The following is a 144,179-nucleotide window of genomic DNA, read 5'->3' on the forward strand; positions in this document are numbered from 1 at the left end:
ATTAGCAGTGACTTACCAGGAAAGAGATATTTGGATTGTGGTGGATTGTAGTGCCATGAAGATGTTGATTCAGTGTGCATCATCTGTGAGGAGGGGGGGAAGGTAAATTCCACATTCAGGATCATTAGGAAAGAGCTTGAAAAGGAAAATGCTATTATACAAATCTGTGGCGCATCTGCATTTGGAATACAGTGGTACCTCAGGTTACAGACGCTTCAGGCTACAGACGCTTCAGGTTACAGACTCCGCTAACCCAGAAATAGTACCTTGGGTTAAGAACTTTGCTTCAGGATGAATACAGAAATCACACGGTGGCAGCACAGCAGCAGCAGGAGGCCCCATTAGCTAAAGTGGTGCTTCAGGTTAAGAACAGTTTCAGGTTAAGAACAGACCTCCAGAACAAATTAAGTTCTTAACCTGAGGTACCACTATACTGTGTACAATTCAACATCTGAAAAGAGATTGTAGAACTGGAAAGGTTCAGAAAAGGGCAACCAAAATGATTATGGGGCTGGAGCAACTCACCTATGAGGAAAAGTACAACCTTCGGGGCTTTTTAGTTCAGAAAAAGGCGAGCGAAGGACAACATACTAAAGATGTATAAAATAATACAGGTTGTGGCGAAAGCGAATAGAGATATGCTTTTCTCCCTCTCATGCTAGAACCCAGGATCGTCCGATGAAACGGAATGCTGCAAAACTCAAAAATAAAAAGTCAGCACTTCATTGTTAAGTTGCAGAACTTGCTACCATAAGGTGTAACAATGGCCACCAACTTGGATGTCTTTAAAAGGGGGGTTGGACAAATCTAGAGTGATGTGGCTGTCATAACCATTTGTTGCCTCCTGTATCAGAGGTGGTATACCTGTGAAGGCCAGTGGTTGGGGAGTGCAAGTGGGAGTGAGAGTGCTGTTGGGTTTAATTCCTGCTTCTGGACTTTCCATGGGGAATGAGTTGGTCACTGTGATGACAGGGTGCTGGAATAAATTGGTCTTTTGATGTGATCCAGCAGGACTCTTACGTGATGGATGCATGTACCCACAGCTGTGCATATGCCATTGTATATTAGCTCAGAGTTGGCATACGTAGTCACATGTTGACTGATATGAAGGACGGTGGAAATCAGGTGAACGTTGCACAAATCCCTAACCCTTACGCAGGGTCATTCCCATCGCTCGAGGTGTGTTATTTCTGAAGCAGGTGCCTGCTCCTCTCTATGGGTTTGCCAGGTCAGATGGCTGAACCAGTCCTTTGACATATTGCAAGCACCTGCGTATCCACCCTTAGTCTATTCCCTGAAGCAGAAACTTGATAAAAATAGACAGTAGTCATTTAGCTAACATCCCACTGGGTGTCAGTGTTTACTGCATACAAATGAAAGTGAATTAAATTCTATAGTCTTTCAGGGGGGAAAGCAAGACTCTCATATCAAGAGGTAGTAGGGATTCGAAAGAAAGTGTTGTATTAATTTTTGTGGCCATCACAATTTTAACAATTTTGCAATCAAGATCAAAGTTCACATGATTTTGTAACAGAGTGCCCCAAAGACAAGTCCTAAAGACCACCTTCTTTCCCACACAAGATGATGGTTGCAATTTTCATGGAGTTCCTAACTTGGCAAGCCAAGCCAAGCCAATTCCACACAATTTTGAATTGAGCATAGTGACTTCCAATGTGATGTCTTTATGATGCTGATTGCCTTATTCATCTGAACAACACAGAGAATGTTAGCGGATGGTTTTCTGGGTGTTTGATAAGAGGTGATCCTGATGCAAGCTGGGCTGTGGATTTACAAGTATCCTCTCTCAAGTGGTTGTGTGGATCAGTCTTTTGATATAGTGCAGAAAGTGTTCTGAATGTTTCATTCAAAGGCTTATTTGCACAAGGTTGTGTGTTCCACTAATATTTGAATCTGCTTCAGACAGTACAGCTGCTTTGGATCTCAACTCTGAAGCCACAATCAACACTGGTAGTTCAAAAGTTAGCACAACTCTGCAGCCTTTTGTTATGTGTCTTTGAAACTGAGCTGACGCCTCCCAATTTGAAGGGCTGTGTTGAGTTAACCCAGTAAACACTACAATGTCCTTTGATAGCTCTTTTAGTGTATGTGTGTGTGCTAATAAAGAAGAAGTTCTTGGTGCACTGCATTTCATAATAGAGTAGCCATGTGTCCTACTTTAGAGAATGGTCCTCTGCTTGCAGTGCTGTCTAGCTCACGTATGGTTTAAAGAAATATCGGAAGGGAGGTCAGAGGCCTTAAGCTGCTCATCAAAAATCTGCAACCGAACAGGTCAGTTGGTTGCAGACTTTCCCTCTATAGGGACTGCACTTCCCTCTATGTACTGCACTTCTGTTCAAATTGTAGTAATTCTTTGTAATTTTGCATTCACACAAATAAATTAGCACATGTTAATTTTATGCAAATCTGTGCCCTTGTTTTTGATACATGAGAAATTTCCTCTTTTTCGGCAATGCTTAAGTGGCCACCTCACTCTATAATGAACCGAAGGGCAAAAATTTGTTTTCACACAGCTTTCCTTTGGAGTTAATGATAGAACTGGTGTGCATTACTGGTCCCTCCCCCTACCTGGCCGATCCCCTGGCAACGTCTCCCCAGGCAGGATTGGGCGATTGGCTGAGGTCGGCGGAGCCCTCCAGGTATCCAGCCTGGGGAGGGCGAAGCCAGCCCGTACTACCGGGAGCCGCACTGGGATCTGGGGGGCTGTGTGCGACCACGCAAAAGGTGCCCCCCATTTGATGTGGGGAGCAGTCATTTTCCCCATTTCCAACAACATTCAAATCTCAAACTCTTCAAATCAAAGCTGACTTCTTTTTCTTTGCTTTCCCCCTTTCCTTTTCCCCTTTACAAAAAGCCTGCCAGGAGTTCTGCAAACTTCATGTTTGTGTTGCATTGCTATAGATTCCTGCAGAATCAACAGTCAGCTGAAAGTGGTTTGTAGGAGTCAATGTCGCAGCTGCAGCCCTGCTAAAGAAGGACGCCAAGTGAGGTGTGAAGTTGCACAAACATTTGTGTCTAGGATCTTGGGGCCTCTCTTTCTGCATACGTACCCATCTGAGTTCTGCACTTAACTGACAAATTTTGTTTTTACAGCAAAAGGCAGAATAGACTCCAGCTGACGCCCTCCCAGCTGTACTCACTTTGCTGCTCTAAGAGTAGCAGAATCACAGCACTCCTATACGTGCTGTGTGTTCCTTCACCAACTTATGCTCCTCGGTAACATAAATAGCCAAGACTAGGAAAACAACAACACAGCCATCAAAGCAGATGTCCTGGGCATGAAAGCCTATAGTCTGAGTCAAGCAGTCTGTAAGTGAAATTGATATTTTTAAGTGTTTTGAGACAAACCTGAGAAGAAGAAGAAAGCTCACACTTTTGAAAGGCTGTCAAATGCAACTGGAAATATCTGGGTGACCCCGTTTTTTACATTCTTGTTTTCAGTCATTGCCCACCCACCCCCTGAATTCCATGCCATCCATTATGTTTTTGTTTTCCATTTCAAATCATTCCAATGATAATTTAATTAGATAGATGATAGATGATAGATATAGATAGATAGATAGATAGATAGATAGATAGATAGATGATAGATAGATAGATAGATTATAGATGCATTTTGGAAATGACAAAGCACATTGATCGTATTGATTTTCTGCCAAGGAAATCACAGATTTGACTCCAGGGCTGCCAGAAGGAGAACTTTATGAAGCATGACAATTCTTCGATATTTAAAGATTTTAGTTCATATGGTTCTCAAAGGTTCAGACAGGGTATGCTCCAATCCTGACCTGGAGATGTGGGGAGTTAAACCTGAGCTCTTCTGCATGCAAAGTAGTTGCTGTACCGCTGAACTATGGCTCTTCCCTTTTCATTTTGTATTAATATATTAATAGTATTAATATATTGTATTAATATTAACCCAATGGGCAGTTTCCTTGCTATATTATTTTTTTCATGCATGACATGTAAGTATATGTATGTATACATGCGTAGCACATTTCACCCATGTAATTCCTACATATAATTATTCTTGCTGTTAAGAAATATGATGAGAGCCCTCTATCTGTGAATATTTTCCCCACCCCTACTAAGTGTGCATCCTGTAAATTCAGCAATCATTGGTTTCCTTTCTGAAAATTTCAATACTAGTGTTTCGGCAGTTAATTCATGATTTCAATACTAGTGTTTCTGCAGTTAATTCATGATGCCTACCTGAAAATTCTAGGTCAACATTCATTTGAAAATTAAAGGTTTCAGTTATCCAATAATACCCTCATTTCCTTTCATCCTGCACACAAGAAACAAATGCTGGGGGGTGGGGGAAGAAACTGTTTATCTGATGAACATAAAAATACAATTCAATGTGAAGCTGAACTACAAGTCACAAGATGTTCCAATAAATTAAAAGAATGATAAATTTAGCTTTGGAGACCAAGCTCCAAAATTGTACGAATTGATCTTGTTTGCTTTGGAACTTTCCTGTGTTATAATAGAGTCATGATTACAACTCCAGCTATCTGCCTTACTGTGAATGTCTAAGACAATCCCAGATACGTTTCAAGAAGATTAACAATCCAGCGAATGCCAACAGTTAAATAAATGTGGTCTGGGATTTATTGGTGGATATGTTGGGAAAGCATACAGGAAGCTGCCTATACTAAGTGGTCTATCTAGCTCAGGAACCTACAGTGATTGACAATGGCTTTCAATGGTTTCAGACAGCTGTCTTTCCCAGTCCTACCAGGAGATGCAGAGGACTGAAACTGGGATCTTTTGCATACAAAGCATCTGTTCTAGTGCTGAACAACAGTGTGTGTGCATGCACAAGTGCTCATATTTAGAAATTAATCATATATATATATATATATGCGCAGAAACAATATATATATTGTTTCTACAAATTTCTGGGCACTCCCTACTAGTTAACCATATTTGGCATATTCGGTGCAACATTATATATTACCTTAGATAGATGGATACCTATCTAATACATATAAAAGCTAATTCTTCAGTTTGTGTGGTTCTTTGTCATGCTTCAATTACACTGGTACCTGGGGTTACTGACACTTCAGGTTACAGACTCCGCTAACCCAGAAATATTACCTCAGGTTAAGAACTTTGCTTCAGGATGAGACAAGAAATCGTGTGGCGGCGGCGCAGTGACAGCAGGAGGCCCCTTTAGCTCAAGTGATACCTCAGGTTAAGAACAGTTTCAGGTTAAGAACGGACCTCCAGAACGAATTAAGTTGTTAACCCGAGGTACCACTGTATGATGAAAATGATGAACTAGAGACAGTAGACTGGCTCTGTGCACCTTCCCCTTTACAATGTTCTTCCTTGGTGTCAGCACTGAAGAAAGAGAAAGGCGAGAAGAGGGGAAGGAGTGAGCAGTGAGCTCTTGTTTCACCAACCTAGGAGAAGACCTTCTATCCACGGCAACAGAACCACAAGGGAATGTCGAGTTCAAAAGTTATAGGGGTGGTATATGAAGAGGTATGGGGTGGAATGGGAAGCCTCCTCCCCCAAACAACCCTTGCCCATCAAATTGACCAATCATCCTCCTGTTTGTATGTCTGCCTCCTGCCTCCACCACACACACACACACACTTACACACACACACTTTCCACTCTTAAATGCCATATTGTATGTATTTTAATTAACTAAAAAAGAACCTTATGAGAAGGAGGTCTTTGAAAAGCCCTTGAATTACTTACCCTATGAATCAAGCCAACATTTGGTTTGAGTTGTTTGAAGTCACTTGATGAAAATTAACGAATAAAGGAAGAACTTTAAAACATATGACACATTTCTCATCACTTTATTGTGAGTTAACTGTGGGGCTCTTCAAGCATTAGCCTAGCCTCATGGGAGCTGCTGTTCATGAGTGACTCCCATACAGCTGGGATAATGTTTAAATAGCCAAACCACATGGGTGGGGGAGCGATGGTTTGGGTTTATCCCCGTTGACTCCACACCCAAGGTGCCAATTTTGTGGTTGGGACCCATATGGCCTACCTCGCCATGTGGTCGTGTTATTTGAATTTTATGTGCTCGTGTCACTTAAATGTGCCAGCTCCAGAGATATTACTCAAGAGAAACTGGCTCTATGTAGCTAGGGTGATGTTTTTAATTTATTATTGAATCTTAACATAGAGAAGACAGAATAACAAAAAACTGATGCTAAGCCAAGTAAAAGAAAAACGGTCTCCACCTAGTTACAGCTTAAAACTAGGTGAATACTTTTCGCCCAACATTTTCCTCTGGCTTATTGCTATTCCAGAAAAACATTATTTATTGTCCCTGCTTGATTACAAATGTCATTTCAGAAGTGCTTGAAAAAAGGCAGTTGCTTCATCAGAATAGCATGTCATAGGTAACTCTTTTCTACTCTTGAGAAACATTGCAACATATATATATCTATATAGCTATATCTATATCTATATATATATTAGTAGAATCATGAAGAAACCTTCAACCTCACCAAACATCTGCGATCCACTCTTAAGAATTATTTAGGGAACCTGATAAGATAGCTTTCAATCACAATGGAATATCATATGTACTCATAGCCTTTTACAACATTGTTCCAATAACCCTGGACATATGTACAGTCCCACCATATATGTAAGAAAGTGCCAACTACTTGATTCCATCACAAAAACTGGTATTAATTCAATAGAGTTTTTAGATTTTTTATTTGTGTAGATATATGTATTATTATTTTTTACCTTCTATTGAATAAACAAGAGAGTCCCTGCAAATGTAACTTCGTTTTATTATCTGGCATTTTACTTTGGAAATGTTATTTCATGCATTTCAAGATTCATGAGAATTCTGTAAACTTTAGAAAGTGGCTTATTCAGATGTTTGTTTGTTTTTTTTTTTAAAAACAACCCCAGTTTAATTAACTTTTAAATTTGATTAATCTTCTGAATATGTTGTCATTTCTTCATATGCCTTATATGGAATTTCTAATTCACGAGTACTCAAAGACAGCAGGAATCAAATGAAACATTTCCCCCCTTCTATTACTGAATTTAAGGAAACATACCCTGCAATCCTCAATTGAATCAGCGTACCTCAACACCCATTGCTTTTTTTAAACTCCAAAATAATTTTGTCTTATGACAAGGGGCCCACTGTTACCTGCCTTTATTTCACACTTTAACTACTGCATTCTGAATGTAACTTCTTTCTAGTTTTATGTAATCATAGAACCATAGAATTGTGGAGTTGGAAGATACCTCTAAGGGTCATCTAGTCCAACCCCCTGCAATGCAGGAATCTTAGCTAAAGCATCCATGACAGATGGCCATCCAACCTCTGCGTAGAAACCTCCAAGGAAGGAAAGTCCACCACCTTCTGAGATAGTCACTGTTTTTAACCACAACAAAGCTGACTGTCTTTTCTGTTTTCAGTTTTATAATGGTTAAATGTTGTATGCATAGGCTGGGACTCATCTGTCACTGAAATAGCTCCTTACATTTTTCCTGGTGTACTAGTGACATCACTATAGCACACAATTTGCTTTTGCATTTGTTAATATTCCTTGCTCATACAAATACCATGCCGATTGTTTTCTATAGCAGAAAATAAAGCAGTTGTTATAAACTTTTTGGTTTTTTTTGTTAAAACTTTATTCATTTTCAATACCAATCTTCCAATTAATGACAAATTACCTCCCAGTTTCAAATCTTCCATATCTGGGTAAGGTAACTGAGAGAGCGGTTGCTGAACAGCTTGGTAGGTTTCTGGAGGAAACATCGGCTTTAGATCCATTTCAGTCCAGTTTCCGTCCTGGTTTTGGGACCGAGACGGCTCTGGTTGCCCTAACAGACAATCTCCGTAGACAGCTGGATCAAGGCGGGTCAGGACTGGTGATCCTTTTAGATTTGTCAGCAGCCTTTGACATGGTCGATCATGATCTTCTGGACCACCGCCTCACAGACGTGGGGATACAGGGCATAGCCCATAACTGGCTGTGCTCTTTTATCTCTGGTCGGGGACAGAGGGTGGCACTGGGGAAGGAAATGTCGTCGCGCCACTCCTTGGTGTGTGGAGTGCCGCAGGGCGCAATCCTCTCCCCAATGCTTTTTAACATCTTTATGCGCCCCCTTGCCCAGATTATCCAGAGCTTTGGGCTGGGTTGTCACCAATATGCTGATGACACTCAGCTCTATCTGCTGATGGATGGCCACACCGACTCGGCCCCGAACACATTGACCAGATGCTTGGAAGCTGTGGCTGGATGGTTTCGTGGGAGCCGATTGAAACTAAATCCTTCAAAGACAGAGGTCCTATGGCTGGGTCGGGATGGCATGGGGATGAGGGACCAACTCCCTTCTCTTGCGGGGGCCCAATTAGTGCCATTGCCTTCCGTTAAGAGTTTGGGTGTAATCCTTGACACCTCCCTTTCCATGGAGGCGCAAGTTACAGCAACAGCCAAGGCGACATTTTTCCACCTTCGCCGCATCAAGCCGTTGGTCCCTTACCTTTCCCGCCCCGACCTGGCCACAGTGATCCATGCGACGGTCATCTCCAGGCTTGACTACTGTAGTTCGCTCTACGCGGGGATGCCCTTGAAGCTGTCCCAGAAACTCCAGCGGGTGCAGAATGCTGCAGCAAGGCTCCTCACGGGGTCTCTGCCATGGGAGCATATTCACCCAGTGCTTTTCAAGCTGCACTGGCTCCTATTCTCAGTCTGATCAGTCATTGTTTCTGTGGCTCACATCTTCTGTAGCAAAGTTTTTATATTGTTAATATTTTGCATCACTGAAGGTTTATGTTTCTCAGTAATATGTGAATTTAGATAGCCTGGCCCGAGCCAAATAAAAAGGGAAGTAGTATCCAGATGCTTAAATATGTAAATATAGTTTGGGATTTTTTTTTCTGAGTCAACATGTTGTTTAAATAAAAATAATATGAATTAGAGAGTGGGTTACAGTTCTGCCAGAGAAGAATAATTAGATTAAACGGCTACACATATTTTAATAGACTTTTTTTTTGCCTGACTGACATGTATTTGAATTAAATTTCAGGGCCGTTGTTTCATCAAATGAAGAAATCCAGAACAACTACAATGCCCAGAACAAGGGAAAATGTAATTTACATTTCATAGAAGTTTTTTTCATTTTCATTTTTCATTTAATTGTTTGCTTACATGGGAAAATGATTCTATGATTGATTGAGTTCCTTTTTAACGGAAGACACATTTCATGGGTAATGGACTACAGTGGTACCTCAGGTTAAGAACTTAATTCATTCTGAAGGTCCGTTCTTAACCCGAAACTGTTCTTAACCTGAGGTACCACTTTAGCTAATGGGGCCTCCTACCACTGCTGCGCCGCCGCTGTGCAATTTCTGTTCTCATCCTGAAGCAAAGTTCTTAACCCGAGGTACTATTTCTGGGTTAGCAGAGTCTGTAATCTGAATTGTCTGTAATCTGAAGCATCTGTAACCCAAGGTACCACTGTAATGAGTGATGTTCAGAAGGCAGAAGCAAAATATACTTCTCTGAATCTAGACCAGGGTTTCCCAAACTTGGATCTCTAGCTGTTTTTGGACTACTATTCCTGACCACTGGTCCTGCTAGCTAGGGATGATGGGAGTTGTAGTCCAACCGCAGCTGGAGGTCCAAGTTTGGGAAACCCTCCTCTAGACACAGAATAGTGAACCTATGGCTCTCCAAACGTAGCTGGACTCCCATCATCTTGACCATCATCTTGAGCCAGTGTGGTGTAGTGGTTCGGAGCGGTGGACTTGTAATCTGGTGAACCGGGTTCGCATCCCCGCTCCTCCACATGCAGCTGCTGGGTGACCTTGGGCTAGTCACACTTCTCTGAAGTCTCTCAGCCTCACTCACCTCACAGAATGTTTGTTGTGGGGAAGGAAGGGAAAGGAGAATGTTAGCCGCTTTGAGACTCCTTAGGGGAGCGATAAAGCGGGATATCAAATCCAAACTACTACTACTCCTCCTCCTCCTCCTCCTCCTCCTCCTCCTCCTCCTCCTCTTCTTCTTCTTCTTCTTCTTCTTCTTCTTCTTCTTCTTCTTCGCCATGCTGTCTGGGGCTGAGGGCATTGTAGTTCAGCAACATCTGGAGGGCCAAGGATTTCCTACCCCCTGCTCTAGTTCTTCCAGTTAGCTACAGTCACTAATTCTTTTTCAGTTTTCCATTTTGGCTCCAGGATAAAAGTGTTCTCCCACACCTGCATCAGATTGCCCAAAGACACTTCCAAAAATCATTTGGGGCTGCAGTGTTCTAACAGCTATAACTGAAGTTTTCTAGCAGATGTCAATGGTATGATTCCAGACCAAATATTGACCATCTCAGCCTCACCCCTACCTCTTTGCCCAGAGTCTGATGTAAAGAACATGTTGCCTTGAATTTGCCTGCTTTTGGGAGGTCACCAAATGGCAAGACTTTGGAAGCTGTCCTTTCAAATAGCCAGAATGAAAGAAAATGAAACTCTTTTCTCTTTTGCAATCATATGCATACTGCCTACTCTGAAGTAAGTGCTATTGACTTCAGTAGGACCTACTCTCTCCCAAGTTAGTGTGTATAGGTTTGCAGATCAAAAAGCAGGCAAGGGAAAAAAACTGCATGGCTTTCTATTTCTCTTGTCTGTTTTGCAGACTTAGGTTAACAATTGCCTGTGGCTTGTTTCACACAACATGATAAGCCTAACTATGGCTTACCAGGACTGTGTGAATGTCCTGGTTCTTGGAAAGGAGCTTCACTCCTATCCAGTTCCACTTGGAGATGCTGGGTTTGTAGTTGGGACCTTTTGCATGCTAAGCATCCGTTCTTCCACTGAGCTACAACCTTCCCCTAAACATCCACCAGCTATGTCCCCTGTGTGACTTGATGTTAGTTGCCTAAAGATGCAAATGAAATCTAGCATGCCAGAGGCACAAGATGTCCCTGTGCGGCTCCATATTTTCAGATAACGTTTTATCTGGTGTCTCATTTTCGAAAGGCAATAAATATGACTGTTACTCTCTAGACTCCCCTCCCCACTTCCCACCAGTCATGTGAAGAATGTATTAATATCACTTTGATATATTTGTGGAATGTGGATTCTAATGGGATTTTTTTCTGAACTTGGTGGGGGGAGCATAAATGGGAGTAGGCTCCAGGAGGATGGAATCTCTACTCCCTCCAGGAGGCAGGGATGGAATTTCATTTGTACCACACTTTCATTCTGCAATTCCTACCACTTCTGCCAGAGTATTGTAGCCCAATATTAAATCATTTGTTCCTAACTGCGGGTCAATGTGAACGTCTTCTGAATGACCTTGAGACAATGAGGCGGTGGAGGTGGGGGGGGGAATAAAATCAGCCATACAGCTTTATTTTCTTCCTGGGAACTGGAAAGTGGAGGTTCAAAAGAATTGCTTGAAAGCAGGTTCAAAGGAATTGCTTGAAATTGTCCACTGTTTAAATATTTGCTATTATATTCAGGTTGATTGCAGATGAAATGCAATAAGAGAGACATGTGTTTTCTTAATGTGTATCGAGAGTTGCAGCCAATAATCCTTTACAAAGAGCAGACTCATTGGAATTAATGGAGCTGTTAGTAATGTCTATTAATGTCAACAAGTCTACATTGAGTAGACTTACAGACTTTACAGTTGAATATATATCTATCAAATTCACACTTTCTGGAGCACTTTGAGAACCAAAACACAGCCATTATTTTTTTTAATTCACACATTTGAATTTTGTGATGCAGGTGTCTAACCAAACAATGTTTACAAAAGTATTAGGGGAAAGTGTGCATTAAAGAAAATAGATTAAAATAGCATACAAAAATGCATCATGTTAAGATAATGGGTTTGCAAAAATGTGTGTATTAATCAAAACTGTTTACAAAAATGTGTTTATTAGGAGAAATTCGCACTTACAATGCTGAATAATATTCACAGGATTTTTTTTAAAAAAGATAGCTTTTGCCAATAGCTGCAGAAATGTGAAGAACTGCATTCCAGATTGGGGGGAAAAATGAGAAATTTAGAAAAACAAAGCTGACAGGTCTTTCCATCCCTGACTCAGAGTATCAATAACATTGGATTTAAGCCTAAACATCTATAGCTAGTACATGCTATATAAGGTACCGGTAAGTGCGTGCAGTTTCATGAATGAATATTGTAGATTATTATTTACTAAGTCCTTATTAAAACTTTATTGTTAAAGTTTGCAGTGAACTGAAAAGACATGCAACATTTTGAAGTGGAAAGTGTCTCACTGCAGCCCAGCGATACATCTGCAATAGAATAGAAGCTGGCTGTGTGTGGTACCCATTGTCTAGCCTCGGTGGCAATCCCCACTCTAAGAGCAGCTTTGCACCTTAAAAAGAACCCTTTCATTTTTGTGATAGATGGACTGATATGAAAGCTCCTGCAGTGTTCTTGAGCAGAAAGAAACGAAGACAGACAACATCTGAAGCATCAAGGAGCAAGATTGACAACTGAGAGCTGAAGAAAGCAAATGAAGAAGAAGAAGAAGAAGAGTTTGGATTTGATATCCCGCTTTATCACTACCCGAAGGAATCTCAAAGCGGCTAACATTCTCCTTTCCCTTCCTCCCCCACAACAAACACTCTGTGAGGTGAGTGAGGCTGAGAGACTTCAGAGAAGGGTGAATAGCCCAAGGTCACCCAGCAGCTGCATGTGGAGGAGCGGAGATGCGAACCTGGTTCCCCAGATTATGAGTCTGTCGCTCTTAACCACTACACCACACTAGCTCACACATGTATTGGCTTCTCCTCCTTTCCTGCTCTCTCATTGCTTCGCCCTTATCTAAGAGTCAGTATTATCTTCTCTGCAATACAGTGGTACCTCTGATTATGAACTTAATTCATTCCGGAGGTCTGTTCTTAACCTGAAACCGTTCTTAACCTGAGGTACCAGTTTAGCTAATGGGGCCTCCTCCTGCTGCTGTGCCACTGGCGTGCGATTTCTGTTCTCATCCTGAGGTAAAGTTCTTAACCCGAGTTACTACTTCCAGGTTAGTAGAGTCTGTAACCCAAAGTGTTTGTAACCCGAGGTACCACTGTACAGTAGTTTACTCTCCCATTGATCCAAACAACAAAAGCATAATCACATATTGAAGTGTGCAAAGGTTAGAAGGGACTGACAGAAGGTAATTTATGCCCAGGATGTATTGGATATGGTAGGATTCCTTTCCTAGGCCCTGGTGTCAGTCACAGTAGCACCACAATATGCACATAAGCTCCTTGTTAATTCAAGGCAACACAGACCTGGGAATTCACTGTAGTGCATCTCTGTAGTAGGGGGAAAGAATAGTTTCAAGCATGAATAAAACAAAACAGATTCAGAGCACCAGAGGCTGCCTTTTATTTTCTGGAGCATGTCCCCATTCCTTTGCGGATGTCAGTGGCACCTTTCCCAGTTATAATAAACCAGCTTTTAAACTTCTTTTCAGAGTTCTTCCTGGGGCAAACAGCCATTGACGTCAGTAAGATATTTTTTATTAGACAACAAAATGAACAGTGATCAGGGGTGGCTGTGTTGTTTTCTGTGTCAATCAGTAGCAACGGTATCTCACTGAAAGTTGTGTGACATCTTGAAAAGAAATCAGCCATGGAAATTGATGCATACTCATGAGATCCACTGCTGGCATTTGTGCATAGTTGTGCATTTGAGACACGGCAACCATGTGGTTTGTTGGCAGAGTCTAAACTCAAAGCTTGAGAGACTTAAACCTTGTCCTCGATCAGTTCGAGTTAGGGATAAACATTGACATGTAGGGTGTGCTTGGGTAGATATAAATAAGCTATCATGAATTAGACTTAAGCATTTAATAACAGGATAAAGGTAGGTAGGAGAAGCTGAGCTCCTGATGGCAAGGTGTCTGAGAGACTTAGATCTGTGGTGGTCAGGCTCCTTCTTGAAAGCATTCCTAATGCTCCAATATTCTCTTTAGTTACGGATTGTGTGGTTGCCTCTCAGCAGTCATTGAACTGCAGTCGGATAACAGCATTGGCAAGCCACAGCCATACAGTTTGAGGGCCTAAAGGCACAAGGAGTTACTGCAGAACAGCCAAAAGATACATTACATGTAGCCTAATATATTTAAAGCTACTCACTTGTAACACTTTATGGTGAGCAATTAGATGGGATATTACCCGAATACCTTTCCTAATATCACCACAAAAGAAGAGATGGACATCTAGAGAGGGGTGGTGCTTCATGATATTCCTGAAGTGGGGGCATCTCCTCACCCCTGGTCCATGTGGCTATATCCCTGGGCTTTGATCAATTACCCTCTGCAATTGGCAGGCACAACCAGATTTTTCAGTGGCTTCTGAAAGCTATCTGCATGATTGGAAAGGGGTACAAAAGAGCAGAATATACCTTGGAGCACTTTGCATAGTAACAAAAGATCATGAGGCACTTGTCATATAGAATGCAAAGGTAGAGACCGTGCTCGCTGCCTCTGATCAGGCCTTTGAGAACCAAGATGGCGGCGCTGACTCATGGCAAGTGAGCCCTGACAGGAGTGGGGATCAGTCAGAGAAGACGATGTAGTGAAGGGCCCTTCAATTCATGATTTGGGCTCATGATGCTATTGGGGTGGTCACACATGTTCTCACTTTCAGTATTGTTTGCTCCAGCAAAAGTTTTGAAGTGGCCACACTGCTTCATTTCCATTCAGTGTATACCAGCTCCATCTGGTACGCAGACTGAGACCCTACCTGCCCGCGGACTGTCTTGCTGGAGTAGTGCATGCTCTAGTTATCTCCCGCTTGGACTACTGCAATGCGCTCTACATGGGGCTACCTTTGAAGGTGACCCGGAAACTACAACTAATCCAGAATGCGGCAGCTAGACTGGTGACTGGGAGTGGCCACCGAGACCACATAACACTGGTCTTGAAAAACCTACATTGGCTCCCAGTACGTTTCCGAGCACAATTCAAAGTGTTGGTGCTGACCAACGGCCTCGGCTCAGTATACCTGAAGGAGCGTCTCCACCCCCATCGTTCTGCCCAGACACTGAGGTCCAGTGCCGAGGGGCTTCTGGCAGTTCCCTCGCTGTGAGAAGCCAAGTTACAGGGAACCAGGCAGAGGGCCTTCTCGGAAGTGGCACCTGCCCTATGGAATGCCCTCCCACCAGATGTCAAAGAGAAAAAACAACTACCAGACTTTCAGAAGACATCTGAAGGCAGCCCTGTTTATAGGGAAGTTTTTAATGTTTAACAGACTATTTCATTTTAATATTTTGTTGGAAGCAGCCCAGAGTGGCTGGGGAAACCCAGCCAGATGGGTGGGGTATAAGTAATAAATTATTACTATTATTATTACTATTATTATTATTATCCTACAAATTCATGCTAAAATCCAACCAATGTTTATTTTAGTCCCATCTTCGTCACTCAGTAGCCCCTCCGGATAGCAATAATGTGGCACCATTAAATCCACCACTCTTATTGTGTCAATAACATGTTGCAGAATACATCTGCCAAAAAAAACCCCTCAACACACAAATTTTGAGAGGCCCTTAGATGCACAAAACAATTTGATCTGCAGTGAAGTGTGCTCTTATGATCCAGCCACTCAGACCTTTGTTACGTTTCTGTAGCTGGTTTCCTTGAAAACCAAGAGATTCGTAAGATCTTTAACATTCACAAGGATGTGCTGTATTGTACAAAATTCCCTTAATCCTATGATCTAAGTATATTCGTGTTTGGTTTGGGAACAAGGTAAGATGATTTCCGTGGGATAGCAACCAGGTACTCACTGCTAGAAAATATTTTACCCCCTCTTTTCCTAAATTAAACAAAAGCCTGAGGCATTTTGTTGCACTGTGGTAGATTATGAACAGATTCAGAATTGTGACACACCAGGAAATTTGAATGGAATAGATTGCAAAGTCAATGATTTATCTTCTTTGTGGTGTCCCACATTTAACAAAACTAAGATCTGAAATTGTCGCTTTGAATTTGCTTTCAGTTCTTTCCAATTCTAAGACTGTTTTGACTCTAGCGCTTGGCTCTAGGATTTGGAGACATTAAAGAATATTCTGTATGACAATTATAAAATATTTCCCCATATTTTATCAGTCAATGGGCACATAACATGTAAAAAGCAACTGACCATCTGAAAGTCGTTTGGTTTTGAAGCTCTGGAAGCTGTTTGAAAGCTCTAGAAGCAGTGCTGTTTTCTGAAGTTTTATTTCAGTGTTTAGCTATCTGTCATCCAGAAGTGCAATGTTTACTTAAACGCTACAACTTCAGTGTTGCAAATTAACAGGCACTGTCGTAAATTAGGAGTGTTGGCTTTAAACAGTTGTGTTGAATGTTATAATTAAAAACAGCTCCACAAATGTTTTTCTCTTTGGGACCAAAATTGCAGAAATATCTATATTTAAAAAAGCACCAAAGTCCCAAAAAGAAACAGTCAATATGTACGATGCTAAATGTCCAAAAGGATTATATTATTATTGGCCAGAGAAAAATGCCGAATCAAATTTGAAGTGCTGAAAAGTTTGAGGATTGTTACTACTGTTGTTCTGAGTTTCTCTCTGGATTGCAGAGATGATGATGATGATGCTAATAATAATAATAATAATAATAATAATAATAATAATAATAATAATAAAATAAAAAATATCTTGGTAGAATTAGTTTTTAACTGATGTTTTAGTGTGTAATCAGATAACCATGCCAATTATTTCTCTTGAGTCCTGACCAATTGATACTTGTATGCATTGGTTGAAGTATTAGAAATTGTCATTGACACTGAAAAATGAATAGCAATGCACACCTTCATCGATACTGGATGTCACACTGAATGGATGTTTGTTCATCCTATCCTACTGGTCTGAATGCACATGTGTATATGTCTTATAGAAGATGTTCTCTGTGCAATGGCATTTGCACAGAGTGCTGCCTCAGGCATTCAGAAGGTGGACCTACAGGCCCAAATTTCCTCCTTGGTAGGGTGGGATCCTCTACTTACGTACGTGGAAAATTTCTTCCACACATGCAATGTTCATTCCATGCAGCTAAGGCAATTGCTGGATAGGCTTTTGGATGATTGAACAGCCTTCTACGTGACACTTAGGTTGCATACACACTAGGACATCTGTAGCAGAAAATTCTTCATTTTGGAATTGTTCATCCTTGCCCTCAACATGTTGGTTTCAGTCTAGATTGATTCTAGATCCTGCTGCCCATGATGGTGGTTTTGGTTACTTGATGCATTTTTGAAAACCCTGCTCTTGATTATATTATTCTTTCTTTCTTTTTCTCCCTGTGCACATCCCAAGTGGATGAAGAAGGAAGCAGGGATTGTGATCTTGGTAAAGGCTCACTCACAACGTCATTGAGAAACTGGGCCTGCCTCCATCTGTGTTAATCTGTTTTAAAATGGACACACTGTAAGGTAATGCAGAATCAATCTGCAATGAGATTTTGTTTTCACAATGAAACCAGCTTCTCAAGAAGCTCTTAACCAGGACAAAAAAAATCTAGATTATGCATGGACTGAATAGGGAAAAAAAGTACTCAGTCTCCATTGATTCTCTAATAAAATGTCATGTGTATGCAGCTGATGGGTTTTGCTTCTACATAATGATTAAGATATCATATCTAACTAAATACAATAAAGCCATCAAGTGTGGCTTACTATGTGGCCACATGAAGTGATTTTAAAGCAGCCTCCATGTGGTAAGCATCACATGTAAGCCAGCCCTACATCACCACAAGCTAACTTTAACATGTCAGTTTTAAACCATGGCACATATGTCATCCGAATGTACCTCCACAGGGTGATATACCTTATGTAGTAGGGCAGCTCAAAGCCATGTTTTCAGTGTTTCATCCTGGTGTGTTAAATGACAGATCTTATATTCAAATGAAGTATTTGTTTAGCATATGTGTTTCACATAATAAACTATCCTATAGTGACTACATTTAAAGGGTACATTTGACTGTAATGATCAGCAGGGAGGAAAATGAGGTCTAGCAGTGAGCGCAGAAGAAATTTATTTGATTTAATTTCTATTGATTTGATTTGATTTGATTTCTGTACTGCGCAGCATTACAAATCCTTGAAACAGTTTACAACATTAGGACAGACATGAAAACGCTATGCAAAGAGCAAATACCATAGACAATGTCAAAGAGCCAGTTGTACATGTCAACCGTCTTCCAACTGTACTTCCTCTAACAAACTGGAAAGGACCCATTGGTGCTGCAATCTGTGAGCAGCTGCCCTGTGTGGTGAGTCACTGAACTGCAGGTGTCAGCTTCTCATTGAAGGACCATATGACTTTTGACTGGCTGGTCAACTGGATCCTCCTGGGTAGAAAGTATTGTAGCTCTGTGAGGGGGGGAACTACCATTCCCAGGATTCTATGTGGAAGATGTGCTTTAAATGTGCATTGGGTGTGCTTTAAATTTATGGCGTGGATCTACCCATTATGACTCTGAATACCGATTGTGGGCTATTGCCTTCATGTCCTGCTTTCCAAAGGTATGTGCTTGGCCACTTTGAAAGAAGGGATGCTAAGCTAGATAGCCATTTTTTGTTGAATCCTGTTGGGAAACCAACTCATCCACCCACTAGTTTTGACTTTTGTTCATGCCAGTGATTTGTTCTACCCCCTTTCTGGTTAAAGGTAAGCTGATTAGAAGGGGCCTGGCATTCTTGGATCCCTTCACCACAATAGGACAATTCAGACAAACCTTCTTGTGTGATCAAAGAACACAGGGGAGGCATTCTATCCTTGATGTACTACAGATGTGCAAGTTGAGTGTGCATTGGCTTGCTCTGCAGTGCAGCGTCTACACAATCAGGAATATTGCAGCAGGTGGAGTTACTGAATGTGTGTTCAGTACTAATATGCATATATAACTGAATGTGTTATAGGCTCTGCTCAGACATGAAGCATAGTGCCAAGGGGCCAGGGGTTTGCCTTTGATCACCCTGCAGATTCAATAGTGTGTGTCAAGTACAGTGGTACCTCAGGTTAAGTACTTAATTCGTTCCAGAGGTCCGTTCTTAACCTGAAACGGTTCTTAACCTGAAGCACCACTTTAGCTAATGGGGCCTCCTGCTGCTGCTGTGCCGCCGGAGCACAATTTCTGTTCTCATCCTGAAGCAAAGTTCTTAACCCAAGGTACTATTTTTGGGTTAGCGGAGTCTGTAACCTGAAGTGTATGTAAGCTGAAGCGTATGTAACCCAAGGTACAACTGTAATGTCTTTATCAATACAGACAGCCAAGCAAATTCATGGCGGAAAACCTTATCACTTGATGAGCTGTTTTTTTTGTTTGGGGCTGATGTCAAAGAAGAATCTATGGTTTTGTCTTAGCATTTTACCCACAGTTATCACCATGGTGTCTCGGGAGCTTCAAAGATATTGTGTAAAATACACAAAGACATACTTTTTCGTCTTCACTTGCAAATTATGTGTTAGAGGTTTGCAATTGTGGATATTTTTAACTTTTTATTTGGAGTAGTTAAATTTAATGGATGGTAAAATCCATGGTCATTCTCAGCTCCTGAAGAAATGAGTTCCATACTCAGTTTCTCCAATTACTGCTCTTCAAGTTAGCTATAAATTCTTATGGTGAGATTCCTGTTTTTGGTGGGGGAAAGTTGCTTCAATTAAATGATCAAACTGAGCTGATGGGGTGAGTGTCTTACATTAAATGTGCAATCAGAGAAGTCCCCTCCATGTGTTTGCTGTACTTTTTGGGGGGTGGGTAGGTCTTTTCTATTTTACCGCCCACCTTGTCATTATGCAGAAGATTGGATCAAAGTCTGGAGAGTTTTGACAGGAGGCAGCTAAAGCTTTTGGAACTCTGAGAAATACAAGAGGCCTGGAATGTGGAATGTACAGGCAGGTTAAATCTTTCCCATAAAATGATAATGGTTAGCAGCAGGGGAGGCGGCGTCAATATCTGCATTCCTGCTATTGTTAAAATTGTCACCTTTAACAGTCAGATTACAGTTTGTCTTTCTGCAGGTTCAGGAAGGCATTGTTGTTTTGGCTATATCCTTTGCACAGGTAATACACGGGTTAAAAAAGAAACAAGTACACAGAGCATCTGCACTTTAAAATTCTGAAGTCACATCATAGTGCCATTATGGCCATAGGAATAAAATGGGAAATGTTTTTTCCTTGAGAATATTGTCAATATTACAATATTACAGATATTACAATATTACAGATATTAAGGTAAAGGTAAATGACCCCTGGATGGTTAAGTCCAATCAAAGGCGACTATGGGTGTGCTGCTCAGCTTGCTTTCAGGCCAAGGAAGCCGGCGTTCATCCACAGACAGCTTGCCATCTCATGTGTGACTAAACAACTTTTGGCGCAACAGAACACTGTGACAGAAACCAGAGCACACAGAAACACCGTTTACCTTCCCGCTGCAGGGGTACCTATTTATCTACTTGCACTGGTATGCTTTGGAACTGCTAGGTTGGCAGAAGCTGGGACAGAGCAATGGGAGCTCACCCTGTGATGCAGATTCGAACTGCTGACCTTCCGATCAGCAAGGTTCAGTGGTTTAGACCACAGTGCCACCTGCGTCCCCATCAACCTCAGTATTGTCTACACGGCCTGGTAATGGCTTTCTGGGCTTAAGACATGAGATGCTCCCAGCTTTACCTGGAGATGACAGGGATTGAACCTGAAACCTTTCACATGCAAAACATGTGCTCTATCACTGAGCCATCTCCAAAAGGATGTTTGGGTGACCTGCTGGGCACTTTCATGCCTGTTTCTGACCACATGATGTTGCTAGGCCTGTCTACCACTGCCCCAGTTACCTGCTGCTATAGCGGGGGGATGTCCCATGCCCTGTGGGACCCTGGACTTCTCACCTGAGGTCCAACCCTTCCTTGAGGTGCCAGACATTGAACCTTGTACCTTTTACATGCAAAGCGAATGCTCTACCATTGAGCTATGGTCCTCTTCCATGCATTAAGTTGGAGGTATAAATTAGGTTGGTTCACTTAAAAATGTGGACAGAACAAAATTACCCTGGTAACAGCTTTCGACTCTTTTAAAAGCTCTTGGCTGTCTCCAGCTTGTCTAACTCTTTCCCAATCAAACTGAGGAAGGTTTGGTTCAGAAATTTCTGCTTCCTGTCTGAGGGGTGGGTGGGAAACCTACCACAAAATTTCTCACCTAATCATTTCATAATGACCCATCATGAAGTCTTCATCTTTTTCAGAGAGCGGAACTGACCTGAGGACCATTGTTTGAATAAAATCGACAGACTAAAACTACAACCCAGCTTCTTTTACAACTTGTCCCTTATGCTTCAGTTATCAATAGGAGCTGATTTAAGACAGCAGGCAAATGAGAAACATGCGTGCTACATTGTGGTGAGTGTGGTGCCAATTAAAATGCCATCCTTTGTGAGACTTCAAAGATAACAATCCGTTCCCAGCCCACAAAAGCATTATTAGAAAATAGAACTGAAGTCTCACTGAGGGGCTCATTGAGATGGAGGCTGGGACAGACAAAATGGCCGCTTCAGGACAGCGGCTTTCAATATCTTGGCTGATCCTTCTGTCACAATTTATGTTTGTTTGGTGTTGATGCTGTTGGTTTAGATTTTGTTATTTCTTTTTAAAAATGCTAAGATAAATTAATTTAAAAACAGTATATGATTTGCTGTACCCAGGGCCATATTTTAGACCTCAAAACATGTAAATTTTGAGAGGTTGCATTCTAAAATAAACACAACACAAATTATGCACAAAGCTAATTGAATAATTAGCATTTTCAATTAGAAGTGCAAAGAGAAGGCACCTGCCAGATTTATCTAGGATGAAAATTGCATAATGAACTGTTTTAGTCCTGTTTGTCTTGTCCAGTGCAACTAGACACTCTGAAGTCTGAATCTTATTTACCACACATTTTTGAAGCGCTTTTTTGAGGTCTAGGACAGTCCAAAGAAGTAGACCGAATGTCTCCAACTTCAGAGTGGCTACTTCACATCCCATATGTGGAAGAATGGAGAACAGTTTCACTACCAAACTCATGACAAACAAGTATTATGAATAGGATTTTTTTTTTTAAGAGAACATTACCCCAAAATCTTGTTGTCCATGGCCCACGCCTTGAGCTGAAATTATGTTTGACAAATGGGTAAGGAGAGACAAAGGACAAGTGCTTTTGAAAACAACTCCAGAAAATTTAGATGCATAGAGATCAAAGCCAAAGAAATATATCCATTGCCCAAGCATCGGGAGTTTGTGTTCTCTTTTCAGAACTTGAACATGTGTGGCAGAGTGTGGTTAAAGCTTTTAAGAAAAGCAGAGGACTCTTTCCAAACAGTCCTTTTATGGAGGAAGGCAGTCGCATGAAGCTCGCTCTGAAGAAACCCAGACGCACCAGGGTCAAACCACATAGGATGCTCAGTTGCATGTAATCTCTCCTCAACCACCACCCTAATATTTTCTCTTTCTTGTTTTATCTCCTACAAAAACCCTTTTTGCAAAGGCTGCAATCTGCAGTGGAAGATTGGTGTGGGGCGTGAAGTTTCCTTTAACCCTTTCCCTTCAGCCCCATCTTTTGATGTGAAGCTGTTTTCCACGAAGCGACAAAAACACCAGGGGACCCATTATTTTACATGAAGGGAGGCAAGTAGCTTGTGCGGGGCGGGCAGTGATTTTTAGCTGCTTTTCCATTGCAGGTCACAGTCTCAACATCTGTGTCTTGTGAAAAAGAAAAGAGGACAGCAAGACAAAACCAAGTGACTCATTTAGTTAGATCATCAGTATTGCTACTTTGGTCCAGTACAAAAAGTACAGGGTCCAGAGGCTTTACCTTGTGCCCGCCCCCTGTCAATTTTTGCCAGTCATGCAGCTTTCTAAAAACAGGAGCTTATGAAGCAAGCCACAAAGAAATGGGGATATCTCTTCCCACTCCCACCCCTATAATTCAAGTACAGTGGTACCTCGGGTTAAGAACTTAATTTGTTCTGGAGGTCCGTTCTTAACGTGAAACTGTTCTTAACCTGAGGTACCACTTTAGCTAATGGGGCCTCCCGCTGCCAGAGCATGATTTCTGTTCTCATCCTGAAGCAAAGTTCTTAACTGAGGTACTATTTCTGGGTTAGCGGAGTCTGTAACCTGAAGCATCTGTAACCTGAAGCGTCTGTAACCCGAGGTACCACTGTACTGTTCCAGTGCTTAGCAGTCTATAAGTAACACGGATATTGTGCTTGGCAGCACATAGGAAGCTAACATATGCTGAGTCTGACCACTGGTCCTTCAAGCTCAGAATTGGGTCCACTCACTGGCAGCCAGATTTCAGTCAGGGTCTCTCCCTGCCCTACTTGAAGATGTGGGGATTGTACCTGGAACCTTCTGCATGCAAAGGCAGATGCTCTCTCACTGAGCTATGTCCCTTCCCACAAGTGGAAGGGGATGCTATGTGCCCCAGTCTTTGCCCATCTTCCATGCAGATACATTTTCAGGAATCAGTTTTACACTAAGGGTCAAGCTTGAAGTGAAGTTAGTTCATATCCATTTTGGTGATGTGAAAAAGCAGCGATGGGGCAGCCTGAGCAACCTCAAGACGGCAAGGGTAGAGTGAGCAGGGCTGAGAACTTCCCATGAAATGGCCATAGCTATTTTAGAGATGAGACTTTTATGGGGAGAGATAGAAGAAGAGTTTGGATTTGATATCCTGCTTTATCACTACCTGAAGGAGTCTCAAAGTGGCTAACATTCTCCTTTCCCTTCCTCCCCCACAACAAACACTCTGTGAGGTGAGTGAGGCTGAGAGACTTCAGAGAAGTGTAACTGGCCCAAGGTCACCCAGCAGCTGCATGTGGAGGAGCGGAGACGCGAACCCGGTTCACCAGATTACGAGTCTACCGGTCTTAACCACTGCACCACAATGGCTCTCTAGAATTAAACTTAACCACTCCACAATGGTATACTGGAGGAAGGCGAGAAGCATCAGGGAGAATGGGACAAAAACCGGAAGTCTGAATTCTCCTGGTGCTGTGAGTGTCGTTATCTCACTGCCAACACCAAGAGAAGGAAGCCTGTATGGAAGCTGAATGAGAGAAGCACTTTCTCCCTTTTGTGTCCACCTCAACCCAACCTACCACTGTCAAGAGAATGAAGCCTGTGCAGAACCTCAGCCGGGACAGAGCCTGGCAGTCAGGTGGATGACTGAGTGACTCCACCTTGGGACCAGGAAGCTTCCAACCCTCCTGAAACTGCAGAACCACCTGGGAGGAGAGGGAGATCTTTCACTTTGTAAGACCCTCATGGATTGGCTGAGACTTTGCATGTGAATGGAGGAGGCACAGTCCCCTAGGCACAACAGCATACACCACAAGTGTCTCATTTTAAGTGGGACATCCCAGATCACATAAGCCTCTGTTTGGATCCCAGATTGTCCTGGTTTTTTGGTCCAGTGCTCTGGCGTGGGTCCTTCTAGTCCAGTGCTCTGGCGATCATCAGCAGGGTTGCGCCAGAGCACTTTCCTTCCAGTACTCAGGAATGAAAATATAGGAGGAAAATATGCATCTGAGGGGTTTATTCTTGAGGAAACAGGTGAGGCGGTGCAGAATGTTGCTTCTTACTGCAAAACATTTAGCACTGGCCCACTGAGCTGGACGAAGAAGCACCGACTCAGCAATGCTGCTATCAGCTGAATTGGATACTAGTTTTTGGGTATTTTAAAGTATTAGTTTCCTTATGCAAGGCAGGAGCTCTTTCACCCCATCCCATGCACGACTATTTCAGTGATCACAGGAGCAGACTGTCAGCTGGTTCTACTGTCCGCTGAGTGAATAGCTGCTGCTTCTCTTTTGTGCGATTCGTGGGTCCAATTTCCAAGGAGTCGGTAGTAGGGCCAAAGGAGGAAGGTGGGAATTCTTAGAGTGTAAGACTAAGACCCTGCCAATGTCACTCAGTCCAAATCTTCAGGCAACCGAAAGCACGGAAATTACAAAAAGATGTTCTTACAAGCATAAGGAGATAGTGCCAAAATTACACAGTCAGCATAGCAAATGACTGTAATGGATTTTGACACGAAGGCTACTCAATCACTGCTTCACCAATCAGGAAGGAAGAAGAATGGGAAACTTCTGCATGTTTCGGGAGATGTTCACTACGTTCTGTGAAAAAGAGGGGCTGGGAGCCCCACACCGCTGACATATTTATGGCTCTTTGTTTCACACATGTGTGGATATTGGCCCATAAAGCGAGGCTGTATGTGCATGTGTGCAATTTATCTGGCTTCTGGTAAACAAACAAATAGGAGATTCCTGTGGCTTTATCCCTTGGCTGTGATCCACAGAGGCAGTGGTCAATGGGGAGTGGGGACTTAATCTACGTAATGGATCATTGCCTCTCCCCCCACCGATAAATATCTCTCTGATTGCATTCACTATGGAGACAAGCAGGAGTTGGAGCAGAAATTAGTTATGCTGAAAACATGCGAGAAATGGAGAGCATCGAACCATTAAGGCAGCCCTTTCCATTTAAAATGGTCTGCTTAGGGCCCATGTATAAATGAATTATATGACTTAAGGGAGTTAGTACATTTAGATATTGGTTCCCATATACATATTGCAGAGAAGCAAAGAACTCTCTCTCTCTCTCTGTATCTCTGATCTGGCCCTTGTAGAAGCCCCTTTTTTAGGGAAAACAGACATCAGCCTCATGGATATGCTGTGGGTAAGGAAGAACCATTTTTAATTCTTAAAGGCTTCCCTTGAAAAAGTAGCCATTTGACCTCGACTATAGCAGGAAGATTCTGAAGTGTGAGGTAATGGAGTTACTGCCATTGAGCCTGGAACTGTTTTAGCTGTTGTTGAACAGCAGATATCTGAAGCACCTTCATTTCCCAAAGAGAATAGCCCTGAGCAGGACCTCCCATATGAAATGAGTATGCAGAACTGCCATGTACTGACTCAGAATATTGGTCCTCTGAGTCCAGAGTTGGGGAAGCTATGCCACTCCAGATATTATTAAACTACAGCTCCCATCATCCCTGACCATTGGCCATGGGAGTTGGAGAGTCACATATCTGGAGGACCAAAGGCTTCCCAACCCTTGATCTAACCCAATACTGGCTAACCCAGTGTGCTCAGGGCTATTTTTCTAGGAAAAGAGGTGCCAGATCACCTCCCTTGTTCTCTTGGAATGGCAATGGCACCCACCTGAGAGCCACAACTGAGTTCCAGCAAGTTCTGGCTCCAAAAAAGACCTGAGTGTGCTCCCACCAGTGGTTTGGGAAGCATTATGACTTCAGTACTAAGTGTGTGGAATTCTTGTTTCAAATAAATTGCATTATCTGTTTAGGGAAGCTTTTGATGTTTGGCAGACTATTGTATTTTAATATTTTGTTGGAAGCCACCCAGAGTGGCTGAGGAAACCCAGCCGGATGGGTGGGTTATAAATAAATTATTATTATTATTATTATTATTATTATTATTATTATTATTATTATATCATAAAAGAGCCTTCTGATTCAAGTCAATGGCCCATCTAGCCCAGCATCGTGTTCTCACATGACTTTGTTTCTTTACACCTGAATTGACCACCCTGAACTTCTATTCAATGAAGCCGTCATCTGCACATGTGCAACACCTGTCTGAAATGTATACACCCCAGCTTAATCACAGCTTGCATTTTCAAACTGGATGGATGCTGCTTTGAAAGAAAACACATCAAACTTCAACATTTCTCAGAAAACTGCAAGGTAGATATAGATTGTGGCTAACAGCATGTGTACTTGGCCTCAGACACCAGCAGTGGGAATGCACTGGAGCTGGAGTAAACAGTAATGTGTACACAACCAAATGCTCAGTCCCAACACTTGACCCATCACTGAGCATTAAAAGCAACTTAGCTGCTTGCTGAACCAATACCTATTTGTGTCTTCCGGGATGAGGAATTAGGCAACAATACCATGGGAATCCCAAGGCTGGGAAATAGCATTCTTTTTTTTACAAGAAATGTGATATTTGACATTTAAAGGAAATGCACATGGAAAACAAATGCTCAAAGCCCAGACACACGCCATACTGATTATTATCATATTGGACTAGTCATCTACAGTTTGTTTATTTTAGGGGGAAGGTACAGAGATTCAGTCACATGTTATTGTCGCACATTGAAGCCAGAGCGGAATAAATTCAATGTGTCTAAAATTGAGTGAAAACCACACTGGCCAACAATAACAGCAGAAAAGAATTAGGACTGATCTGGGGCAGCAGAATGGTGGAACTGACTGCCTTGTGGAGGTGCCCTAGCGGTGATTTTGTACAGCTCTGTAACTGCTGGGTGCTGAGGAGCACTGTGAATGGGCCTTTGTGAAACGCAATGACCAGCTGGTCCTTGGCACTTGCAGAGTGCTGTTCATGGGACTATGCAAGATTTGATGATCGGCTGATGGCTGGAGTCTGCAAAGTCCCATGCACAGCACTTATCTTCATGGGCTGTAGCTTTGCCTGCACAGTTCGATCGCAAATTGTGTGGACAAAAATGAGTTGCCTGACGTGACAATGATCTTTGGTGATTTACAGGTGGGTGACTCTGCCCACCTGTCAAGCATGGCCCACAGTGGGTAGGGGAGTTACAGGTAGGTAGCTGTGTTGGTCTGCCATAGTCGAAACAAAGTAAAAAAAAAAAATTCCTTCCAGTAGCATCTTAGAGACCAACTAAGTTTGTTATTGGTATGAGCTTTTGTGTGCATTCACACGTATCTGAAGAAGTGTGCATGCACACGAAAGCTCATACCAATAACAAACTTAGTTGGTCTCTAAGGTGCTACTGGAAGGAATTTTTTTTTAGTGGGTAGGGGAGACAAGGATTCAGTCTGCTGACCAGATTCGGTTCTCCACAATAGAGATTTTAGGCTAGGGGTGGTGAACCTATGACCTACGGGCCCAGGGGTGGCACATCCTGTTTCACTGCTTGAGGTGAATTGGAGCCTTGCCTTGTCCTGCTGCTGCCACCACCTTTTCCATACTTGCCCCCATACTTGCTGCTACCGCCACCTTTTCTGCCCACCCTGCCACTTCTGCTACTGGTGGAGAAATGGTGCTGGCTTTGGCACCAATTTCAGGTGAAAGGTGGCAAGGCAGGTAGAGCTGCCTCTTGAGGGCTTCTGCCACCTGAGGCAACCTTCTCAGTCTGCCTAATGGCGGAGCCGGCTCTGCATGAGTCCTATCCAGCTAACTCCATTTGGCTTTTGGTGTTCAGCAGATCCCAATGTCACACCACGTGCTTCCCCTCCTCATCCAGCCTCAACCCATAGGAAGGCTGGGTGGGGGGAGGGTGTATTGGTTCCTGTTGTCTAAACATGCTCCGTGTGTTCTTCGAGAGCCAGTGTGGTGTAGTGGTTAAGAGCAGTAGTCTTGTAATCTTGTGAACCGGGTTCGTTTCCCTGCTCCTCCACATGCAGCTGCTGGGTGACCTTGGGCTAGTCACACTTCTCTGAAGTCTCTCAGCCCCACTCACCTCACAGAGTGTTTGTTATGGGGAGGAAGGGAAAGGAGATTGTTAGCCACTTTGAGACTCCTTCGGGTAGTGATAAAGCAGGATATCAAATCCAAACTCTTCTTGGAGAAGCCAACGTTTGCTCCCTCCCCCACCAACCTTTCAACCTGGAAAGGCTTGGCTAGAGGAGGGCATATTGGTCACCACTCCCTAAAGGCCCTCACCTCTCCAATGGGTAACAACACCCAACCATGTGTACTCCCCCTCCATGACTGAAATCCAAATAAAAGGCTGGGTGAGAGGATGGAAATGCCTTTGAAAATGTGGGTTGGTCCAATGACAGCCAGCCCAATTTGCTCATTCAAATGCCTGGATTGCCCCAAGTTCTGCTTGAGGTGGGAAGGAGAGAGAGGGAACAAGGTGGATGGGATGATAGGGAGGGAGGGCGGTGAAAGCCTGAGGAGAGCTTTGAAGATGCAAAATGAACCAGCTGACCCTGTCAATGGTGTACATCAAAGCCAGCCAGGCCCTGACTGACTGTGTGGCCCCCAATTGATTTTAATGTGGCTTAATGGCCCTTGTTAGGAAAAAGACCCCCTAAGCCTGCTTTAAATTACAATCCTGTAAAATGTCATTTCATTTCTTTCTTTCTTTAAAGCAACACAAGTCTTCAGTCTTCATGGCTGTAGAGCAAAGCTGAATCACATTATTTTGATGTGTTTTCAAAAGCTGTCTCATAATTCTCAGGCACCGTCTTATGATTTTCAACTTTAGAGTAGATCTATCCTTGCAGCTGCACACCTCCTTATAAAAGGCATTTCTGTTGGTGTCACAGTGGGCCACAACCAATCCATCAGAAAATAAATACTATATATAAATGATACTGAAAGTCAAACTAGACATGAGGATGGCAATTCTCTCTGTTTACACACAATGAGTAGCAGCAAAAAGGGTGATGGGTGAGAATCCTCCATACGTCTGTTGTTGCAGCTTATTTTGCTTCGTCTCTGCTAATGGAGCAATTACGTAACTTTAGAAGCAATTCTAACTTCCAACTGGTAGAAGTGGAGTGAAGTGGCAGAGCTACCACCACATTCGAAACTCTGTTGCTAGTGCCAACCAGAATGTTTCCTCCCTCACTCTTTGCTGTGCCATCTCCAGGCTAGTGCAGCAAATGAACCTAGATCAGGCCCATTGCCAGTACCTTAGGATCCAGCAGATCTTTGGTTGGACCAGGTCCGCCCCCACTCTACTTCCATGATTTTGGAGGTTTACACTGGTTACCTGATGGCAGTGATCCACCTTCACACCTCTTCTGCTGTGAAAATTGGACCCCAATTTCTTTTCTTGTCTATACAATCAGGGCAGTTGCACATTTAACTTTGAGGAATGACCGGGCAGCTGCTCTGCTCAGATGCTCAAGATCATTCCACAGGGCCTCCATATGATGAGATGCTTTGAAAATGGGAGATAATGGGCTTCAGATGGAAATGGATGGGTACTTCCAACCAGGTAGACTTCGACTCATTTGTCTGAAAGTCCGTGTTAATTATGCATGCATGGGATGTGTCTTCCTGGGCCGAGATGCATTTGTAAGGCAGCCAGCAGTGATGGATGAAATGCAAGAACAAGATCTAAACAGCCCCATTAGATTGCTTCTATCAGATCATTTCTGCTCTGGGGTGTTTGGAATGCGGGCTCTGGCTCAAAACTTCTGCTAGCAGTCCAAGCATATGCAGCTCATAGATAACTTTTAGGAAATATTGTTATATACCAACAGGTAATAAAGAATGGAGAAAGGAACATCTTGAGTCAATCAGACATAGCTCCCCCCCCCCATATCCAACATGTGCCAGCATCTTCATGTGTGTGCAGTCTAAAAATATGCAACTGTATGTTCATAGTTTTTCCTCTCTGCTAGTGGGGAGAAAGCACTAATTGTTTACAGTCATAGACTCATAGAATTGTAGATTTGGAAGGGGCTACAAGGATCATCAAGTCCAACCCCCTACAATGAAGGAATGTTTTTGCCCAATGTGGGGCTCAAACCCATCGCCCTGAGATTAAGAGTCTCATGCTCTACTGACTGAGCTATATAGGCTCTATCTCAGGACAGGGGAACCTTTGGGCCTCCAAATGCTATTGGACTTCAGCTCCATTCATCCCTGACCATTGGCCATACTGGCTGGGGCTACTGCTGTGCTGAAATCTGTCCTACCATTTTCTCAAAAGGTTCCCTCTACTCCAGGAAAAAGGCTTCCATTATCCTGCCTCATTCTCAGGACAATTGAGGATTTCTTTAAATTTCCAATGGATTCAGGGTTTCACTTACTTTATCATGCACAAGGAAAAAGCTGGTGGTGTTTTTTTTTCCTTTCCAGCAAACATTTCCTCAGTCTCACTGAAGCCTTCCTGGCTGCCTGCACTTCCTGATCTGCAAAACCCCCACAGGAATGTTGGAACTGCCACAGCAGGGATCATTCAGTCTGCAACTTAAGGGTTATTTTTGTTAATGTTAAAAACTAGCCCATAGGGGCAGAAGTGCTGCTGAGCAACCAAGCAGAGTGGAATGACTTTCACTGAGGCACCATATTATGAATACACAACCAACAAACCAATAAAGTAATAAGCAAATTTGAAGAACCCGCTTACAGTATGTAGAGAGATTTGGTAATTTGTTTAATGACAGAATTTTAGATGATTTTAGTCACCTTTAAATAAGGAGCCTGGGTTTTCTTTCATGCTACATTGTACTGTTCTGTTGCTTCCTTGTAAAACAAAATGAATAAAGTTAAGAAATCTGATAAGTATAACCCAATCCAAATAAAGCATGGCTAGCTAGTGATTAGTGGGTCATATTTGTCCCACAAAATGATTTGTCCTGGTCCCTGGGAGGTGTTTCATAGCACCATTTTCATTCCATGATTATAAGCTGTTTCCTCCTCCAACGACAAATGTGACCAATATGGTGCCCTTCATTGTTGAACTCTTACTGCCATCAGCCCCAACCAGCATGGCAAATGCTCAGGGATTATGGGAGTTGCAGCCCAACAACATATGGATGGTCACATGTTGGCAGCCATTGTTCTGCAGCAATAAGCTCTTTCATGAGTCCTTAATGGAATGATTCCAACCCGCTAGGGTACCACTCCTGCCATCTCTTTCTGGGAGCATGAATGAAGAAGCCATAAGCAGCTGGATACTAAATTACGTTTCCTTCCAGGCTTGGGAAGTCAGCTCTCTCAGAGCCAAGCCATTCATAAAAACAGTCAACATCACTGGACCTGCCAGAAGATAGTTAAGAGGGGATGCTATGAAAAATGGTTGTTCAACTGGACAGGTCTGATGGACGATTAGGGCAAAAAAGAGGAAATGCATGATATAAAAGAGGGCAAAAATGGACACAGTTTTGCATGCCATCTGCATGTGCTAATTTGTATAGATGGGTGTGATTTCTGAAATAATTCCTGTAATTTAAATAGGAATAAAATGGCATAGACCGGAAGACTGACCTGGTGATCGGAGTGCTTCATCATTCTGCTGTTCATGGGCATCTTCTGGTCTCCCTTAACCTATCTTTAAACTGAACCTGGGCTAGGAAGCCCTTTAAGCAGGATGCTCTCCTCAAACAGTCCTCAAAATAGATGATGGCCTCTGTAAAGTAGAACACATGATGGCCCTCCTACTGGGAATGTCAGGGTATACCATGTCATTCAGATCATTCCTTTAGAAAAACCATTAGCCTCTGCTAAGCAAATCCCTTTTGAACCCCATTTTACTTTAAAGTTGTCAGTCTGATTAACCATGGTCTTTGACAGTCGCTTGGATGTTATACCTTGGAATCTGTTTCCCCTGCACTTGTCACAAACATTTCAGTTAACATTTCTCAAGGAGGCGGTCTGGATTTATCATAGTAGGCAGACATTCCTAATTTGTCTTTCGGTGGGATGTCGGCAGCTAATTCCTGTCTGATGTATTACCTAGCTATCTGAACAAGGAAAAGGAAATGGGTAAGATTTGCACATTTTCTGTTCCTCTTAATTGCGCCGTGGAAGTAATCTATCCATATATATTTACCACCAATTATTCAAGAACATTAATGTGATTTACAGCCAACTAAAACACAAGTTTATTAAAATCAGTATGTTAAAAAAAAACCCTATAATAAATGCATATTAATAAAAACAACCATGACTCCCAGCATCCTGAACAAACTACAGTTGGCAGGATTCTTTGGGAGAAGCCATGACCTTTTAAAGTGGTATGATGCTCCTTTAAATGTATAGTGAAAATGGGTACTTATTATTTTATGCCAGGGGACCTTTGGCTCTCCAGATGAGAAGTATAATTCTCATCAGCCCTAGCAACCATAGCCAACGGCTGAGGCAAAATTGTAGTCTGATTTGCAGCCCAAGAGCACCTGGTGGGCCAAAGCTTCCCCACTCTTGCTTTAACACAAAAGAGAAAGCAACGTGTTATCAGACAGCAAAGCTTCTATTGGCAAGGAGTTCCACAGGGCAGAGCATGCCACACTGAAAGCTTGGCCCTAGTAAAGGCCAGCTGAACTACAGGGCCAAGTGAGACTACCAAAAGTGCCCTACCAGAAGACCTCAGCAATCAAGGCAGGACATAAGGAATCAAGCAGTCCTTAAGGAACCAAGTTGTTTAACACAAGAACACGGGTGGCGCTGTGGGTTAAACCACAGAGCCTAGGATTTGCCGATCAGAAGGTCGGCCGTTCGAATCCCTGCAACGGGGTGAGCTCCCGTTGCTCGGTCCCTGCTCCTGCCAACCTAGCAGTTCGATAGCACGTCAAAGTGCGAGTAGATAAATAGGTACCGCTCCGGCGGGAAGGTAAACAGCATTTCTGTGCGCTGCTCTGGTTCGCCAGAAGCAGCTTAATCATGCTGGCCACATGACCCAGAAGCTGTACGCCAGCTCCCTCGGCCAATAAAGCGAGATGAGCACCACAACCCCAGTCGGCCACGACTGGACCTAATGGTCAGGGGTCCCTTTACCTTTAAATTAGTAACCAGTGCTAAGTGCTTCTAGATACCCCTTCTGCATGCCACCTCCAAACATTTCAGTATCAATGTGTGTGGTATTCAACTGTAGTTCTACTCAGAGTAGACTAAGTGAAGCTAATGCACGTTACAGTCATACCTCGGGTTACAGACACTTCAGGTTGCATTTTTTCGGGTTACGGACCTGCCGAAACCCGGAAGTACCGGAACGGGTTACTTCCAGGTTTCGGCAGTTGCACATGTGCAGAAGCGCTAAATCGTGCTTTGTGCATGTGCAGAAGCACTGAATTGCAACCCGCGTGTGTGCAGACGTGCTGCTGCGGGTTGCGAACATGCATCCCTCACGGATGACGTTCGCAACCTGAGTGTCCACTGTATTAGATTAGGTTCACTAATTGCAGTGGGTCTCCTCTGAGTAGAACTTGAATAAAACCTACTTTGCTTATACTGGGGAAAAACCGTATGTGCTTCAATGAAGACAGCAACCTTCTACAGCAGAGTGCTGCAGCAATGAGGGGCTTGTCCCCAGGCCTTGCACAATATCCTTTTGTGCTCTTTCCCAGAACAAATCTAACTACTTTTTGTGTTAAACTCAGTGCTTTTCTTCTAGAAAAAAAGGTGCTGGTACTGCATACCCACGAGTACCCCCGGGGGGGAAAGCACTAGTTAAACTCTATGTTCTAAGTGTGTGTGTGTGTGTGTTTTATAAAAGAAGAGAATTGTTTCCTTTAACAGCAACAGAAAGCCTCCTCTCCGTCTGATATTAACGTTTGATGGCGGCTTAAGATCACACAATAAAAGTCAGGGTGGGCTCCATCAGAAAAAGTTGCGTTTCTCAGAACATTTGCTATTGATATGTTGGGAAAGTGGCAGACTTGGTGGGGTGGGGCGGGGTGGGGGCTGCTGGGGAGAGCTTGCATGATCCATTAATAAGAAACAGTTTGGCACACTAGATTACTAAAGCATGGCTAATCTCTCAGCCAAAACCCACACATTCTTCATTTGTGTTTCCCAGCCTTTTTTGAGCTTGTGTGTGTGTGTGTGTATACACACACATACAATACAGAGGAACTGGCTAATTAAATCTTGGAAAGTAAATTCAGGTTTCTTTAGGCATTTCTGAAAGGGAATTAAAAACACAGTGGATTGGATTCATAGAGGATGTGCTTTCAAACAGCAGCGCAGAAAGAGGAAGACAATTGCTGTCTTTGTTACCAGAGTGCATGTTTGTAGAAAAGTGAGGAGGTGTTCTGAAATATGATGAATATATGGATATATACTCTGGAAACAATCGAGGACATTTTTCTGTTTCAACAAGCTTTTCCAGCTGGATGAAAAGGTCTCTGCCTTAGATGTTCATTTTGTATTGTTTTAAAACCTGTCTTCAGATATATATATATATATATATATATATATATATATAGAGAGAGAGAGAGAGAGAGAGATATGGGGGAACCTCCATAAATCCTAGAAATTAATAAATGGTAGGATTTTGATTATTTGTAGTATTGAAAGGAAGTTTGGAGGCCAGTGGAAAAATACAAGCTGAGCTTCCTTCCAAGCAAGTGCCTCACCTGGAATAGAGGCAGTGCTATTTTTATAGAAAAAGAGGTGCTGGAACTTACCATCATAAACACCTCTCTCATTCTCTTAGAATTGCAATAGCACCCACCTGAGAGGTGCCAGAACTGAGTTCTGGCAAGTTCTGACTTTTTAAAAGTCCTGGATAGACACATTAACATGACAAAAGGTGTTGACACCCCATCTTAGAGGAATCTTGGGCCTGAGCAGACAGAAGCTGCCATGGTGATGGGGCATGTGGGAAAAGAGAGTCTTTAGAGAAAGGTGTGTTGGGAAGGAAAGTGGGGGGGACAAAAGGAAGGGATCCATCTTGGGCAGACCGGCTGAAGGCTGGCTGGGAGAGATGCCTTGCAATCCAGTGCAGAACTGCTGTGGAGAACAAGTCCCTCTCAAAATGACGATGCTGTAAGATCTGGACTGCCTCCATGCAGACTGAAGGTACAAATATGTGAATAAATCCTATTTCTTAAAGTTATGACAGCCTTCACACCACACCTTCAATTCTCCAAAGGTGCACAAACTCTAGGTATTCACCTGGAACCCCCTGGAACCTTGCTATCGCTTGGCATAGAGTGGTATGGCACCCAACTTCTATATTTGTAAATTGTTTTGATGCATGTATACAAGATGATCCATAAATGTATAGTTATTGCTAATAATATTGATGATAATAATTTGCTGAGTTGCTGCTCACACTCCTTTCTTTGTTCACTGACCTTTCATATCAGAAGAGGTGTTTGTTGGCAGCTGGAACTGAAGCTATCAGAACCAACCATCATAATCAATCAGCATTTTCCAGGGACGACAGGCAAAAACTGACCAAATCTCTGGGTTTGGGCTGGAGACCATTTTTTAATGACAGTTCTCCTGCCTAGAATTTGTGTTTTCAACATACTGTGGCGTTGGGTGGAAACAGAACTAATAAGCATTTCCTTTGCTTGGTTTAGGGGCAATTGCCATAGTGTAGAGGGAAATTGGTGGGTTGGTGGAGCAGAAAGCATATTTCCTCATTTGTATTTCATAATGTTGGCATATATCAAGGTATGATACCTTACTTACAGGCTTCCCTTCCCCCGGTCTTCCACTCAAATGAATTACTGGATGTCTTAAGAAGTTGCCATAAGAAGTTAGACTTCCATGAAACAACTTTAACATGATTTACAGAAGCATAGCTATGTTAGTCTATTATAGCAAAAACAATAGAGTCCTTTGGCATCTTAAAGACTAACATATTCATTGAGGCATAAGAGTTTGTGGACTAAAGCCCACTTGGTCGAATCGGAGGCCATGGGACTCTTGGTTGTTGTTTTCTCTTTTAAAAGTTGACATTGAAAACTTCTCTTGTTCTTTTTGGGGCTTCTGGGTTTTAGAGATGTAAGTCTTCAACTTAAGCCTTCCATCCTAGGGCCTTGCAAAGGTTTTGGACTCCAGATCCCATCACCACTACAATGGTCAGGGATCATGGGAGTTGTAGTTCAAAACATCTGGACAGTATCTACCAGGTTGGGGAATGTTGGTTTAACTGGTTGGGAAGCATTGTGAAAATCACATCAGATGCATATTGCAAGGGTATTGCTTTGCAGTTTCTTCGCTGTTAGCCTTTGCATTTCCCAAAATCCATAACGGTTTGTTTGGTGCCTGTGGGAGAAGTCAAGCTTACCAATATGAAGTTGCAGAGTATCAAGTGAATGTTCTCTGCCAAGCGCAAGCTCAGTTATCCAAGGTAGCAGGTTTTATTTATTTATTTATCTATTGCATTCCCCCCCACCCCCAAGTTGCTCAGGGTAGCATATGTAGTTGTCTCCCACCATTTTTATCCTCACAACAACCTACACAGGGATCCTAAAGAAAGAACATGGAGGTGTGGGAGGAATAGTACCGTGGGAGCAAAGAATTTGGGAAAATAAAGGGAAGGCAGCTTGTGCAAGCCTTGGATACCACTCATAATATTTAATATTTCATTTTGGTGACAAGTTTAGTTACCTCCTCTTAAATTAGCATGGTGATTAGCACAGACATAGAAATGATCAGGCATAAGTTCTGTAAATATAACGGAAAAATAGGATATAAACATACTGGTATCCTATGTAGAAACAACTTGTTTTCGTTTTCTTCAGTGTTTGAGTGGTCTACTAGTCTCATTGACTCTCTGGCAAGTTTCCTGCATTCAGCTTTTTTTTATTTACGGGAAAAAATCGTATTGTTCATTTTTATGTCTTTTTTTAGCTGGTTACACCAAAAAATTCCCTCTTGACCAGCTTTTTTATAGGTTTTCCCCCACCCCTTCATTTAACTTGCCAGAGTTTATGTTCTCTTCTGTTTTCTTCATTTGGACTTGACTTCCAGGATATATATATATATATATATATATATATATATATATATATATATATAATTTGCTCTAAAACTTCTAGTAACACTTCAATTTGCTCCTAAACCACATCTTTCTAGACTGATGTAAATTGGTCCCTTTCTCCCAGCTCATATGGGTCATTTCCCCAAACAGGCAATTCAGACAGCCTTCCCCGATGTCTCGTTCATTTTATTCTTTCAGAGGACTGTGAAGAGCAATGAGCAAGAAAACATGGAAAGATGTACTAGAAGAAAGCATGCAGAAATGCGGAAAAGTCAAAGAAAGTGTAAAGGGAGAGCACAAGAGAGATATTGCAATAATATTGTCCTCTCAGGACCCAAATCACCGTTTGACTCTTTAGGCCTCCTGCCTAGATCTTTAATGTTCATTACTCTCAGGCTGTTGGCTGAATGATGTTAGGAGACCTGATCCATCTTCTTGCTTGGCCGGGTTATGCCACGATACAGGTCTCATTCACACACAGCCCCAATATGTTTCCTTTACATGTGGTGGGCACTGAAGAAAACCTTCAGATCATCTATATTTCTGCTGTCACCTTGCACCTTTAATATGAACTGGAGCCCATGCAATTGGAGTCCATATTTAATATGTGTGAAGGTTCTGCTAATGCAATCCACCTACTCTGTAGGTTGGGTGGTATCTGAAGAAGAGCTACTCTGGTAGACACTTTACTTGCACTACAGCCTTCTAGTTGCATTGAAGTCAGAAGCGGCTAATGGCCTGATGCTATGCATGTTTATTAAGTCAAGTAAGTGTGCAAGAACTGAAATCCATAAGCAACTTGATTAAGAAAACTCCATTCCCTTCAATACAATAAAGACTCAGGGTGGGCAACAGCACACCATGTGCCACATTCAGCCCTTGACTTACTCTGTGTGCCCCCAATGCTCCCCCCTCCAGCATCTTCCAAATCTCCCTTTGATCAAGTACCAGCCGACATGGCAACTGAGCTGCCTATGGAGAAATAGGTTGCCTTGTTCTTGTTCCAGCAGATTGCTTTTCTTCCCTGCTAAGCTTAGAGAAAGAGAAGCCTCTTTTTCTGCTCCTAGGATGCCAGTGGAGAAACAGATCATTCTGTTCTTGCCCTAGCATCTCACTGTATTTCCTTGCTAGGCTGGGGGGGAATGAAGCTTTGATTCCCGCACCCATCATGGAAGGAAAAGAGAATGGGAATTATCTGATTATGTGAATGGGAGGGAAAGAAAGTGTGGGATGGAAATGGATGATGCTCAGTCAATAGAGCATGAGACTCTTAATCTCAGGGGTGTGGGTTCAAGCTCCAGATTCCTGCATTGCAGGGGATTGAGCTAGATAACCCCAATGGTCCCTTCCAACTCTACAATTCTATGATTCTATGAATGTGTGTGTGAATTAGTATGAAAACGAGAAATGGAGAGAGGGGTGGTGAAGAGAGAGACTGATGTGAGATGATGATGAACTGGGGAGTTTGTAATATATGACTCTGTATTTGTGTAAATGTAGATGGATGAATGGCTGGCTGGCTGGATGGATGGATGGATGGATGAATGGACGAATGGATGGTAAAAATGTAAAGGACCCCTGGATGGTTACATCCAGTCAAACGCAACTATGGGGTCTCAACTTGCTTTCAGGCCGAGGGAGCTGGCATTTGTCCTCAGACAGCTTTCCGGCTCATGTGACCAGCATGACTAAACTGCTTCTGGCACAATGGAACACCATGACAGAAACCAGAGTACATGGAAATGCCATTTACCTTCCAGCCACAGTGGTACCTATTTATTGACTTTCACTGGTGTGCTTTCAAACTGCTAGGTCGGCAGGACCTGGGACAGAGCAATGGGAGCTCACCCCGTCATGGTGATTTGAACCGCCGACTTTATGATTGGCAAGCCCAAGAGGCTCATTGCCACCCCCATCACCCGTGGATGGATGGATGGGAGTGAGAATGAGTGCATGTAATGACTGGATGAAGGAGAGATGGGGTGCTTGCCAGCTTTTGACACACCCACCACTGCTTTGCGTCCCCTGGCCACTTTCCCTTGAGGGTACACTACCCTAAAAGTGAAAAAAAGATTACCCACTCTTGAAAACACTGTGATCCTAAATGAGTCTCAACAGCAACAAGAACAAAGCTTCCATTTCCAAGTTAGCATTTAAAACTAATGTTTAGTTCACTCATGCTTAGCTGGCTCATAGAATGGACAAACTTCGGCGTAAGTATGGCAGTCTAAATTGCTTATGGATTGCACTATGGTTATGATGCATAGTCAGTCAATGCATTACTCCTGTTAGTAGAATGACATCATGAAGCCTTGCCTTTAAATGTTTGAAGTAATGTTACTGTTTTGTTAGACACAACATCTCTGATGCAAATAATTGCTTTTGTGTGTGGGACAAGTGTCGTTGATTGTATTTGTCAGAAATTCCTGGTTTCTGACCAGGAATGATGGCAAGAGAACAATGCTGCCTCAACTGTCCTAATCATCCCATTTTTTGTGGGAGTTGTCCTAATGACAAATCAATATCCATGCCCGTAACCGAGTGACACACATCAGGGAGAATCAGGAAATTGACCATCTTTTTCATAGACTGCAGAGTGAGTAATGTGGCCTGATTCAGAAGGCTGTTGGTTAAGGAAGCCATTTCGTATGAGCCATAAATGGAAATGTATCTGACATGGGTGCAGTAGGAAAAATGGGCAGGCAAGCACAGCAGATCCAAAAGCAGATGTTTCTTGGGCTGCTGTTAAATAACTCTGCATCTCAGAATGCCAGTAAAGAAGTGGGAGTCCTGATGGTAGTTTGGTCTGGCTCCAGAGGCAATGCGGCTCAGCAAGGAGGCACAGGTGATGGAACTGGGCATCCCCCTTCCCCAAACTTCATTCCAGCTTTGCTAGTCAAATAGAAATTTCCTTCCTCTTCCCTATAAGTAACCAGGACTTCATACTCCCTTCACACACTTTGCTTGGTCCACTGTTATTATGGACAACTGGGGAATGTCTTTATGACCTACAATATATTTTTCAATTGGTAATTAAATAAAACTGCGAAGGGAGCACTTTGGGGAGAATACGTCAAGGGATGAGCTCTTACTATATATGGCTTATAAGAGTTGCTGAATGGGATGTCAGAAATTCATTGCAGCTGGAAAGGAAAATTGTAAAAAAAAAGACCTTCAGAATCACTGAACAATACACCTTTATTTTTTTTATACAACATCTTTCATTCAGTCATTGTCTCTGAAACTTCACAGAGAATGAAAAACAGATTTCATTTTTTAAGAGCAGGTAATGTTGTTTATTTAAAGGGGGAAATACGCAGGATCTGAAGAAAAAAAAATGACCTCATGCTTGAGTAAGTCAGGTATGGTTGCATTTAAATGATTTGACTTCCTAATGGTAATGCAGCCTAAACCAGAGTGAATCAACAGAGTGATCACCAACATTAGTCATACTCTGAGTTGGCCCGCTTAAATGACTGGACCATTGATTTCAATGGGTCTGTTATGACTATGATGTTTGGATACACCCTCCCATGAAGATGAGTGAGATGCTGAAGTCCTATGGTGGTATGCTGGGCAGGGGCAGGGAACTTCAGACCTGGGGTAGGTGACTGTCCCCTGTATCCGGCCCTCAGAACTTTCCAGGACAACACCCTCTCTCTCCAAGGCCACACTCCTAACTAGTCCTGCTTTTTATCCTCCCCTAGTATTTCCCTTCTTGGAATTAGGGGAAGGATTTGATTCAGTTCACTGATCTAATTCACAATTTTTTTTGAAACCATCCATGAACCAAAACACAGCCATCCTTTGAGATTCACACTTCTCTAAATGTTGTAGTGCAATTCTCAGGCCCGCTAACGTGAGCAAAAACACATATACATTAACTTGTGCATAAGGTAAAGGTAAAAGGACCCCTGACCATTAGGTCCAGTCGTGGCCGACTCTGGGGTTGCGGCGCTCATCTAGCTTTATTGGCCGAGGGAGCCGGCGTACAGCTTCCGGGTCATGTGGCCAGCATGATTAAGCTGCTTCTGGCGAACCAGAGCAGCGCACGGAAACGCCGTTTACCTTCCCACCAGAGCGGTACCTATTTATCTACTTGCACTTTGTCGTGCTTTTGAACTGCTAGGTTGGCAGGAGCTGGGACCGAGAAACAGGAGCTCACCCCGTTGTGGGGATTCGAACCGCCAACCTTCTGATCAGCAAGTCCTAGGCTCTGTAGTTTAACCCACAGCGCCACCTGCATCCCTAACTTGTGCATATAAAGCATATATTAGTGAAAATAACATATAAAAACACACACTTTACATTGGGGAGGGGAAAAATGAGACACTGAGATAAGTTGAAATTGGCAGATTTGCCCATCCCCATCTGAAATGTGTCCTTGAACTGAGATGTTGCATCTTACTTGCCTGGATAGAAGATAAAGAGATGTGTGTTGTTGTACATGTACAGAAGCATCTGTGTTGCTAAAGCAAAGCCTATTATAATAAAAGACATGTCCCATCTGACCACAGACATGTGGCCCTTGCAAAGTTCCCTTGGGCTGAAGAGGTTTCTCCACCCCTGCAATAGAGTGCTCCACTTCAGGCTGCATAGGAGGCATTCAATTTTTGAATGTTCCCCCGGGGAGGAAAAACACCCCAATGCAACTCTTTATAAGTAAAAATCTAACATATCAAGGGGAAGACTATACTGAATTCTTCTCCCTGACATGCTCATTTCCTACATGCAGGAAGTTGTTTAATGTAACAGTAATTCAGAAATGGTATTTCCCATCTGCAGCCTGAAGTGCAGCCTATAGTTCAGAATCCAACTATCTCTGTCTCACCTGAGCCTGGCCTGCACATGCAGGAGGAGAATGCGATGATTGCACAGGGATTAGAACCCCGATCCTTTCAGGCCTGAGTCCAACTCTTTCTACACTATATGTGTGTGTAAAGGTAAAGGTAAAGGTACCCCTGCCCGTAAGGGCCAGTCTTGACAGACTCTAGGGTTGTGCGCCCATCTCACTCTAGAGGCCGGGAGCCAGCGCTGTCCGCAGACACTTCCGGGTCACATAGCCAGCGTGACAAGCTGCATCTGGCGAGCCAGAGCCGCACACGGAAACACCATTTACCTTCCCGCTAGTAAGCGGTCCCTATTTATCTACTTGCACCCGAGGGTGCTTTTGAACTGCTAGGTTGGCAGGCGCTGGGACCGAGCAATGGGAGCGCACCCCGCCGCAGGGATTAGAACCGCCGACCATGTGATCGGCAAGTCCTAGGCGCTGAGGCTTTTACCCACAGCGCCACCTGTGTCCCTAAGGTAAAGGTACCCCTGACCATTAGGTCCAGCTGCGGACGACTCTGGGGTTGGGGCGCTCATCTCGCTCTGTAGGCCGAGGGAGCTGGTGCTTGTCTGCAGACAGCTTCCGGGTCATGTGGCTAGCATGACTAAGCCGCTTCTAGCAAACCAGAGCAGCTCACGGAAACACTGTTTACCTTCCCACTGGAGTGGTACCTATTTATCTACTTTCACTTTGATGTGCTTTCGAACTGAAGGTGGGCAGGAGCTGGGACTGAACAACGGGAGCTCACCCCGTCGCGGGGATTCAAACTGCTGACCTTCTGATCAGCAAGCCCTAGGCCACAGCACCACCCGTGTCCCTTATATGTGTGACAAATGTCAATTTACCAGTACTCAGCTTGGAGGCCTTTTCTGACCCCATTCCACCTCCTTCTCAGCCCAGCCTGCATCTGGCTAGGATTTGCTGCTAAAGTTTTCAACTGTTTCCATGTAGCATCCAATAATGTTGGTCTTCCTTCTGATCCAATCCCTCACACTGTCTCAGAAATTTAGAATGCCACCCCACATTCAGAAATACTTAGAAAGCATTACTTTGTAAGATGTTTCTTACAGATGGTCAGATGCTCTTCAGAGGAATTCACCCTCCAGAGCAGGAAATCCTTTCTGGAGGAAAAGGAATTTTAAGGCTCAAGGACTCTTGGGAAGCTACTTAATCTGCTGCATCGTTTAGATCTGAGTGCAGAAGAACGTAGGTGCCTATGGAGGGCACTAGGGCAAGTGATTAAAATTCACTATTGGGGTTCCACTTCCACAGCTTCTTGGAGCTGAAGTCTTTGTCTGGAGAGAGTAGACAGAGTCAATGAGATAAAAGGAATTAACAGTCTTTTAAGTCCAGAAACAGTGTAAATAAAATGGGATAGCGTGTTTTGGACACTTGCTTTATGGACAACCTCTTCCGGCAGATATTTAATAGAATCACAGAATTGTAGAGTTGGAAGGGACCCCAAGAGGCATCTAGTCCAATCCCCTGCAATGCAGAAGTCTCAGCTAAAGCATCCATGACAGGTGCCATCCAACCTTTGCTTAAAAACCTCCAAGGAAGGAGAGTCCACAACCTCCCAAAGGAGACTCTTTCACTGTCAATCAGCTCTTATTGTCAGAAAGTTATTCCTGATGTTTAGTTGGAATCTCCTTTCTTGTAGATTGAAGCTGTTGGTTTGAGTTCTACCCGCCAGAGCAGGAGAAAACAAACTTTTCCCCTCTTCCATTTGACAGCCTTTGAGATATTTGAGGATGCCTATCACATCTCTTCTCCGTCTTCTTTTTTCGAGGCTAAACATATCCGGATCCTTCAACCGTTCTTCATAAGGCTTGGTTTCTCAGACCCTTGATCATCTTGGTTGCCCTCCTCTGCACGTTTCAGCTTGTCAGCATCCTTGTGCCCAGAAATTGTGGTGCTCAGAATTGGACACAGTGTTTCAGCAAAATAGAGCGGTACTCTTACTTCCTAGTTGCAAGGCATCTTTTGAGTGGCTTTGCTCAGTTTTGATGAGAAGGCTCCTTTGGTGGTGGAAAGTGGGTCAGCCTTCCTTCCTTTCAGGAGCTCCACTCCAGTCCCACTCACTTCCACTCAACATATATGACACCACTAGGTGATATTATGGATAGCTATGGAGCGCTTGCCACTGCTGACAGCCAACTTTCATCTTTTCTTAACACCCAACCCACTACCCTCAGTTCTTAGACAGTGTCCATGGCTGTCACTATTTCTCCATGTCTGGGAACTTGCTGTATCCCAGAGGTCTGTGATCCTGCGGACTTTTTCCTGTGACCCTCTGAGGCCCTCCTCAAATCTGTCCATTAAAAAAGAAGTTGTTTTTAATTAAATTGAATTGCTGTTGTCATAGCAATAAAACAATGATGCCCAAAGGGGTTTCTCCCCCAATTTTCCAATTTCTTTTAAATTTTAAATATTCTATTGATCACTTCCATGTGCCCCCTGCTGTGATTCTGTGATGCCAAAAAGGTATTTGTGACCTGTCATAACCTCCCCATCTTGAAATTTAACATCTCCATGCAGAATATAAGAATGATGAGAACAGCAACCATGTAGAATATTGAAACCATCACTCACATTTTGGTGTGGTTTAGATTTCACAAAAGCCTAAAACTAGTGAATAGATTTGCATATATCTAAGCCAAGTTGTTATGAAAATGTTTCTCGATCTTCCCAGGCCAAGTACACTGTTTACTACTAACTAAGCAAACTTTAGCTGATACTCCCTTTTCTGTAAATAAATACATCTGTCAAATATGAATCAAAGAGCCTTGTCCTTCACTATGAAGCCAAGGAACTTTGAATAATTAGAGGAAGTTGCCTTACGCCACTCAGTCTGCTACACTGATTGGCTGCAGCTCTGCAGGGCTTCAGAGGCCATCTTGGCTGTGTGTCCTGGAAGACCTGCTCCCTTGCGTTGCAGGACTTTCTGCAGCTGGTCTGGAAGGGCAGGGCCCTGACTCCAGCTGCAAAAGCTGAGGACGCTGAACAGACTGTTGGGCTGTAGTGTTGTTTAGTTTGCAGCTGTCACTGATACTACTATGCTGTTATTGATACCCATAGCATAGGGTTGTTTTTTTTAGCAATGGTATCAAATAACTTTTTTTTTTTGGTGGTGCATGTGTGGAGTGGGAGAAGAAATATATGCAAAGGTGTAGGGAACATTTGATCTTCCAGATGTTGCTGGAATGGTGAGTCCATCATTCCTGGCCATTACTCCACTTTCTGGGGCAAGAAATTTGCTATCTTTCACCTGGTAAAGAGGAGACTGAGAAGAGATCTGATAGCCTGAGGGGCTGTCTCATGGAGGATGGAGCAAACTTGGTTGCTCCTGCTCCAGAGGCTAGCATCCGAACCAATCAATTCAAGTTACAAAAAAGGAAAGTCAAGAGAAACATCAGGAATAACTTTCTGAAAGTAAGAGCTGTTTGACAGTGGCACGGACTTCCTCTGGATCTTGTGGATTCTCCTTCCTTGGAGGTTTTCAAGCAGAGGTTGGATTGCCATCTGTCATGTATGATCAAGTTGAGATTCCTGCATTCTTTCTTTCTTTCTTTGGCAATCACTGGTAGCCAAGTAAGATTGTCTTCCATAAATACGGTTTTAACAGTGAGTCCATAAGTGACTGTGGAGGCTAATTCTGGATCCACACATCCTTCCACAGTGGTTTCCAGTCAGGAGTTGATCCCTCAGGGTCCCTTCCTACTGGACAAATCTATTATTCTGCTCCTACACAGGGAGCAGAATAATAGCGGTATGGGGGCATCAGATTTTTTGGTTACAGGGAGAGTGTATGGATTTGTACTACTTCAGACTGCCGGAGGGAGTGGGGACGCATGTTCTCAGTACTCCCCAGCTGTGTTAGCTGGGACTGATGAAAGCTGTAGTGCCAAACATCTGGAGGGCACCAGGTTGGCAAAGGCTGCTGGAAAATCTCCCACCCCCGCCTTGAGGAAGATTACATTTCCCCAGGCCTTCCGTGTGAACTTTTTCTGCCAGTCGAAATCTTTTCCACTCGATCACAGCAGGAAGACTTGGAAGTAAATCCCAGTGACTTCAGCGGAATTTACTCCGAAACCCCATCAAAGAAAAACGTCGAGATGTCCCTTGTTTGTACATCGGCGCTCGAGTCTCTGCCTGGCTATCTTCCTTCCTGCCGGTCTCAGCTGGAAAGAGCCCGTCAAGTTATCAGTCCTCTTCTAGGCAGATGAAACATTTCCTTTTCGTCTTCACAAGGTGTTGGTTGTGTGAGAGGCGCCTACACACAGAGAAGCATAAACTCCCAGATAAGTAGAAATTTTTGATTGTGTTTCGGGGCAGGAACTCCGGAGCGCCACGTCCCGCATAAATCTTTGCAAAATGATCGCGCCCCTCAGTCCTCTTTCCTGGGAGTAAAGACCATGACCATATAGGCACTTAAACCTAGTCTGTCTGACACGTGTAAACCATCACTCCATGGGACTACCTCAAAGGGTGTCTAAATGCCCCCCCCCCGAAGAAAAAGGGGATTGGCACCTGGGTCCTTTTCATAGAATCAAAGAATTATAGAGTTGGAAGGTATCTCAGGGTTCATCTCGTCCAACCCCCTGCGTATCTCCTGCGAAATACGTCCCGTAAATTTAATAGAACTTTCTTCTCGCTGCTTTTATGCTGCAAACCAATACCCATTTTCTTGGGAGTAAGCACCGTTGAACACCGTGCACCATCTTTCTGAGTAGGTACGCTCTCATCCTTCTCTGGACAAGGGCTTGTAGCCCGATCCCATGCGTGTTTACTCAGAAGCAGATCCACCCCGGGCAGATCCCATGGGGAGAAGAAATTTGATTCAGATTCGCTGCTTCTGGTTGATAACAAATGGGGATTTCTTGTGCCGAGGAATGGGGGGAAAACCCGTTGAAAGCTAATGTTCAGGACCATGGAGCCACTTCAAAAGCACCGTCCTGCGAGGTTGTGTGTGTGTGTGTGTGTGTCCCCTCATATCCTCCTTAGATCGACATTTCATGGATCAACAGGATTCCTATGCTGTCACTTTTCTGAACCAGGCGAATCCGGAGGAGACCTCCAATGTCAGCGGTTTACAGCCCAGTCCTGGCTGTGCCTACTCAAAAGTAAGTCCTGTTGAAAATGAGGCTTTCTCTCAGGTAAGTGGGGTTAGGAGAATACCCACTCACTTCTGAGCAAGACACCTATAAGGTTGCACCCTTGGCGCCTCTTTACACAGGGAGGAAAGAAATTGACCAGAAAATGCAGCCTCTCCGCTCCTTCTCTGGGTGATCTGAAGTAGACCGGGAAGGATTTATGAGCCTTGTTGTTTAGCAAAGGGCCACGACAAAATCACACACACACACACACACACACACACACACACACACCGTTAAAAGAAAGGACTGAAATGAAGAGAGCTGGAGCGGATCTTTGCGTGGAAGAGGGACTTGAACTCCGCTCAGTTCTGCAGCTCATATTCCTCGGCTCAGAATATGTTCGTCCCAATGGATGTGTCTTGCACCTGGCTCCATTTGTGGGATCTAGTAAAAAAGAAAGCAGGTGAAGGCTGAAGGCTGCCCCCCTCCGGATCCCATCCCACTCCTTATCGCAAGGACAGTCATCTCTTAGAACATATATTCTTATTGATTTATCTCATCTTTTCGTCTAAGGAGCTCAAGGTGGTGTACATGGTTCTCCTCCTCCGCATTTTATCCCCACAACAACCCTTTGAGGTAGGTCGACCTGACAGGCAGTGACTAGCCCAAGGACACACAGGGGAGCTCTATGGCCCAGCGGGATTTGAACCCTCGTCTCCCAGATCCTGGTCCGACAATCTTAACCACTCCACCATCGCTGCCTATACAGATATTTTGAGAGAGAGGAAGAGGAAAGAATTTATGGTAACAGCACACAGACAGGTCAGTCCAATGGTCCTTCTGATCTCAACCCCCTTGGACAGCAGAGTCTATTATATTGGTTGGGACTACTACTCTACAGTTGCTTACCGGATGGAAGAGGAGCGCAGCGTTATAGCTCTGGCCAAAGGTGTCCTCGACTTTCAGAGATCCAGTATCCCTTGCTGCCCTGGACCCAACCGTGGTACACGAGAAACAAGCGGAGACTCCAAAACCCGAAGTTCACCAGCCAAAGATGCCACAGAAAGCGAGACAAGCTTTCCAGAACTTTATCAGACAAGAAGTTTCGCGAAGCAAGAGATGGAGGGGACCGGGGTTTATTTTATTTTTTTAAGTACCAAAAGTAGAAGGGTGCTGTAGCATGAGATGGTCCAGGCTCTGAGAGAGAAGTGTGTTTCTCTGAGCACATGCTGAGAGCCTTCCCCGCCTGGACGGGAGAGCTCCCCTTGATTAAGAGCTCAAAGAATCATAGAATTGTAGCGGTGAAAGGGATCCGAGGGTAATCTAGTCCAACCCCCTGCAATGCAGGTCGGGGATATATTAAATATATGCCCATGGGGCACTGAGATAACTTTCTAACAAGGGCTCCTCAACCTGATCCATACAAGCCCGTCGAAGCAAAGAATGGAAGCGTTTTGAATTTCAGCTCAGCCAAGAACAGGGGAAATATTTTGATGGATTCGAAATCATGGGTGGTGGGTTCTGTTCAGGCACCGGGTGGGGGTGGGGAGAGAGGCTCAGCTTGGCTGCACCCAGCAATAAAAGCCAAGGGTCTCCTCTGGCGTCAGGGACAAGACCCAGTCCCGTCGGTTCTGTTGCAGCAGGAAAGAGCTACAAGGAATTTGGTGGCCAGCAGATTTGATCGCAGCGACAGAGAGCACTTTGCCCGGCATGTATGACTGGCGAGCCTAGGTTGGTGATTGATATCGAAATATGCCCTTTGCAATATCAGGTTTAATGCGAGCAATACTGCCAAGTCCTGCTGATGTGAACTGCCCCGTTGCTTAAACCTGGATATATTTTAAAGGTTGCAGAATAATAGCATATACTTATATCATTTCTATTTCATGGAGGTCTGGTTTGACTTAGACAGAGCTCTCTCTCTCTCTCTCTCTCTCTCTCTCTCTCTCTCTCTCTCATCTCCCTCCATATCTATATATGGCGAGTGATCGCCAAAGAAGAAGGTATATATACTATGAAACGCGCCAGGCAAACCTATGAGTTTCTCAGGTGCCGCCAGACGCCTAACAGTTTAAGCGCAACTAGAAAAATCCTCACCCCCACCCAATGCGTTTCGGATTCCGGAGCAAACTGTGCAGTGTGTTCGCCGGCGACAAAACCCAATTGAACAAAACGTTGTGTCAAAGGTTCGCAGGCTTCCGGTCTCGCACAGAGCTCTGAGCGCAAAGCGGGGAAGCGTTCTGTGCCTCCCGACGCCTGGCAATCCTGAGCGGTCCCCAACATTTCTTAGAAACGGGGGGTTCCATTTCCAAAAGAAAACGAGGGCTCTAACCTCCCCAAAAGCCCCTTTACTATGAAAAGAAAGGCTTTTTTTCCCCGGGGTAGGGGGAAGAAAGACCGCATCAGAGATGAGTGCGAAGGCGGGAAGGTACTTTAGACGCGGACAGAGACAGGGCAGACCGTTTTATTTATTCCTTCTGTACTCCGAGGGCTCGAGAGGAGGAGGAGCAGGAGGAAGGCGCCGGGTGGGACTTGGGAGGAGATGTGGGGAGTGGGAGAGAGGAGGGCGTATGAGTCAGCTTCCCTCCCTGTCAACTCGGCTCGGCTTTTGGGGGGCGGAGGGAAAACTGCGCCGGGGGAAGCTATAAAAGCGAAGGGGGTAGGAGGAGAGCTAGGCGAGTTGCCGGGGACCTGGCTGGAGCGCGGACCGACGGGACGGACGAGGCGCTTCAATCCACTTCTGCCCGGCTAGGCGCGCTGGGTCCTTCTCCCCCAGCACCCACCCAGGACTTTCGCCTGACCTCCCCTCGGGATGTCCGGGACCAGCTAACTGCAAGCGCGAAGGAGGCGAGCGCGTGTCCCTTTTTCCCCGACGGAAGCGCGAGCGAGAGGGCGCTAAGCCCGCCGGGTCAGCCAGCCAGCCAGCCAGCCATCCAGCCTTGCCTCGACCGGGAGCCTCGACCTTGGAGTTCGCCCCGCGGGCTGCTCCGGCAGCAGCTAGAGGCGGAGCAGGCGGGCGGCTAGCAAGGACTGCCTTCCTTTCGCTCACTCCTTCTCCAGAAGCGCAGCGGCTGCCGCAAGGACCGAGCCGCCCGCCAGCCCGTCCCCTCCAGGGAGCGCTTCTCGCGCCAGCCTCCTCGGAGTCTTTTCCAAAATGCCATCTGGGGGGCTTTGATGTGCATCGCCTGCGCTTCCGTGAATGAGAAGAACATCGCGATGCAATAGAAGCAGAAGGTGCTTTGAAATATCTAGATAAAACGCACCAGTCAAGCCAAGAACAAGACCCACACCCCACCCCCAAACCCCGGAAAAGAAGCGTCAGCCTTCCTTTCTGGGGCGAGGGGAGATGATCATGCTGAGCTGGAATCAGTTCTCCACGTCGCGCCCTCTACTCTTCCTGGCCGCGCTCCTGGTGGTGGAGAGCTCCCAGCTAGACGGCACCAAGGTGAACTCTATCAAGTCCACCCTAATGGGCGAGACGCCGACGCAGGCGACCACCAACAGGTCGACCACCTTCCACCAAGGATTGGCTCTCGGGAGCAGCAAGAAGGGCAAAATCTTGGGCCAGGGGGGCAAGGGGCTGAAGCATTATCACCGGCAAGGCGAGGTAGGAAGCCATCCCTGCCTACTTCTTTCTTTCTTTCTTTCTTTCTTTCTTTCTTTCTTTCTTTCTTTCTTTCTTTCTTTCTCTCTCTCTCTCTCTCTCTCTCTCTCTCTCTCTCTCTCGGTAGGATACCATCCCTGCCTTCCTCCTGTCCCATCCGGTTCGCGCAGCCCGCTCCTCTGCTTGCGACCAAACTGCTCTGTATCAGCCCACATGATGCTTCAGGAACTTAGCTCTAACCCTCTTTTCTTAAAAACAAACAAACACCAGTTTCAGGATTAGGGGGAGCTCCTTCCCCTCTCAGGTCCGTCCACAGCATTCAGAGATAGACTGCTCCTGAAGGGTGGGTCTCTTGTCTCTTGGAGGGTCTCTTGTCTTGGGATCTCTAGCTAACAGTGGGTTGTAGCCAAATGCTGGTCTTACTCAGAGTAGACCCACTGAAATTAATGGACTTAAGGTACTTGGCTGATTTGAATGGGCCTACTCTGCGTAGGACTTGCACTGCATGCAGCCCAAAGATAAAGAAATAAAAACATGGCAACAGAGTATTGATTGCCAAGCCCATACAGCCCCTATCACAGTGTTTTCTCTCTGTTGTGTGTGTGCACAAATAGTACACTTCGCAGGGGTGTTGTGAAGATAAAATGGAGGAGAGTGGGACTCATGAATGTTGCCTTATGCTCCATGGAGGAAATGTGAGATGTATTACATTTTACACAGTAGTAGAAACAGTGGGCGCTACTAGGAAGAATGATAATTTTTCATTGTTTTGCTATTTGTTGTGTGACATTAGTGCATCCAGTTGGCAGAGGTGCAAAATTGCAAAATTCAGCATGAAATCAGAACAATGTAAGACAGTGATCCTAAGCCAGCTTGATTGAAATCAGTGGGACTGATTGCTAAGCGCTTAAGGATCAGGATATAAATGTGTCTCCAATTATAAGAGAATAGTTGTTGCTCTCCTAAGTGAGAATAATGTTCACTCTCATAATAGAGGTCAATAGCTGGAGAGCCCAGGAATCAAATTCAGCTCCCTGACAGAACAAATCTCTACCACATACACTCACAGTAAGAAAGACATTAGTGGCTGTGGAAAAAAGACTTGTTTCTAGTTTATCTGCGGGGGGGGGGGGGGAGGTGAGACAGGAGCTGCCACTCTAACCTCCATTCCACTACTGAAGTGTCCCCACACCACCAGATCAGTTGCTAGCCAGGGTTTGGGAGTCAAAACGAAGGTAATTCTGGAGATCTGTAATCAGATCTACCAAAACTGCTCCCCTCCATAATAGCTGCTACTAGTTCCACCTCTCTAAGCCCTGGTGCAATCTGCACACACCCCAATAGCTGTTTTTAATTTATTTATTTTTAAGTGTGGAGATCTGATAATACGTCTGTTTTGGCCCTTAGATGTTCATAATGGAAGTTGGCATTGTTTTTGGTTATACCTGGTGTGGTAACCACAGAGGAGGTGCTAACTGGGTGGTAACCCATCCAAGTTTGCCTGACAATAAGGTTTCTTTTCCTCCTGTCCCATCTTCCCAATACTCAGGAGATTATTAGGGACATTGTACTCTTATCGAGTCATGGGATTTCTCCCCTTGCCTCCTGACTTGAATAACTTTGGTGTTCTGCATTCCACAAAAAAAGCAAAGGGCATAGAAATTTGTGTATTGGTGGTGATCTGCCCAGACATTATTTGGCTGCTAAGGTAAGGCTGTTTGATATAAGCCACAAGGAGACAGACAGTGCAGCAACTGGACCGCTAAGATTCAGTCAACAATGAAAGGGGCACTGGGTATACAGTCCCTCTTTATCCTTAACAGGCTTTTAAAAAGAAAAGTTTGCTAAGTCACTTCATTTGCTGACCAAGTGACCAGTTCTCCTAACATTTTAGCAGTACCTTCTGAGTAATAGGATGTACGGTAACAGTTTATGATGGAATATGTGGTTACCAGGTAGGAAAATTTATAATATTTGGGGAGGGGGTGAATCACAGATTCATTGTCTGAATCTTGACCCCTTTCCTCCATTCTGTTAACTGCAGATGTTAACAAAATACGTTACAGCAGATTACATTTTAATGGGATGGTATGAAACATGTGCTGCCATTCACAACTGAGTGTAATTGACAAAGTGGCATCCTCAAGGAAGGAATCTTTCGCCAGCCTTGGATTTAAGATGGATAGTAAGTGGAGACAGGCAATTCTGCCATGAGGGATTGTAAAGCCAGCTAATGGGAGAATTAACGAGCATTCTGGCTTGTTTGTTTGTTTTTACCCATCGAGAATGTCAGAAAACAATGCTGGAATTTAGCCCAGACTATAGACAGTTACACTAGATCGGTGAATGAAATTGTCACCATGTATTTGTGATCATTTGCTTTGCAAGGGTTCTGCTTCATTGGTGGATAAGGTAGCAAACACAGGTATTGCAAAAATAGTTTGATCTTGTACCACCCTAATAATATGCACTATATTGATAGGGTTTTCTCCCAGTGGGGTTTCCAATGAAGTGTGTTTTTTAAAATAAAAACCCCCAATAAAATAAAGAGGGTCTTGCTTATTCCATCACAAAGTCATTGAGCTATCCCCTCCCTTTTCTTCTTCCATTTCCAACTCCATGCCTTATACCATGCTGCCCCATGTGGTTGGATCGATCTCTTTTGCATTCAGCAAATAACTTATGAATATTGTAAGCGACATTATACAGAGTCAGTCCATTGATCCAGCATGATTCAGTCCATCTGCCCAGAATCTTCAGGGCCAGACAAAAGAAAATTCTAGCTTTGCTACCTGAAAATCCTGCCATTCGAGGTCTACCTAAAATATCGCTCATTCCCTTTAAGCTCTTCACTGATAATTAATGTTGAGCCAAGCCCTCTCTAAAGTTCTATCTTAGCCTTATCCTCACTTAGAATCATAGAACTGTAAAGCTGTAAGGTACCATGAGGGTCCTCTAGTCCAACCCCCTGCAATAAAGGAATGTTATGTACTCTGTACATTATTTACAGTGTGCATAATAACAAATAAATATCCAGTAGTTGGGACAGAAGTAAGAGCTACGGCCAATGCTGCTTTTCATTCTGTTTATTCACTGACTTTTCATTCTCTGAAAGTCAGCGTCTGGGATGCCACTGAACACGATTTTAAAGGGTCAAATAATAAGACTTAGAACTACATGACATGAAGTTCCACAACAGCAGTGGAAAACTCATTTGCTACTAAAATGAGGAGGATAGCAAAAGCCTTGCCTCCTGTAGACACTTTTCCTTTTGATTTCGCCTGGAATTTTATTTTGAAATAGTTATAAATGCAGACAATGGAAAGGAAGAATGCATTTAACAATACAAAAGGTCCACTAAATTAAGGGAAATTGACTGATTGCACTCCTTAGTCCATCATGGGACAGCGAGAGTAAAACAGCTTGAGGAGAAGCTGATTAACTATCAAGAGAGTTTTCATGTGTAAGTTAAGTAGCTGAATCACTGGGTGGGGGGAATATACAAACATCCTTGATCTACTTGATAGATCCTTGAATATAGCTGTCAACTTTCAGATCTGAAAATAAGGGATCAGCAGCCTCACCTGTCCCGGGGACGGTCTACGGGATATCTAACAATCTGGGATAGCAGCAGGAAGCAGCGGAAAATGGTGCTGGAATAAGGGAATTTCCCACAAAAAAAGGGAAGGTTAACAGCTATGTCCTTGAAGGGCTTCCATTTAGATGATAAGTGAAAACCGTGGTACTGTAGCATCTTTTCCTTTCAAGTTGAGATTCCTTGCTTGTTGCAGTTGCTGATATTTTTATCATCTCACAACTTCACCGCTGTGTACAATTGCCTAAGAAGGTTTTTATGCAGCTGTTTTGGAACTGGGGTTTCACACAGTGAACAAAGATTCTAGCAAATGGTATTGAATCTCCCTATCACTGATATAAACTGGGGTCAGTTCACCCAACAAAAGCAATTGGCAAAGTCTGGACTCTTCCACAAAAGGCTTCAGGTGGGGTAGGATTTATTTCATTTTTTTTATTTATTTTATATCTGTATTGCCTATTTCTCAAGGGAGACTCAGTGAGATTAGGAAAGAGTAATAGAAACAGATATAATCACTAAAATGTATATATTCAATTTTTTAAAAAATGAATAGTATCCAATCACAGCACAGCACAAATGCAACAGAACTGAGCCAGCACAATTAGGCACTTATGCTGCCTGAAGCAGTAGGGTGATGGAGACTGATAAGCCTCATTTGGCAAGGCATTCCATAGATCAGTGGTTCTCAGAGGGTGTGGCAGATGCAGATTTGGGGAGAACGACTGGAACGCTTGCATTGGGCGCCGAGGTGAGAGGGTGCTGCAGGAGGCACTGCAACAATGACTTAGAACGGAAGGCAAGAGGGCACCAAATTTTGACACCTCACAGGGCACTGCTGAAATTTGAAAGCCCAACATCTGCCGCTGGGTGTGGCACCTCACTCTGGTGTGGCAGGAGAGGATGGCAAGCATGGCGGGAAGATTCAAGGACAATCAAACTCATTGAGTTCTTCTATACTTATGGTACATATCTAAGTGGCTTGTTTATATTTTGGGAATGATTCATGTTCTTATATAGCTGCATTGTTTTATCCTTCCTGGATGTCCTATGATCATGTTATAAAGTGGTTGTGTTCTGTGTTGTAAATCAAGCATGGCTAGGAGTTGTTTCTTTTTGTTTCCCAGCATATTTCTTATCAATGAAAAAGTTGGTGTGGCACGAGCAAAATTTTATTCTTGGAAGGCACAATGGAAAAGCTTGAAAGCTTCTCCTCCAATGAATACCCCCCCCCACCTACAAACCTAGCATGCCAGTAGAAAAGCTCATTCTACTTTCTCCTTGCTTTCCTGTCTTTCTATGTGCAGGGAATTTTCTCCTTGACATGGTGCTTTTCAGTGTGCAGAGAGAGCACTTAGACATTATCCTGAAGCCTGAAACCACACAGTCCAGAAAGAACATAACCATTTATATCTGCTAAATATGTAAGCTATCCCTTTATCTCTGCTATGAAGCAACTTATAGCAACAGAGCAGAAAGCAGCAGGGGGCTAGAATGATTATACAATGCATCAATTTTATTATGTCTTGTTAACATGACTTGCCTAATCACACAGACCACTTACTTGAAAGTAAGTTCTGCTGAAATCAGTTGGGTTTATTTCCTTGAAGTCGTAGTTCTGAAACCTGGAAGGTTCAGAAAAAGGCGGACAAAACTGTCAATGGGATGGAGCAACTCTGTAAAGAAAGGTTGCACCATTTGGAATTTCTTTTAGTTAGGAGGTGACGTGATGGAAGTTTTTTAAATTCTGCATGGCATGAAGAAAGTGGGTAGAGAAGAGTTTTTCTTCCTCTCTCGTAGCACTAGAAATCATGGGCATCTAAAGAAGTTGAATGTTGGAAGATTCAGGACCAGGCCCATGCAGAGTGTGTGCCAGGGGCAGCCAGGTACACTTGCCCCCAGGCCTTGGAGAGTTAAACTGGGTGGGGGCTCCTGCCAGGAGCCTTTTGGACTTATACCATCATGCCAAGAGTTTATAACCTTATTCTAACAAGACTCCTGCCCCGGGCCTCAGGCAAACTCTGCTTGGGCCTGTTCAGGACAGTGAAAAGAAAATATGTCTTTACACATCGCATAGTTAAAACTATGAACTTGCTCCCACAGAGGGAGTGATGCACACAAACCTAGAGGGATTTAAACAAGGATTAGAGAAACTGGTGGAGAGGGCTATCAAAGGCTATTAGCCATGATGGTTATGCTCTGTCTCCACAGTTAGGGCAGCAATACTTCTGAATACCAGTTGCTGGAAACCACGAGAGCATGAAGTTTTCTCGTGCTGAAATCTTTCTTGTGGGTTTCCCACAAGCGTCTGGTCAGCCACTGTGAGAACAGGGTGCTGGACTAGGTGAGCCATCCAGCAGTCTCTTCTTATACAAAGGATGTTTCCAGAGTTGCCCATGGCAAGAGGGAGAGCCTGTGATGGGACACAGGAAATTCATTGTCACCTACAGAATTATGGGAAGTAAGTTTTATAGAAAGACTAGTTTGGAGGAGCCAAGGAGTAGCGAAAGTGTTTATTATATGAGCAACTATTTAATCTATGCTATAAAGACCAGACTTTAATATACTGTGGCTGGGATCTGTGTTTTGGGGGTGCACCCTTAAGTATTCCTGGGTGCCATCCTTGTATGGCTTGAGACTCCTTCAAATTGTGGCCAGTATGTTTAGCCCTGCAAGTATCTGCAGTCATTATCCTTTTATGAACTGATAATGATTTTCTTCTTCAACTGGTCATTTACTTTGATGGCATTAACGATTTCAAAGCTAGAAGTCTTGCCTTTAAGAAGAGCGGTTTCATATATCCTAAATAATTAGCACATAACAGTCAAATATTTTTTGTTTCAAATGAACCTTTATTAGATTAGTACTTCTCCCTGACTTGTTTAGACTACAAAATATTGTTTGGAGGAACACAAAACTCTGTTTGTTAAAAGAACAAGGCTTCCTTTTTTTTTTTCATTCTCTCTCTCTGCCCGCTTTCTTTTCCTTTTACTTTATGACATTTTATTTCTTTGATATGATTAGTTTCTAAGATGGTTACCTCCTTTCATAAAGAGAGAGAGAGAGGGACTTTGGAAAAAGAGGCAAATGCACAAAACGAATGAGATAAAGTGGCTTTGTTTGCTACTTGTAGCTATTAGAAAGCTACCAAAAGTGATCCTATTGTAAATTAATGGAGTGCAGTTGAAATGATTCTGCCCTGCACATTAAAAATGATTCCAGGCTACACAAAAGAACAGTGTTCAATGTGTGTTGGGTTAAGCCGATTAATCAATTTGCCTTCAAAATATCTCATAAATAAATAAAGGATTCAGTCTTATGTTCACACTTCTTGAAAGTAAGCCCCATTGAACTCAACGGGGCTTCCTTCTGAGTAGATGTGGAAAGGGTGTGTCCAGAACAGCAGTTTTTCCATGTGATTTGCTGCTGCTAATACACATCAGAGCAGGCCAAAGTCTGTAGTGCATTCCGTTATAGTTTGCATTCCTGTTGCACACAAACGTGTGGGGGCCATTTCATGCCTTGTGCAATGAGACAAATGGGTTTCCCACCAAGTGTATACACAATCAGGAGCTGCACTCAGTTGTGGCTTTCTAGAAGGTGTACCTGTATGATGCAAGAGTTTTCAAACTCCTGCTTGTCATATCCATACGTTACATTTTTAGGTGTAAACTTTGCAATCCAGGCATACACCTTGAAAAACAACATGTGCTTCGGCCATGCCTATTTTTGAAAAGAAAAAAAAAGGCCTGAGTTTTTGCACAGCTGGTCTAGAGACTGGACTTGTGGTTCTTCTTTTTCCTGGCAAGCGGTGTGCTCCATTACACAGTGCTTTGAATTTTTTGCCAGAATCCGGTTAAGGTTTTCAAGCGTACCCCTCCTGATTCTTGACAACAGAGAACCATCAGGTTGTCCTGAAGGAAGTGCCAGCCTGGGCACTGATTCCTTAGTCACAAAACTTAGAATCATAGAGTTGAAAGGGACTCCTAGGGTCATCTATTCTAACCCCCTGCAATGCCTGAAACTTGTGTGTCAGCAGGATAGCATAATGTGTTCCAGTGTAACTCTGCCCCAGTCACTCTGGGGAATGGCCATTGCTCAGTGGTATGAGGTCCCAGGAGAGAGACTCCTTTCTGAAATCCTGCAGAGCCAAAGCTGGTTAGAGTAAGCTGGACCAATGGTCTGATGTGGCTTACGGCAACTTCCTGTGTCCTTTCACAAGCAGAGTGTTCAGGATACGATTGATATGCCAAAAGGGTGCTTGGGTGGGGAGTATTGCACCCCCTGGTTTGCCTCTGTTACCTCTGCCACCTGTCCTCAAAAGTCCCTTTTCATGCTGCCAAGTTTGATAGTGGACGCTAACCAAGCTGGGAGAGAAATGCTGGCACCACCATTGGGCAAATGAGGCATTTGCTTCAGGTCGTTGAGAGTGTGCACATGCCACCTGCCATGCCCTTCACCCTCTAAGTTAGCCTGCTGCCCTTGGATACAGTTGAGGACACTGTCTCATTGCAACCGAAGCATAATTCAGCTTCCAATCTGGTCAGATTCTATAGGTGGAAGGGTGAAGGCTTCATCTCAGGCAGTCCTGGTGGGAAGGGACCAGAACTTCTGCTTCTGCATTCATTATGAGCATTAAATCACATCCCCATCTTCTGATATTATGGAGGACAGCATTTGAAGTAGGGTACCTGTGTGTCTTTCTTTACAGATAACAGTCTGATTTAGGCCCGGTTTAATAATACAGAACCAGAAGATGGGAGAGCAGCAGTCTTGAGATCAGCACCTGGACAGCAGACTGAACAGGCACACAGATCACCTGATCACAGTATTCCCCACTAGGGTGATACACGTTGTATTTCTATTTAAATTATAGCAATCAATTCTAAGTTTGAGGTCTAGGCTGAATGCAGCTACTCCACTCTTCAATGGTGGGACACTTATTGAGATGTTCCACCCTGGGAGACTGATGGAATACGATGGATTCCTGAATGCTCTGGAGGTATTTCCGGGCCAGCTGACCTGCCTGGTGTTCCTGTTGAGCCTCTTCTCTCACTCTGGAAGGGTGAGATGGGAAGAGCCATTGACATAATTGGTCCTGAGTGCCCTTGTCATTGCTTTGGCGCATGTAAGTCACCTTGGTACTCTAGTGTCCTATGTGAGATAAAACAGGAGGGTCAGCAGTTGGAGCACAGGTGGTGTAAATCTTGGTCCAAAAACTGACCAAACATGGCTGAGATTGCACCAGTGTGCCTACCATGTGTTGGTGGCAGAAAAAGCTGACTTCTTCACTGCCATTATATCTGCAAGTAGTTGTCCAGAAGAGCATTTCTGAGTGGTGAATGGGCTTTTGTCATCTGGCAAAGAGAACATTGCTCTGACACCCTTGGAGGTCAGATTTGGAGAGATTTAGAGGCAACCAGCAGAACCATCCAAAGTATTGTCTCTTCCATCTGTACTGGATCAGTTTCAATGATTGTGGCATGAGGAGGCTGACAAGCTCCTTGAAGAATTGAAACCACCCACCTGCCCCTTGCCCATCTTGGCTTCTTAGAGCTAGCTCTCTGTAGACACTGACAGTGTTAGGTAAAAACCAAGAAAATATGTGATGCAGTTTTTTGACGGGGTATAATCTGAGATCTTCTTTTACATTTATCAATCACTTGATTATCTTTGCAATTATTATTTATTCACTCCGATTTCTAAGGAAGCTCTGTGGGTGGAGAATTTAAATCCAAACCAGAACATTTCTGTTTGGGTCCTTTGTGTACAATTTCCCCCCTGGGCTGGAGCATACCATTAAAACTGAGTTTGTCACATCCCGAGAAGAATCCCTAGCTGGAGTTTCATACCAGTGGGCAAATAAAACTGTACAACACTGAATAATTGACCACAGTATCCTGAAGGCACAGCCATAATAGGCCCTCTTGAACACCAAACATGTAACCACAGCATCTTAAATAATTAGTAACCTAGAGAATTCCAAATCCTTAACCATGGGACCTCAGCAAAATTTCACTATGCAGACCAGAAGCAATTGCAGTTCTGGATGAGCAGTGAGAGCTGTTTGCCATTGTGCTTTGCTTTATAAAGTCTTAAGTGTTTATTACGATGAAGCTTCCTTGCTTACTGTTGGTGTTCCTATTCGCTTTTCCTTCCAGGGATTTCATCTTGTCATGTGGAGGCTCCTTTGATTTAATGCATTTTTAATATGGCAACTTGAAAGAGGGGAAAATACCATAATGTATTTTATTATCTCTACTATAATAAGCCCCAGCCTGTAGTCGAGATCAGAGTCCTACTTGGCTGAGCCATGTACAAAAACCCACCAGGATAAGAGCATCCTTGATTGGATGATCTTGTAATTCAAACCAGTAATACAGCGAAACTAGGAAAGCATTGGTATGATAATGATTTCCCCTGTATAACGGCCCTCCATATTTAGAATGCAATTCCACAATGGGATGGGCGGGCGGATGATGGGACAGGCATAGACAACCACAGCCTTCAAGCTTTGATTGCATAGATTAGTTTTGCGACAGTTCCCCATATCTTATGATGCTGATTGAGAGAGGGAGAGCTACAGACAAGGAAAGAGGGAGAAATGGATAGCAGAGGGACGGGGGTGGGGGGAGCCCTATAGAATCCTGCCATGCTGCAAACTCCACCCACTTTGCCCACCCATTGGCTGTGGCACTGATTGACTTTTCCCATGGGGTCAATAGCGTTTTGTAGGGGGAAAGTTCCCTGTACATCTCTCTCTCTTAGAATGTTGCTTCCAGAATTGACACCTGATTGAGGGACCACAGCTCCATGGTAGAGCATCTGCTTTGCAGGTAAAAGGTCCATTCCTCGGCATCTCCAAGTATGACTGGGAGAGATCCTTCTTTGAAAGATGCAGTGCAGCGTCTACAATACTTAGTCTAGGCAATACTGAGCTAGATGGGCCAATGGTGTGACCCATTGTAAGGCAGCTTCCTCTGTTGACTATGAAGAGGGCACTGGGCAAGGTGTCCTATGGTGAGCCTGCTCCTCTGATGTCCTTATTTGGCTGTGGTGGGAGCATTCCAGGCAGCATGCCTCTGAATACTAGTTTAGGGAGAACAGGCCAGAGCCATCTGATTGGCCATTCAGCAAAACAGGATGATGGAGTAAGTCAGCTCGTAGCTGGGTCTCTGGCGACCCTTTCTAATTTCCTACAATGCCCCAGAAATATTGCTAGGCTAGGAACATTGCATACATTAAAAGGGTGTCTAGGTCCAGCTGCCTGTGCTGTTTTGACTTCCAGGCAGGAAAAAGAAATCGAAGTCCAGCAATGACAACTGCCCTATGATGTCATATATGGATGCTGGTCTTGCTGGTAAGCATTGTTGCAGGACCTCCTAAGGGGCACCTCTTGACTTGCACATGCAGATGCCTCCTAATGCTGGAGGTTGATGGGTCAACATATATTTGGTTGGAGATTCCCCCCCCCCCGGGAGCTGAAAATGCTTTGGCCGCACCATCGTTATGAATTGTATAAACCAGGGATGGGGCATCTCAGGTCTGGGAGCCAAATGTGGGCCTCTAGGCCTCTCTATCTGACCTTTAGGATTTTCCTTAGCTTGCAGCCTATCTTCAGCCATACCCCTGACCTGCCTTGCTTTGCATCCAGTGTTTGGGCTAAAATGTGTCTTTGAACTCCGATAATGCCTCTTGCCTGAGAGGGAGAGAGATGTGCAACCAAATAAACATTAGTATATGGCCCCTGGAAGGGAATATGGCCCTCAGCACAAGCAACGTTCCCCGGTTGTGATGTAAGCACTCATTTGCACTGTCCATAGTGTTCCAGAACTTGCAACATCTAGAACTTGCAACACTGAGTAGATGCATGATGACCACAGTATAGACAGCCATGTTGTTGTTGTTGTTTAGTCGTTTAGTCGTGTCCGACTCTTCGTGACCCCATGGACCAGAGCACGCCAGTCATTTCTATCTTCCACTGCCTCCCACAGTTTGGTCAAACTTATGCTGGTAGCTTCAAGAACACTGTCCTCTGTCATCCCCTTCTCCTTGTGCCCTCCATCTTTCCCAACAATCTGTTGTCCTGTCTCTAGCTCTTTTGCAAACAGTTATCCATCCAGAAAATACCTTGTTCTTGCTAAAGGTTCTCCAGAAAATTATTATGACAGAACTCATTTGAGAATTCACACCTAAGAAGAAGACAATATGTTAAAGAAACTGCTCAGCTCCCGCTATTTCTTTTAGAGAATTAGTAGCCAACTGAGGAAATGAGGGTTTATGGAGTACTGAATAAAGAGATCTTGGAAAAAGAGGGAAAATGTATATTTTGTGGTGGTGGAGGAGGAGAAAGTATATAAATGAGATGAGGGTTTTGTATGGGACATTAAGCAGGCATGGCAGGCAGATGACTCTCCTAGGAAACAGAGCAACTCTGCAAGCCCTGAGAAATCATTTCATAAATATATGCACTGTACCATTGTTGTAGGATAATATTATTAGTTATGTGTGAACATATGGAAGGAGGCCTTCAGGTGTACAGAAATCCCAGATGTCTTGCAAAAGAAGAAGAAGAAGCTCTCTCCCACCACACGCACACATTTTGGCACGAATATTTATTTAGTGTGCTGGAAGTTCTTCAGCCAGTCTGGGAGCAGATGTTGCACCACATGACTGCAGTAACCAATGGGAAGCCCCCAGATGCTGAGCCTCAAGTAGATGACATACAACAGTTTACTATTCACTCATGGGCTGAATGCTTTTTCATCCAAGGTTTTTGGGGGATGCATGCCAATAACAAATGAAACAGTAGAGATCAGGATCTGATCACGAAGGATCTGGGGACTCCATTTGTAACAAGCATTATTTACAAAGAAACAGTTCAATTAGCATAGCACTGTTCTGAGAGAGCTTGTGCTGGGCTATGTATAGGGTGTGCATTTGTAGGGAAACCATGGGTCCCCCCCCCCCACTGAAGTGGCTTCCAGACAGCTACAAAGCAAAACTGGCCACCAGCCTGCCTTTCTATGGTTCCCAGAGCAAATCCGAGTGATACATTTTACCTCATGTGCGTTTTGTTAAGGGTAATGTGTTCACTGAAGCAGAACAGCTGTCTGTCAAAAGCTAAGTTAAAAATTCACTTGATATTAAAAGTTTCATTGGAAGGGCTCCTTAACTCAGTAAAAATGTTTTTTTGGGTTTGTGTGTGTGTGTGTTTTTGCAATTGTTTGAATTAATATAATGCTTCCAAAATGCTTTTTAGGAGTGCTTGTAAAATTCTGGGCTTGTTCCCCCCCCACCTTTGCTATCTTCCAGAACTTCCCTTGTAAGGAAATGGCTTTTTAACCAGAAGAATCCTCTTGAAATTATAATATTTTTTCTTCCAAAGGGGTCCTCGCCACAGCAGCTGCAACAAATTGAAAGTGAACTTTAGTCTCAATTGGTGTTTCAGATTTAAAAGTATGAGTGACCAAGTAATTATGATTATTATAACCTGCAAGACAACTTATTGGGAACTGGATCTTTTTTTAAAAAAAACCCAAAAAATCCACCCCAGATTCTATTAAAATAAAGCAGGTAATACAAACAAAACAAAAAGCAGCAAGCATACATAAAAAGCAGTGTAGGGGTTTTGAGAAAAGTTTATCAATAGAAAAGTATTGTACTTGAGTCTATCAAGTTAGCCAGATTTCACATTATATCACAGAGGGAGTCTTGTGTAGCTGTGTTCGAAGTATGCAAGATAAAATGCCACCAAATAGCACAACGTTTTTCAGGATTATCTGAACTCTTAGGAAATGGATCTTTTGATACAGAATTTACCAGTGAAACAGAACAACAGGCATTATTCACAAAACTATCCCTGATATCTGATGTCTAGAAATATGTACATTGAGGGAGATGCATCTCTCACTAGAATTCAGGGTTATTTGCCTCTGTTTTGAACCTCATCTTCTGTAAGATGTTCATACATTTATATTTCCCAAAATCAATCTTTCTTTCCTTCTTTCTTTCTTTACCCACCCTTGCCTGTCTCATAATAAAGCTCAATGTGATTTAATACAAGGGAATGAAACCACAAACATATTGTGATGCTTGTTTCCTTCTGAGACACAACCTTGCCACTTGAGGCGCTTTCACAAGCTCTTTTGACTCCATTAGGAACATAGAAAGCTGCCTTACATTCAGCTAGACCAGGCATGTCCAAAGTCCGTTTTGGGGGCCTAATCCGACTGGGAAAAAAGCTCAACAACTTCAATCCTAAAAAAAGGTTAACAACTTTGGCTGGCCCTTTGGTCGGCCCTCACTGCCCTTCACTTCATCAGATCTGGCCCTCTTTGGAAAAAGTTTGGACACCACTGAGCTAGACCATTGATCCATCTAGCTCAGTATTGTCTACACCAGGGGTTGGCAACCTAAGGCCCATGGGCCACAAGTGGCCCAAGGGGGTTGTTTAACTGCCCCCCAAGTCACCCCCGAACCAAACCGCCAGCTTGGCGAGTCTCCATGCACTGCGCTAGACCGGCACAGCGTGGTGTGGGGACTCGCCAAAAATCGCACCTGCATAGACGCAGACACCAGAAATCGCGTCTGTACATGATCCGGCCCATGGAGGGATATCTGCTGGAGTGAACAGGCCCAGGCGAGGTAAACCTTGCTGACCCCTGGTCTACACTGACTGGCAGAGGCTCTTTAGGGTTTCAGGTAAGGGCCATTCCTGGCCCTACCTGGAGATGCTGGGGCTTGAACCTGGAACCTTCTGCATAAAAGGTAGAGGTTTTACCACTGAGCTATGGCATTTCCCCCATTGCAATGTGCTGTTACAGTTCCAGTGCAGCACTATGAGAAGGGATTGCTACTTACAACCTCTCTCCCTCTCTCTCTCTCTCTCTCTGTCTGTCTGTCTCTGTGTTGTGCTTTCCTTACGCTCTCCATTCTGTGTCACTTTATGCAGAGTCATTCATACATTCCGAGGAATTTTTATATAGATTACTATGATGCTTTATATGTGTATTCCAGACGATTGCTAGTCTGAGGCCTGTAGCCATCATTCAGTAGCAATGAGATCAGCACTGCACTGACAATCTGAGAGACAACTGCTGGGCAGGATGCATTTCATCTGCATGAAACAACCCTTTCACCAGCAGCCCATAATCCTTTATTCCTAAACTGATCTAATGCTTTCTATATAAAACTGGACAGGGATGCAAGGATGTTACAAGCAGAATTGTGCCTTTTTCTTTTCTTTAATGAATCCCTTGCTGGCCTCACCGACGTTTAGAAGACAAACTGGTGCCCCATGTGTTCTGCAGCTGGGAGAGCCGTGCCAATTCAGACCAGCAGCTCTGCGTGTCTGTTTTGATTTTGCCCTTCCAGAAGCTCAGGCACCGCGTTGTTCCCCAGAAAAGCATCTAAGCGATTTCCCATTGACCAGGAATATGGTGCTAGTGGTAGAAGCAGTGTGTGAGGTGAGACTCCCTAAATTCAGAATGAGGAAAGCTCTCTCTCTCTGTGTGTGTGTGTGTTTGTGTGTTAGATACAGACTTAACTAGGGCCAAAATTCTGGTTTTGATTTTCCCTCTTTTGTTGCGCGGCATTTCTGCCGCTCACCTTTCAGCAGTCAGCATTTTGGCTGCCTGATAGGAAGGGCAGAAGGTCAGCAGTAAAATACAGAGGGATCATCTCTATAGAAAACAACGGCTGTCAGATGAACCTGGTATATCATGTATTATTAAGACATTTGAGCCTCACTCACTTACTGACCCAGAGGGTATCAGTAAATTGCTGGAGCATTTCCCCATCAGACAGAAAGCTGTAATTTGGCACACGGGCACTCCGAAACACTGCTGCTTTGATGCAAAAGTCTAAAAATGGAACATTTTTACATCCTCTGTTGAATACCTGCAATGTGAGGCTTTCTCCATAATAACGGGCAGAATTCTAAGTGTATTCCCAATTCTCTTCTTTCTTTAAAGCCCTGACTTTAGCTGGGGCAGCCGAGGAAGGTTCCATGGATTGAATTCAAGACGCAGATTCTTGCCCCAAATGGGGCTTGCAGTCTGCATTGAATTTAATGTGCAAATCTACTTTGGCAGAGATCAACTTTACTCAGGGGTTCCATTCAGAAGTTCCAGAGTAGAACAAATCCAGTGGGGTTAGTATGAGGTGCCAGAGATGCTGGGTCCACAATTGAGAGCACACTTGTTCCTGCCCTACATTTTTTTGGGGGGTGGGGTGTTTGAAACCAAAATCTTGCTTTAGGCCACTGGGAGACATTGATCTCAGTACATGCATTAATAATGTCATTCATTCATTCATTTTTGCATGTACGCCTGGTCTTTCTGCTGAATGGAACCCAGAAACAAAACAAATAGGATAAAAAAAAATTGAGATAAAAAGCAGAACTTAGCAATTCACCAAGCAGTGGACTGAATCTACAAGTCAAACTAAACATGAGAAAATAAAATGAAAAGCAAATAATACTACTAATAATAATACTTTATTTCTACCCCACCCATCTGGCTGGGTTTCCCCAAACAATACAAAACAACAGGGGTTTCCTACCTTCTCTCCTTGTGGTCTCCCCCATCCATGCAAAATCAAGTTGTAGGTTGCCCTTGGTAATCTAGGTTCTATTCAGAACTCTGGATGAAGATATGAAGGTGGGTGGGTGCTTCCAGCAAGTACATTTCTGCTCCTGCCAATCTATGCTTCCATATACAAAAGGAGTGGCTCATCTGGTGGGACTGAGCCACAGCCAGAGCTCCTGGCAGCAGTGTCACGGTCACTTTCCAAGAAAGGCGAGGCGGCAAAGTGAGGGCTTGCACCAGTGGAACCAATTTGGCACTCCAACAACATTTCTGCACAGCTGTAAATGCACCACCAGGCTGCAACTTGTCCTCCTGGTAAACTGCAGTCATGAAAGGCTATTGCTGCAGCTCTGACCCACTGGAGCCTCGTAGGGTGGGAGTGGCAGCAAGGTCAATGGCTGACAAGGGCATTGGCTGGTGAGATAAGTGAATTGGGGTGTGTAGGGTGCTAACTGGCTGCCTTCTGTCTCCACTGTTTGAGGAAATTGCCTCAGTTTGCCTCACAGTAGCACTGGCCTTGCGTATGAATGGGGCTATTGAGGTTTCAGTGCATGAGGACAGCTCTCACATTATTGAGGGATTTGGGAATTATCTTCCACGCATGAGAAACGATATGTGGGAGGAATGGGGTGTGAAGGAAGCATGCAGGCCTCAGTATTGTTCCCAATCTCAACTCATGTGGAAGTATGTCTGCTTCATGGGGAATGTTGCCGAAACTGATCCCCAGAGCCAGAAAGTTAGGTGGGGAGGGCCTCTCCTCTATTTTTAATACATTCTTAGGGAGCCTTGAAGAGATTAGAGCCTGAGTAATATGTTTATTTTGTGCTGGGTAGTCTCTTAACAACACATCTGTGGGGACAGAGTTCTTTGTTTAAAGAGACTCTTGACGGGGATACAGCAATTTCAACCACACCAATGAAACACGCTCCAAATCAGAAAGGCATAGTTGACCTCATCACGACTGCCTTGGGAGCAGACTTGGGATTCAGCTTCATTGAATGACCCTGCATATTCTCCCTCTCTCAGATAATACTCCAGTATTATATAACACAGAGTTATCCAGCAATTCAGGGCAGATGAGAAGAAGTATTTTTTCAGACAGTTAAACTATTGGATCTGCTGCCCCGAGATGTGGCAGTGCCCACCATCTTGATTGGCTTTATAAAAGAGGGATCAGACAAATTCATAGAGGATCAATGGCTAATTTATTTATTTATAGCAATATTATATATCAAAAATTCATTAAAAAAATCAAAGTGGTGCATAAAACCATACAATAGGAACCATACATATATATGAAAATGAGAAATCAGATAACAGCTCTGTGATTCTATGATTGTGAAGGTTTTTAGCAAATGTTGAAAACGTGACGATGTTGGGGCTTGCTTCAGTAGTAAGCGAAGTGAATTCCGGAGAACTGGTGGCACAGCAATAAAAGCATGAGCTTGAGTTGCCACATGCTTTACCGCAGAGGCATGTGGCATTGCCAACAGATCTATAGCCACATACCTGAAGAACCAAGATGGGATGTAGGGAGAGAGGCCACTTCTCAGATACCTTGCAAGCTGTAGCTCAGTGGGGAAGCCACATGCATTGCATGATGAAGGTCCCATGTTCAGTTTCCTACATCTCCAGGTCAGACCAGGAATGTGCTCTGTCCAAAATCCTGGAGACCCTCTCCCAGTCAGCATAGACAGTGGTAAGCTGGAGCGACTAATGGTTTTACTTTGATAAGGACTTACATACTTTGCAAGTCCTAAGTCCTATGCAAGTCCTGCTTGTGAGCTTCGCATAGGCATCTGTGGAAAGAAGGATGTTGGGGTCACTGAACCTTTGGTCCAATTCAGCAGGGATCCTCTATGTTGTGTGCACCAAGTTTATCCCTGTTCTCTGCTTAAGGTTCATTATGGGCCTGGATTACATGGGTTCCTTGTGGGAGACAAGGGGATTCTGGGGGAGGAGGCGTTGCTGTCTTGAGCCAGGACTAAATGGTCCGAGTTCCCTTTCAGGCCTATTATTCCATGTTTTTTTACTTAAAGCTGCTAGAGCAAGCATGCAGGAAGTTTAAGAATGCTAATAAAAGGTTACTATAGATTTGAAGTAGACCTTTTGTCCACTTTGATGTTGAATCAGAAAGGTCTGGCTTCCTATGCCGGGTGAAAGCAAATGCTTGCATATGGTCTGAAGAAGAAGGAAAAAACCCATTCTTTTCATTCCCTCCCACAGCTGCAGTTTCCTGTTACAAGTTGTGATTTAATAAATATATTTAATAATGATTTTTCTTAAAAAAAATCATTTTCTACAATGCCCTTCCCTTCCAGCTGGAGTCACGATAAATACATATGTTAATTTCTTCTTCTCCCCCTCCCCAAAGAAACTAATAATCGCCATTCCACCCTAGAATCCCTCTCCCCCTCCCCCAGCCAACATCCCAGCTGCAGATTTCCAGCCCCATGGCATTTTTCCTTCCAGCTTTTATTTACAGAAATACTTCACTGAAAAAAAAAAGGAAAAACCCAAACTCTCCAAGCATCTCTCCCAAGGCTTCCTCTGTTGCTTTCTTACACTGCTTCTAACTGCTTCCAAAACAGGGCAGAACAGTTGGGGGAGTAAAAAAGATCCCCTAAGGGGACCTTCTTGGATGGTAGAAACAGTCCCCTGGTGAGATAGACAATAATAGTGTTGCAAATTGTAACAAATGTGGCATGACCCACAGCCTTCGACTGCGTTTGATGATCGTAACTCATGGTTTCTATCACACACATACAATGCACCATGCCTCCTACGTTGCTTTGAAGGTTCCTGCTGGGCTTTGGGTTCCTCTGTCCCAGAGTACAAAAAGAACTTCTCATCTTAGGGCATCGGCTGACCTCTCTGTGTGTCTGTACAAGCAGGGAGTTCTGCAACGCTGCCTGGGGTATAGCCAAGGATTTGATCACTAGCCTCCTTCTGCCTGTTAAAATGCGTTCAATGGCTGATCTCTGAGGGTTGCTTCGTTTTCCGAGCCAGAAATAAATATTCATGTGGAAGTATGGGAAATACATTTGAATTCATAACCCAAGAGCCTTATGGTAACAACGGATTAAGGAACAAACAGAAAATACCCATTAAAATGCAGTTATTATTCAATTAAATGCTTTAAACCATAACAAATGTTCTGCTGGCTTAAGACCAGCATCCGAAAGACAGGCCTAGACACCATTCAGTGGGAACACCTTCAGTAGTTATTTAAATTATTGTTTTGTTTTTATTCACCTGGTTGGGCACTGTTGGGATTGCTAGTTTTATTAATGACCTGTGCTGGTTTTGCTCATAGATACCCAAAGGAAAATGTGTTGCAGAAGTTCTTACACACAATAGGCTTTTCCCACAGAGGTGCAGTTCAATTAGGGTGGCAACGAATACATCTTCTGAGTGGACAATACTGGGTCCAATGCAGTATAAGTCAGAACTATATTCAGGCTAGATAACTGCTTATCACATTTCTTAGGGGATCATCTGTTGGGGGCTGAATTCAACAATGGGAGGGGCTAGACAGATCCACCTTTTTTGCTTCCTCTCTGCCACCCCCCTCTCTTCTCTGACCATCAAGTTGCTGTGAGTGGGTCAGGGAATTCATACCATAGGTCCGAATTAATCATTTGCAGTGGGCTTTTGAAATGAGGTCAAGGGCTGCATGAAGTTAAGCCATTAGTTGCTAGCAATCCTAGGGCCACAACTTGTCCACTCCTGATGTAGATCATAGTGGTGTGTTGCTGGCCTGCTTCTGGCTGCGGAGATAGAAAAAATATTAGCAGAGAACTGGGAAGAAGGTAAGATCATCTCAGGGTTGAGGAAGAGGAATGTACTGGTGTCACTTGGTCTGTTTAAAAATCAAGGGAAACTAATCACGACGAATTGCTCCATCAATGAAAATGTTAGCAATGCTCTTTGTGGATTTTAATAGTGTCATATAAAAATGAGCAGGCAGTCTTATCTTCCTTCTTTTCAATCATGTCCACTAACAAATCACTGCATGGAAGAGGCGTGTTTTCTAATATCCCCTTGACTGAATGTACAGAAGAAGCTAGTCTTGTTTTTGTTTTAATGACAGTGACCAGTGTGGTTCAAATCCTTGTGGGATTTAAAATTCTTGTCTAGTACTTGCACATTTTCACTATGTCAGCTAGGGGGTGCACATGCTGAAAATAACAGGGAAACAAACACCAGCTAGAACACACAGTAAGCAAAAAGGCTGTTCATTTTTCTAAAGAGAATAAGGCTTCTGTCCCTACCTTCTGTAGAAAGGTAGCATTCAGCCAACACAGTTTTGTTTCATTTTATTACTATGGAAACCTGTATCAGGAAACTCCTGATACATGGACTTTTATCTGAGACCAGCACAAATTGTGTACTGGAATTTCGATGGGGTGGAACTTGCCTGGAACATCTGAATCGATGTGTTCTCCTTAAAATGTTATCCATCTGCTTGGGTCAGAACAAGGAACTGGCATTCCAGACAGTATCTCTGTGAACAGAAGATTAGTTTTTCCTGAATTGATTGCTTTCTTTGTCTTAGAAATAAGACAGCTTATAAATCAGAACTGTCCCCAAACATTTTCCATCACCAGCTTAAAACTAAAGCCAACATCAAAATAAATAATAATGGCTGAAGCTGAAAAAGGCTTCTACCCCAACGTCAGCAAAGGCATTCTAAAGTTGTTTGTTTGTTTGTTGTTGTTTTGTTGTCTGAAGTGCCTAATTAAGTGGTCTTGCATTTGAAAATTGAATCCAGATTTTTGTCTGCCGAGTGGACTAAAAGTTCCATGTCAGATTCAGGGACAGCCTTTGCAAAAAGCAATAACCTCAAGGTGGTACTACTTACTTACTGTGTTTTAAATTTTAGATCTTATTTGTCTTGTATTTGAAAAGTGTTATTTTTGCCTTGAGATCCAAAAGTCAGATAAAGTCATTGCTAAGTCTAATAAATTAATAGTAATTGGTGCAATGCATTTGAACTCCAAAATAGCAATAAAACTATTTGTGTATGTCTATTGGAACCTCAACAAAATTGTGGATTGGGAGAGGCTAATTTCTTCCACCTAGTTTATCTATTTATCAGTTAAATTTGTATCCTACCTTTCCACCAAATGGTGCTGCTGAGGACAGTTAACAGTAATAATAACATTGTTGTTGGCGTTAATCTGTCAAGAGGCAATGGATGAAGTCAAACTGCTGTGTTAGCAGCACTAAAGTGACCTCCTTGGGGTGCAAGCCTGGACAATGTGTACTGAGGTCCTGGGCTGCCTAGACAACAATACCACACTCTTGGCTTCACTGATGTGGTCCAAAGAAAAGCAGAGCAATACGTTTGGCACCAGCTTCACTGCATGAGTTGCTGGAAGGAGGCATACAAGGTACATCCAACTGTTTTAGGGACTCTAGCTTTGTGTAGGGTTTACTCCTTAGCTTTTTCTTCTCCTGAAGATATCCCACCAGGCAGCTGAGGCTTAGGATCAGAGTTTTCCTTCTCATAGATGGGCTACCTTCCCAGGTTGGCAACCCCATATGCCTCTCATAATCTTCTACAGCAAATGCAGAAATCACCGTTGACCATGTTGAAATGTTTGGTAGTCCAGGTAGTAACTTATCTCAAAAGTTGGTAAATAACTCATACAGAGTGCGTGTCACTCTGAGTAGTATCATTGTGGTCAGCCTTATAAGATGATGCAAGCAGGCCCAGATGATGGACTTGGGTTTTCAGGTGATGCTTTTGCATTTAGTGATTGCCTCCTCTTGCAATAAGACAATATCAACAGTTTCTGTTAAGTATTCCATGTTCAGTCTCAACAAAATATGATCTGGGTTTTCCATATCTTTTCGTCTATGTCCCTTGCTATAAACTCTCTGCTGGCTCTAAACATGGTAGCTCTCACACTGAATGGCACCAGTCATAGAAATGTTAATGACCTCTCTTAACTCGGTAAGCTGACAGCTTCTAGACCAGGTCACTTTGGAATCAAATTCTTTTCTAGGATTGTTCTGATTTGACTTCCTATTCACATTTCTGCTGGGATACATCCTGTTGTTATCAGTGGTGTTGGCCCGTAGCTTAGAAGACCAATATGTAGCTCGTTCTGCCTCGGGATTTTCTTTGTAGTCTGTACTGCCTTCTCCGCCATAGCAGTAATATGGCAAAAGTGGTAAAATGGTTGCAGTTACTGGAATTCTGCTGCCATAGATTGGGCTGCTTTGTTAGTCATGAATTCATCTAGATGGCCAAAGAGAAGAAAGGTTGTGCTGCAGCAGGTAATGCCAGAGAAGGTTAATGCCAGCATCTTAATATAGACACAACTCCATGGTGTTTTCTTGCACATGGTGACATGGACCACATTCCCTTCTGGGCCTCTTTCTAGGGAATGCATGCCAGTGGGGGGCAGTGATCAGTGGTGTAGCGTGGGGGGTGCAGGGGGGGCCGGCCGCACCGGGCGCAACATCTGGGGGTTAGGGTTAGGGGGCGCAAATCCATGGGTTAGGGGGCGCAAATCCACGAGTTAGGGGGTGCAAATTACTTGCCTTGCCCCGGGTGCTGACAACCCACGCTACGCCACTGGCAGTGATAGAGGCAAAAGTGGCAGATCAATGGATTGAAATTTTACTGTTGTACAGAAGGCTAGTCCCCGCCCCCCTTGACCTGCCATTTAGACAAGCTAGAGTCACAACCAGGATTCCAGGGCAAATACCAGCCACGCAAAGCCACCCAAGGAGGGTGTGAAGCAAGGCCCGTGAGATGTGCAGTCTAGGGGAGGGAGAGTGGCTGGGGAAGGGGTATGGCAGGGGCAGACCTTGGTCCTTCAAATTTCAGGCACACCCTGTGCAAGGACAGAATTTGGCACCCTTCCCCCCCCGCCTCTCACCTTCTGTTCTGCTCAGTTCTCTACGTCCAGTGGTGTAGGAAGGGGGTTGCCGTGGGTGCGGGCCACCCTGGGGGGGTGACAAAATGGCAAAAATATGTGTTTTTAAAATAGGAAATCCCCATCACAAAATGTTAAGTAAATAAACCAGAAAACAACACTTGCAACTGTATCTTCTTTTTCCTTCTTTTAATAACACATTTCAATGTGTGTTTGTGTGGAGGGGGGTGACAAGAAATTTTCTGCACCGGATACCACCTGACCTTGCTACACCACTGCCAACGTCATAGTTGTGATGCCTCACGGCACCCCCTAGGCTTGGCACTCAATGTGGTGGAACTGGTTGCACTGCCCTAAATCCACCTCTGGATACGGCCTGGGGAAAGTACCAAGAGCCTATGTTTCCCCCCTGGGCCTGATGCTCATCTTCCCTGACCTAGATAGTTAACCTTGTCTAGAAAGCGTTATCGTTCTGTTGTGCTAAATGGTGCTTTGTTATAGCATCACATGGGGCATTCTGTTCCAGGAATGCTGCTGGATTACTGGAGGCAGCTGAGTTGCTGCTTCCAGCTAAAATAAAATAAAATAAAATGGGAGAGTAAAGCACATGCATGCCATTGAAGGTGACTGGGCTTACAACCATAGAATTGTTGGAGTTGTAGGGAGCTTTGAAGACTATCTAGGATGCTCTTTGCAGGAAACCCAGGGCTAGAGCCTCCCTCAAAATATGGGTGGTGCCCAGCCTCTCTCAGTTTTCAAGCAATGGTGGAAAATGCTACCCAGGTATAAATATAATTAGAATTGTAATTATTTCTTTCCCACCCTTTTCCCTGTCAGGGACTCCATGCAGCTTATAACTAAAATAGAAACAGGTAAAGGTAATCAATAGCACAATCCTATACCCAATTTCTTGAGAGTACCATTGAACACAGTAGGACTTGTCTACTCATAGAACTGCCATGTAAAAGGTTAACATTTGCCTGGACTGTGGTCTTAGCGTTTAATATTGGCATTCCTGCCATTAGTAATTCTGCTTGATTAAAAGGAAATGCGGCGAGACTAGCATTGTTCTAAGATTGCCTTTGTGAAAGCACTCATGAGAAGTTGTGGAATAATAATCAGTGCACCAGTGGAAGCAATTGCTAAAGTTGGTCTCCCTGAGTAAGTGAAGCAAGCTTTTGCATGCAACTTCCATGCTGGGTTGGTAACTGATCACACAGAACAGTGCTGTGCATATGTTTCAGATGATTCAGTTGCTTGCACCCAACATCTGGATATTGTTCATGCAGTCCCTCGATCATCAGGGCTAGCCTGAGACTTTTTACTCCCTGAGGCAAAGGATAAGATGGTGTTCCCTTCCCAGTCCACATACAGAAGCTGACCAGATGGGGAGTCTAATCATATGACACTGGCAGCATCCTTCACAACACCTGGGGCAGCAGGCTAGCTTTTGGAGGGCAGAGGGACAGGACACTTCTGTCCTCCAACAGAGAAGATTATGGAGAAAAGCTTGGTTGTGGCTTCCACTACCCTTGAAATCTGTCTCCTGAAGTCATCACCTCACTTTGCTTAATGGCAGGCCAGTGCCTCATAAATGGATGCACATATTTGGTGGTCAGTGCTGTCAGCTTCTGTAACATCAATACCATGTTTAGAGGGTGGAAAGACTGAATTCAGCCCTCTTTCTTCTCACTCCTCTTTAAGAGGTGATGGGCTCCAACCCATCTGATAGCATCAACCATTTCTAAGGTTCTCACATGCACTAATGCACACAGCAGGCTTGTTTGTGTAGGGATCTTTGAATTACAGCCTGCAAATGTTGAGGATGGGGTGATATAAGCTAACAAGATGCCTCTGGGAAGCAAAGGGCAAAACATCTCTCCTGAACTTGTTCTCCACAACTGGTCTTCAGAGACATGCTATTTCCAATCCTTGAGGTAGTATATAGCCTTTATCTTCCTCAAACATGCCTCATTCTCTTCAAATGCCAACTAATTTGGTGGCTATTACCACATGTCATGGTAGCCAACTCCACAGGTTCATTATGCATTATATGAAAAACTGTACTTCCCATTCATTGTCTTGAATCTCCCATCATTCAGTCTTTCTTGGATAGCCTGAGGTTCTAGTATTGCGAGGGAGGGAACTAAATGTCTCCTAGTCTAATTCCTTACTACCATACATACTTTTATATACCTCTGTTATGTCTGTCCCTCCACGTAACCTTTTTTTCCTGAACTGAAAAGCCCTAAGCATTCTAAACCTTTTCATAAAGGTAAAGGTAAAGGTAAAAGACCCCAAAGGCGACTATGGGGTTGTGGCGCTCATCTCGCTTTCAGGCTGAGGGAGCTGGCGTTTGTCCACAGGCAGCATTCCAGGTCATGTGGCCAGCAGGACTAAACTGCTTCTGGTGCAATGGGACACCTTGATGGAAGCCAGAGCACACTGAAACACCGTTTACCTTCCCCCCGGAGCGGTACCTATTTATCTACTTGCACTAGCATGCTTTCAAACTGCTAGGTTGGCAGGAGCTGGGTCTTTGGTGCAACCCCTTGATCATTTTGGTTGACCTTTTCTGAAGCTTTTCAGCAACCAGAACTTGACTGTTATAGTATCAGGGCACCAGGGCTGCATCACCAGTTCCTCCTTGGAATTTCCCATCTTGGCCATGAGAAAGGGCATGTGGGGCATGAGTTGTGCAGGAGATCTCCCAACTCCAAGGAGCAGAAAGTGGTGGGCATATTTAACATGGTGATTAAAAGTACCTAAAGCACATTTCAGTCCTTCTTATGGCTAGAGTGCACCAGCACACAGGGAATCACTGGTTTACAGATTTCACAATATGTTTTGCCTAATATTTAACTCCCACCTACATTTTCATGCTGACTTTTCATCAAGTAATGGTAGCAACGAAGAATTTTAATGATTAATCATATGCCATAATATGTCATATGATGAACAAAACCAGCTGAACTAAATCTTTATACAGTAATTTTTAAAGAAAAACACCTAAATCTTTATACAATATTGAGGCTAAAGAGCTATAATCATGCTTATGAATTGTATATATTGATGGCCCACTTTTCATGATGGATGCTCTGTAGATTAAACATCAGGGTTGTAATTTTCCATGCCTCGTGTTCTACCAATGATCAAAATATTTGTCGCAACTGCGGCTTTGCAGTTTACAATACTGACACAGAAAAATTTCCTTTTAAAAAGACATCGTGCTATAGCTTGAAAAGTTATGGTCCTAAAGCTGTTGTTTTCAGAAATAATTCCCAGAAACACCAGGAAGGTCAGAGGGGATTTCAAGTTTTTCTGGAGATCAATCATAAAATACATGTCTTGTATGGCAAAAACCCTAGATTCAACGCCTGGCATCTCCAGTGAAGAGGATCAAGTAGCAGCTGATGAGAAAGGTTTCAGCCCAAGTTTTTGCAGATCCACCGTCAGTCAGGGTGGCAATACTGGGCTCCATTAAGAAATGGGCTGCTCTGGAATAAGGCATTTTCCAATCTTCTTAGCACAATGCATTTTTAGGCAAGCAGCTTAAATAGTACGTTGAGCCAGCATAGAAGCATTTCCGATGGGGTGTAACTATTCCAGCACCAGCACAACACTTTAATATATGGAATTGCTTGGGCTCTGCAAACTGACTAGTATCCTGGGTCTTATCAGCTGTGCACTCAGATCTTAGCAGCAAGGAGTCAGCAGCAAATGGCTACAAGCCACCTTTTTATTCCTCACAGTGCCTTGGAGTTATGCTACACTGGGGGAATTGTGGAAAAATTTAAAACATGGCTCAAAGACCAGGCCATCTTATGGTGTGTGGGTGGGATCTAGGGCAGGTGTTAGCCCTGGTGGGTGGTGTTTTTTTTAACATATTTTATGTATTGTGACTTGTTATTTTAATTGGTTATAGTTTAGTAATGATTTATTGAAGTGGTTGAGAATGAATTTCTGTTTAATTTGTATTTGCTAATATTTTGAGGGTTATTTTTTATTGTGTACTATTATAGTCCATTGGGTTGTTGAATATTACTCTGTTCAATATAAGTTGCTTATTTTCAATTCATATTTTTTATTATGACTTATTTGTATTGGATCAGATTGTTATAAGGTGTGCGATCTTTGTTGCATACCTCCCGCTTGTAAACTGCCTTGTGTTTAGCAAAACAGAAAGACAGTAAGTATATAAGTAAAAAGTGAAATGAAAGTGAAATGAAAAATGGGTTATGCTGGACAATTACTTGAAGCTGCCAAAAGCTGACAGCAAGGAATACTAGCAGCATAGTGAAAACAAAGATGCCATTGATGGCTGAAATGACACACACACTTCTCCCTGGGCTTGATGGATTAGTCTTCTTAAAGCATTCAAGGAGATGATTTTATTTGCAGTCACCTTTTTCAAATGATCTTCCTCTTCGGAGACCATCAATCTAGCTACATTCACATTGGTAGCATGGATATTGCTCACGTTTCTAAATTCTATATTCAAGGCTGCAAAAGATGAAGTGATCTATTTTAGTTACATCTCTGAAAGGATGTTGAGGTGCTTCTGCAGAACTGGAGACCAGTTTAAGTACAGAAGGAAGGCCTGACCTTGACCAAGGACACTTTAAAATCCTTTTGCCAACCAGCTAGTTTTCTCCTGTCTCACCTACTTAAATTTTCAAAAAGGCTTTTTATGTATGGAATGTGCTCTGGATCATACTTGTTCTCGAGCAGCCCTGACAGCTTTCAGAGATTGCCGGTGACTCCCAGATGATATGTAATACTAGAAACAGCAGCCTGATGCTAAACATCCCCACCTGTTCTCCATTATCTTCCTTCAAAAGAAAACAATGTTTGGCTAAAGTTACAAACTAATGGAAACCATTTTCACTAAATAGGTACATTTGGTCTTATGTAATTTGGTAGCTCATAAAAGGGAAAAAATACATAGAAAATGGCTTCGAACAGAGAGAAGGAAATGAAATGGGGAAAAAAATTACTACGGCTGTGATCCTCATCCCACTTACTTGGAAGTAAATCCTATTCAAGTCAATGGGGATTATTTCCAAGCACATGTGGTTGGGGCGATGATGAAATAAAATCTGCATTTAATATGCAGGGCATGGATGGAAGAATGGATTGCCAATTTGACATGGCGCACATAAGGTTGAGATTCTGCCCTACTCAGCTTCCCCACCTCCATTCAGCACAAGCTCTTTGGGATATGTGCTAAGCAGCAGGGGTGTGCACAGACCACAAAATTCAGTTCAGACCCTGATTTGGCACCAGTCACAAAAGAGCTCCCTGCTCTTTCTCTCCTAACCCTGCCAGTTTTCTTATATGGCAGCCTTGGGGAGAAAGATTTCTGTTCTGGCAGCCGTCTTTTCGATGTCTAATCCTCTGAAGCATCCCAAATTGCTTTGCAGACCCCTGCAGGGTGCTTGGGAAAAGCCTGCTTTGGTTTGGACCAGCCCTGAATCTGTCTGAAGGTTCAAGATTTGTCCGAATCTGATGTGCACCCCTAGTGAACAAACCCAGAAAGGAAGCTGTGATGGCAAATAGAAGAAGGGTATTTTCCCTCACTTCCTGTGTAATATGTACTTTATATATTTCCTGGGGAAACCCCCTAAGCTTTTACACCTCCTGGATAACAAGGACATAGAAGTTGTCCCACACCAAAATTTAGAGCTGCCATTACAACATATCTGGCAACAACAACAACAAAGTTGTTAATCCATTTAAGCCAAGCTGTGAAGAACATGCAAGAGAACAGTTTTCAATGGCTGATGGATTCCATTTTCCCTGTGGATCAAGTCACAGTTTTAGTCTGTGGTATCCTCACCTACAAAGTATTAGGGCTTGAAAAGACACTAGTAGGGGTTCCATACGTCCAAAATTCCCTGGACATAGCCGGTATTGACCCTCATAAACAGTGTCCAGGCGAGAATTGCTTAAATGTCCGTGAAAATCTGAACGTATGGCCACCCATGTTGGAAGTGTAGAGTTTGTCAAATTTCATTAAAAATAGCTTAACAACTTCAGGCAAAACTAGAGAGATATCAAAGTAGATCTGATCAAGCAGAGACATAGGAGACTGGCCTGGATTTGAAGGTATTTATATCCAGATAAGGTGACCACTTAGTCACCAAAGAAGAAATGCATCATCCAAAATGCATCATCCAAAAAGATTTGCATAATAATTTCCATATGTTAATTTGCATATATAGATGCAAATGTAGAAATGATTACTATACTTTAAACAGAAATACAATGGTGTTCTGGAGTCCTGTCCATCTGCTTAGTCTGCTGCCAAGTTGATAGGCAACGTCAGTGCCCCTGCTCTCCATTCTTAGGGTTCTTTATTTGGAAACCAGGCTTGGACTGGAAATCCCTTCAGTGAGAGAGAGAGGTGTCCTCTGTAAAGTTGGACCCATGCCAGCTGTCATCTAGGCTGGAATACAATTGCCACCTATCCATTTCCACAGGTCCAGCAGGAGCTTGGATCTATGATGAGAGCTGTTGCTTCAATAACGATGCAGCTCACCCTTATATTGGTGGAGGCTCCACCCCCTTCCCTGCTCTCTCTCAGGCCCTGATCGATGCAGGTCTTTCCATGTGATTCCATTTCCTCCTGAGGAGCAGCTAAGGCACTTCGGTGGCAGCTCTGGCATTCCTACCTGGCTTGTCATCTCCTCTTGCTCCTGCAGCCTGGGGTTGGTCTAAGAACCCAAGAACCCAGGAACCCAAGACCTCCAGACCTGGGACCAAAATATTCAGATCTATTGGATTGTCTGAGTAACTAGCAATGTGGAGCTCTGTGGCAGGGTGCATCTACGTTTGCTTCTCATCTCAGGAGACTTCGGGTTCAGGGTCTGAGCATAGCTGAACCTTAAACACCACCTCTTTTCCTTTCATATATACAGTGGTACCTCGGGTTAAGTAATTCGTTCTGAAGGTCCGTTCTTAACCTGAAACTGTTCTTAACCTGAAGCACCACTTTAGCTAATGGGGCCTCCCGCTGCTGCTTCGCCACCACCGCACGATTTCTGTTCTCATCCTGAAGCAAAGTTCTTAACCCGAGGTACTATTTCTGGGTTAGCGGAGTCTGTACCCTGAAGCGTCTGTAACCTGATGTGTCTGTAACCCGATGTACCACTGTATCTAACATCATCACAAGATGAGGGGGGGAATAAGCATATAAAGGAGTGTGAGATCATGAAGTATCATAAAAATATGTAATTGTTACTGCTTTGTTCTCTAACAGAACTGCTCTATGTAACAGGACAGAGCAAGAGATACTTTATTCTGGAAGATTTAATCACTGACCATTGTCCCCCCCCCACCCCATAGATATAATTCACTGCCCATTTTTGTTAATTAAAAGACTCCAATGATTCTAAGCCCCCAAATGACTATGCTTGCTTTTGAACTGAACATTTCCAAGTCTATCCCTTTCTAGCAAATTAATGCTTCCAGGTTTGAAATATGGTTGGTGTTCTTTACATTTTTAGGGCTGTAAGCTGTTATCCACATGAACGGGCTTTGCTTGTATTGCTAGAACTCATTAACTTACCCTATGGAAGCCAATGCAACTGGCTATGTTAGGTCCAGACCATGACTCTTTAGCTTTTTCCAGGGCTAAGTCAGTTAATAACATACTTTTGATTTTGGCAAGGTGAGGTCCTTTTGTTGGTCCACTACAACTTTTCCATTCATTTGTATCATTTCCCTCCCACCAGGATAGGCAATATAAGTGCTGGCCTGACTCTATAGAACAAATTATTTCCCAGAGTTTCTGCAAGTATCCAACAGCTGTGGATAGCCTCATCATTGCTTGGAAGAAAGATTTGAGTCTAATGGATTCTCATGAAAGCCATTGTTTGTTGTTTTTCTTTTGAGCTTTCCCAAAGCTCTTCTTAAACTGTATGCGATATAACAGATAAGGATACTACTGTGCATTCCTCAATGAATGTGTAACCAACGAGCATTTTCAGTGTCTCTGTGTGCATAAAATATGAGGCCAAAGTGAAAATATCTGAGAGGAATGTTCTTTACACCAGCTAGATTGTTGTAATGGGTCTCTAGATCTAAACAAAGAGATTCTGCATCAGGGAATGAGACATGTCTTCACAGTAAAGTGAAAAGAGTGACCAGAAACAATGACCAAACAGAGTGAAGGCAGCCCTGTTTAGGAAAGCTTTTAATGTCTAATAGACTATTGTATTTTAATATTTTGTTGGAAGCTGCCCAGAGTGGCTGGGGAAACCCAGCCAGATGGGCGGGGTATAAATAATAAATTATTATTATTATTATTATTATTATTATTATTATTATTATTAGTCCTATTCTGCAGAGGACTGTCCTCTATTCAAAGGTGCCTTCTTTTTGAAGGCTGCCTGTTCCAAATCTGATTTAAATATAAGGAACCATTAGAGGGAAGAGGATGCAATACTTTAAGTTTGTCCCTATACATATACATTAGCATATACAATTTTCCTGCAATTTATCAGCCACCATTCTATGTCCACTGATCCTGCTCAGTTCTCACTGGTTTGTTATGGGTTGTTCCCCCACTGTATCATGGATATGGGGTGGGATAATTCTCTATCACTGCCAGGAATTGAACCTAAGACCTTCTGCATGCAAAGCAGATGTTCTACTATTGAGCTCTCTTCCTGTCCCATCCCTTTGGAGCATCTTGCTTGCAAGCTAGTTGATGTATGAAAGCAGTGAAAGGTGACACTTAGACAAATGAGGGACACCTGGCTTGCTAGTAGTACATGCAAAAAGGATCTAGGGGTCTGTGTGGACCACAAGCTTAACACAAGTCAACAGCTATTCTAGGCTGCATCAACAGTAAGTGTCCTGTATAGTGTCCAGATCTAGAGAAGTGATAGTCCCACTCTATTCTGCCTTGGTCAGCCCACACCTGGAATACTGTGACCACAATTTAAGAAGGATATTGACAAGCTGGAATGTGTGCAGAGGAGGGTGACCAAGATGATGAAGGGTCTGGAAACCAAGCACTATGAGGAATGCTTGAAGGAGTTGGGTTTGTCTAGCCTGGAAAAGACGAGACTGAGAGGAGAGTGATAGCCATTTTCAAATATCTAAAGGGCTGTCATGTGGAAGAAGGAGCAAGATGGAGGTTTTTAAGCAGGGGTTTTATTTATGTTTATTATTTTTATTGATTAGATCTATATATTACCCTTCATCGCAAGATCTCAGGGTAGTTCATAACATAAAAATACAAGGTAAAGGCACAAATAAATAGTCACAACGAAAACAATAACCCCTCTCTCCCACAAACACATCCCTAAGGCCATAGATTGTTAATCAGCTAAAGGTTGGATGGACATCCGTCATGGATACTTTAGTTGAGATTCTTGCTTTGTAGGGTGTTGGAAGAGGGGTCCCTTCTAACTATACAGTTATAATGCTTCTATGCTTCTAAGCCTTTGTACCATGTGTTGCCTTAGCCTGTGGTTGTGTTAAGAGCAATGAGTTTTGAGGACCTTCCCTGAATATCAAAGAGCAGAGACCTTCAGGTACTGTATCAATGAAGCGAATGTGGGTTCTGCCCCCCTGCCCCCAGAGCAATCAGTGTTTCACTCGCTTTGTTACACATACAAAGTGAGACGGATGTCTTACAATATAACAAATCATTACTAATGAATCGTGATATCTGACACTCAGTGCCGAAGAAGGATTTACAGACGTGCCTCTCAGCAGCAGCCGTTTCCTGTATTAGGAAGTCTGACTTTGTAGCAGGCCTTCCCGTTCATTCAACTATCCCAAGAGTGTGAAATTTGGAATTAGCAGAGTTTGGAAGGAAGCTATCGGCTGCACTTGTGCCTTGGGCACTGAAAGCGAGAAGTCAATGTGTCTCTGGGGTTTGCGTTCCTTGACAATTTTCAGAACTGGCAAGAGAGTTCATAATCAGTTGCATCAACTTTTATGACCTTTTGCCCCTTTTGTAATGCAGAATTAATAGTCAGCAGAGGAAGGGTTGGAAGGAGACTGGAATTTGGTCACTGGCTTCTCCCCCCATATGGTCAGGATTACATAAAAAAGAATAATACATTGAATATCTTCAATTCGCTTCTTACTGAAATTGTTGAAAACCACGTGGGTTCCAGCTCAACACTTCTGCTGATCTCAGCCATTTAGTCTATGATAATTATCATTTTTATATTCAGTAGATTTTCAGACCATGGGAATATAGACATTTGCACAAAAACCCATGAATAATGTAGAGGAGGAGGAGGATTTAATTTATTAACTGCCTTTCACCGTGAGGTCCCAGGCAGGTTATGACATTAAAACACAAGTTTACAACACAATATTAAAAAAAGTTTAAAACAACTTACAGAAATAAGGTGGGTTCCAAAAAAAAAAAAAAAAAATACACCTCAAGTGTCCAAAGCCAGGACAAAGAGGTGTATTAGATGTATGTTATAGTTTACACTATCACAGATGTACAGCCTAGTCCCTTTCTATTAACAGATAATTTTATTGAACATCTACTGTTGGTGTAGATACTGCAATACAGTGTGTCATTTATAGAATGTGCAATGCTGCATATAGTATGAAAAAGCACAATTTGTGTGAGCTATTGGTTCAGAGGAACTGATATTAGGTTGGATCTTCTGAAAAGCTCCTCTAGAGCGTTGAGAAATCATTCAAAACAGATAGTTATGAGGGGCTTCAGGGCAAGGGGAAATTGATAAAAATTCCTGCCTCTCCATACATGTCCACTCACAGGAGCCTCTGCAGGTGGCAGGATTCACAGTAAGCATTTTAAAATTGGTCTATTCAATGATAAGAGGAGTAGAAATGGGGAAGCTCTGGTTGTGGACTAAACAGGATATTTAAAAGGCCTAACAGCCTACTTTCCTCATGCTATACTACTGTTTGCTTTTGTGATGTTAAAACTCAGCTGGGGTCTCTCTCTTGCTGGAAAGTGTGTTTAGCCCTGCACTTTGGATCTAGGGATCCAGCCAAATCTTTTGTTAATTACCTTACACAGGTGATCTATATACACCTTCCCTCACAAGAGATTGTTGTAAGAAATGGAGGGAGAAAGATGGTTCACTCTGCATTTAAAAGCAAGTGACCAAATTCACAGGTTCTGGGCTTGTACGTGGATCAGAAGCCAGCTGTCAATTACTTTCTGAATTCTACAGGGCATTTTTAGTTTAAGGAAATGCACATAAAATGCTATGGTTTTTACCCAACTAAGTCCAGTCCAAGGAAACCAACCAAAACGAATAAACCTAAGTAAGTCTTTCATTTCAATGGGTCTGTTCTGAGTATTACTGGCATTGGATACAACACATACATTTTACAGAAAAATGCATACAGTAAGACATCTTTTATGGGCAAACACACTGAAAAGCATACAAAAATACATATTTAAGGAAAGAATGCAAAAATTAGGGAAAGGCAAATAAAATTTAATATGGTGTTGTGAGGTGGTTTTTTTTAACCATCTGAAAAAGAAGTAGATGGAATGGACTTATGGAGCTACATAAAACTGGCACAGAATGGAAAGAGGCTGATCTCGCCTTCTCTGATCTGTTGTTTCCTTGGGGATCCATAAAGCAGCACATTTGAATGAAATTGCATCACAATAACCTTTCCTTGGTTTTGAAAAATGCGGCAGTTGAGTTCTTTCAGGCAGTGTTGTCTGAGGGGTGGTAAATAAGCACAAAAGGATGAATGGACAATTGGGCCACCCACCGGACAATAAGAGTGACCAGTGTGAAAACAAAAAAACAACAACGGATATTTATTCTACAAAGGAACAACCCTTGGTCTGATGTTGTGCCAAACCCAGAGGATTTTGTGCTTTTTTAAAGAAGAAATGACTGAACGTTGACTAGTTTCAAAGACATCCAAGAGGGAAGACGAGGTTCCCAAACGGAACTTTCAAGGAATATTGTTTTGAGGAAGCCAGTAGGCTGAAGCAGATCAAAAGGCTATTGTAAAAAAGCAGAGGCTGAAGTGTACTGAAAAAAGAGCCATTGCAGTCGAGATCAGAATGCGACATCGGGCAGTATTTCCACATTTTAATTCATTGAATGTATTTGAAACACCCTGGCGCCTAAGGACAGGCAGTAATACTTAAAGCAACCCAGTAAAATTTTACACTTAAAAACACTAATAAAAAACAACAAGACAATATCTAATAAAACTATGGCAATTGAAATGCAAAAATAATTATTATAATTAGCATTATTAACATAAAACTAAAATGACCTGCTTTTAATTATTGCATTTATATCCCAGTGTGGGCTACCTTGGGCTAAGAAGGGCTGTAGTTCAGCAGCAGAGCACATGTTCTGCAGACAGAATGTCCCCAGCCTCTGCAAGTGTGGCTTTGAAAAGCTCATTTCTGAAACCCTAGATAAGCCACTTCTAGTCAGTAAAGAAACTGAGGTAGATAGACCAGTATTCCAACTTGTACAGACGTAAAATATACAGTGATACCTCGGATTACAGACGCTTCAGGCAGTGAAGACACTTCAGGTTACAGACTCCGCTAACCAGAAATAGTACCTCAGGTTAAGAACTTTGCTTCAGGATGAGAACAGAAATCACGCAGCGGCAGTGGGAGGCCCCACTAGCAGTTTCAGGTTAACAACGGACCTCCAGAACGAATTAAGTTCTTAACCTGAGGTACCACTGTATATGTATTGCTCCATTCACTTCTGCCTCTGGCCCCACCCAGCACTGGCCCCTGGTATGTCGTTCAGAAGGGAATGTGGCCCTTGGGGTGAAAAAGGTTCCCTACCCCTGGTCTAGTGTCCGACTCTCAGCCACGAAGCACAGTGAACAATCATGAGCCAGTCACCATCTCCCAGCCTAGCAGGGCTGCAATAGGAATCAATGGGTAGAATTGTGTAGTATGCTGCACCGAGCGCCAATAAACATGTGTGTGTCAGTTTTGCTGCTCTTTAATTTCAGAGTTTCACTTATCTAGCTGTGATTTCTCCAAACTACATTCTCATGTTCCCATTCCACCTTCATTACCTTGCCAAAAAGCTTCACCACCAGACTTGATTATGTGACAACAATCTCCCATGTGTACAACTAGCCTGGAATGCATTTTGTGAGTTCCTCTTGTTGAGAAGCAGGGACAAAGGCCGTTGTGGTTTCATTTAGATTTCTGTTTCTTCCATCTATCTATGCCTAGCTAAATAAAGGTGTCTGAGGAAAGATTTTGTAGTGTTGAAAAGTGAAATGCAGTGCTGCAAACTACAGAGTGGAAGAGCATAAGCAGTGCCAGTATGGTGTAACATCAACATTGTGATCTTGCTATTCTTCGTTTTGCTGTAGAAGATTGTTGAGCTTCACCTCTTCATTAAAAGGGTTTAGGAAGGCTAGGGAAACTCAGGCCAAGGCTTGAGTGTGGCCCACTAAGTCTTTCTAGCTGCCCCTCAGAAATCTCATACCCCTCAACCTCCCTGATTTGAGCAGGACACCCCAGAATTACAGAAGCCATCCAGGCTTCTGATTGGATCCTGGAATGTCCTAATTTAGGTTCACTGCTCTGTCTCAAGTCAGCTGGTTCACACCAGAGCGCCGGACCAAACAATGGTCATTTCTTGTTCTCATACTTTTGTGTGAATCAGCTGGCTCACACCAGAGCATTGGACCAAAAGATGGTTGTTTTTTGGTCTTGCGTGCTCCCACAAGAGCTAAGGAACACAAAAAACCAAGCATCTCAATTTTGATCAGTGGGATATTGGAGGGCATGAAATTTCCCCAGGCCACACCTCTCATTAGTGCTGGTTTGCACCCCAAGAGTTTTTGCCTGACTGGAATATGCCCTTTGATCATGCTGCTTGCTTGTCTGGATAGAGGATGGTGATGGGTGTGTGCAGGCATGTACGACACTAGCTACTGCACACACAAAAAATCCAAATTTGCTGTTCCACTTGCTTTTGCCTCTGGTCCTGCCCACCACTGCCATACAACCCTGGGCCCAGTATACCTGAAGGAGTGTCTCCACCCCCATTTTTCTGCCCAGACACTGAGGTCCAACAGCGAGGGCCTTCTGGCAGTTCCCTCACTGCGAGAAGCTAAGCTACAGGGAACCAGGCAGAGGGCCTTCTTGGTAGTGGCACCCGCCTTGTGGAACGCCCTCCCATCAGACATCAAAGAGATAAACTACCTGACATTTAGAAGACACCTGAAGGCAGCCCTGTTCAGGGAAGTTTTTAATGTGTGACATTTTAATGTATTTTTAATCTTTGTTGGAAGCCGCCCAGAGTGGCTGGGGAAACCCAGTCAGATGGGTGGGGTACAAATTATAATTTACTTTTACTTTTACTTTTACTTTTACTTTTACTTTTACTTTTACTTTTACTTTTACTTTTACTTTTACTTTTACTTTTACTTTTACTTTTACTTTTACTTTTACTTTTACTTGGAGGTTGTCTAGAGAGAAATCTGGGCCCCAGGCTGAAAAAGATTTCACATTATAAAAACTTTGAGTTGTCCGAGGCCTTTTAGGCAATCTTGTCCAAGAGTCCACTAGAGGCTGGCCCATGAGGGGAAATGGGGCACTGCCCTACTGACTTCGGCCTGCCCTCAGCCAGTACCTACTTTCCTGCCTTCTTACAATCAGCCAAGGTGTGGGGGGGCGGGGAGGTGGCCATGCCTAGCAGCTTCCCTCCCTAAGTCTCAGTGTTGCTCCTTGTAGAATTCAGCAGGGAGGATGGTGGAAAAAACTGAATTAGTGTTGCCCTCCTTGCCCTCCACCCCACCAGTCTCTCTCTTTTTTTTAAATAAATTTTTATTGATTTTCCAACATAAATTGAGACACTTCACAACTAACAATACATAGACAAACAAACATATAAACACGTATAATTTCATAACCTTTTTTTCCTTAAACCTTATTTCAACGACTTCCCCATACCTCCCTTTCCTGCATCCCTATTTTAAACTTTTTCAGCAACCCCTAATTTCAATTACTTATGATTCAATTTCTTTGATCCTTTTTCTCTTACCCAATCATTTATCGCTGCAATTCTGTTTTACATTACCCATGACATTTTAGCAGTCATTAATTTTACAACAGTTCTTAAGATAAACTTTAAATTTCTTCCAATCTTCTTCCACCGTCTCTTTTCCTTGGTCGCGGATTCTGCCAGTCATCTCGGCCAGTCCCATATAGTCTATCACCTTCGTCTGCCACTCTTCCAGCGTGGGTAGTTCTTGTGTCTTCCAATACTTTGCTAAAAGAACTCTTGCTGCTGTTGTAGCATACATAAAGAACGTCCTATCTTTCCTTGACACCCATTGGCCTACCATGCCCAGGAGAAAAGCCTCTGGTTTCTTATGAAAGGTACACTTAAGGACCTTCTTAATTTCATTATAGATCATTTCCCAAAAGGCCTTGATCCTTGGGCACGTCCACCAAAGTCCACCTCACCAGTCTCCATGGGCGCCAGCCACCACTGCAGCAGTCTGCTCATTGCATGAAATCCGGAACTAAAGCATCTCCAGCAGACTGTGGTCTTGCCTCTGTTTGAGAGCCCATCACCCCTTTAGGTAATAGGTTCCACCATAGGTTCCATCCCCTCTTATTGTCAAGCCATTTCTCCGAACATTCAGCTGAAATCTACCCTTGTGTAACTTTAAGCTCATTACATATGATCATAAGAAGAGTCTGCTGGATGAGGCCAGTGGCCCATCTTGTCCAGCATTCTGGACATAGTGGCCACCCAGGGAAGATCTACACACAGGGGGAAAAAACTATAAATATGTCATAAATTAAATCTTTATAACAAAATAAAAAAAACCCTATGTAAAATCGCATAGAAAAATTTTGTGCTCTACAGCACCATCTGGTGTTGCATGTTTATAAAGCATTTAAAATGCTGTTTTTTGACTAATGTAGCTGAGTCCCCAGATACCTATGAGAAGCCTTTAAGCAGAACCTGAGCTCAAAAGCAAACATTGAATATTGCCTTCTGGGGGTAAATGAGGACAGGTCTTTGTGCTATCATATCCTTTCTCTAGCTTCTCCTTTCCAGACTAAGGACACCTTGTTCCTTTAAAAAACAAAACAAAACATTTTTCCTCATAGGATTTGTTTTCAATTCTGCTATCTTCATCGCCATCTTCAGGATCCATTCCATGTTGCTATATCCTTTTTAAAGTGAGGCACTCAGAACTGGACAAAGTAGCCAAATAACAAATAATGTCAAACATAGAGTTGTAGCGTTGGAAGGGACTGCGAGGGCCACCTAGTCTAATGCTCTGCAATGGAGGAATCTCATGCTCTACCAACTGAGCTGTCCCAGCTTTCATTGTAAGGACAGCTGGATGGGGGTACTCGGGGCTTGAGCCCCATTGAGAGCATCTTGCCTAAGTACAGTGGTACCTCGGGTTAAGTACTTAATTCGTTCCGGAGGTCCGTTCTTAACCTGAAACTGTTCTTAACCTGAAGCACCACTTTAGCTAATGGGGCCTCCCGCTGCCGCCGCGCCGCCGGAGCATGATTTCTGTTCCCATCCTGAAGCAAAGTTCATAACCCGAGGTACTATTTCTGGGTTAGTGGAGTCTGTAACCTGAAGCATATGTAACCTGAAGCGTATGTAACCCGAGGTACCACTGTATTCTGCAAAACCTGGAACTGATGCTGACTTGATGGCTTGACCTGATATTTGCGGGGAGTTCTACTGTTCCGTAGGGACGCGGGTGGTGTTGTGGGTTAAACCACACAGCCTAGGACTTGCTGATCAGAAGGTCAGCAGTTCGAATCCCCGCGGCGGGGTGAGCTCCCATTGCTCGGTCCCAGCGCCTGCCCACCTAGCAGTTCGAAAGCACATCAAAGTGCAAGTAGATAAATAGGTACCGCTCCGGTGGGAAGGTTAACGGCGTTTCCGTGTGCTGCTCTGGTTCACCAGAAGCGGTTTAGTCATGCTGGCCACATGACCCAGAAGCTGTACGCTGGCTCCCTCAGCCAATAAAGCGAGATGAGTGCCGCAACCCCAGAGTTGGCCACGACTGGACCTAATGGGGTCCCTTTATCTTTACCTTACTACTGTTCTGTGACTATTAGTCCTCATTTTGTATACTTCTCCAACGCTAGTCACTGGGGAACAACATCAGGGCTACTGACTTTGAGCCCTGCATATGGGTTCCCCAGAGGCATCTGGCTGACACTGTGGGAAACAGAATGCTGAACTAGGTAGGTCTTTGGTTTGATCCAGCAGAGCTGTCCTTTCATTCTTATGTTCTCCCAAAGCGGCATGCTGACTGTTCAAAACGCCAGATCTAACTCTAGGCCGGATGATAAATAACCACTCAGAGATTAAACTAAAAAGCTAACTAGCAGATGGGGGATGGGTGGGAGAGGGGAAAAGCAGAGATGAAAGACCAGTAAGATTATTAAAAGAAACAAAACCTGGATGGAGAACAAAGTGCACAGACAAGCTTCATCTTTCAGTGACTCTTTGGTGAAGCACTCAGACATGACATAAAACTAAGTGATAAAGTCTTCTTGTCACAGTGGGTATTAACAGAGCATTATGTGACTGTCGGTGACAATGATGGTGGTGGTAGTTGATGCTTCTAACAACATGCGTTGTACAGACATACTCTGAAAATGCATCCCCTAAATTGTGATCAGCTCTGCAGAATCTAAGGGACACATAATTTCACTCCTGTTTGCTTTTTCTCTTGTTTTTCTCCTGGCCATGAATTATCTCCTGGGAGGATTTATTTAGGCAACCCACTGCAAGAGGAGCACTTCTCTTGATTGTCGTCCTGATTGTCCTTTAGAATTAAGTCATAGTACTAGACATGGGCATTCAAGTAATTATCACGTACCGCTAATAAGAGTTAGACAAACCACAGTGGTTTCCAGTCAGTTCTTTTGTGGCTCAGTAACTATGTTATTTCCCTGTACGAAAACCAGGAAATAGCTGCGTTTTATCAGAAGCAATGTGGTCTTGTGAGAGGAATAAATGTCCACCACAGGCAAAACTGAGATCATCAGACTCATTTTCACTTGGTACTTTGTCAACATGTCACCTCCAGTCTCCAGAAACCATTAAGCACACTCCCTACTTTTTCCTATAATAAGAGGCAAATTCATTATTACTTTATATTCCTTTAAGAAAACTGATTAATAAGCTGCCAGATCTCCCAAGTGTCCCTATTTTCCAGGGGCGTCCCTGATTTAGAGAAACCATCCCAGTTTCTGATTTGATCCTGGAATGTCCCACATTTCCTTAGGATATCCCTATTTTCATTGGAGAAATGTTGGAGGGTATGGAGTTATCTGACCCCTGAGCCTTCTGAAGGCAATCCTGCTCAGAGAAATTTAAAAAAGAGTTTAATGTTTTATTATGTTTTCATATATGTTGAATGCTACCCAGAGTGGCTAGGGCAACCCAGTAAGATGTGTGGGCTATAAATAGTAAAATTATCATTATGGAATGGGACGTCCCTATTTTCATCGGAGAAATGTTGGAGGGTATGAGCAGCAACTAACACAATGCTGTTTATGTTCTGCTAAAGAGAGGCAAAAAGAATAAAGCATAGCTTTTGGAATACAAACTAACTGTGAGTCCTGGAGTCTGCCAAAGGTTTTCTGCTTGAACCACGTGAACATAGCAGTAGTCATCCTTGGTGGCTTTTTGAGCTTGAATTCTGCAAGTAGAATTCTGCAGTTCAAGCACATTCACACACACACACACACACACACACACACCTTATATAATTCTGCTTCATGGAGAAAGACCTTGCAACCACCACTGTTCATCCTTCTTCTGGCTTCTAAGGGCCAATCTACATATTCTGCTGATCAACAGTACAATCTTATACACAGGAAATGTGATGTGTCCTACTTTACAGGAGCAATCCTTGATTTGAAGGGCTTTTAGGAACAGTCCTCTCTTTGAAGAAGTCTTCTGCTTGAAGGCCCGCCCAATTGTGGTCCAGCTGGAAGACAAAGAACCATAAGGCCTCAAGATCAGGAGTGGTGGTATGGATCTGCAGCAATATTGTGGGCATTTTTTCCACTTACCAGGAGAGGGAGAGGTGAGGCAGCAATGAAGTTATGGCTGTGCAGGCACACCAGCAGAGCTAATACATCACTTCCATTGGTACACCCATACACCCTGACCTGGTTCTCAACCTGCTCCTCCTCCCTCCAGTAAGCAGCAGTGAGGCTATTACTACAGCTCTACCCCACTGGGTGAGCCTTCTGTGGCTGAAGCTGTCCAAACTGAGCAGGGGTACTTGGCCATGTTGACACCACCTTCTCCACTATGGTGAGATGCATTGAATTTCTGTTTAAAAGAAGATAGCAGTGATATCTAAGTTTGCATCTATCCATGTGAATCAGCATTTACAAAAATATATTTACAAAATATATGCAAATCTGGGTCCTCTTTCTTTTTATTGTTTTTGGTGACGCATTTCCTCTCTTTTTGGCGATGTGTACATGGCTGTCTTGGGGTAAGAGTGCAGTCCCATACGGTGGTACCTCAGAAGTCGAACGGGATCCGTTCTGGAAGTCTGTTTGACTTCCAAAACATTCAGAAACCAAGGCACAGCTTCTGATTGGCTGCAGGAAGCTCCTACAACCAATCGGAAGCTGCGGAAGGCAAGGTGGATGTTTGGGTTCCAGAGAACATTTGCAAACCGGAACACTCACTTCTGGGTTTGCGGCATTCGGGAGCCAAAACGTTTGACTCATAAGGCATTCGGGATCCAAGGTACAACTGTATGTCCACTCTGAAATAAATAGCATTGAATTCATTGGGACTTACTCCATGAGTATAGGATGGTGACCTAAGTGGGGATCAGAGGCGAATTTAGGGCAGTGTGACCAGTTCTGCTGCACTGGGCATTGCAACTATGATGTAGTGGATTGAGCAGAACAGAATGTAAGAGGCAGGGGGCGTCAAATTTTGGCCTCACACAGGGCGCCGCTGAAATTTGAAAGACCAAAGTCTGCCCCTATGGGGATAACTTGTAATCTAATCCATGAGGAAGCCTTTACACAGCTCACATGATTCTGACTTTTTGGCTGGGTTATGGTGAATGGGTGGGTGGGGAGCTCTGTGACTTCACCCTGAATTCACTGTTCTTGCAAATACGCTTTCTTTCACTGCAAGCTCTTTATAATTGAAGTATGCCGCAAACACTCCTCGTGTTCTAGCAAGGGAGACAAGACTCCAACATCTGATTGTTTTAAAATACAGATACGAAGTAAAAACTTTCCAGGGAGTCTCTGGGGAGTTTTTCTCTCATTCTGTGCCATGGCATGTACTTTTTGGATCATTCCTCAAGGAATATTGTGTGCCAGCCAAGTCATGAAGAGACCTAGACATGAAATGAAGAAGGGGCCTCCAGCAATAGCATCTTAAGTTGTGCTTGCAATATCAAGGGCTTTGAATGAACCATAAGGATACCCCAGGGAAATTATAAAGTCATAAGGCAAAGCCAGAAGTCCTGGATGCAAGCAGCAGCCAGTCTGTGGTAAAATGAACCAATCTATTTTCCATTTCCAAATACTAGCAATAACAACAGTTGGATTTGTTGGAAAAGATCTCCGTGAAGCTCAAAAGCTTATGTGTTCCCACTAGCAGAACTTGCAACCCACCACTTTAAGAGAGTTGATTTCCTAACACATCTCCCTCACAAATATTTATCTTTCTGCCTGGTGTCTTTATCTTTCCATAGATATTTTCAGAAGGTTTATGTCAAGTGACCTGAACAGGAAAGGTCTGCCACAGGGGATAGTCTTGCCATGTCAAGAACAGGCACGCCATCTTTCTGATCTTTCTAATTCTGACAGCACAGCAGTGGTGGGAAACCTCCTTCTGCCCAAGGGCCACATAACCTTCTGGGTAACCTTCTGGGGTCCACATGACAGTGGTGGGCAAGGGGGGAAATGGGTGGAGAAATAAATATGAATTTTACTCCTGTGCAGAAGGCTAGTTTTTATTCACACTTACATCCTGTCTCTATGCTCCATTCAGGCAATCAAGTGATGTGATCAGAATTCATCCAGCTAGGAAGAAACATTCAAGGAAGGTGCAACACAGGACCAGCAAGGCAGTGTAGCATGGCCCTTCTTATGGTCTTATCTGGTTGCATGGCATACAGTTCAACTCTCCTAGGAAAACCGGGACATCCTCTCTCTTTTTCACTTGAGAGCATGGCAGCCATTTGGGCATCACAAACTTGCTCCAAAAAAGTGCTTTGGGGGGGGCACAATCTTTTATTATTATTATTATTTGATTATACAAAATTAAAATTATAATAATACCACAACACACCCACAATTAAAAGATCCCTCCAAATCTCTGGACTTCCCACCTTCCCCTCCATGGTTTCTGTTGTTAAACCTTTTCTACTGCATCTCTTTTCAACAACCCATACTCCTCATTACAGTACAAGTGTTATTGCAATACTGCTAGTGTTTTCAACTGCTTACAATGCTGTCCAAGATAAATTATAATTCCCCCCCCCCCATTTCTTATTAAAGTTTTGGTCTTCCTTGTTCCTGAGCTTTCCGGTCAGTTTTGCCATTTCGGCATTGTCCAACAATTTAATTTGCCATTCTTCTCTGGTAGGGACTTTATCTTCTTTCCATCTCAGGGGCAGGGTTGAAGGAAGGGGGGTGTGGTGGGACTATATGGGACTGGCAGAAATGACTGGCAGAATCCGGGACCAGGGAGAAGAGGCGGTGGAAGAAGATTGGAAGAAATTTAAAGACTGTTTACAGAAATATTGCAAAATTAATGAATGTTAGAATGATATTGGATAGAAATTAAGTGGTTTCCAGCTGTAATGCTTTAAGAATATGGAAGAAGGGTATAATTAGGTAAAAAAAAAAAATAACTAAAATGGTGTTGGATTGGAAATAAGTGGTATTGGTAACAAAGTTAATAAGAATATGCAAAAATGAATTGATAATGTATGAAAATACTGAGTCATAAAATGTTAAGTTATAGAGATAAGATAAATGAAAGAGGGTAAGGATTTGCTGATTTGATTATTTAAATGGGAATACAAGAAGGGGAGGTGTGAGGAAGTCAAAGAATCAAGCAAATGAGTTTTATGTTATGAAAAATAATTGTTTTTAATTTTTCTTGTTTCTGTATGTTTTATTTATCTTTTTATCTTTTTATTTTTCTCTCTCTTTTATTATTATGTGTTTTTGTATATTTGTCTTTGTAAAATCTTAATAAATATTTCTTTTTTTAAAAAAAGGAAGGGGTGTGTGGTGGGTGCGGTCCGCCCCATGTGTCACCACAGAGGGGGGTGACAAAATGCCAGGCAGCACTCACTGTGGGGTCTGCAGCGCGCCCGAGCCACTTGTTTCTCCTGGGAGAGACATGGTGGCTTGGGCGCACGCAGGTTCCGCGCTGCCCAAACGGTCCACCCACTGCCCAGCTGTAGGGCAACTGAGTGGGAGAAGACAGGCAGACCCCTCGGAGGCCCCGCGGTGCACCCCACCCCTATGGGCGGCTCACCCCACCCTTGCCCCACCCCAGACGCCTAAGCAGCTTTCTCCATGGCTGCTCAGCCCCCCCCCCCCAATCTCACCTGTTGATGGATCTCAACCAAAACTCTCTGCTACCTGCTGCTTAGTCTGTGTAGTTCAGGATGCTGACTCGGGAGCATAACTTGCTGACAAGTAACTTGATTTGTATTTGCTTTTATTATATACAGAGTATAGCACAGCTTTGTACAAGTTACTATATACACAGACTTGATTCAAACTTGACACACCAACCTCTGAACTCCAACACCAAACTACTGTGTCATGCTGCTTATAAGGGAAAACTTTTAGCCAATCATCACCTGTTGCTAGGCTTCCCTATCTCCAAGCAGACTTTCTCACGTACCCTTGCTGAACTTGGCTTCTTGCCAACTCACTAACTGTCCACTTCAAAGCTGCAGTTTCTCACAAACCTGCTCTGGGGGGCCCCCACAATCTCACCCAGGTCATGTGGCTCACATGGGAGCACAGTCCCTGAAGACAGTGCCCTGGTTTGTCACCTCATTGACACCTGTATTGAAAGGTACGGCATGGGTGTCTTGTTTGTGTGGAGTCCCTACACAGGAGCAGGTTGGCATTTCTCAGCAGACAAGCACACTCCACTGGCAGAAAGAAGTTTCTGTATTGGGGACAGGGCTCAAAGTGCTGTCTTGCTCCATAGTCACCATGGAAATGCCCTACATGTGAGTAATACAGGAATAGAGTTTAAAGAGCATGACAAAAACCCAAGCAACAGGACGGTGCTAAATACTCGATAGAATTAAGTTTATATAGTCACAGAGAGCCCTTTCCCAATATTGCCACACAATTTGCAGTGCGATCCTAGTAAGAAGAAAATCCTCTTGAATTCAGTGGGGCTTTCTCCTCGGTACATTTCTAGCCATAAAGTTAGTTATGTGAACCCAGCAGACAATAACAGGGCAGTGCTTGCTCATTTATGGTTATTGGGGGATGGACAGACGGACAGACTTTTTCACGATTTATAGCTTTTGATGGCTGAGCTCTTGTATATGGACTGGTTCCTTTTGCTGCATGAGAATATCAAGATGCTTCATGAGAAATTAATATATTCCCAGTAGTTTGAGACACCACCAAAGAACAGCTGGTTCTCTTAAATCCAGCATCTCCAGGCAGATTGTTGGAATATAGATCAAACTCCACCCTGTTAAGAGAGTGGGGGGGGGGGGAATCATAAAGTGACACAAACCAATGAAATCTGTAATGTGAAATTAAGGCTCCCTCCCTGATATTTTTCTTTCATTCACACACACATTTTTTAAAAAAATCTATCCATCTAGTCTTTTCAGCTTCTTGAGTTAATGACAAGACCTTGCCAACAACCCAAGAAGCTACGGTAATTAGCTTTTAAAAACACTCTATTTTTAATGTATATATTTTTAAAAATGAATCTTCTGGGTGTCTCTTACACTCTCCTCATAGTGTTTCCTGCTCTCTTCAAATTAAGAAGCACCCTGCTGGGATTCTCACAAGCCCACTGGTTCTCATTGCCAAATTTTCTAGATCAAAGACACTGTAATAAATTCAGATAAGTGTTTCAGCTTTGTAATGTTTTGCCAAAACAGGGCTCGTTGGTAGAGGAGGAGATTTATGTGAGAACATTAGGAGGCATTTCCATGTACAGAAACCGAAGAGGGTAAAATGCTGGAACTTAACTGATTAATAACATTTTCTATGCAACGTTGATAGCTTCTAAGTACTCATCTATGAATACAAAGTGTTTGTGGTTTGTCATTTGTTTCTAAACGTAGATCAGGGCCAGCTAGGATCAACCATGTCAAATACACGAAAGAGAAATCTGATTACTTATGGTCTTTTGAATGATAGGCATGCTGTATAATGGGAGCTCTGTTAATTTATCCAGATATTAAAGATTTGTGGAAAAACTGTAAGATGGCTTCTTGCTAACTTCCTGCTGGCAAATAAATAGTAAATTTCACATTCCATGCGTGTGGATATTGCCATAAAATAGTTTAGTCACCAGTTGCTCTGTATTGCTTTATCTGAATACTCAGGTATTGTTATCTTAGTCCTCTGTCTGAAAATGATGATGAATAGATGAGGCTAAATGATCTGAAGCTGAATCACGACACAAATGAAGCTGATGGGAAATTCTAAAACCTGTGAATGTATTGTTGTTATGCTTGCACAGTGTGGGGTGCTCAGGGGCGGAGGAAGGGGGTGCGGTGGGGGCTGTTTGCCCTGGGTTTCACCACTGGGGGGGCACAAAATGCCGGGCAGCACTCACTGTGGGGCCTGCAGCATGCCCAAGCCACATGTCTCTCCTGGGAGACGCATGGCTTGGGTGCCCGCAGGCTCAGGACTGTCTCAAATGGTCCGCCCACTGCCTCCCTCCAAGCTGTAGGGTGGCTGAGTGGGAGGAGGCAGGCAGACTCCTCAGAGGCCCCACAGAGTGTCCTGTCCCAGCTTGCCCCACCCCACGGGTGGCTGGCCCCGCCCCTGGATGCATACCGCCCTAGGCGCCCAATCGGCTTGCTCCACCGCTGGGGTTGCTCCCTCTGTCACAGCAGGTTCAAATCCTGGATCCTGCTTTGTTCCTGGAAAGCTAGATAGCATAAGTGGCCAGGAGTCTTTGGGATAAAATTATTGCTGGAAGCCAAATGCTCTACAAGCTGAACAAAGGCTGAAGATTCACACACACTTTCCTTGGAGTAATCCTGGTTGAAGGCATTAGGACTTGCTTCTGAGGACTACATACAGTATAAGGCTTCATAGTTGCTAGGAAAGTGTGGCATATCATTCTAAAGTCCCTTGTCACCACAACTTAGTTTCAGTGGGACATGCACAATTAACTTTCTTTTTTCCTGCCTTTAGGGCCAGTGTAGTGGGAATCACTTTGATCCTGCTGTGTATTGCATGTGCATCCCATGCCTTCATGCATACAAAGAAATCTGTTCAAATGTACTGTACATAGGGGTAATGTTTTATCTTTAAAATATAAGCAATATGAAATGACCAATACAACTTACATTTGCAACACCTGTCCATGTATGTAACCTGGAATGATTTTCTTCCTTATATGTCTTATTCTCTGAAAAACCACTTGACACTCTCTGTTTACCCTCCATGTACAAATTATCAAAGCAAGCCATGAGATTTGAGTTTGAATCAAATAGTTAGAAACAGGTGAAATTTGCACTGTTTATTCAATTTGAAGAGCATGGTGTGTGTGTGTATGTTTAAGGATTGGACTGCGAATTTCCTGCTGCCATGTTCTGGTTCATATGAATTTATTAACTGGTGACTAATTCTGAGAGCAAATGAGTCTTGCCACTTGACAAGATGCTTTCAGCCCAAGTTGTCTGCCTTCCATTGGTTGGAGAAACACACCAAAAATATTTGTGGGTACATATTTTCAGTAAAACAGCAGTCCATCTGACCCTGAATGGCTTTCTGATCCAATGCAACTTCCATATCTCTGATAGTCTTCTAATACATAGGATACTTTTGGACTGCAAGTTTTTGTGCCATCAGTTATGACCAATAAAGATTACAGGGTCATAAATCGAGGACTTGGAGTGTCATTAAACTTTTACAGTTTGAATGCCATTCAAGTTTCACATCTGGAATTACCCTGGGTTGTACTCTAACTTGTTTCTTCATTTGTTCCATTTTATATTTGGCAAGGTATTATTAATGAATCACTGCATTATTTTCTTCCTACCACCCAGGCTTACCCTTGCACCAATGACAAGGAGTGTGAAGTTGGGAAATACTGCCACAGTCCCCATCAAGCGACGTCTGCGTGCATGATTTGTAGGAGGAAAAAGAAGCGTTGTCACAGAGATGGCATGTGCTGCCCTGGGAACCGCTGCAACAATGGTATCTACTATATGTACCACTTTGACGCCCTTTTAACAACATGAATGGCTCAATGTATTAACTCCATCAACGCTCAGCCCACATACTCTAGAACTCCACAGTCAATAAGTAGGGAAGTCTAGAACCACAAAAACAGATGTCTACAGGATCGATCGGGCAGTCAGTGTTGATTATGGCAAATAGCCAGCATATTAAACCAGAATTTCTGCATAACTCTCTACATAAACAATAAAAACAATCAATATGGGGTTTTACAATCAATATGCTAATGAAGTGTACTTGAAATACATGTGTCTACAGGATCCATCTGTGGATTCATCTAACAATCGTAGATATAAGCCCTCTTCAGGTGCTCAACCTGCTCATGTGAGGGCTAAAGTGGGAAGGGATGCGGTGAATGCATCAACCCTGCCCCCAGTACTGACAGGTGAGCCTCCTTCATCCCTGACCTTCGCTTATTTAACATGAAGGTCTGAAAGGGACTTGTTAAGTGCATTTGGCTAATCTCCTCTGTAATAGAAACCCTGTTAAGGCAGGGTTCTCAGCAGCAAGGACGCAAGAAAGCATGTTCTCTCAAACTGGAGACAGACTTAGTGAAGGGACGAGCCCTGTTGATTTGCCAATGGTAAAACAAAGTAAAATTAACCTTTTAATTTTTTTTAAAAAAAGGTTAGCTTGTCGAATTTGAAATACCAAATATAAGTACCTATGTACTGATTGTTAGGTGAATCAATAGACAGATCCTGTAGACCTAATGTTTGTTGCTTTCCTGTAGTTTTATAATTGTTAGAAGCCTCCCAGAGTGGCTGAGGAAACCCAGTCAGATGGGCACCATTTAAATGAATTTAAATGAATTATTTTTATTATTATTAACAATTAAAATCTCATCTCAGTCTCAAACTCATGAGGTTGACTTAGGCAAGCCTCTCAATACCCCCAAATGCCAGATGGGAAAATTTAATACTGGCCAGCATTTACAAGACTGGGTGAAGCACTGCGGAAATACCGAATACAAAACGATCTACCATACCAAGGGTAGTCAAAATGGTGCCCTCCAGGTGTTTCAGACAACATTAACACTAAATAATGCTAAGCTGTCTGCCATGTTAAAGAGACCTGACTGGACTTAAACTGGACTTAAGTTGGGGATTTAGTCCCACCCGTCTCATGCTGTGGAATACTCTTCCAGCAGATATTCAACGGGCATCTTCACTTTTGACTTTCAGGTGTCTCTTGAGGACTTTTTTATGCCTTTGCAGCTAGCTAGCTAGCTATTTATTTATTTGGCCAGCCAGCCAGCCAGCCAGCCAGCCAGCCAGCCAGCCACTTTAATGGTTATCTGTAGGGTTTTAATGGTGTAACCCTGATATTTTATGATTCCTATACTGTTATATATATATATATATATATATATATATATATATATATATACACACACACACACACACACACACACACAAAATAAATAAATAAATAAATAAATGTGCTTTCTTTCAGCATAGAGGCTCTTCTCTGTGTCATTCTGTGAAAATTGCCCTCTGCCATATTATTCCCCCAAGAGCCCTTCCATTGTAACTCATTCTGTTCATCTTTCTAGGTATTTGTATACCAGTAACTGAGAGCATTCTTACTCCCCACATCCCAGCCTTGGAAGTACCTCGCAACAAGAAAAATAATCATTATCCCACTAAGGACTTGGGATGGCAGAATCTTGGGAAAGGGCAGACCAAGCTGACACACACAAAGGGTAAGGTTGTGTTGTCTATAAACTGCCTTGAGGAGATGGTCTTCTGAAAAGCTTTTTGCTGTGAAATGTTTAACATTGTCATTAGAGAGAGAGACAGAGAGAGCGCAGTATGGTGTCTAGTGAATCACAGCCTGATCCTGTGGCCATATCTGGCTTCCCATTTTATTTGCCCTCTTCCTCTGGGACTAATCCTCTGGGACTGATACCACATCAGATAATTGGTCCACTGAGCTCAGTGTTGTCCTATCTAGTAGCGGGCCTTTTCCAGCTCTACCACTGAGCTGCAGCCTCTTTCTCTGAAAGGAGAAAGGGAAGGCAAACACTGGCTGCCCCTCTTCTACCTTTCTCCTGCCACTGTTTACTCACTCAGAGACAGCAGGTAAACAAACAAGTAAACATGTAGGAGGAGCATCAGGGTGAGGGCATGACATCAGTTGGCAATGGGTTCCCTTGAGCAGGTGAACCAGCGTAGCTTTGAGTTCAAATCAAACTCCATGAATGGTCTTGGGCACTTGCTCATATATTCTATTTAATTATTTGAAGCATTTCTATCATTTATCAAAAAAATTCTAGCTGCTTACAAAATTATTAAAGACAATGAATGCAATGACAAGCAATAATTCAAAGATTAGTAAAAACTATATTGCACGGTAAGACTGAAAGCAGGTAGAAACAAATCAATTTAAAGAAGGGGATAAAAAAAATGCCATTGGAAGAACACGAACAATGCTGAACTACTTTTTAGGGATTGTTGTTGTTTAGTCGTTTAGTCGTGTCTGACTCTTCATGACCCCATGGACCAGAGCATGCCAGGCACTCCTGTCTTCCACTGCCTCCTGCAGTTTGGCGAAACTCATGCTGGTAGCTTCGAGAACACTGTCCAGCCATCTTGTCCTCTGTCGTCCCCTTCTCCCTGTGCCCTCCATCTTTCCCAACATCAGGGTCATTTCCAGGGAGTCTTCTCTTCTCATGAGGTGGCCAAAGTATTGGAGCCTCAGCTTCAGGATCTGTCCTTCCAGTGAGCACTCAGGGCTGATTTCCTTCAGAATGGAGAGGTTTGATCTTCTTGCAGTCCATGGGACTCTCAAGAGTCTCCTCCAGCACCATAATTCAAAAGCATCAATTCTTCAGCGATCAGCCTTCTTTATGGTCCAGCTCTCACTTCCATACTACTGGGAAAACCATAGCTTTAACTATACGGACCTTTGTTGGCAAGGTGATGTCTCTGCTTTTTAAGATGCTGTTTAGGGGTTAGCCAAGCCAAAAAGAACCCATTGCTCAAATCCTTAGTAACAGCTTGTGTTGTACTGCAACACAACCTTTGAGTATGAAAGCTTATACTGTAATAAACTGGTTAGTGTCTAAGAGGAGCCAAGGAAGGGTGAGCGCGCACCACAGAATTTGGGTGGTTGGAAATGTGTCCATAATGAGCTAAAAGTGCAGTCCTGCAATGCAAGTGCATTTATTGAGAAGAGAGCCCTGCTGCATCCTGCGGGGCTTATACCCTGAAAAGTGAGCATATTATTGCAGTTATAGCCACCTATGTAGCTATTTGCAGCCTTTTGTTTAGGCTAGGATTTTTTTCTCTCTCTCTCCCTTCCCATTTCCCCATGTTTTCGTTCTGTTCCTCTGTGTACTTTTAAGAATTAAAACAGCATGCTCCCACTCCCCCCTTTTCAGTAAACGGTATTTACTGTGGAAAAGTCGTGCAGCACATTGCTTGAAAGGATCAAATGACACATTTGTAATTCACCTCTTTGGTACACAAACAAGACACCCACACCAAGCAAAAGAGCGATGACTTGGAACAGCCCAAGGAGTGCTGCTGCAGAGACAGATCTTAACTTTGTGTAGCCAGCTGATTTGAAAGAAGAATCATCCCCACTTTTATGAAGTCCCGTGCCTTGGCAATGGAAGCTTGTTTGTTTGTTTATGAGTGTTGCATCCAACGATAATCCAATTCCAAGAAGATTCATTGAAATTAGTGAACCTCAGTCATGTCTAGTAGTTTCAATGCGTCATCTCCCAGTCAGACTAACTTTGGCTACAACTCTTTATATCCCATACTTCCATGGCAAAAACAATGTTCGGGGTGGGTTATAACATATTTCTCAAAACCCCAAAATGCCATGTGAGTGTTTTGCAATGTGCATTTTGTAATCTTTAGTTTCACAAGATGCAGAACTACTCCATTCTAGCGTACTGAATTAATCAGATGCTTGTATACAGCGATAGCAATACATACATTCAGCAATGAGTTTCCTTCATAAATATGATGGGAAAGAATGAGGTCTTTTTTAATTGATCAAAGCTGCAATCCTAAGCACACTTACCTGGATAGGCTCCACTGAAGAAAGTTCTACCTCTCTTTCAAATCAGAACCAGTGAAGGCAGTGAATGTCCTGTGTGAGTGTCTGGAGGTGGTCGGAGGATGGATGGTGGCTAACAGATTGAGGTTGAATCCTGACAAGACAGAAGTACTGTTTTGGGGGGGGCAGGAGGAGGGTGGGTGTGGAGGACTCCGTGGTCCTGAATGGGGTAACTGTGCCCCTGAAGGACCAGGTGCGCAGCCTGGGAGTCATTTTGGACTCACAGCTGTCCATGGAGGTGCAGGTCAATTCTGTGTCCAGGGCAGCTGTCTACCAGCTCCATCTGGTATGCAGGCTGAGACCCTACCTGCCTGTGGACTGTCTCACCAGAGTGGTGCATGCTCTAGTTATCTCCTGCTTGGACTACTGCAATGTGTTCTATGTGGTGACCCGGAAACTACAACTAATCCAGAATGCAGCAGCTAGACTGGTGACTGGGGGCGGCCACCGAGACCATATAACACTGGTCCTGAAAGACCTACATTGGCTCCCAGCATGTTTCCGAGCACAATTCAAAGTGTTGGTGTTGACCTTTAAAGCCCTAAATGGCCTCGGCCCAGTATACCTTAGGGAGCATCTCCACCCCCATTGTTCTGCCCGGACACTGAGGTCCAGTTCCGATGGCCTTCTGGCGGTTCCATCACTGTGAGAAGCCAAGTTACAGGGAACCAGGCAGAGGGCCTTCTCGGTAGTGGCACCCACCCTGTGGAACGCCCTCCAGTCAGATGTCAAGGAAATAAACAACCATCTGACTTTTAGAAAACATCTGATGGCAGCCCTGTTTAGGGAAGTTTTTAATGTTTGATTCTATTTTTAATATTTGGTTGGGAGACGCCCAGAGTGGTTGGGGAAACCCAGCCAGATGGGCGGGGTATTAATAATAATAATAATAATAATAATAATAATAATAATAATAATATTAAGTGACCTACATGCATAGGACTGGACTAGTAGGTTGCAGTCTTAGACACACTTACCAGCATTAAAGTCTGTGTCACCTTTGAGTAAACTTGCCTGGAAAAGGTGCTAAAGAACATAAAAAGAGGCTGCTGGATCAGGCCAATGGCTATCTAGTCCAGCATCCTGTTCTCACAGTGGTCGAAAAGATGCCTGTGAGAAACCTGCAAGCAGGATTTGAGCACAAGAGTGCACTCTCACCATAACCATCATGGCCAGGAGCCATGAATTTGTCTAATCCTCTTTAAAGTCATCCAAATTGGAGCCTTCCATTTGGTGGGCAAGCCTATAGCACAACATTTCATTGCTGGCCCCACTTCTGGCATTGTTTCTCCCCAAATTATATTGTGTTGCGAGTTTTGTTTTTAGAAAGCCCATGTTTGATTTCTTTCCCTGTATATTAACTATGCAGTTGCTTTCTTTAGGCCACGAAGGAGACTCCTGCTTAAGGTCTTCCGACTGCACTGAGGGCTTTTGTTGTGCTCGCCATTTCTGGACCAAAATTTGCAAGCCCGTCTTGCACCAGGGGGAAGTGTGCACCAAGCAACGCAAGAAGGGGTCCCACGGCTTGGAGATTTTCCAGCGATGTGACTGTGCCAAAGGGCTGTCATGCAAAATCTGGAAAGATGCCACTTACTCTTCAAAAGCGAGGCTTCACGTGTGCCAGAAGATCTGATGGTGGACTGGGAGACTGTCATTCACAGGCCGTGAAGAACTGGCAAAATGTACACATTGCAGCATCGTAGAATGCAAGGATTGTAAATAAGAAACAAATTGCCAAAGTGTCCATTGTCGTGGGAAGAAACAACACCCCAAACTGAATTATATTTCTGCCCTGGAGGTGAATACGGTGGCAGCTGGCCTTTGATTTGTGACGTGGTGCCTCTCTGCCAATGCTGCCAGACATTTGTGGAAAAGCGCCGCGCCAATGACATTTGACATTTAACTCATGTTTGACGTATGGCTTTGTGAATTCTCCACATTGGTTGTGGTTAGGTCCCCCCCCCATTATGATTGTAAAATATTGCTATATGACATATTTACAACACAAAGCAGTGCTTTGCCAAATGACTTTTCTATCGGCACCTTCTTGGGTACTGAACAAAAAACCATGTTAGTAAACTGAAGCTATCAGAGGCCAAGGGGAAAATTACCATACATGTCTTTATCTGTTAACATTACCCATGAACAACCAAAGGCTGTCACCTGAACGAGAAATCTTCTCCTGCCAAACAAGGGCTACATATGGAAGACTGCAGTGCAAATGGAAAAATCTCACTCATTTCACAAACACACACAAACACACACAACACACGTGCCTGGCAAAATCTGCCTTGAACAGAGGTAATAAAGCAGGCATGATGTTTTCGATTTGCATACTGTTAAGCATTTGGACCACAACACCCAAATAATTTCATCTTCATAGCCAATGGCTTCTTTTTGTCTCAGTTTACTGCTAGCACACAGGGGGCTAACAGAGAAAAAAGCAAAGTGTCCATGAATGCATTCTGAGCAGAATTGTATGCTGAGCTGCTAGCTGTAAATAGTGGGGAATTGTGGGTTGTATTGTGAACTATTTTTCAGCTTTGCCTCTGGCGGAGGCATCCAGCGTCCATTGACTGTGTGTACTACTAAATAACAGCATCAACAGGGCTTTCAGTACAGATCTTCTGTGGTTTGGAGAACTTAAAATGGAAGCATCCTATGCCAGCACCAACAGGGGTGGAATGAAAAGAAAACAAGATGGACATGGAGGCCCAAAGTGTGATCAGCAAATGACATCACATGATACAATATAACAACTCAGACTTGCAAATATTTGGAATGTGGATATTATCACTTGCTACTGGATTCCCATTGACTGTAGTGGATACCAGTGTTCACTATCACCGCCACAGTATTAATGGACTGACAAAGATGAATGGTGACCTGTTCAGTCATTCTACCACCACCCTTCTAACACTCTTGCATTTTCTTTTACTATACTCACTTATTTTTCAAATGTGTTATTTGTGTAAGCATTGGAGCCTTGAAAAGGGGTAGGATCACTCTCCAGGAAATATTGTTGATTGGAGAAGAGAATGGTATTCCTTTTTTTAAATGCTACTCAGAGGCGGGGTGTGTGTGTGTGTGTCTGTGTGTGTTAGACTGAGTTTTTCCTGCTACCATGTGCCATTTGAAACAGCAGTGTGATTGATCGTATCTATGTGAAAATGAAGTATCTGAAGCAGTCTAATGAAAAAGGGGTTCCCTGGCTATCTCACTTTCCACAAGCCATATTTTCCTGGCTTCCCATAGCCACCTTTTGACAATGTGCCATTAAAATTATGGTCTATTTGTAACCAGTATCGAAATTTCTCAGTAAACGCAAGCCTTATGCTACATTTTCTTTAACTCTATTTTTTTTTAAAGTAACTCTCATATATTTGTGAATAAGGAGAATGATTTATCATGTCATTATCAAACCACAGGGTTGGAAGGTACCTAAAATTATCTAGGAGCATGTGTCTACACTACAAATAGAAACTGGATTTGAACCAGTCCATTTGCTGTGGCTTCTTCACTAACTGGCCTTTAGGGAGAGTGCTGAAAATTATTCTAAGATTCTACTTTGATGGACTTCAAAGAAAGCCATGCCAATGAAATAGTTTTAAGAGCATAGTGCATATATATCCTGGGTCCAGCCCTTTGACCTCAGGCCTTCGTATCAACACCACTGCACAATATTTGGGATAATGTACACTGTCTCTGGCAAGGGCAAGGAACCTGTGGCCTGCCTAGTGCTACTGGACTACCAATGGCTATCCTCCTTGACCCTTGGCCATGCTGTCTGGGTCTGATGGGTGTTGAAGTCCAGCAACATTTGGAGGACCAGCGGCTTGGGGAGCATACTGAGTGAGAAAACAGTGGTGGGAAAATGGCAGACTGACCTCTCTCTTTCCATGCACAACTTCATTCAAAAATTCAGCTTTTTCATTGAAAAACAGCTAGGTCTTCATTTCTAGCATTTGTGTACAACATGTAGTTTGCCTGTTGATAGCAACCTATCAGTAGCTAAGAACAGAAGCAAACTAACTAAGATTAGGCCAGAGGGATTATGCCCATGGTTATATCTTTCTAAATAATAATATTATTTACAAAGGACTATGTAAACTCCAAAAAGCAAAGGCTTAATTCTGTATCTCACTGGGACTTATTTTAAGGCTGAGTACAGGGAACTGTAATTGGCTTACTTTAGTGGAGAGGTGGGAAACCTCTTCCACCTCTCTTACCATTGTCTCTGTGCTGCCTAGGGGTAGAGATCCCCAGTTTCCTCCCTACTGCACCACATGGAGAACTACAGGTTTCTGCCACGGCTCTACTGCAATGAAAACAAGACTAAGGCTGGAAAAATGTACAGTTTCAATAAGACATTTTCATTTCTGACCGCCCTTAAGGGATGGAAGTGCGTATCTGAAATCCTTTTGCCTCTGTGAGACTACAGGAAGGAGTCGGTGTCCCTCAGCGCAGCCAAAGTAAAGCTCCCACTCATTTAAGCGTTATCTGATGGCTTCTGCATGCCCTTCTCATAATTCTCCTGCAAGAACTAGCATTTGAAGTAATTTATTTACAGGAAATGTTTAATGAGATGTATTTTCTTATAGAAGATATTTCGTACAGAAAGCTTTTTGCAGCAAACTATACTTGCAACTTGTCGACTTTGTAATTTAGAAAGAAATGTATAAAAAGATTAAATATATTAAATGTCCCTTTGCCCACATTTGTCTTGGTATTCTTTGCTCATTTCCTCACATTCGGGGCGTTGCCAATGCAGCACCTGAGGCCCACCCTGTACCCACAGAGTCCTCTTCCACTGCTGAAACAATTAAAAAACAAAGATCACTTGAGCTGTCACCCTAAAATGGGGTTGCCGGTTGGGGAGGAAGAACCGAAAGTGGGCAAATCCATTGATTTACTGAGCTGGTTTTGGCAGGGTGGAAATGAAATGAAAGGAACAGTCTTCCTCTCCTCTGTCCTTTTCTGGTCTTCTTTTGTTTTAATCCAGTTTCTCTCCCACTGAGGAGCAAATTATGCCAGTCGTCAGCAGACTTTTAACATACTCTCTGTAGAGGAGGAGTGAGGGCCTTTTCCTTTCTCTGATCTGGCCCTCACATCCTTTCCACCTCCCTCCCTCAAATGCCCCACCTAGAAATGTGGCCGCCCCATCTAAATAGGAAGTCTGAGCTGGAAGGCTGAAGCTTTCATTGCTTGTGAAATTCCTCTTGCCAGCAGGGAAGAGTGGACAGGAGTAATACTCTTCCTACTGCTGTTGTTAATTCCCAAACAAACATGGACTTCCTTCAGATAACCCCAGTTGCACTGCAAATAAGAAAACATCATCTATTGTTTACCATCTTTTTAAGTGGACCCCTGGGCTCAGAATTTAAGCATGTTTTAACATCAAGGCCAGGGAAATATTTGTGCAAAATATTTGTACAAACAACCACCCTTATCTTTGCACCTCCCAGTATTGCCATATGGAATGCATCTGATTCTGAAGAAAAAGGGGCCTTATTTCTTTCTGACTTCAACCCACAAGAGCAAGACCCATCAGGATTTAGCCCACAGGCTGCACACTTCAAATAACTCACAATCAGATCATTGATACTTATCTTCTCTCTATGTCAGGCATCATCCTCCCTCCCTCAAACTGAACCCCCAAGTTTCATAAAAGCTGTGTTTAACTTTTAAAAAAAATCCAAAATCCAAAACATATACTATTTGGTTTGGGAAGATCATCCCCAACACGGACTGATTTCTACAGTAACTAATTTTATGAAGATGAGACAAAGGGAAATATTACAAGACAGCTGTATGGTGAGCAATAGATTGTGCAAACAATATTCATCAAATTTATAAAACTAAATGCAGATACGTTTTGTCTGGGGCCTGTTTTTCAGAGGGTGTAACTGACACCATTCAAATTGCGCTGGCATTTCCAATCACAATTCAGTGAATTGAGTCCCTAGCTATATAAAGTCATAAACTCTGGGAGTGGGCAACTTGGAAGAATTGCCTTCTCCCACGTAAGTTTGGTCAAAAAGTACAATCATTATCAGAGGCTTTGTCCTCTTGCCATTTCTCAGATGGCTGGAAAGTGGGACAGGACCTTTTCAGTTTTGGCACCCAGATTGCGGAATTTTGCTCCGCAAGAAGCCCAACCGACTCATTATTTACTGGCATTTTGCTGTGTTGACTCATTCAGTGTTCTTCGTTTCTTTCTCCCCTTCTGCAATCTTAACATCTGGTTGTTGGTTTTCATCTGGGTTCTTTGTTTTAATCGCTTTACCAATTGTATGTTGTTTTAACTGGCTTTTGTGAGCCATGTTGGAATGGGGCTGAAAATATAAATATTTTCATAAATAAATATGTTTCCAGCAATATGTCTCTGCTCATTTTCAGCTCAGTGGCTGGGGGGTGGGAGGTGGGATTCAAATCTTGTCACAGTTTTTTAAGCAGTTCAAATTATATCAATTGCAAGGAAGATTTAGAAGAGAGCAACACCTCCCCCCCCCCCAATATCTTGGTTCTGGTCCTGAAATGCAACCTATAAAACACATTTAAAATGAAAATATTTTCATTTGAACATTTGAACTTACAACCTTATTGCAGAGAAAACAGAAGCCTTGGGTTCCTTTAATCATTACAACAGACTGTTAGCCCTCAAGTGGTTAATATATTTTCTGTCCGAACACTAAGTGCTTTGTGAACAATAATTGCCCCACACATTACAAAAATCTTATGAGAAAAGTCAGTTCTGTGTAGGACATTTCACAACTGCCATATGTAAATCATCAAATGTGATAGTCATATTAATTACTACATGAGCACATAACACTTTATAAATATGTAAAACCTGATGATATATGTGTGGGGATTTCTGATTCTTGCTCTGTATGAACTGACCCCCAAACCGCTGTCCTTGTTTTAATGCTTTAAGCAACCCATCTTGCGCTCTATAATCTACATTACAACCAGATTATATGCATATTTACTCTGAGGTCCTGCTATGGTCAACAGGACTAAACTTAAGAACAGCATTGCAGAATCAGTTCTAAAATTGTGGCTTAGGCTACAAACCTATAAACACTTAGTTGGGAATAAGCCTCAATGAATTCAATGGGGTTAATTCTGAGTAGACATGAGCAGCATTGCACTGTAAGGCTGCAATTCTGTGCTTACTTATTGTGGTGTAAGTTCCAAATAATTCAAATAATAACAACTTTGGCTAAACATGAAAAGGATTGGACGACACAGCCCCATTCTGTTGCTTTTATCACCTTGGAATGCTGTGTATCCATTTCCTGTGGCTTGACCTCTGGAGAAGGCTAAGAAAATGGCATGAAATTGACATGAAATTGATATGCCTTTTTAGACGCCGTGCTGGCACATATCTTTGAAACAATTGGAGCTAAAGATGATGATAGGAAATCACTAACATTTAATACCAAATGACTTCTGAAACAGCCATGAACTTGCAGTTGTCCTTTGTTCCTTGGAGTGAGTAGCCAGTGCATTTTCTATAAAGGGTTGAAGAAATTATGGCCTGCTCCCACCAGCCTCAGTCAGCATGATATCTGAGGGGCCACACATTCTCTATTCCTGCTATAAAAAGCTACCGGTACTTCTCAACATTTAGTCTGAGGAACCCAACATCCTACTACTTTCGACTTCAATCAGGGAATGGAATCCAAGAAGCAATACAGATGAATGGCCAAGCAGGAAATTTGATAAAAGCAGGAAATGTAGCTTTAAACCTTGCTCCCTTGCTGGTGGTATCTCACCCTCACACAGTCACACTCCTGTTGCTAACCACCACTGGGTTTGACCATGACGCATGTATGCAGCAAACCACATGTGTCCCCAGAGGCAGATATGGGGGCAATGTGAGAGCCAGTGTGGTGTAGTGGTTAAGAGCGGTGGACTCGTAATCTGGTGAACCGGGTTCACTTCCCCGCTCCTCCACATGCAGTTGCTGGGTGACCTTGGGCTAGTCACACTTCTCTGAAGACTCACAGCCTCACTCACCTCTCAGAGTGTTTGTTGTGGGGGAGGAAGGGAAAGGAGATTGTAAGCCGCTTTGAGACTCCTTAGGGTAGTGATCAAGCGGGATATCAAATCCAAACTCTTCTTCTTCGATGGCAGAGGGGTCAGCAGCTCTGGCTGCCTGAGGGACCGCATCTGCTGGCACGCCGTGTTTGTTTATTTTGCTTCTGTTTGAAATATGGCAACCCCAGTTTCTACAGCTGTTCCTTCTTCTCCTTAACCACCTAACCACTTTTGAAACCCAGAAGTAATTTCTTGTGTGATATATGATTTATTAAATAGTGGGTGGACATAGCTGACAACACAGAGATTTCTCCAGGTGGTTCTTTATAAATAAGCTGGAGTTGAACTGAACAGCAAACAGCTCAGCCGGCCTGCTTTTATAGGCAGCCGGCTGTCAACATTGTAACAACAACAACCCAGGGTTTACTGCCTAAATTAACTGATGTGGACCTGAGTGAAAACTATATATACTATACCCCTGGTGGCCAGGGTGAGAACTTTAATATATAACATGATTCAAGACTCAGGGCATTGTTGTGGGGTGGGGGAGCAGAAATCACAGGTGTATGAAGTACAGGTGGAATCTTTTGTGTGCCTGGCTAGTGGCCAAGCCCTCATATCTGCTTGAAAAAGAAGATAAGAGTGGTGGCCATCTATGGCCCTGACAGATTACCCCAAAAGGAATGTGGCTATCAACAAAAAAAAAGTTCCACCAGCCTTGCTTCTTGGGTTAAACCAGCTGGCATAGAAACTCGGGACCAAACTATAAATGAAATGAGGGGAAAATACAGAATCTTAGCAGGGCAGTGGGGGCTGATTGGGAAAATATCAAAACGGGGGGGGGGGGGATAAACAAATCTCTGGCAACACAGACTTTTACCAATTCAGGCTTTGCATCCCATCCCTGTTAAATAGCTATTTTTAAAGTATAAACAGCAGGAGATATTCCATGTTGCATGCAGTTGGGCCTTCACAAAGTAGAAAGGTCCCATTCATTGATCATTTCCTTTATGATACAAACCAAGGAACTCACATGTGCATGCCCGCATGCGCACACACACTTCCTAAGAACAAAAAGAAAGAAAACCAAACCAAACTGTGGCGGGGTTGGGCATTGCCACCACCATGGCTTCCTTTATGTCAGGGCTAGGTAAAGGTAAAGGGACCCCTGACCATGAGGTCTAGTCGTGGCTGACTCTGGGGTTGCGGCGCTCATCTCTCTTTATTGGCCGAGGGAGCCAGCGTACAGCTTCCAGGTCATGTGGCCAGCATGACTAAGCCGCTTCTGGGGAACCAGAGCAGTGCACAGAAATATCGTTTACCTTCCTGCTGGAGTGGTACCTATTTATCTACTTGCACTTTGACATGCTTTCGAATTGCTAGGTTGGCAGGAGCAGGGACCGAGCAACGGGGGCTCACCCTGTCAGAGCTACCCAGGGATAAAATGTGGAATCTGTTTCCAGTACTGACTCCTGGAGTATGTGAGAAAAAGTTCCTCTGAGCATGGGGAGAGTGCATATTCTCATTATTGATCAATTAGAACTTATTCCCCCTGTTCTGGAAATTTCAGTTATTTAAAGAGCTTGTCACTGTTGTGTGAGTGTAATTACTTGCAAAGCCCTCCTAGAAATAAATGTTTGTGTCACCAAATACAAGCCCACTATTAGTTGTGGAGAATTGACTGTTGCCTACAGGTTCTCCTGAAAGAGAATATGATCTTGAATCAGCGTGACTACTTTTAAGTAAATAGAGGAGGACCCACATGGATAAAAAAAGATGACAGAAAAAGTAATAGCAGGCAACAGGAAAATAAACAGTAGTTTTTAAAAGTTCATCTACTCTTTTCTGGACAGCTCTTCATATTTCCTATTGATCTTAAAAGTGTTACGAAACAATGATATTGCCAGAGAAAATGGGTAGTTGCTGGAACAGCCAGAGAAGGCAACTTTATTGCTATATTTTTGCAGCATCATAATAGCAACATGTGAATTTACACTGGCTTGCAGCACAATATAAAATACCACAGCTGAGCTTTAAATTTTTATTGTCAGGAGAAGGAGGGCATGAACTGTTCTGATGGATAGTTCCCCTTTTTAAAAGATTTACAACAAACCACAAGATTTGGTTTGGAACCCAATTTGGTGCTTTGGAAAACAGCTTGATTTGGTTCAGGCCAGTTCAGAAGATGAGTGATTTGGTTCAGATCCAAATCCAAATCACAATTCAGAAAATTCCAATTGCATGACTCTGCATTCACCATCATGGGGAATTTTTTTAATGGCTACTTTTCCACTGTTTGACAAGATTGGATGAAATTTGGGCTGGGGGAATGCAGGCATTTTAGCTTCTCTAGGGTGGATGAGGGACGCGGGTGGCGCTGTGAGTTAAACCACAGAGCCTAGGACTTGCCGATCAGAAGGTCGGAGGTTCGAATCCCCGTGACGGGGTGAGCTCCCATTGCTCGGTCCCTGCTCCTGCCAACCTAGCAGTTCGAAAGCACATCAAAGTGCAAGTAGATAAATAGGGACCGCTCCGGCGGGAAGGTAAATGGCGTTTCCGTGTGCTGCTCTGGTTCGCCAGAAGCGGCTTAGTCATGCTGGCCACATGACCTGGAAGCTGTCTGCGGACAAACGCCGGCTCCCTTGGCCTATAGAGCGAGATGAGCGCGCAACCCCAGAGTCGGTCATGACTGGACCTAACGGTCAGGGGTCCCTTTACCTTTACCTTTAGGGTGGATGAAGCCTGCTAAAATCCAAACAATTTTAAAAAATAGCCAACTTTAATTTGTCTTTAAAAGAAAAACAAAAAAGGAACAAACTGGATTACATTAGCAGACCTCTTACATGGGAATGAATTCTGCCATATTTCAGAAGGGTAATCACAGTGATTTTCCTGCAATGGCAGCATTTACAGTTTTGAGGTGATTTTTAAAAAAGACTAAAGGCTAAAACATATTGTTTTGTGAGCAATATGTATGAAAAGAGCACACATCAGAGAGGTGCCCCTAGGTAAGAAATTTGCAATGTTTCAGAAAGATAGATGTCATCCTGCCTCCCCGACACACACACACGCACACACACACACACACACACACACACACACACACACACACACACACAAAGTTCCAGTCTCAAAAGTTGACTGAATTGATGCAGTGTTCAATGATTCAGTTCAGGGCACTTCAGAAAGATCCTGCTCTGGCTTGAACTAGCACTGATTCGTTCCCAAGTGTCCCTCTTTGGCTTCTGATTTTGGATTCTGATATCTGACGCACACCCTTAATTTCTGTATATCATTTATCTGAATATCAAAACAGATCCCATGGTGCCAGAAGCTCAAGCGCTCTGGACTTAATCATATCAACATAACTTTCTCACATCCATAATTTTTCCAAAAACAATAAGCATCTGAGCCTGGACTGGTTAAGTGAATATTGTTAAAGGACATCACCATCTCTTATAGGGAGAGATCTTCCTTTTAGCATAGATGACTTTAGCAATCAACACCCATACCTGGTACAGTCAGCTTCAAAGCTCATTTCCCCATTGATTGGTCCCAAATGTACAAGTGCCATTAAGCTTGATGCCCCATCCTTGTGTCAGTATTTTCATCCTTCCCATTGCAAGGATCACCTGATCATGTTGTTTTACTTTCATTCTGTGAGAAAGGAGGGGGCAGAAGCTACTGTTCAAGACTTCCATCTCTAGTAATTCAAGACTTTTCCTTTGATCTGTCTAGAGACAGGATGGCTATATGAGAGCTGCTTCTCTCGTACATGTTTGTTATGTTCTTTTATTTGTTTAATTAGGAGAAATAAATTAGGTATGCTACAAAACCTCCGCAGCTTTGTTTCCGTTTACTCTGCTGCATTTGGGTGCTCACATGAGCAGATGTGAGTCCACAGCACAAGGACCTATTCTTCAGGAATGGTGTGTTGCTGTTCCTGCGTTCCTGTGATTGGAAGGTCAGAGAAGGTGCTCCCGTTGCCCAGCCCATGCAGGCGCTGAAGACATGGGCTGAATATGGCATCTGCTCATGTACGGAAACCTTGATGGGCTAAGACTCCCAAAACAAAGTTCAGCTTACCAAAGGGTCTCAGAGAGGCTCTGAGAGCAGCTCCAGATCTCTTCACAAAAGGCCAGAGGGAGAATTCACTCGACTGCAACTTCCATCGTCCCTGACTATAGGCCATGTTAGCTAGTACTGGTGGGAGTTAATACCCAGAAGGCCACAGGTTCCCCATCACTGTTCCAGATGATATGTGAACTGTGTGATTATATTCCATGTGTGTTTATGTATGTGTTTAATTTCTTAAATAGCACCCAAAGGGAAGCCCTGCCCCTGCATCATGGTCCCAATGAACATTGTCTCCCGATCCCCTATAGCTTCATTTTCTAGAAATTGCTGAAACATATGTATTTTTCTGTCGGTATGCATGCATGCATTAATGATCAGTGGTTTCTCTTCAGAAATGGACCTGTTGTTTTACAGAACAGACCAGGGAAGCCTTCATCCTGTCCTGCTGCTACCATGAAGTATTGATGGGCCATTGAATGCCTAGCACTGACAGTTATGATATATTCTTTACCACATTGTTTTCATTTCACTGCACCTCTGGATTTTCCAGTTCGAGCCAAAGCTGTAGGTGTGCCAAAACAGCTCAGGGAACTCTGTCTCTTCATAGTATTTCCAGTCGGATAGAAATATAAAAATTTCCAAACTGAAGATGAATCTTAGAAGGATTCATATGAAATGGCTGAGTCTAGGGACGGAAAACCTGTGGCCCTCCAGATGTTTCTGGACAACAACTGCCATAATCCCTGACCACGGACTATGATGGCTTGGGCTACTGGGAGTTGGGAGTGTAGCAACATCTGGAAGACTACAGGTTTCTCTTCCGATTTAGTCCTACACAGGTGATTTACTCACGCATTGTGCCATGTATAACAACAACAACAACAACAATTTTATTATTTATACCCTTCCAATCTGGCTGGGTTTCCCCAGCCACTCTGGGTGGCTTCCAAACATATAAAAACATAATAAGATGTTAAAATCTTCCCAAAACAGGGTTGCCTTCAGATGTCTTCTAAAAGTCAGAGAGTCGTTTGTTTCCTTGACATCTGATGGTAGGGAGTTCCAAAGGACGGCACCACTGCTGAGAAGGCCCTCTGTCTGGTTCCCTGCAACCTCACTTCTCGCAGTGAGGGAACTGCCAGAAGGCTCGCAGAGGTGGACCTCAGTGTCCGGGCTGAATGATGGGGGTGGAGATGCTCCTTCAGGTGTACTGGGCCGAGGCCATTTAGGGCTCTAAAGGTCAGCACCAACACTTTGAATTGTGCTTGGAAACATGAACCTCTAATTTCATTGTGCTGACTAGCCACATCCCCCAGTGTTTATTCATTCAGTCAACACATCAGCAGGGAGAGAGCTTTCACGTTTACAGAGGCTTCCACACAATTTGAATCCCTGAGCAACTCGGGTTCCAGATCACATGCAAGCCTCCATCTGCCTGCAGATGTTTGCACTGTGTGCAGCTGTGTGTGCAGATGCCAGGGGTTGAGGCTAGTGACATAAAAGGTGTGGCTGCTTAGCATGGCTCCATTCCTTGCTCATGTATTGGCAGCTGTGATTGGCTACACATTCCTGCTGCACGCCCACTCCATGTATGGATACCTAGATGTATTCTTCACAATTTATGCATTCTCCTTGGCTAACACCAAGGTACCCAGGGCAGCACCAAAACTAAGAATCAGCTCTAAGTATCCCATCTCTTGTGCAAAAGGTTGTGCTCAAGCACCTTGATTAAACAGCTGAGTTTATCAACTGCTGGGAGCTCACTGGTGAAAGTCACTGATTCTACAAATAGATCAACACATTGACCAATACGCAGATAAACTCGGGGGCTTTTGTTTTAGCTCCAAACGAGACATGATGTTATTGCATTTTTTTGTTTATAACAGCCATGAGGAAGCCCAGGCAGCTTCGATACCATGGGGGGTAGCAAGGGGGAGTTTAACTCTTTCTCTCTCTGCTACAGTCCTGACAACAATCTCCTCTCTGGACCAGCTACTTCTATCTCAAGGGAAGCTTCTATTGGCACCAAGGCATCAAGGGGAACTTCTCATTACTCCTGACAATTATATTTACATAGTTCATGTCACATATAGCTTTAGTTTTACCACTGTACCAATAGATAGTGCTATGGTTCGTCTGGTTCATCACCTTTAAGCAATGGGTAGAATAACTTAACAGAAGTCAAATAAAAACACATTAAGAGGTAACTTCAAGTTGCCGCTAGTACTATGTGAACAGCTGGCTGCAAAAATCACAGGATATCTGTCAGTTAGACAAAGATCTGAAATGATACTGTGGAGTTTGTGGCCGAAACTGAAAGCCAGAAACTTGTGTTATTGGTTTTCTGGCAACCTCCAGAACCTCTCTCCCCATTAGTTTATCTGATCCTATCATTTCTCAAGTCCAGCACTACATCTAACACTTCCTATCATTTTTCCTGAGGTTGTGACCTAGAAATTTGCATTGGGCTAAATTAAGGGAAGTCCAGAGTGCAAAGAGGAACTCAGGGCAAGAGTTTCAGTCAGAGCAAAGGCAACCGTGTGCAACGTGATCTCCTGCACCTCCCCTGTACAAAATGGAAGCTGACTTGGAGTCATTTGAAAAAATAATAATCTTGCAGTCAGTAAGCCCTTTCATTCTTCTTTGCAGTGGCTTGAAATCTAAGTTCATATATAGCTAACCTTGTGTTTTCTGAACTCTTGGACTGGACAATTCAAATGTCATCATCATAATTGTACATGTCAGGAAAGCAACACAAATAAGAGGCATCCATCCAGCGCTTCAAATCTAATCAACATTTTCTCAGTCCCAGTTCAGGTTCCCTTTTCTGGTTTATGGTTTCATGAGACACTCCTGGCCACGGCAGGACTGCAACCCAATCTGTCTGACCAAGAAACCTGCAAGAACTGAATCAAAGTCACTGAAACAAAAAAAGGGGGGGCCAAGAGAGCAGTGTTTGCTAGATGCATTCTTGGATTACTGAATACAGACAGTTTGGCCTAAACTTCTAACATTCCCAGGCCTAAACGCATTGGCCCTGGTCCAGAGAGAAGAGATCAGTGCCCGGAAATAGGCTTCTGTGCGCAGATCCCTCCTAGAACACATGCAAGAGACTACTGCAGGAAGGGAAAGAAATTGACCACATCCATCATAATAATGCTTATCATTTATATAGCACTTCAGTGTTCAAATTGCTGCTCTGTGTTGAATATTTCTCTCCCTCTCTCCCCTTCTGAATCTGGCATCACCCCTGGTAGCAATGTGCGATGTGTTGTTAATGTTTACAATCTGCAGTCAGCTAGTCTATAGGCTTGCTTCTTCCATATTTCTGCTCCTTCCATGGAGAGGTTCTTCTATCAGCAACAACTGAATTATCCACGCTGCTCTCCACAGGGAAGAATTCATCTGCAATTACCTTGGGGACTGTGACTGCAGAGCAGGGGTGCTGTACCTGACAGCTTAACACAGGGATTGTCAAAATGGCGCCCTGGAGGTCTTCCCCTGGTGCCCACAAAACCTCTGATCCCCCTAATGTCTCCTTGGCCATGAGATGGTGTGGGCTGCTGCTTTCTTCTCCCATGAACAGCACACAGAGCTGAAGGAGGAAATTAGAAGAGCGACATTTTCCCACTTCCTCTTTCAGCTCTATGTACTTTTCCAGGTTTGGACTTATAGTAGTACCTTGGGTTACAGACGCTTCAGGTTACAGACACTTCAGGTTACAGACTCTGCTAACCCAGAAATAGTGCTTCAGGTTAAGAACTTTGCTTCAGGATGAGAACAGAGATCGTGCTCCGGAGGCGCAGCGGCAGCAGGAGGCCCCATTAGCTAAAGTGGTGCTTCAGGTTAAGAACAGTTTCAGGTTAAGAACGGACCTCCAGAATGAATTAAGTTCTTAACCCAAGGTACCACTGTATTCTACTAGAGGTGGCTAGAAGTGGTTGAACCCATGGCACTCCCTAAAAAAATTGCAATTGTGCCCACAGGTATGAAAAAGTTGTTTAGCATTTGCATCCCACACACCTTCTACAGTTAGGGGGAGAGAACACACAGAATGAATGTACCTATAGCAAAGATAGGCCAGTAATCCTAGTGTTACCCAGCAGTTGGAAGGACACCCTTGGTGTCTTCTATTGACCCTGCCTGAAGTGTATTAAACAGAGATGAGCAGTCCTGGAGAGAAGCCACAGCTCAGGGACAGAGAACATTCACAGTTTCAGTCCTTGGCATCTCAAGTTCAAAGGTATCAAAATGGGGGAAGACCATGGAGAGCTACTGTCAGGCAACTCCTTGGCAAAAAAAAAAGTCCAATGGTTGAAGCCAATGAAATCATTGCACTCATGGGATGATGTCTGCTTGTGTCACAGAATGTCCCCTCCCTCTCCTCCCTGCATGCACCCCTCCCCAAATCTACTTTGAGGGGTTCTCCCACTCTCCAGAGCATATGGGGGGTTGCATACAGAAGGAGGGGAGAAGGAGGACAGGAGCCCCGTTCCGGATCCCCGTTCGCATCCTGAAACGAATGCAACCCACGTCTGTGCGTGCGCAGGTCGTGATTCGCTGCTACCACGCATGCGTGTGATGTCATTTTGAGCGTCTGCACATGCGCAAGCGGTGAAACCCGGAAGTAATGCGTTCCATTACTTCCAGGTCGCCGCAGAGCACAACCCGAAAACGCTCAACCTGAAGCATATTTAACCTGAGGTATGACTGTAAAGTAGATTAGCCAAAACGCTGAGTTGCTGAGGTCTGTCAAGCCGGTGTGCAAACTCTGCGGATCCCTAAGTGTGCCGGTGTCAGTTGGCATCGGTCGCTGTGATGTTCTGGCTGAAGAAAGCTTATGAAGCTCCCAAACGATCAACCAGGTGAGAGGGAACATGTCAGTAGGGGCATGTGTCTCTGCCAGGGTCCTACTCGAGTGTAGGCCAAACTCCTGACAGAGATACAACAGTCTCTTCACAGATTACCAAGAGTACCCATAGAGGTAGGGGGTGAGATTGAAGCCTTCAACCTTTCTTCCACCTCCTACATGCAGACAAATTCTACTCTCACGTGATGTTTTCTCTTGGTTAGAGAACATACCCTTTTCAGGATTTATCAGCTGCGTGGGCAGATTCTATGAACTGCTTTCTGAAGTTATGCTGAATGAGCATAGAAGACAGAGACAGGACAGTGGGTGTGCTGTGCTTCCACACAACCGGCATTTATCAAATTGTATGAAGATGGCAATGGTCTCCCTTCATTTCTTGGTCAAACTGGACCACCTGGCGAATGCTTGCCCTCTAGAGGACAAGATGGTGCAATATACTGGAAAATAAGCATGACAAATGGGCAAAGATGCTTTTCAGAATATGACCGAGCAATTCAAAGGTGAGTCTATGCGGTTATCCATTGTGCATTTCAACCTTCTCACAGGTTTAGTCAGTCTGCCAAGCCTTCAGCAAAACTCACAAGCTGCTGTTGGCCACAGCTGCAGATTGCACTGTCCCAAAGGTGCAATTTGTGGTCATGTGCCGTATACCACCCTGGCTCAGTTTAAAAGTCCTGGCACCAGTTGAGAGCTTTGAGGATCAAGCTGAATGCTTGCCCAGTTCTTAGCAGCCTCCATTCCCACCACATGACACCAGATGCATTTAATATAGCTGGGATTCTAAAATGCTCCTAAAGTGCTGCCATGATTTAAATTGCATTTGCCGGACCCAGCAAGGAAGGTGGATATGCTGTAGATGGGACTTCCAGTCCCCATATTTCAAAAGAAATGATGCATGATAGTCATATGCTAAATATGGTTTGGAATATCACTTTCAAGCCATTGTCTGGAAAAAGTGAGCAATCCACCACTCGCCCTGTTGAATGAAGACCAAGAGCTTGTGAATTAAACTGCTGTCAGTTGTCAAAGGGTGAAGACAGGTGCAATCTTGACCTGCCAGCTGCAGACAGAGCAAGTTCAATGCTTGCAAAGAAGCAGCCCAGACCAAATTGCGATCATCCATTAAGAAATGGAAAAGTAATGGAGTGATTTACAAAGAGAATGGGTGGCTTTTCACTCAAATCATCCTGGTTTGAATCCAGCCTCAGTCAAAGAGACTAGAACTTAATTTGATGATGTGATGGTAAAATATTCAGCTTGTATGATGCTCAGTGGCCCAAGCCATACTGCCAGAAAAAATAAAACTTCCCGCACAAGTCAACTTTGGTCCAAATGGCAGACTTTTATTTTATTGGACAGGGTGAGGAGGTCAAAAATGGGTGGGTGGGTGGGTGGGGGCTCAAGAAGAACACACATATTGGCTGAAATAATACTACTAATAAAGTTCTCCTAAAGTCCTATTGAAATGAATAAGACATAAATGAGTCACAACTTGTGCAACTGATTCCAATAAGGTTTAAGGACTCCTAACTTTCTCTGGATTTGAGATACCAGATTTTGGGTTGAGAAGATCACACACACAGAGAGAGAGAGAGATAGAGAGAGAGAAACAGGCAGACATGAAGACAGGATGAGCCCCGTAGAAATTTGAAAGTACTGCTATGGGGGAACTGGTGCCCCAGTATGAAGAAGCCTTCAAGGAATTGTGGGTCAACCTGCAAATGGAAAAAAGGACTCCTAGCCTCCCAGGCTTATCAGAGTTGAAAAGCAGGCTCTCATGAACAGAACATTTATCACTCGGTAGAGCAGAATGATTTCATTTATGACCCCTACAACACAGTCCACAAGGAGATGTGATGAATAAGCTGAGACATTCTGTTTTACAGACCTGTTGACTTTGCATTGTGGGGAACAGTGAGCCAGTTGCAATGCCGATTAGAAACTGCACACCTGCACATTCTTAGACAGACAGGGAAATTCTGGGACTTTAACTCTCTGATTATGCCATTTACTGCAAATGGGGATTTTTTTGTAATTTTTATAACACTTCCCAAATGAATGTGTATTTTTTTTTTTTGCATGATAACAATTCTTAATATTAGTTTGCAGCAGAAGATTCCACAGAAGGCTTTAATTTTCTTTTTTAAAAGTATTTTAACAATTAGCTTACAATTAATCTTTATTGCATTATCTAAGGATGCAAAAAAAAAAATCATGAGATTAGTGATCAGATTTTCTGCTTTCCAGCTCCACCTTTTCCCAATTAAAAATCCCCCCCCCAAGTTGCTATGATGAAAATGAACAGGTAACATACCATTCTCTCAATGCCATGACTAGTTGTGCTAAGCAATTGACTTCCTGGCTAAGCATTTGAGTGATCAAAACAGAGGACAAATGACCAGGACATGCCAATTTGTAGAACATCTCTAATAACAACCTTTCGCATCAGATTAATTATTAATACATCCAAATGATTTTGCGCAATATAATACGAAGACATTTTACAATGCCCAATAATTAATTTGTATAAAACAGGATCAGGCTATAGGGTATAGTGCCATGGTCTTAAACTTTTTCAGAATCAAGAGTCACCTTTAATCCCCACTTTCAATATGTTTAATCCCATATTCCTCCACTTATATTTTGCTTTCCAACTTCCTACCACTTTCTACCTTACTCAACTGAGCCAGGAGTTCTTAAACACCTAATGCTGAGAGCAAATTCTCAGGGGAAGCCATTTTAGATTCTCCCACCCCACTCTCCATATGATATGACCTCCTTCTGTCATTGTGCTGGGAGGAAACTTAACATGTACCCAGTGCTTTTTTTCTGGGGGTATGCAGGGGTATGCATACCCCTAAAAATTTTGTGAATCTTTGTACTTTTGTCCTCTTACTGTATTTATTTTCCCTGATTTGAACTATAAAATGGTGATTTTCTTGAGTCAGAATGAGAGTACTCCTAAACATCTTTTTTAGGAGAAAAGAAAAAGCACTGCATGTATCTCTATATCCCTCCTAGATAGGTTTGATCAAGAATGAAGCTTTGTGGTGCGAAGTATTTGACACCACAGCTAAAGCATCCTGTTGATCTATACAAGGCCATTTGGTACCTTCTCAGTCTCCTTGTTTCTCGATTTCTCTGTCCTCGAACTGCACCTCCTACTCTCATAGGGCTACTTTCCCTTTGTTAGTACCTGCAACAGGCACAGACCTGGTGGGTTTTTATGCTTCTGGCAGGACTTCAAATTGCAGAGCTTCCCTTGCTTTTGGCCCTCTCCAGTCCTTGATCAAGAGCTCCCTTGTGCATCCAGATCGAGATGCCTGTTTAACTTCTGTCCGCAGCATTTCAAAGTCATTAGTCAGGTCCTGGATTGTGGCCATCGGAATATGATTTTTTATTATTTTTTATTTAAAAAGCACAGTTCCTCCCATATTTTCCTCACCCTCCGCATCTGGAAGACAGATAATAACTCCCCCAGTGTCTTGCTTCTCCTTATTCTATATTAATTTCAGTTACGAGGTTAAGCTAATAGCTTATTGCTGGCGGGTGACTTGAGGAAAGCAGAATGGGATCCATTGACTCATTGTGGGGCAACTTAACCACAGAGGGCCTTGAGAGATGTTAAGTGACCACAAAATGGCTTTTGGGTGGCAAAGCCCCAAACTGGTCAAATAGTAGACCTGTGTTGTCAAGCTTTTAACCATACCTTGAGTTTCCTTTACAATTAATAGCTTTGGCCATTTCCAGTCCAATAAGTCAGTCTTGTGACAGTCTGAATTACCTGTAAGATAATTGCTGGCCAACTTTTTGTCAGTGCAAACTTCCATTACTAAAGCCTACTAAATCCCTAGGTTTTCTAGCCTCCAGCTGCATTGCCATAAATAAGTTGCTTGCACTCCTGAGGAGCTCAACTGTTAAACTCATCTGTAGGTGCACTGTGCCTTCAACTCATCACTGCGAATTCACCGGAGTCCATCTCTTCTTCATTTCAGATTATCTCAAGTTTCTTCTCTCGAGAGAGACCTAACACTTACATATCTAACTCCCTCTTTCTAGGGAGGATCGCAGAAGACCCGAGCTTGTGAAAGGAATGAAGACAGGCAGTGAAAACTTCAGGCTTCTCATCCTGTCAGTAGCAGACTTGAGATATCGTTGTCTTGGTCTAAGTGTTTGTTTAATGTTCTCTCAGCAGCAGACCTTTCCAAAAGCTCCTTTCACATTCTCAGGCCGTCTGTCACGCAGGATTGCCATATATGTACAAATCATAACATATGTTCTTTCATTTTAAAGGACTCGCTCAAAGATGTTTGTCTTTCCGTCAACGAAATTTGTCTTCCTTGTGATGAAATGCACAGAAACTCCACTTTCGGGCTGCACGTCTCACCATCAAATGCTTTTAAGAAACGGAAATCTTCTTTTAGAGATGTTTGTTATTGAGTGCACATCCTTTCTGGCCACTTAGAGACACGCTTCCCTCCACACAAATGCATCCTCTTTTTGTTGTTGTTGTTCTATTTGTTCAGTAATTTGAGCATTAGCAGAAGTTAAGCAGCATTGCTCATTTATTCCACCTGAAAACGCAGCTCCAATGACGTATTCCAATAATGCAATGGGTACAGTCAGTGCTTTTATTCTGGGGCTACTCAAGCACACACAGTACCGGTACCAGTGTATCATTACAGATTTAACCTGTTCATCTTTTGTATGCTGGAACTTTAATTGCCTCCCCCAATTGTACTCCACTTGCAGACTATTTTGTACACACACACACACACACACACACACACACACACTATGACCCACCATCCTCTTCCCATTGATCCCTCTCCTTCCATGCTTGTGACAAAGATGTGTGACTGTGACAAGGACACTCCATGCAGATACTGAATTGTTTAACTTTCTTCTCATCTAAAAAGTGGGAAGAAAAGGAGGACACATGCTTTCCGCATAAAGTGCCCCTCTCACAAATCACATCATGAACATAGTGGAGGCAGTTATAGTCCAGGATCTTTGGTGCAAGTAAAAATGTCTGAAGCTCCCTCATGTTTCTCCGCAGAACTGACATCTTCATTTATCAGAAAAAACAACAACAACACAGTCGTCTTTTATGTATATAATCACTTATCCTGACATGAAAGAAAAACCCGTTAGTCTTGGCATGGATTTTTGACTCCCTGACAACTAAAGTCAAACGAGTCGAGGATTCATAATTGGACCCCATGTCTATTTCAATTTCTTTCAAAAGAAGCTGAGATAATTTGATTCAGACTAGAGAGGGACAAACAGCAGTGTGGGGAAATGATCTGAATATGGAAAATGGTATGGTTTGATAATTCCCATTTTCACTCTCTCCCATGGCTGCTCTGACAAAGAATTGTACAAGAAGGTCTGGTGTCTCACGTGGTTTTTCTCCTTTTCACCCTCTAGGAATCTGTAAAACCTGTGGCTCTGCAAGTGTGGCTGGACTCCACCTCCCATCATCCAGTGTCATGCTGACTGGGGCTGATGGGGGCTGGAGCTCAAGATCTGTGGAGGACCACAGATTCTCCACTTCCGTTGTAAAAGGAAAACAAATGCTATAAGGTAACGGGTTGTAGGAGCATTGTTTAATCATGCATATCAGACGTAACAATCAAAGCCAAAAGCAGGCAGTATAGTGGGGGATATCGGGTGTGTTTGTGTGTGAAATACATTTGAAACATCATCCTGTGTGAAACATTGTTACTTGGCAGTTTATTGAGTGATTTTTATATTTCACCGGCCAATTGTTGATCTTTGATTAAATGTTACAAGGATTTAGAGCTAGTATATGGCCACTAGGGGGCACCCATTTTGTTTCGTGTTTACCATTACATTATTCTAAAGAAATATATTAAAATGCACAATTTGAGCATATTGCTTTTCAGAAAGTTAGGACTGGAGAAAGCTGCCATATACCTAGTCACACCAATGGTCCATCTCACTTAGTGTTGCCTGCACTGACTGGCAGCTGCTCTCCAGGGTTTCAAGCAGGGAGTCTCTCCTAGCCTACCTGGAGTTGTTGAGAAATGACCCTGGGATCTTCTGTATGCAAGGCAGATTCTCTACCGCTGAGCTGTGACCCTTCCCCAGGCAGTTTCTGTTGCCTCTTCTTGATTTCCTAAATGAATTTTAGGAACAAGCTTTTGTGAACAGCAATAACTCGCTAAAGAAAAAGGGAATTGGCTGTTTCTCCTCCAGCACAAACCCAGGTTTTGTCTTCCACCCAAGTACAAACCCTGTGTGTAAGTACAGAAAACCATAAGTACATAAATGGGGAACGACGACATATTTGCCCATTACTTAAAAGTGTGCTAAACTGCAGCCAATCCTGTGTTTTGCATTAGTCTGTGGTTGCTGCAGTTGCATCCTTAGTTACTGACTTATTCTGTGAAAGGAAGACCGGTCTCTCCATGCATTAGCACAAGGTTTTGTCTCTACTCTCAACTTTTTGTCTAGGGGACTAGATGGTTAATCTGTTTTCAGAGTTTGCCTTCAAACCTTGTTCATACTGAAAGTTGTGTTCTCTTAGGTGGGGCGAGTCTTTCTTTCTTTCTTTCTTTCTTTCTTTCTTTCTTTCTTTCTTTCTTTCTTTCTTTCTGTTGTACCGCTTCAAAGTTTGTAAAGACATCCATTGACTTGTGTGAGATTTCTCATTTTAAAAACAATTTGAATCAGATACGACACACAGAGTTATAACTTCAGGTAAGCAAAATATTAATGGCACCTGCCAGTGAGGGACAACATTCCCCCCCCTCCCCAAATAATGCTCTTTGGAGCAGTGTTATGTCATAATGTAAATATCATGCTGGGCATTTTTCTTTGAAACAATAATAGTGGCTAAAACTCACTGATGAGTTTTGCTGCCACCCCTGAAACCAGCTGAAATAACCCACCAATTTTTGCAGCCTGAATACTTGCATGTGCAACAGGGGCTGTTTCATTGCCCCTCAGTTCCAGTTATATGTGTTTATGAAAAATTCAAAAGCAATCAGCAGTATAAAACTAACCAAACTTTAAAACGGCAGGGCTCCGAGCATAAAAAGGCTTAGTGATTTTTCACTGAAGGCAGTGAAAACAATCTTTTCCTTGTGAAGGAATTTACAACGGAGCTGGCATTTATTGAACAAGTAATCAGAAACATCTGAAATCACTGCACATCCATCAAGAAGCTTCATGTAAGGAAGTTTGGAGCATTTCTCTTTGTCTGAAATAGCTTCTCAGCGGCGCCCTGCCTTGGAATGTAAGCTTACCTGAGACGATCTGAGCCTCTCTGCTTTCTATGGCTCTGGCCTTCCAGCAATAGCAACCTCTGGAAAAGGAAAAAGGAAGAAGAGCCCGCTGCTGCCTAAAGGTAAAGGTAAAGGTACACCTGCCTGTACGGGCCAGTCGTGTCCGACTCTAGGGTTGCGTGCTCATCTCGCTCTAGAGGCCGTGAGCCAGCGCCGTCCGAAGACACTTCCGGGTCACGTGGCTAGCGTGACGAAACTGCTCTGGCGAGCCAGCACCAGCGCAGCACACGGAAACGCCGTTTACCTTCCCGCTATAAAGCGGTACCTATTTATCTACTTGCACTTAGGGGTGCTTTCAAACTGCTAGGTGGGCAGGAGCTGGGACCGAACGACGGGAGCTCACCCCGCCGCGGGGATTCGAACCGCTGACCATATGATCGGCAAGTCCTAGGCACTGAGGTTTTACCGCTGCTGCCTAGGGATGGGCAAATCCGCCCATTTCCGTTCACATTTCCACATTAGTTTGCGATTTTTTAATTTTAAAAAAAAGTCCTTGTGAGAACACACCAGCATTTCAGTTCTCCTAACATGCACATTTTGCTTGCAATTTTGCCCAATATACACAGTTTTGCAAAACAGTTTTCCTGGAGACTGCCATCTCCCCCATCAAGAGGACCATCTGCAGTTACTGCTGGGGGATTGCCAGCCGTTTTATTCAGAGGGTGGGGTTGTTTTAAATTGCTGTTAAATGTTACATGTTAATTCGGATTCTTGTATTTGTATTTGCAGGCTGGAGTACTGTTTAGGGCCTTTTGTTGGAGAGTGTATTGTTTAGTGGTGTGTATACATTAGTATTGTTAATTGTTTTGATTATTTTTGATTAAGTTTTTATTATTTTTATTTTGTACTTTGTATATTGTAACTTTTTGTTGTGAACTGCCCCAAGACCTACAAGTATAATTTATTACACATGTAATAAATTATAATGATACCTTGGATGTTAGTATATTATTTTTGCCACATATGATTTCTATGCATTCTTTATAGCAAGATGGCTGCAGTTAGTTCATGTATTCAAGTGGGAATTAAGCAAGTTCAGTTTTGGAGCTTTGGAGATAGTGGGTAAAGCAGTATTTTTGCTTAATTTGTTTGCTTTACACTCCTTTTATGGCTTTTAAAAATGCAATTGTTTTTATGCTTAATTCTGTTAACTGTTTTTTAAAATGTTCTTTATTAACTTTCGGATTTTTAAAAGTTGCAGTCGAAACAAGTGGAGAAAAATGTGTTGTGGAAATAAATATGTTCTGCAGCGTGAACAAATGCATGTATATCCCGACTTTTTGCTCCATTGAATTCGGTAGGCTGATCCATACACCCGAGGAAGCACATAGTATTCCATTCATCCTCAGAAGTCTGGGTGAACGTTTTCTGTAGCAGCTGCTACATTATGGAATTCCCTCCCCACAAAGGTGTGTCTGGCCCCTTCATTGTACTGCTTTCATCATATACTGAAGACACACCTCTTTAACCTGGGCTTGGACACCTGAGTTATATATTTTTAGGACCCACTCTAGTTGCGAGCGTAGTTTGTTTTAAAATGTTTTAATGATGTGTTTTATATTGCTGTAACCCACCCTGGGACTTTCTAGTGAAGGGAAGGTAAATAATAGTAATAATAATAGCAATCCTTAATTGCTGTCTAGTATGAAAATGAACTGGTACCACTGAGACTGTTAAATCTTGCGCAGTTAATTGGATGATTCAATTTGGCACAATCACTTCACTGGATTTCCTCCCCTAATGAGCAGATTCCCTGTTCTCCCCAAATGGATGTAGCAAACTACCAGTAATGAAGTCAACCATCCCATGCCAGAAAATGCAGATGTGCTGGGCTTTGCGCTATTGACTCCCAATGCCGAGTCCACGGAAAGCTTCAGCCAGGAATAGGTACCACGCCCAGAAGAGCCACAAAAGCTGGACAAAAGCTGTTCTTCTTGCTCACGCACAAAGCAACGCTATAGCTCGTTGAACCTTCCCAACACTGGGACAGCATGCATATCCAAGCCAAGAAGACCAACAAGAGCAACTGGGTGGGAAGAAATGGAAAATATGAATACACCATGAGTATACCCTTCTTCCATGCTCAAAGCAAGAAGCCAGCCATGAAATTCTGGTCTTCCAATGATCCCCTCAGGTGATTATAGCAGATGGGACAAAGGTAGGCTGCAGACACTGGATTCATGGAAACATTGTACCCAACTCCCTAATGATTAAGCTGTGTGTGGTCTGCACTAAGACTTCAGTACTGTAGCTCAAGGTTCAGTACAACATCCTGGCTTTTAGAAGAACAAAGAACGAAAAAGTTTGGATTGAGCTACAGTGTGACAGCCATTATCAGAAACTGTTTCTGTGTGTTTCCTAGGACAACTAGGACAACATTTCTGTGTGCTTCCATAGCAACATAAACGTATTATGTCATAATGCAAAATACATTCACTATATACGGAAAAAATTAAAAATGGCTTGAACAACAGGACAACAGGACACAACTAGGAATCACGGTTCATAGCTAGTGGAATACATGTAATGTCAACCAATACTTAAAAGGTATATTGCTTAATTAACATTCATGGAGATAATGGACACCCCCCCCCCCCCGTGGAAATAAAACTCATATTTGGTTCTGGTTTCTACATTTCTTTGTAGTTATAATAGACCTTATAAGACATCTTCATTCTTTACTTTGCCCTCTCCATATGCACCTGAGATGCATCTACATCTGTCATCACTGGTCATTACAAAACTTGTTGAATGTCTGCTGTTATCATTTGGGAGGGTGCAATGCCGAAACTGTAGAGCTGCCAATATCCATTGATGCAAAGAGGTTTGAAAGAATTATAAGGAGAAGAATGCAATTGTGACTGAATTTGGCTTCCCAAAAGGAAAAGGAACGTCTGTATGAGTTTCTGGAAATGTGATTAAACTTGATTGCCTTACCGCTGTTTGGTGACTGTTTAATGCGATTCAAAATTCCACTTGTTCTCCTCAAACAAGACATAATTGCACCACAAGGTTCTTCACTGCATCTTGATCAGCTTAGGACTAATTAGCAATAATGTCTTATTTTATTATGTTAACACTACTATGCCGCCTCCTACACCAGCTCAAAGCACAGTAATTTGCTGGAGTCAAGCACTTGCAAAGGCTTGAACTACAAAGTAATAATAATAATAATAATAATAATAATAATAATAATAATAATAATTTACTTTTAACCCACCTATCTGACTGGCTTGCCCCAGCCACTCTGGGTGGCTTCCATATGTGTGTGTGTGTGTAATGAAACATCAGACATTAAAAACTTCCCTATACAGGTCTGCATTCAGATGTCTTCTGGAAGTCGTATAATTGTTCATGTCTTTGACATCTGATGGGAGGGTGTTCTACAGGGCTGGTGCCACTACTGGGAATGCCCTCTGCTAGTTCCCTGTAACTTCACTTCTTGTAGTGAAGGAACTGCCAAAAGGCCCTCAGAACTGGACCGCAGAGTCTGGGCTGAAAGATGGGGGTAGAGACGCTACTTCAGGTGTACATGTTGACAAGGGCTGAGGAGAGATGTAGTTCAAAACATCTGGAGGGCACTAGGTTGAGGGAGGCAGCCCTGGTGGATTTTTCAAGGAATCTTCAAGGTTTCCAGCAAACCTATTTTGAAAATCATAGCAGTAAATACACAATGAGTGGATGCTGGGCAAATAGAATAGTTTTGTAACACTCCATGCCAAACTTCACCCCTGTTCACCATTCAATCGTAATTTTACCATGAATATACTTTAAATTAGATCTGGGACAACACCAGTACATTGGTCTAGTCTAGAGTGACTCCACTGAAGTGATATCATTTCAAGAAAATATCCTTCAGGATCACTTCAGCCCCAGAGCACTTTCAGAAGAGAATGAACTCCTATATTTCAGAATTTACCACTGAAATGATTTACCAAATGGTGACATGGATGGGTCTCAGCTCTCATCTATTCTCTCTCCAAAATTGACATGAAGGACAACCACAAAACATTTTCTACCTCTGAAAGCTTATTTCATGACCTTTTCTTAGAATAATCTTGCTGGTCTCAAGATTGTTGCTTTTTGGATCAAAATTCATAGCAGCAGAACTGGTAAACATTTTCTTTCCCTCCCTCCCTCTTTTTCCTTACATAAGACAATTCCAAGATGATTTCAAATTAAGGTAGATTTTCTGCCTTGCATTGGAGTTGTTCAAACTTGTCTAAATAACTGTACTCTTTGGCTCACACCATTTTAATAAGCCTCGGGTGTATTAAGCCAGATTATATGACACATGTTAAGGTTCATGTTTGATATCAAATTAAGTATCTGGATGATTTATGGAAAAGACTTCACCTCCCTTTCCCCCACATGAGGTTTAATACTAATCTTCAACTAGATCTTCCAACACTTTCTGAATTTAAACCTTCCCCACTCGAAACTGTCAATGTTGTTTTTAATTTCACATGAGACTGATACCCAGCCTTGCATCTGTTATTATTCCCTTGACTTCTCTCTCTGGGAGTAAGTATGAGTCTAGAGTATATCAGTGTGATTACTGGAGGCTGCTAAATTCCTACGGTTAAAAAAAAGGAAAGGAAAGGAAAATGACTTTCCTTTGTCTCATAGCAGGATTTGATTACACTATTACTCTCTGCATTAATGTGCTATTTGGCTATAAAGGGAATTGCTGAAGAGTTTGTCTTCAAAATCCAAATGCATTCCTTGAATATGTGGAAATCCATTATTAGCTCTTACCCACAAGAATGAGCAAATCAACTAATATTAATGTCAACAAAGCTTCATCTGGATTCCGTTTTGTTGACGGAGGTAGAACTAGCTTTGCCCCAACACAAGGTTGTTTTACTGAAGTCTGGTTGCGTGACATCTTTTCATTCATGGCATTTAAAAACAAAACAAAACGGGAAACATTCGGTTTTAAAAGCCACCTGTGGAAATTCAGTATTTCCACTTTTCAGCATGTTTGGTGATTTTTGACCATTTACTTTTTTTCAGAGCTCGCTTGCAATCCCTTGTACTTGATGCCACTTCCGCAGCGAGCAGAAACAGGTGTGGGGTTTTCAACTCCTTATGCAATTATGCGAAACGACCTCTTGGGCCTTGCATGCAACATCTAATGTGTTATTCTATTGACTTTTTTTTTGGAACAACAACAGCAAAAGAAACTACAACCAAGTCTCATATATTTTCAGAAAAGGTGTGTGACCTTTCAGCTTTCTGCAGGTGCAAGAAAGGTGCAGGTGGACGTCTGGGTTTGCATGTGCACCATGATGCTCACGAAGATCACACTGAACTGGAGGGATGCGACTTCTAATGCAAACAGGGGTGCAGCTTCCTATCCAGATCCGCTAAGTGACACATCAACTCTACCAGGTGATGCAATTATTTGTCAGGGACTGGACTGAGAGGGACGAGACTGAGGTGGAATGGTGGAGACTGACTCCCCTCCTCCTGAACTTCCCAGAGAAGAGGAAGGCAGTATTGAATTCCAGCAGTGCTTTGAGGAAGGTCACAGCTCAGAGACAGGTGAACAGAAGAGTTAGGAGGTGTTGGGAGAAGAGAAGGGGGAGACAGAGACAGGGCAGCCAGCTGACACATTATCACTGGAGAGCATTTCTGACCCCCTCCTCCCAGAACTCGGCGTGCATTGAAAGTGGAAGAGCGAGGGACTCCAAGACAATTAGCCCCTGGTGGCCACCATAAGGGGATGTCCTGTTGCTAGGAAGGGAGGGGGGAGGAGCTCAGTTGGAGCAGCGCCATCATTTTAGAGACAGCTTTCTTTTGTCTCTCTCTGTGAATACTGAATAAATCATGTGGTAAGAACTCTTTCGGTTATTTGTCTTTTGACTGCCACTGGGGGAGGAATCGTAATTCCCCAAAGCCTTGATGTTAGAAGGCCAAGCCTGCAATCCTAAACACATCTACATGGGACACAGTGGAACTTGTGGGTAATTTTGTATGTATGCCACTTCCCAAACAAGGAGTGGGAGCACATTGGATGCTAAGTAAATGAGTGTTCACACAGTCATAACGTATAACTTACACTAGCATCCTAAAAAATAAAATAAAACGTGAATAGCAGGTGCAGGACACATAGGAAGCTGAGTTGCACCATTGGAATGTCTAGGCCAGTATTGTCTACACTGACTGGCAGCAGCTCTGTAGGTTTCCAAACAGAGGGCATTCCCAGCCCTTTAAAGAAATGCCAGGGACTGAACCTTGGACCCTCTGATTACAAAGCAGGTGTTCCACTATGGAGCTAGGGTCTTTCCTCGTATACTGATTTCATCACAACCACAAAGGGGACATGGATGGGAAAGGAAAGGGTTAAGCTTCCCCTTTCCTGCTTGCTAAGGTCTTAAGGATAATTCTGGGGGCTTGCGCACATGTGTGTGTGTGTGTGTGTGTGTGTGTGCGCGCACACACACACACACACACACACACACACAGAGTGACATTTGGTTCAGCCCTAAGGACTGGGTCAATATTTGAGACACTTGTGGCACTTTAAAGACCATGAAGCACTTTGCGCCAAAAGATTTTGTAGGCTCCAGCCTGCTTCGTTTGATGTCTCAGATGACCTGGAAATTTAAGGCTTATTTTCAGAAGAATCTGGGTTTTATTTGTTCTAGAGCTAATCCAAATCCAGCCTTTTCATTTGTGTCCAGTGCCAGGTCTTATAACTGAAGTATGAGAAATAAAAATAGCTGAAAGTGCTACTGTACACAGCATTCAGACCCCACACATCACAAATTAGAGGAAGAGCTTTTGGACAAGTGAGCTGGTTCCCCAGATAAATTTAAGCCCTTTAAGCCCTTTGTGCCTGATATGAAGCACTAATAAGAAAAGAAACAGCTTTGCACACTGAGACTGTTACAGTAGAAGGGACTTCACACAGGCCCATCCAGAGACTACATGGAGGGAGCTGCAAGGCACATGGGGTTGTGTCTGCCCCCCTCAGTATTTCGCCAGCAGACATCCATGCATTTGATATCCCTCTGAAAGAGTTTTACACAGACACACACGGACACTGATGTGATTCCTGCAAGATGTGCCTCAGCTCTGCTACTTATTTCCATCTAGCTTGGGAGGATGGAACCCTGGCTGATTCCAGCTACAAAAGTTGCTGCTAAAGGTACCAGAGACCATATTGATGTGAGTCTGGAGTCTGGAGTGTTCAGGATGCCCAGAAACAAAAGTTGGGTGGCGTTTAAGGGTTTCTGTGTAGAGGAAATACATGGACATATATAAGACGAGAACACCTTACAACATACAGCACATCAAAAGCACAGCTCCTGTTTTGGAAATGCGATGTTCATTGTTCCTTGATTTAAATGTAAAACAAAGTATTTTTTTTAAAAAAAAGAAAGGAAAAAGAAAAGAGAAAAGAAGAGAAGGTGCAGAGCGCTATGGCAGTGAGAGAACAAGGCTAGCCACTGCATGCCAGCGACTACAGAAGGTGGCTGGTTTCTTTTTCAAAGTAAACAGATATATTCCAGTTGTTTCCTAAAGGGCACAGATTGCCAGGACTTCACCTTGCTTAAAGAAGGATCTTTCCATCTCCGAATTCCTGCATCCCTCCTGAGACACTTGCAAGATACCTGAGACACCTATCGATGCAGAAACTGTCTGGCAGGGATTCTCTTATGTATGTATCATTGGGACTGGAATGCTCCGAAAGCCTGTTCTGTATCCGAGGCCATTAGTAACCCGGAAAGAGCAGGCAGCTGTCATCACTCGCAAAGCACTGGCTGGTAAAAGGATTACGGGAAGATTTTGCTCGCTGAGTGAGCATCATTACTATGGACAGTCGAAAGCGTCAGATGGAGGCAGGGATCTTGAAGCTGAAGTGGCAGAATCCTTTCTTGTCCATTGTGCAAGTTGCTTAAGATGGCATTGTATCTTATTCCACGTTATCAGTCCCATATACACAAGTGGACTTGTATGTTTGAGCACTGTATTCAAAACACACACTTTTGTTTTTTTCAAAAAGGGGTGAGGGAGTGAAGTTTGACATCTCAAAGGAGGGGAAAATATATTAGACATTTGCAAGCCCATGTGTTTGTTTAAAATGGTCATTAAATCTGTATGTGTTTGTGTGTGCCACATGGATGGGGGCAGCATGTGTTTCTCCTCTGCTCCACAGCCCCAGGGCAACTGACTGTTGGAATGGAATGTTCATTTTTTGGCAGAGAAAGGGCAGGGGGGAGATATATTATCTACCCTCCTGCTGCTTTTTCTCAACCCTATAGATAGGGCAAGGATGGTCCTCTATGGAGAATGGTTGCAGCCATAGCTGTCAACGTTTCCCTTTTTTAAAGGGGAATTCCCTTATTCCGAATAGGATTCCTCGCAAGAAAAGGGGAAAGTTGACAGCTATGGTTGCAGCATTTGGGATTTTTTAGTTTAGAGAACAGGTGAGCAAGAGCTGACATGACAGAAGTTTATAAAATGATGCATGGCATGAGGAGAGTGGTGAGATGCTAGAACTCAAGACTATCCAAGGAAGCTGAATGCTGGAAGATTCAGGAAAGATAAAAGAAAGTTCTTCTCCACACAACACATAGTTAAACCATGGAACACGCTCTCCCAGGAAGCAGTGATGGTCACCAACTTGGATGGCTTTAAAAGAGGATTGGCCCAATTCTTGGGAAATAAGGAGATTAGGAGCTGCTGATTTTGATGTCTATGTTCTGTCTCCACAGTGAGAGGCAACAAGAAACCACAGGAGGGGAGAGGGCTCTTGTCTTCAGGTCCCACAGTCATCTGGTTGACCACTGTGAGAACAGGATGTTGGCCTGATCCAAAAGGCTTATGTTCTTACTTATTTTATTATGTTTATAAGTCAGCCTTTCTCCTCAGAGCCCCAAACCACGTATAGCACAAGATAAGCCAACAAAGTGCATCCCTAAATAAGTCACTAAAACGCTGATTAAAATGTTAATCATTAAAAAAACCCACCTAATCCAGAAAATGCTATCAATGATAACATTACATTATCAAGGACGCGGGTGGTGCTGTGGGTTCAACCACAGAGCCTATGGCTTGCCGATCAGAAGGTTGGCGGTTCGAATCCCCGCGATGGGGTGAGCTCCCGTTGCTTGGTCCCTGCTCCTGCCAACCTAGCAGTTCGAAAGCACGTCAAAGTGCAAGTAGATAAATAGGTACCGCTCCAGCGGGAAGGTAAATGGCGTTTCCGTGTGCTGCTCTGGTTCGCCAGAAGCGGCTTAGTCATGTTGGCCCCATGACCCGGAAGCTGTACGCCGGCTCCCTCGGCCAATAAAGCGAGATGAGCACTGCAACCCCAGAGTCGGCCACGACTGAACCTAATGGTCAGGGGTCCCTTTACCTTTACATTATCAAACTGAAAAGACCTGGGTGAACAAAAGCACCTTCAGTCGGTGTCAAAATCCCAGCAATGAAGAATGCAGATCAAACTCCAGGGCGCGATCATTCCAAAATTGAGGCCCTGCTATGGAGAATGCTCTTCTAACTACCCTCTCACCAGGAATCCCCACAGAGACCATGAGCAGAGCACATACACACCAGAATCTTATGGATCAAGTCACTTGGTATCAGAGAAGATGCTTCTGCAGGTACTTGAGCCCAAGTATCCTGCTGTCAGGGACTGGGCAGAGGAGGAATGGTGGAGACCGCCTCCCAAGCTTGACCCTTCCAGAGAAGAAGACTGTTCGGAATTGCAACAGGGGGTTGAGGGAGGTCACAGCTCAGAGGCAGATGACGGGGAAAGCTGGGAAATAATGGGAGAGGAAGCACCAGGAGAGCAACAGCTGACAGACACTGTGTCTAGAAAGCATTCCAGACCCCACCCCCAGAACCTGGCGAGCCGTGAAAGTAGTAGAGCAAAGGGCTCAGGAGCAAAGGGTCCTCAGCACCACCCATACGGAAGAAGGTGATGAATGAGGAAGTAGGAGAAAAGAGGGGACAGAGATTTACTCAGGACAATGCTATTATTCCAAGAGGTTGCGTTCTCAAGCCTCTCTCTGTAAATATTGAATAAAAGCAGATGGTAAGGACTTTTCCTTGTCTTATCCGTTCCTGGCAACCTGTTGTGAGGGTCAGTTCCTCTGCCACCTGGCACCTGCATATACTTCTCCTTGCCACAATGTTCTTCCTTGGAGGCAGGAATCTCAGGGACCCTTGGTCTTTGGGCTGTTGGTACAGGCACATGTTTCCCATCAGCTCTGCAGTGTCTGGGCAACTCTAACATATTTTATAACACTGTACCCACAGTTTAGAAATGTCCCATTGGCTGCGTTTCACCACATATTTCTGTTAAACAGACTTGCATAATTTAGAGTTATCATTATCTTTTCATGTCTTTCATTTCACAGGCAAATTCCCCTTAGAACAATAACCCCCAGTAACTATATTAACCCATATGCGTAACCAAGAGAACTTTAAAGGACAGCCATCCTGCATACTGCTGCTGCAATATAGGTTAAGAATTGCAGATAACATTTTATCTGTTTGTAAAGAACTGCATACATTCCATTAATCTGCCGCTGAGGATCTAGTCATCAGCAGAGCATTTTTCAGCAATCTTATTTTAATGAAACACGTTTGGAATCTTGTTTTAATGAAACACGTTTGCCTTTATATGCGGAGAAATAAAATGGAAGGGTTACATTCTTCCCTTCACAATATCACAAGCGGGGTTTTTTTTTAATCACACACACACACACAAACAAAAGGAAGAGAGGGATGGAAAAAATCTAAAAGTGAAGAAAAATAAGAAAGCAGTAGAACCACCTGGACTTCTAACTGTAGGTCTCATCCCTCTTTCATTTCCTCTGGTTAACCGTAAGTCACTTTATATCTCCCCAGATGAGAAATTAGAGGAGAACATTTCTTATCCTTTGCAATCAGGGCTTAATTTTAAACACAGCATTAGAGTCTGGATAGATTATAAGTGACCAAAAGTAATTTCACACCGTTGCTCTTTTAGTTAATATTGGTAGCTCTCGAACGGTGTGAGGCTTAAGGAATTTAAGACATTTCACACTTGCTAAAATCCCTTTGCACCTCCGATGTCAGAATCAGAGTGGAATAATGAACATCAAATCCTGTTTGCTGCTTTCATAGATTGCTATGCAGTGGAACATTCTTTAACCTCCTCAGGACAACCATAACCCACCCATTTCCCAAGCAGGAGGATGAAAGGTACCAAGTGTGCTTGAAAGAAGTGAGGTGAGAGAATGCACTCACCACATGATTCAAGAGCCCAATTTAATGCTTTGGAAAATAATGCTCCTTAGTCCAAGGCACTTCATGGACTGCCTGATTTGGCCTGGGGTCTATTTAAGCTAAAAGAGAGCGGGTGGTGATGTGATCTAAACCACTAGGGAGTGGGTGGCATTGTGGTCTAAACCACTGAATGGAAGGTCAGTGGTTCGAATCTGCAAGATGGTGATGAGCTGCTGTTGCTCTGTCCCAGCTCCTGCCAATCTAGCAGTTTGAAAGCACACCAGTGCAAGTAGATAAATAGGTACCACTGTGGCGGGAAGGTAAATGGTATTTCCGTGCGCTCTGGTTTCCATCACGGTGTTCTGTTGTGCCAGAAGTGGTTTAGTCCTGCTGGCCACATGACCCGGAAAGCTGTCTGTGGACAAATGCCGGTTCCCTCAACCTGAAGCGAGATAAGCCTTTGACTGGACTTACAGTGAGTAAGAAAGGAATCACTTAATCTCTCTTATTGCTTTGTGGAGAAGTAGTCTGAAAACTGCAGAGATGAGAGATGTGCCCCTAGGTAGGAACCTACCAAACTACAAACAAATAAGTCCAGGGCCTTATATACTACAAACCTTTAAAGTTTTTTGTGGGGGGTGGGGTGGGACAAGAATTAAAAAGGATTTGCTTTTCAAGCAAAATAATTTCCCCTGTTTACAAGCTCAGCCTGTCAGCTCTCTCCATCCACCTTCTCCACCCTCTGGTAAATATGGCAAGCTTTGAGATATTACTTCAGCTTTTGAGGAAACACTTTTCCACAGCAATTTTTTTTACAGTCAGATTATTGAAGCATTGTCTGATTTTTCATATTCATTGGAAAACTGTGTTGTTTCAATGCTGCTTGGCCCCAACTTGTTCTCCTGCCTGTTGCACAATCTCGGCACAATTATTATTCTTATTTGCCCTCTCTGTCCTTTCCCTCATTTGCCCTCATTGGCATTTAATCTCCAATGGTGACCTATGTCATTTTCCGGGTGGAACCTGGGATGTGGGTGGCACTGTGGTGTAAACCACAGAGCCTAGGGCTTGCCAATCGGAAGGTCAGCGGTTCGAATCCCTGCAACGGGGTGAGCTCCCGTTGCTTGGACCCAGCTCCTGCCCACCTAGCAGTTCGAAAGCATGCCAAAGTGCAAGTAGATAAATAGGTACCGCTCTGGCGGGAAGGTAAACAGCATTTCCATGTGCTGCTCTGGTTTGCCAGAAGTAGCATAGTCATGCTGGCCACATGACCCAGAAGCTGTATGTCGGCTCCCTCGGCCAATAAAGCGAAATGAGTGCTGCAACCCCAGAGTCGTCCACGACTGGACCAGGGGTACCTTTACCTTTACATATTATTACATTATGTATTCTTGATTTTGTGCTTTTTATGTTGTAAACTGCCCTGTCATTTTCAGATGAAGGGTGGTATATAAATGTAACAACAACAACAACAGATGATGTCGCAACTGCTAGTACAATAGATTTGAACAAATCACTACAGATTAAACAGTGGTAAGGACAAATTGGGTCTGTAGACAGTGAAGGAGGAGAAGTTCAGTAAAGAAGCCTGGGGAAGAAAGGGGTGCCAAACAGCAGTGAAACAACAAGAGAGTTAAAGTTATGTAACTACCTTTTCCAGCAACTAGTTTGGCTGTAGACAATGGGCTAATTTCAAAGCAAATATTATATACTGACATTAGGGAATATTTAGTATGGCCCTAATCATCTGACATGGTTTTGGCCAGAGTTAAAGATGGTTTGCTGGTTCTCTCTGAATGGACACCTCTGTTTTTTGTGTATTTCTGTGGCAGCAGTTTTACCAGGGGTAGCTAATATGGTGTCTGCTGGACTACAACTCCCAACATCCTTCACTAAAGGTTGTGCTGGACTAGGACTAATGGGAGCTGGACTCCGGAGGGCACCATGTTGATATCCTCTGAGTTATATGATCCTTGTGCATCATCTACTAGTCCACAGCATCTTGGTGTATGAGGGAGAATCGTGTGAGGGGGGGTCAATCACAACTATATAATGTTTCTCCATCCGAACAAAAAGTATGGAGAATGCCATTTGTGCCATCTGAAGGCTAATATGATTCCTGGGTTCTTCCAGTTTGTGTCCAGTTAGAAGCACAGATCAATAAATTCACCCTTTTGCGAAGTCTAGCGTCCACTTTCAGCATAAGTGTCATTTTACTGTATTCACAGAGCTACTCCCAGGCTAACTGTTAAACAGGTTTGCAGTTTTAAGACCCAGGGCCTAATTGGGAGAGTGCATGAACTTGCTCACCATATGCGCCATTTAGGTATGGATACAGCTGGCCAATGATGCTCTATTAGTTTGTAAGCTGCTGAAACATCCATGGATCATTAGTGAAAGGCCTTTTCATTCTGTTTCCGTTTGAGACCCGGGTCTGGCATCTGCAAAGGACAAAAGGCAGTACCGTTGCGCTTAAACCAGGGGGGACTAAGACGATTTAAATGCAAGGTTTATGTGGTATTCAGGTTGTGCTAAGCTAGTTTATTCTGGGTGCAATCCTGCACGTCTAGGAATCAGTGGCAAAATATGTGGATATTAATGGAGCAGGATTGCAGTCACTGGCTTTTGCATCGAAAGTCATGCATATTCCCTTAATGCAGCTTTTGGGACTCCTTTCTCCTTGCTCCATTATCCTTATTGTTCCAGTACATTTTTTTCCAAGCTTAAAATATGTAAAAAATACAGTGCAAAGGAAGTCTGATGTACATTAAAATGCAAAGGAATAAATCCACTGGAAAATCTGGAAATAGGCCCACTCTAGTTATCAAGAATAAAAGCAAATGAAAGTAATTCTTATTTAACCAAAGCGGTAGAATCTAGCATTACAGTATTCCCATAGTCCCTTGCTAAAACACATGGAAGGGCCATAGCTCAGTGGATGAGCATCTGTTCTGTGTGCAGAAGGTCCTAGTTTTGATCCCTGGCATCTCCAGGTAGGCCAGGGGGGAAAACTCCATCAGAAATTTTGGAGAGGCACTGCCAGTCAGTGTAAACAGTACTGGGGTAGATGGACCAGTGGTCTCACTCTGTATAAGTCAGCTTCCTATGCTTCAGTGTTACAAGAGTCTTGGGCTGCAATCCAATGCAGGCAGAAGGCATTATAACTATTTTGTGGTGTGCCATTAAATACCGTATTTTTTGCTCTATACGACTCACTTTTTCCCTCCTAAAAAGTAAGGGGGAATGTGTGTGCGTCTTATGGAGCGAATGCAGGCCGCGCAGCTATTCCAGTAGCCAGAACAGCAAGAGGGATTGCTGCTTTCACTGCGCAGCGATCCCTCTTGCTGTTCTGGCTTCTCAGATTCAGAATATTTTTTTTCTTGTTTTCCTCCTCCAAAAACTAGGTGCGTCTTGTGGTCTGGTGCGTCTTATAGAGCGAAAAATACGGTATATGATTTCTAATAAGTGCTAAACGTAGACCTCTTGGACAAGAGGGAATGCTTCTGAAAAACTCCTTCAAAGTTGGTCGCAGAAATTCATTCTCTTCTTCTTACGTCGTGCAATGAGACATCACTTTGCTACAGATTTCAGCTACACACATTTCCTTGTTTGTTACATTCCTGCCTTTCTCTGAGGACTCCAGAGTGGCATATATGGAGCTCCCAGGTGATCTCACGTCCTCCAAATATTGTCCAGATGTGAATCAGGCTACATCCTAGAGAAGGTGTGAAACTTTGAATGTAGTAAGGGGGGGGGCAGCGACAGCTTCTCCCATTGGATTCTCCCTCTGATCCCATCATCTGCCTGCTGTACTGACTAGGGATGGGGGTGGGATTTAGTTAAAAACACGAATCTACCTAATTCAGGCTTCCTGAAATACACAAACCAGAACACAGCTATCCTTTGAAATCCTCACTTTTCTGAATTTTATTATGCCATTCTCCAAGCAAATAAAGTGTTTTTAAAAAGCATACATATGGGGAAAGTGTACATAAAAATGCATAGATTAGTCAGAACAACATGCAGAAATGCATTATATTATGTTAATGGTATAACAAGAAAATTGTGACTGTGTAA

The 144,179-nt window shown here is 43.3% G+C and overlaps 1 protein-coding gene and 1 long non-coding RNA gene across 2 annotated transcripts; both read left to right on the top strand.

Moving 5' to 3' along the window:
• Positions 1-32,425: 32,425 nt before the first annotated feature.
• LOC310742559 lies at positions 32,426-37,786 on the top strand. Its single transcript, XR_014538554.1, has 2 exons — positions 32,426-32,493; positions 37,643-37,786. It is a non-coding gene; the product is annotated as an uncharacterized lncRNA (long non-coding RNA).
• Positions 37,787-49,780: 11,994 nt separating this feature from the next.
• DKK2 (dickkopf WNT signaling pathway inhibitor 2) lies at positions 49,781-109,284 on the top strand. Its single transcript, XM_083571884.1, has 4 exons — positions 49,781-50,978; positions 100,301-100,451; positions 102,049-102,198; positions 105,950-109,284. The coding sequence occupies exons 1-4, from the start codon at positions 50,718-50,720 to the stop codon at positions 106,198-106,200; spliced, it is 813 nt and encodes a 270-aa protein (XP_083428010.1). The 5' UTR covers positions 49,781-50,717; the 3' UTR covers positions 106,201-109,284.
• Positions 109,285-144,179: the final 34,895 nt, after the last annotated feature.

The sequence above is a fragment of the Podarcis filfolensis genome (genome assembly GCF_964270895.1).
Source record: "Podarcis filfolensis genome assembly, chromosome: 9".
Classification (NCBI taxonomy): Eukaryota; Metazoa; Chordata; class Lepidosauria; order Squamata; family Lacertidae; genus Podarcis; species Podarcis filfolensis.

Excerpts from the sequence above, each read along its gene's own strand:
- DKK2 (XM_083571884.1), top strand. The coding sequence starts at position 50,718 with ATGATCATGCTGAGCTGGAATCAGTTCTCCACGTCGCGCCCTCTACTC. Across the intron at positions 100,452-102,048 it reads TGGGAACCGCTGCAACAATG|GTATTTGTATACCAGTAACT; the intron begins GTATCTACTATA and ends TCATCTTTCTAG. Across the intron at positions 102,199-105,949 it reads CAAGCTGACACACACAAAGG|GCCACGAAGGAGACTCCTGC; the intron begins GTAAGGTTGTGT and ends TGCTTTCTTTAG.